Here is a 143,903-nt window from a genome sequence, read left to right as displayed (position 1 = left end):
ATATGCACTGCAGGTGGGGCAGATGTAACATGTGCAGAGAGAATTAGATTTGTGTGAGTTATATTGTTTCTGTGCAGGGTAAATACTGGCTGCTTTATTTTTACACTGCAATTTAGATTTCAGTTTCAACACACCCACCCAAATTTAACTCACTGCACATCTTACATCTGCCCCACCTGCAGTGCACATGGTTTTGCCCATTTTGAGAACAAATTTGTACTGCTGAATAAGGTCCAATATCCAGTATGTAGAAGTAGTACTGCTTCACCTAATGAGTAGATTCATTGCAAATTGTGTGGCTGTCTATGGAGTAATGACCTAAAAGATGGACTTTCTTATAAAGCCCTTTGTGTTGATGCAAAAGCAGCTGATCATGTCTTTCACTAATATACAGGCTCAGGTTACTCTGCTGTGCACAACACTGCGTAATATACTCACATGATTTCTTGTATCTTACATCCTACAATTTATTGCTTAGTAATCTTTGCAGGAAACAGAACAATAGTCACATAGAGTATGTGAAAACCCGTAATTGCAACATAAATAGCTTTCCGAAAAATGCAATTGTTTCTGCAATATTGGCAATTGCCCACCACAGTAACAAAGTTGCCTTTGTGAACCATCCCGAACGCAGTGTGCCACAAAGGTTCCTATATCCATGCTTCAGGGTAGTTACCCCTTTTACACCAAAATCCCTGGTCGGACCCTGGTCTTTGAACACAGGAGTTTCAAGGGTTGGACCCAGATTCATACCCCATTTACACAGCACTGTGACCCAGGTCGGACCCAGGTCTGCGCCGTTTACACTGAACCTGGGTCAGCACTGCTTTTCCCTATGGATGACATTAAAAATGTCCATTTTAGGACTGATAGACTGCCATCCAACCTTCCCTCAATGATTTAAAATAAAAATTAAGACATGACAAGTTAGCATTGAAAAATGTTGGTTTGTTTATTTTGTAAAATATTTTTCAAAAAGTTTTATTCAGTGCTCAAGCACACATAGCAGTATAAATGTGCAGCATCACCCATCTACTCCCCACCAGCCCCTATTCCTGCAGTAGCAGACCGAATCTCCCATGTGCTCCCCCCAGCCCCCCCCCCGCAATTTTTTTTTATAATAATATAAATGATACTGCATCCAAAGATGATTTCTGTGTGCACTGTCTGTATCCTTCGACCCTGGTCAGGACCTGGGTAGGAGACCAGTGTTACTGCACCTGGGTTGGCCCCTTTTACACCAACGCTGACCTGGGTGCGACCTGGGTCAAACCTGGGTTATTCCTTGGTGTAAAAGGGGTATTAATTAGGACCTCAGTCATTTTGATTGTTCCCCATGCTGTCAAATACCTGGTATTTTGTTACGGGTGCTAAAGTACTGCAGTTGGAAATCGCTGCCCTTCAGGACTGTAATGTACTGTAAGCACTGGTGCATAATTGGCATCTGGTTGAATGTTCGAGAGGTACGATGTCGATGATCATAAGGTTGACACCACAATGTCGACATCTGAAATGTTGCCATGTGAAATGTAGACATTCTGAGGATGCTAATAATGGGATAGGCTGCGGGGTCTGTGTGAGTTGGTGAGGCACTAAGGGGAGGGTTGCTGATATGGGGATTTATACTCGGTGGCGCTGCAGCATCACAGGTCTGCATTGTTGTAGCACTTCCAGGGCCCTGAAGAAAACGCTGGAGCCACAGCCAGTAATAGGTGAGAGACCATTAGACCACCAGGGACCGATTGTCAACAGTTTATCAAGTTGACATATCATCTTGGTAGACATGTTTGTTGACATGCTAAGTAATCCCATGTATTCAGTTGATATACAGTAAGGCATCTGCAAAGGTATTATTGAACCATATAGTGACAATAGATGAAATCACTCTCCTATGCAGACCTCCGTACTTACAGTGCTGCCCTGTTTACTCTACAGTCTTATTTCAAATCCTTCTCTTGTAAGTTACCCCAACTCCCCAGTTCCCTTTCTCTACCTTCTACATCCTTCCCTGCAGACTGCGTTCTTACAGCCCTTCCTCCCTTAACTGCACTACCCACTTATCCAAAATTGAAAACCTATGTTATGACATCTCTCACCAGGCTCTCCTCTCCCCACCCTTCCGCTTTCCATAAAGCCTCCACCACTCCAATCTCTCTCCATGTTTCACCTCCATCTTGGAAAGTTTGACATCTCCTCCTTTGCCCTAACCCAGTCAATCCCTCCATCAACCTCCCCACTGGATCCTATCTCTTCCCACCATCCTCTTCTTTTCTCTCACTGCCTGTACATATTTGCTTATCTGTTCAACCTTTGTCCTCTTCAGGCACAGTTACTGCACTCAGGCATGCCTGGTCTCTCCTTGACCTCAACATTCTCTCTATTTACCATCTCTTGCCTCCCCTTTGCCTCCAAGCTCATTGTTTGATTGCCTAGCCCTACAACCAATAAATACCTCTATCACTGAGGAAGCTCACAAGGATTGAAAAGACCCGTGGAAGACTGGAGCACAGGACCGTTCTGTTGTTTGGCTTTCTGGATTCAGCGCACGCATAACTGGAGGCTAGTGCTAGTCTCCCCAACAATATATGGGGCAGTACGGATGGTGTGATGGTTAGCATTACTGCCTCACAGCACTGAGGTCATGGGTTCTATCCCAACCATGTGTTATATATACGGGGCAGTATGGATGGTGTAATGGTTAGCATTACTGCCTCACAGCACTGAGGTCATGGGTTCTATCCCAACCATGTGTTATATATACGGGGCAGTACGGACGGTGCAGTGGTTAGCATTACTGCCTCACAGCACTGAGGTCATGGGTTCCATTCCCACCATGGCCCTAACTGTGCGGAGCTTGTATATTCTCCCCGTGCTTGCGTGGGTTTCCTCCGGGTACTCTGGTTTCTCCCACAATCCAAAAATATACTGATAGGTTAATTGGATCCCAACAAATTATCCCTATAATGTCTGTGTGTACATATGGTAGGGAATATAGATTGTAAGCTCCACTGGGGCAGGGACTGATGTGAATGTTCAAATACTCTCTGTAAAGCGCTGCGGAATATGTGTGCGCTATATAAGAAACTGTTAATAAATAAATCATAAATAAATTCAAGTATGCAGTATACATCTAGTTAGATAGCAAGTGTTCTCACCAGAGAACACTGTCCAGCACAGATCGTTCAGCACACATCACTGGTGCATAGCATGTGTGTCAGGGATGTTTGCTGAGCGATCTGTGCTGCATCGCTCAGCACAGGGCTGAAGTCGCCCCATGTGTAGGGGGCTTTAGTTAATAGACTCCTCAATTTCATAACCGCTGCCACCTGTACAGTAGAATCCATTGGATATCTGCCATTGTTAGCTACAGCAGTGGTTCCCAACCCTGGTCCTCAAGTACCCCCAACAGTGCATGTTTTGCAGGTCTCCACACAGAATCACAAGTGCTGCAATTAGCTCCACCTGTGGATCTTTTCAAATGTGCCTGAATAATGAGTGCACCTGCCGGGTGACCTGGAAAACGTGCACTGTTGGGGGTACTTGAGGACCAGGGTTGGGAACCACTGAGCTACAGGGATCTGATCTTGTGGTCAGTCGGTCTACCACAGCCAGGGATCTGATCTTGTGTTCAGTCTGTCTACCACAGCCAGGGATCTGATCTTGTGTTCAGTCTGTCTACCACAACCAGGGATCTGATCTTGTGTTCAGTCTGTCTACCACAGCCAGGGATCTGATCTTGTGTTCAGTCTGTCTACCACGGCCAGGGATCTGATCTTGTGTTCAGTCTGTCTACCACGGCCAGGGATCTGATCTTGTGTTCAGTCTGTCTACCACGGCCAGGGATCTGATCTTGTGTTCAGTCTGTCTACCACGGCCAGGGATCTGATCTTGTGTTCAGTCTGTCTACCACGGCCAGGGATCTGATCTTGTGTTCAGTCTGTCTACCACGGCCAGGGATCTGATCTTGTGTTCAGTCTGTCTACCACGGCCAGGGATCTGATCTTGTGTTCAGTCTGTCTACCACGGCCAGGGATCTGATCTTGTGTTCAGTCTGTCTGCCACGGCCAGGGATCTGATCTTGTGTTCAGTCTGTCTGCCACGGCCAGGGATCTGATCTTGTGTTCAGTCTGTCTGCCACGGCCAGGGATCTGATCTTGTGTTCAGTCTGTCTACCACGGCCAGGGATCTGATCTTGTGTTCAGTCTGTCTACCACGGCCAGGGATCTGATCTTGTGTTCAGTCTGTCTACCACGGCCAGGGATCTGATCTTGTGTTCAGTCTGTCTACCACGGCCAGGGATCTGATCTTGTGTTCAGTCTGTCTACCACGGCCAGGGATCTGATCTTGTGTTCAGTCTGTCTACCACAGCCAGGGATCTGATCTTGTGTTCAGTCTGTCTACCACAGCCAGGGATCTGATCTTGTGTTCAGTCTGTCTACCACAGCCAGGGATCTGATCTTGTGTTCAGTCTGTCTACCACAGCCAGACTCTCGCTAATCCAATGGAACTGTATTACGTTATTCAATTCGTACACAAGTCGTGACCCTGCATTGAATATCTGCCAAAGACCAAGACTTAATTTGATCCAGTGTATGTGCTTCCATGTCACAATTTATATATTATTATTAATTATTATTATTATTGGTACTTATATGTTAGCCGGGCGCCCGGCTACGCTGACCACGTAGCTTTGGCTATGTTGTCAGCGCAACCTTTGCCAGGCGCGAAGGGATGCACTCGCCACACTTTATAAATTTAACTCAACGCCCACGTGGATAGTGGAGGTATAATGTGGATAGTGGGGATATGAAACATTATGCATTAACGTAGCTCAAAATACGTAACTTACGTGGTTTGGTATTCTCAATACACCACTACGCAAACTACGTAACGGGCGCCCAACTAACATATAAGTATCTTATTATTATTCTAATTCTTCTCCTCCCGTCTGGCCAAACTGCACCTTTCATTGCTCCTTACTCTCAGCAAGAAAAAAAATCACTGAAAGTAAACCACTGAACAAAGGAGGAAAATGTAGAAAAGTGGATCCTTAATTGTACAAATTCTTAGTAAAAAAAAATGTATAAAAAAAAATATAGTCAAGGCAGTGGCTGGATGACAACCCTGGGCCCCCTGCCCTGGTTTTATTGGTATGGACCTAGCTCTTGGAGCTCATGCTGGTGCCCCTGCTTCATCATTTGTACCCAATCATTGGGTTTGCTATTTGCCCTAGATAGTTGAACAGCCCCTATTGGGGTTGAGCTATCCCACCAGTGGGTCCTAGTGTCTCAAAGTTCCACCCTCTATCATAGGAGAGCGACACCCACCCACCCACACACCAGCATGACTGGCCATGCTCTGGAAGTTGAACCTGGAAGGTCCTCAGTGTTTTCATCAGCAACTGCATGTGCTAGTGAGACCAGCACGACTCATCCATACACATAGACTAATGCTATATGCACACCTGACCAACATGTCAGCAAACCCACTCTCATTGGTGAGCCGCTGATTCTGGTAAGTACACACACTTACCATCTAGCCACTTGATGTATCAGTCAGGAAACCTGGCTGGGGGCAATTGAATTTGCCCACCCACCTGTGTCATCAGCCCCAGCAGCAAGTGTCTGTACACACAGTCTGATACGTAGAGATATCAAGACATTTGATGATATTTGGGCTATTGGCTGTGCTGTATAGACAATGTGATAGGTCTGTGAACAACGGCAGTCACAAACATACCTGGGATCCACACTTTCCGTCTGGTTTTCCACCACCTTATTCATATTACACATCTCGCCCTTGGGATGCCACTAGTCACAATACTGACGCCAGCATACTGACTTCCACAAAGAGATTGCCACCAGATGTAAGTGTAAGGGCACCAGTGGGGGACTTAAGTTCAGGCTAAGATTAGGCAGTGGGATATGCGAATAGGGTTAAGCACTAGCAGGGAGAGTAAAGGGCCCTACATACGCAGAGATGTGTGCCAGAGATACATAACGGGAGATTCAGCACAAGAGATTTCACTATTGTGGCTCATTTCAGACAATGAGCCACATACAGAGAGATTTATGTCAGAGATTCAAATTGGGAGATTCAGCACGGGAGATTTCAAATCTGTCACAGAAAGTGAAACACTGCACTTCATCACAAAAATGTTATTATTACTGAACATTACTTATAATACTTTAATAAGTATTCTTTCACCTCCCCCTAATATTGCCCCCCCCCCCCCCAAAAAAAGTTAATCATTGGTGGCTAGTGGTTCCCCCTTCACCAACCGACCCCCCCATATGCAAACTTTTAAACATTGGTGGTACAGTGGGAACGGACATAAAAAAAAATACTTACCAATTCCGGGGTCCAGCGTCTCGTCCTGTCATACAGACAATCATTTTGTAAAATAAAAAAATGGCATGGGGTCCCCCCCCCCCCCAGGCATGACCAGCCCCGGGCTTTTTGAGTGGTCCTGGTTCCCAAAATCCAGAGGACAAAGTGCATGGGGTCCCCCTGATTTTGGGGACCAGCACCAGGCTCTTGGGCTGGCCCTGGTTTCCAAAATACGGGGGACAAAATGAATAGGGGTAACCCGTATTTTGGAGACCAGCACCAGGCTCCACTAGCAGGGGGTGTAATGCCATAGCCAGGGGACACGCTTGATGGTGTCCCGTGGCCAAAGCATTACCCACCCTAACTAGTCAGCCCAGGCCGGGAGTTTTTGGGGAGGTGGGGACCCCCCAAATAAGGGGGTCCCCCCTCTCCAGGGCACCCCAGGCCTGGGCTGCAGCCCGGGGCTATCCCCTGCACCCCTGGGCGGTGGGTGCAGGGTTGATAGCTTGTTTTAACAGTAATATTGTCTTTTACAGTAGGACTACAGGTCCCAGCAAGCCTGCCCCACATGCTGGTACTTGGGAGAACCACAGGTACCAGCATGTGGGGCATTAAAGGCCCGCCGGTACCTATAGCCCCCCTGTAAAGGAAATATTAAAATAAAACACACAAACACTGGTTTTAAAATATATTATTAATCTGATTCTTCTTTTTTCACCCAGGGGAGCTCAGCCCCCCAGGGCTTCTGCGGCATCTTCACCTGGGGGCGGCAGCCGCCTAAGCTCTTTTGCATGGCTGCCGCCTCCCAGGGCTTCTGCCTCTTCATCTGTGTTCTTCACCTGGGGGCGGCGGCCTTTTAAGCTCTTTTGCATTGGCCGCGCCTCCCAGGACTTCAGGAGCTCTTCTCTCCTTCTCCGCCGTCGGACTGACTGCTCCTACCCCGTCTCGAGCTGGCTAATATAGCCAGCTCTAGGGGGCGGGGCAATGACGCGGCGAGCCGTGATTGGCTGGCCGCTGCCATTTTGAAATGTAATTTTTTTTTTTTTACATTTCCGCCGCGCTGCCGCCGAGAGGAGAGGTGAGGGTGGCGATGGGGATGGGTGCTACTGCTGGTGGGGGAGGGGGGTCAGGGGTGGCGGTGGCGGCGGGTTCTGCGGCGCGGGGTGCGGCGGGTCTGCGGCGTCCGCAGTCGCTCGGCCCTGCTCATCTGCCCGCAGCCACACATGCGGGAGATGAGCAGGAGCTTTCTGAGCGACTGCTCTGAATTGAACAGCCCGTCCGTTCTGAATCTATGACAGATTCAGAACGGCGGGTGCGCGCATGTAAATCGCTGTGTGGGCTATATACACAGCGATTTACATGCATCTTCAGGCATTTTCTGAACGATTTGTTAGAATCGCTCAGAAAATGCCTGAATATCGTGCTGTATGTGGGGGCCTTAAAGGTGCCCACACACTAGAAAGATCTGTTATCTTAAGATGTGCGCATAAATTAGCCTTGAAATCTTTTGTCCGTCCTGGACAAAAGATTTCTGCTAAGATCCCCGTGTGCGTTCCTATGGATCTTTTGTTAAATCTTCTGATCTTTCATGCAGCACGTAGGATCAGAAGATTTAGCAAAAGATCCACTGGAGCGTGCATCGGACCGAAAATCGGGCAATTATCGGTAAATATCGGCCATTCGCCAAAAAAGTCGTTCTAGTGTGCGGGCACCTTAAGGCGGTATTTCATGCCCTACCATCCACTAGGATGTGGTGGGAGAATAAAATAGCGTGCCGAGCTCAGCGGTGCTATGTTTTAGTGTCTATGTCGACAGTTGGGAGAAAAAAAAACCATGTCGACATTTTCACTGTCGACCTTCCCCATGTCGACCTAAAGCTTGTGTCGACCTAATCCATGTCGACCTTCAATCATGTCGATCCAGTGGTGTCGACCTACAGTACTTGCTGTCTATCTAATGATCTATACCCACACAGTGCAACACAGCAACTCTTGTTCAGAAAAATAGAAGCCTCTACTTCAGGTATGTCCAAACTGTGGCCCTCCAGCTGTTGTGAAACTACAAATCCCATCATGCCTTGCCACAGTTTTGCTATTAGAGGATGCTGAAACTATGGCAAGGCATGCTGGGATGTGTTGTTTCACAAGAGCTGGAGGGCCACAGTTTGGACATGCCTGATTTACTTCCTTCTTTGGTTCATACAGGTCCTTTATCATACTGCTGAATGATACTGGCAGTTCGTAGCAGCCAGGTGCCCCCCCCTGATGGAGGTGAGCAGAGGGGAACTCCCCCCCCCCCCCCCCCTATATGCAGCAGGGGGGTCCGCACAGTCTGAGGGGGACCTGCGGCGCCCCAACCGCAACTTACAGAGCCCCGTCGGGTGCCGGCCAGGAGAGAGGGAGCCGCCTGCTGTACCACCCGGCTGGAGTGAAGTGCTGCCCGCTGCCGTCCATCATCATCCACCGGGCGGCGGCGCGGGAAGCGCTTCTGGGTTTGAAAACACTGGCCGCACGCATATAATATTTACTATAGCACTTTGTCATACTGTACAATTTACTACTATACCCAGGTTTGGAAAAATACCAAGACACGTGAAGCTGGCATGCAACCCATTAGCAATAGTTAGGCCAAAGGGGCGTGTTTCATACTCTGGCATAATAATAAGGTTAGATTTACTGTATTTAATGTGCATGTTATATAAACAGAAGTGAGAGTGCGGCTCCTGAGCGAGAGCTACAGGTGAGTACACACTGATACTGAGGCACAATAACTAATATTGGGGCAGATGTATGAAGCCTTAACAAGAGATAAATTCAAGGGTGATAAAGAGAGATAAACGTCCAGCCAATCCGCTCCAATATTTTCTATGCTAGACCTTACACATTACATTCCAGTAGGGACAATATACAGTAGCATTGTCTATGACAACTGGGAGCGTGATATACAGTAAGTCATATGCTTGGTATACTTCAACCAGCCACTGTATGATCCTATAATATTAAGACTTCATTGACACAAGTTGATTGGTTGATAAAACCCTGCATAATTGTTGTCAGATTGGAATGTAATCATTGAAATAATGTCATGGATTTACTGTATTCAATGTTTATGTTGTGATATTGTGAAAGGGTGACCGGATATTCTTACTGTCTACTGTTCACTGATTAGAGGTGTTCTGTAGTAACACTCTGTATGTGGTTGAATCAGTCAACATTGTTTTCTCATAGTGTGACTCATATGGGGCCAACACACGGGGACATATGCTGTGTATGGGACACTAGAACAATCAGCAAGATTGCTCAGATCAAGATTGTTCTCCGGTGAGAACATGTCACTGACACAGATGATTACTAGATTTATCCAGCAAGCTGGATTTTAATTGCCGGGCGATAGCGACAAGGGGGGGGGGGGGGGGGGGGGGACTGCATCTCTACCGGCTGTCGCTATGGCGCCTACACACGGAGCGATGTAGGGGCATTTTTTTAAGCGATCTAGTGAGATAGCTTATAAAATGTCCTGAAATCACCCCTATACCTTGGGGCAGAGTTAATTAATAATATACTTGTTATCAATTGCCACATATCTTAAATGGTGCTCCTGTCTTTTTCCAAATACATGACCTTCCTTGTTTCTGGTACGGAAAGAAGAAATTTGCATGTCTTTAAGAAGTAATTTATGTCATCATATAAGCAGGGCAAGATATATATATATATACAGAACGCTAATTTCATTGTGACATTCCTACCTGCTATAAATGAGGTAGGTGAGGCTTGATAGTACAATTTGGGGGTGGGTGTGACCAAGTGTATCATGACCCAGTTTCCACTGTATAAGCATGTACTGTAGAACTCACCTTAAGGTAAGTAGGGTACCGGACAATTGCCTGCTGTAATGTTAATAAACCCTAATAGAAAAATAGAGGTATTTAATTGGTTTTTCCCCCTCCCTGTACCCTTGCGTGCTGGCCGGCCTCTATTCAATTGCATGCTAATATCATTTCAGTTTGCTACTCCCAGGGTGTCCAGCCCATTATCAAGATATGTGTGATATACTGTAAAGGATCAATTGAATATCGTTACATTAGACGGGAGATCAGGCGCAATATAACAATTGAATACCGCCAATTGAATTTGACAACAAATAAAAACCATTTTGCCCAATTAGTCTGTCCCTCTTTTGGTAACCTCATCCATATTTGATCCTTATTTCTTTGTACGGATATACTTTGCCTTTCCCAAGCATGTTTAATTGATCTGCTTCCATTGCTTCTGGTAAAAATCTTGTTTCTGCCATATGTTAAATCACTAGAAACAATCTGAATTGTTATATAATTTAGTTCAAATCAGTTGTGATTCATATTTATAACCTAGTCCCACATAAAGCTCCACATAAACCAAATATATCACAAAACTCCCCAGACTCAATATATGATTCTTTTTTATATATATATACAATTTAGCACGGGCTCTGTAGTGCAGTAAATAGGGGACCCCCACCCAGCTCCAGCCCCTACTCTGGCCTCTCATCTGGGACAAGTACTGTGCCATTCTCACCTCCAATTTCCTATATCCCCACCTCTTCCCCTTCCCACTTTTGCACTCCCCTTTGTCAGTTCCACTTTGTTCTCCCACCCCATTCCCTCATGGCACCCCCTGACCTTCCACCATTTCAAACTGGGTTCAGCTGCAATGTACCCTGCAAAGTGTGCACAGGATTGCATGGTTGTGTATGCGCCTGCAAACGGGTCGCACATGGGTGCAACTAGCTGCAATCGCAGCCACATTTCCGACCCATTCGATGGATAAATAGATATATAGTAAATGACTGTCGGGATCCCGTCCGGCACCCGATCTCGATATGCTTCCATCCAGTGCCGGAACTTATGAGTGGTTGGCCCAGGTGCAAAATGACATTTTTGGGCCCTCCTCTTCCACTCCAACCCAAGTTCACAATATGCCACACAGCAGTGGGTGGCAGAAGTGGGCCCCTTAGTCTTCAGGGGCCCCGGTGCAATGCACCTGCTGCACCAATGGTAGTTCCGCCTCTGCTTCCATCAAACTATAACCTTTGTAATGAAATATCTATTACAAGGTACAAATGTAACCAGTGAAAAACCCGCACTTGTAATCACCTTGAACTCAAAGATCTGAAGAAATTTGCGAGTTGCAAGACAAACTGTACAAGGTGTGAGTTTAGCACAAAACAACTCAGACCTAATTACATTCAGGGGGTTTTTCTGGTTTGATTGGTCCTCCACGTTGCAGGCAACGAGGACCAATGTTTTGTCTGTGCGCATGCACGGGCGGTGTCTGGGGGATTCGCAAGGCTGCAATTTTATCAGCCTTGGGAGTCTACCAGAATAAGGTCCTTACTAGCCCATTATTTCAATCAATGAAGGGCTTACCATAATTGTGCCCCGTGATCATCAGTTTGTCTATGATGGAACTGTGAGGAGGAGCAGGACTGCATTAACTGACAAGCTGAACAAAACAAATCAAGCTTAATGACATGGTCATTAATGCAATCTATTATCGGCTAATACAAAATGTTGCAATACTCTGCATGGTATAAAGGATGCAGAAATCCTTTGATCAGCTGAATCTGTTATTTCTTTATTGCCGATACCATAAAAAAAGATATTAATGAAATCGTTATTAAGAACATGGTTGAAGTTAACCTTTCCTACTGATAAAGTTATTACCAACGTATGTGTCACACTGCGGAGATGCAGATTATATACCAGTTGTAAAGGGACCTGGCTTTGTAGACTTTCAGTGAAGGTAATTTTAGGTGTGAAACTTAATTATTCTATTCAGTATACAGGAAGGGGAATCTGTACCAACGGGAGGAGCGGAAATACTGCACCGGCTGTATTAATGATCTCGTGTAGAAAGTTATAATTTGGCAGAAAACTATCCCATATTAGTGGTGCATATGATTATGGGCTTCCCCGATTACACATTTAGCAGTTCTATACCAAGCTGGATTTCCTCACAAGGGGCCTTATTCTAGATCACTCTTTCTGACTAAATCCTTCTTAGATGGAGAAAACCATGTGCACTGCAGGTGGGGTAGATGTTACTTGTGCAGAGAGAATTATATTTGGGTGGGGTTTTACTTCAAAGTGAGATCTAGAGTATATTTCAGTGTAAAATTAAAGCAGCCAGTATTTTCCCTGCACAGAAACAAAATAACTCACCCAAATCTAATTCTCTCTGCACATTTTACATCTGCCCCCCTGCAGTGCACATGGTTTTGTCCATCTAAAGCTGTATACACACGGGGACGATAGGGGCTGAAATCACTGGAAATATGGTCGCTGGCGACCATATTGCCACTGATGGGAGTGTGCCCTGGCGATAAATCGTCGGGTGCACGCTCCCGTTTTCATCCCTGTTATAATCGCTGGTCTCAACCAGCTGATTACCTCTGTGGCACCGCCAGCAGAGGTTCCCTTTTATCAGCGACCATCTCTGGTCACTGATGAAAAGGAGAAACTGAGCAATTTATCTCCCCCGTGTGTACGGGGCTTTAGAAGGATTTTGTCAGAAAGAGGGAACTAGAATAAGGCCCAAGGTTAGAATTTACTCTATCATGTAAGCTTGCGAGCAGGGCCCTCATACAGTTTTGACTGTCTGTGACTGGGGGGGGGAGATTCTCTAAGCGAAAAATGCGGTAAAAACCCTGGGGTTTTTACCGCATTTTGGGATGCTGTAAGCATCCCCCGCCGGGTTACCGCGGCGGGGGACATCGCCAGAAAAATTGGCTTCTATCTGGCGATGCCCCATAGAAGCCAATGGGCTTCTAACGCATCCCACTGCCGCCCCGCAACGACCCCCCGCTGCCCCGCACAGACCCCCGCCGCTTCGCATCGCCCCCTCCCCTCTCACCTGTGTCCGGGCAGCACAGAGCTGTGCTGCCCAGACCTGTGACCTCCTCCCTGCACTGATCCTCTTCCAGGTGCAGGGAGGAGGAGAGCCCGGCGCAGCAGCAGCAGCGCCGGGTGTGTGAGGGAGGGGAGAGCCGCCGGGACCTGCTGGGACCCGGCGACTCTCACCGCAAAGGACAACTCTTAATGCAAGAGCTGTCCTTTGCTATAATTATCAAATATGTTAGAACATATGCGATAATTATAAATGCGATGGGCGGCGAAGGGGGGCGGAGATTCTTAGAGAATCTCCCCCTGGATGTGGATCATTAGGTCAACCAGACTAAGGTGGACATGTATTAGACAGGCCTTAGGTGGACACATAAGAAAAGGTCAACATGGCTTTAGGACAAACGGGTCATTAGGTCGACACATGCATTGGCTCGATATTGGGAAGGTCGACAGTCAAAACGTGGACATTGGTTTTTCACATTTTTTGTCCCGAATGGCAACACAGTTGACATGGACACCGAAAAAGTGCACTGTGTCCACTCGCCATGCTTTGGGCTTGGTGTCTTACTACGCTTGGCAGGGGTGTGGACCATTAGGTCCCCAGCATGTTGGTCGACAGTGATTAGGTCGACATGCAGGAATATCGACATGGGTTAGGTTGACAGGGTCATTAGTTCGTATTGTAAAGCACAAAATAATGTGCTGCACTAAAGATGGAGCGCCTGCCAGCCAGCCAGAACTATCCCCAGACCCCCTGAGCTGGCTCAGGCTGGTGTCAGCATGGTGGTGGGGAGCGGATTCCCTGCCCGTCTCCGCTTCAGGGAGCTACAGAGGACGGGGGAGAATCCGGTAGCAGGGGAAGGGTGGCTGCAGGCTCCATCAGAACAGGTGCATAATAAAACCTCCATGAAAAGTGTTGCCGGGCCATACAGCGTCCTATCTTACTCTGCACAAGTGGCAAGCAGCAGGATTACTGTCCAGTCTGGTCACGTTCCCAAGGTAATTTCAGGCATCAACATGGCTGGATCAATTTCAATAGGATTAATATTGGGAATCACTTGTTTGTTAGTCCATACACACAGCAATGTCGCCTTTTTCCCTGACCCAATGTTCTTGAGAGAGAAGAAATTACTTCTTTCAAAGTCTTCTCTTTTAATTTGCTTGGATTAGATGATTCTAATGGACCACATTCTATTGCCTGGCTCCCAGACTGTAGGAAACTAAAGTCATTTAATGTAAGGGCTGTTTTTCTCTTCTGTTCCCTTAACTACAGTAGCTCAGTAGTAGTTTCTTATGATTGAATAAGGTGAAGAATATCTATTGTTTTTTTTTTTTTTTTCAAACCCAACAATAATACAGGTTGAAAAAAAAAATATCGGTTGACATTTCTCTGGTGGCTGCTCCCCTCTGTAGCTGTCAGATATACACATTTGGATCAAAGTTTAGCAAGAAAAAAACCTTACCAATATTAGATTAGTGCGAGTATGCCTGCTCCTGTTGTATCCATTTTGAAAAAAAAAATGGTGGCAGGGTTTCCACGCTGGAAACACTGCGACAAATATAGAAAAAAATATACTTACCTGCCCGGTGCTCTCTGATGTCTCTCCTGGTCTCCCGATGGTCTCCCTCTCCATCTTGCCACTGGATAGGGGGCTACTGGGAGTCCCAGGGGCTGTTGGGAGGCTCCAGTGGTGCTGAGAGGCGTAAGGGATCCTGGGAGATGTAGTTTTCCCAGCAGCCAGCTGTCACTTACACTGGGGTTTTTGCACACACAGTACATACCCCCAAATTCTGCAGAAGATGTGGCTCCTGACTCTGGAGGAAGAAGACACTGCTTAATAAGGTGAGTAATTACTAATAACAGCTAAATGAAGCTGATTGGAAACTAAATTGCTCAATTAGTTGGAGAGGCACTGCGGTGCAAATGTTTCGCCGACAATTGAATACACCGAATTGAATCGTTAGAGCCTACTACCCAACAGAATAATCTTCCAATCAACTACATGGTACCTGTACAGTCAACTAAGTGGTGGCGGAAATTGATACCATCTTAATGTCCCTGTATCAAAGTTGGAGTTCCTCTGCCAGTGACGTAACTAGAATTGTACACCCCCCCCCCCCTCCTCTCCCCCTGCTAAAAACATTTCTGGCACCCATCCCCCATACATTTATTTTTTTCAGTAAAGATTAAATTAAAGTACACTCTATACATTGTTAATGTGGTAAATGACTATACTAGCTGCAAACATTTGTTTTTTTTAAAGGAATATCTACATTGGTGTATAGAGGCCTATTTCCAGCAACCATCACTCCAGTGTTCTAATGGTATATTGTTGTGCTAATCATGTTAGATGACTAATGGATGATTTGAAAACCCTTGTGCAATTATGTTAGCACAGCTGAAAATGGGTTTGCTTGTTAGAGAAGTTATAACACTGGCCTTCCTTTGAGCTAGTTGAGTATCTGGAGCATCACATTTGTGGGTTTGATTATACTCTCAAAATTGCCAGAAAAAGAGAACTTTCATTTGAAACTCAACAGCCTATTCTTGGTCTTCGGAATGAAGACTATTACATGCGAGAAATTGCCAAGAAACTGAACATTTCCTACAATGGTGTGTTCTACTCCCTTCAGAGAACAGCATAAACAGACTCTAACCAGAGCAAGAAGACAAGTACATTAGAGTCTCTAGTTTGAGAAATAGGTGCCTCACAGGTCCTCAACTGGCAGCTTCAATAAATAGTACCCACAAAATGCCAGTGTCAACGTCTACAGTGAAGAGGCGACTCCGGGATGCTGGCCTAAATGGGAAAGAAATGCCATATCTGAGGCTGGCCAATAGAAGGAAAAGATTGGAAAAAGTGTTATGGACATACGGATCTAAGTTGGAGGTGTTTGGATCACACATAAGAACATTGTGAGACACAACAGGTGAAAAGATGGAAGAGTGCCTGACCCAATCTGTCAAGCATGGTGGAGTTAATGTGATGGTCTGGGGCTGCTTTGGTGCTGGAAAAGTATAACATTTGTACAAGTAAAAAGTAAGGAAGGCTATCACTCCATTTTTCAACACCATGCCATACCCTGTGGACATCACTTGATTGGAGACCAATTCCTTTCCCAACATGACAATGGCCCAAAGCACACCTCCAAATTATTCAATATTTAGGGAAGATGCAGGCAGCTGGAGTGGCCAGCGCAGTCACCAGATCTCAACCCCATTTAGATGTAGTGGAAGCAGCCGATCAAGCCAATCCAACTTGTCGGAGGTGCTTCAGGAAGCTTGGGGTTTCATTTCTTTAGATGACCTCAACAAATTAACAGATTGAATGCCAAAGGTCTGCAATGCTATAATAACAGGAACATTCTTTGATGAAAGCAAAGTTTTAATGACAAAACAATTATTTCAAATAAAAATCATTATTTATAACCTTGCCAATGTCTTGATTATATGTTCTATTCATTTTGCAGCACATTTGATAAATAAAAGTCAGTTTTCACGCAAAACACGAAATTGTTCCTCCTCCAAGGCGGCGGACATTTTTGGAGAGACATTTTCAGCAGATTCCATACAGACAGCCAGACCCATTGGAATCTGCAGAGACCATGCGCCCTCACAGCCAGGAGCATCTCAATAGAGGAGGAGACCCATGTGCAGCCTCCTCGGCTGGGCCCCCTCCTCTGTTATTGGAGCAGTAGGGTCTGAGTGCTAGAGCGCTCCTGCTACTGTGCGTGCCTGAACCTCCGCTGTGCTGTGGAGTGCGTATGTGCAGATCCCTGGAAAAATCGCAACTGGACTCCCGATAGCAGAATATCTTTCCTTTCTCTACTATAATACGGTCTCTTATCTGTATGATTTAATTAACTGACTGAGGTTTATTACAGTTTATATCGGTTTGGTTTTGCTTTTTTGAAAATTAATTTTAAAAAAGGTCAAAAAGTTACAATACCAACTACATAAAAATGTATTATTATTAATAATAATAATAATAATAATAGCAATAACAATAATACAATTAATAATAATAATAATAATAATAATAATAACAATAATACAATTAATAATAATAATAATAATAATAATAATAACAATAATACAATTAATAATAATAAATGAATTATTACTACTACTACTACTAGTAGTAGTAACAATAATAATAATAATAATAACAACATATCATGAGACTTGGGACCCTGGGCCCCTGGGCCCCTTGTACTAGGATAATGCAGCACCCCTTATTACAGACCTGTCTTAAATATATTCTGTTATAAAAAGTTCATGCGAATTGATCAGACGCGCCTCGCTTATTTATACCCCTTTCACACAGAAAATGAAATACCCGGGTGAAGCAGTTCCACCCGGGAATTTCATTAAATACACGGGTCCTTTTTCTGTGTGAAAGGGCACACCCGTGTCGTAAATCCCGTGTCTCCGACCCGGGAATTGACCAGGGTCGAGGACACGGGATTTATGACCCGTGTTGACCCTTTCACACAGAAGAAATACCCGTGTTATTCAGCAAATTACCGGGTAGAAATTTTCAACCTGGTAATTTGTTCTTCTGTGTGAAGGGGGGTCAGGCTGCTCCCGGCAAATTGACACGGCATTTGAAATGCCGTGTATTTGCTGGGATTTTCAGACTTTTCTGTCTGAAAGGGGTATAAGAGTTGTATCCAGCTGTGTGTCCCCTTTAAGCCAGTAAAAAGTAAGGAAGGCTATCACTCCATTTTTCAACACCATGCCATACCCTGTGGACATCACTTGATTGGAGACCAATTCCTTCCCCAACATGACAATGGCCCAAAGCACACCTCCAAATTATTCAATATTTAGGGAAGATGCAGGCAGCTGGAGTGGCCAGCGCAGTCACCAGATCTCAACCCCATTTAGATGTAGTGGAAGCAGCCGATCAAGCCAATCCAACTTGTCGGAGGTGCTTCAGGAAGCTTGGGGTTTAATTTCTTTAGATGACCTCAACAAATTAACAGCTTGAATGCCAAAGGTCTGCAATGCTATAACAGGAACATTCTTTGATGAAAGCAAAGTTTGAAGGACAAAATTATTATTTCAAATAAAAATCACTATTTCTAACCTTGCCAATGTCTTGATTATATGTTCTATTCATTTTGCAGCACATTTGATAAATAAAAGTCAGTTTTCACGCAAAACACGAAATTGTTCCTCCTCCAAGGCGGCGGACATTTTTGGAGAGACATTTTCAGCAGATTCCATACAGACAGCCAGACCCATTGGAATCTGCAGAGACCATGCGCCCTCACAGCCAGGAGCATCTCAATAGAGGAGGAGGCCCATGTGCAGCTTCCTCGGCTGGGCCCCCTCCTGTGTTATTGGAGCAGTAGGGTCTGAGTGCTAGAGTGCTCCTGCTACTGTGCGTGCCTGAACCTCTGCTGTGCTGTGGAGTGCGTATGTGCAGATCCCTGGAAAAATCGCAACTGGACTCCCGATAGCAGAATATCTTTCCTTTCTCTACTATAATACGGTCTCTTATCTGTATGATTTAATTAACTGACTGATGTTTATTACAGTTTATATCGGTTTGGTTTTGCTTTTTTGAAAATTAATTTTAAAAAAGGTCAAAAAGTTACAATACCAACTACATAAAAATGTATTATTATTAATAATAATAATAATAACAATAACAATAATACAATTAATAATAATAATAACAATAATACAATTAATAATAATAATAACAATAATACAATTAATAATAATAATGACAATAATACAATTAATAATAATAAATGAATTATTACTACTACTACTACTAGTAGTAGTAACAATAATAATAATAATAATAATAATAATAATAATAACAACATATCACGATACGGTCCCTGGGCCCCTTGCACCAGGATAATGCAGCACCCCTAATTACAGAACTATCTTAAATATATTCTGTTATAAAAAGTTCATGCGAATTGATCAGACGCGCCTCGCTTATTTATACCCCTTTCACACAGAAAATGAAATACCCGGGTGAAGCAGTTCCACCCGGGAATTTCATTAAATACACGGGTCCTTTTTCTGTGTGAAAGGGCACACCCGTGTCGTAAATCCCGTGTCTCCGACCCGGGAATTGACCAGGGTCGAGGACACGGGATTTATGACCCGTGTTGACCCTTTCACACAGAAGAAATACCCGTGTTATTCAGAAAATTACCGGGTAGAAATTTTCAACCTGGTAAATTGTTCTTCTGTGTGAAGGGGGGTCAGGCTGCTCCCGGCAAATTGACACGGCATTTGAAATGCCGTGTATTTGCCGGGATTTTCAGACTTTTCTGTCTGAAAGGGGTATAAGAGTTGTATCCAGCTGTGTGTCCCCTTTAAGCCATTTTACGCTAAACTGCATCATTCCAAAATGCTCAATGACCGTTGATCTGAACTGCTGTATTTCTCTAATAATTGACAGTGTTGCCAGTATTGCTGTGCATTAAACGGTAAACAGAAGATTGAAATCTGTCATATAAAGACGATTTCAAAAGATAACGACACTGTGAGATGCATATGACCACAGTTTATATATTCACTTCTCTGTCTGTGTTTACAATGTGTCCCAAATGTGTAGACTTCAGTCTCTGATGTGCAGAACACCGACGGTTCCCTACTGAGTGGATTTGTCACTAGTAACTCATGCCCCATAAGTGACAGCATTTACCAGTGAGATTCATTGCCAGAGGAGCTATATAGACTTATCATACATTTGGAAATACTTTTTATCTAATAAAATACTTATTAGTTATTATTTAATGACAGATATTATACCTGTATTTGCTTAAACAACTTCATTGGTCCTTAACTTAGTACACAAAGCTATTTCCCGACCAATCGTCTGCATTATGTGTGAGCCCCGTTATAGCTGACGGGCTTATGGTGTGTTAGATCTACAGTGTCTAAGTCTACAGTCAAATGGTCGACCACTAATGGACGGCAGGCAAAAGGTCGACAGGGTCATCAAGTTGACACAAAATTTGGTTAAAATGTATGTCAACCTTTTTCATGCGAACCTTTTTTTTTTTACCCTGTCGACCTTTCGGCTTTTGACCTTTTAACCCTGTCAACCTTTCACTGTCGACCTTTTGACCCTGTTGACATCTTTCACTGTTGACCTTTGGACCCTGTCGACCTTTTGACTGTCGACCAATAGTGGTTGACCTTATCACTGTCGACCTAGAGTCAGCCTATCATGAGTCCGGATTCCAGCTGACTGTATGGCCCTTCTGCAAATCTAATTGGATGCAGGTCTTGAGAAAATTTGGAATCCGGTATTTTAAAATAAGCGCCGCAGCGGTACTTCGGGAGTGTATTATTAGATAGACAGTGTCTAGAATAGACAGTCAATAGGTCGACCCCAAATGGTTGACATGGAATAGGTCGACATGACCAAACTGTCGACATGAGCAAAGGTAGACACATGAATGGTCGAGTGAATGGGGGAGATTCAGAGGGAGGCCGCAGGGCCATTCGCCGTGCCCATGGCTGCACATGCGCAGTAAATGTTCAAAGCCCTTTTGTGAAGGCCGAGGAGGTGTAACTATTGCTGCGCGGGTTTCACCAGAGCTGTCATCCCTTCCGTCCCATTGTTAATCTGCCCAGGCCTTTAATAACGTTTAAGGAGAATAGTATTCTGTGGCTGCTGTAATGTTCCTGGCAAGCCACACAAGGATATGCAAACACTGTAATTATAGAACAAGTTTATGTTGCCATGTTTGCTGACAGTAACGCTCCACCTGCTAAGTATTTCCTACAGAAATCTCTCTCCCTCTCCCAGCGCCCAGGCCCCATGCAGAGTAGGGAAACTTATTGCAGCAGAATCTGGTATGTTTCATGCTGCTCAGGGCCGGATTAACAATGGGCCTGTTGGACCTACAGCTCCAGGCCCACTCTCCAAATAGGCCCATTTTGTAGATGAGGATTTGGGCTTTCCAACAAGCCCAGCCTTGCGTCGCTAGCCCTCCGGGAACCGGAGATACCACCTGGCAAAGATGGAATGATTCTCCATAGGATAACATTGGACCCACTAATTCTAACCCCCACCCAGTTAAGATGGCTGCCAGTTCCCTCCTGGCATCACAGAAGCTCTTTCAAACCCAAATCACTGGGCCTTCAATCTAATACCAGGCTGGTCCATATGAGTTAATTGGTTCCAGAGATAGTGCTGGTTAATCAATTTTTTTATTTCTGAAATGTAATTTCGTGGCTTTTCATGTTATTTGAGGGCAGATGTCTCTGGAAGCAAATGGCCCAGTTTCATGGGAGTGGCCCAGTTTCATGGGACAAAAATCATTCAAAGCCCACTTAAAAGTTCTTCAGTATGATACTGGTCTCATAAATGAGTCAGTTGGTTCCGAAGATATAGCCGGTTAAACCAGTGGCGTAGCTATAGCACCGCAGCCCCCGCGGTCGCGGGGGGGGGGGGCACTGTGCATATGGGGGCGCCGGGGGGGCTGCGGTGCTATAGTAACCCCCCGCCCCCCATCCCCCGCAGGCTTACCTGTCCGCGCGTCCAGGCTCCCCTCCTGGCTTCAATCAATGCTATGGAGATGGCCACGATAAAATGGCCGCCCCATAAAGCAGACTGTTCTCTGAAACTGTCTGCGGTATGGGGGCGGCCATTTTATCGTGGTCCGTCTGCATAGAATTAATTGAAGCCAGGAGGGGAGCCGGGACGCGCGGACAGGTAAGCCTGCGGCAATGGGGGGAGGGGGCACGGGCAGCCGGGGGGGGGGAGAGGGGGGGCGCCCCCCCATTAATGCACCAAACAAAGCTACGCCACTGGGTTAAACAAAATAGCTGGTTAAAGGGGGGGTTCTCGGAAGTTACGGTTCAGGAGAGCAGGAAGCTGGGTAGTGATAACAACTATCACTACCCAGCTTCCTGCTCTCCTGAACCTGTGGGCATACGGGGGTAAAGAGGGGCGCAGGGGTGCCGTGAATTATGGGAGGGGCGCGGGGGTGCCATGAATCAAGGGAGGGAGGGGGGCAGAATTGCGGGAGGGGGAGTTGCGGGGGGGGGGGGTGCCGTGAATTGCGGGAGGGGGGTCGCGGGGGTTGGGGGCGTGGGTTCCGCGATTTGCGGGAGGGGGCTTGCAGCGAATTGCGTGGGGGGGGGGGGGTCGTGGGGGCGGTTGCCGGGAATCACGGGAGGGGGGGAGCGCGGGTGGGTGCAGCGAATTTCGGGAGGGGCGGTTGTGGGGGGGTGGCGGGGTTTGCTGCGAATCGCGGGAGGGGGGTCGCGGGGGTTGCCGCAAATCGTGGGAGGGTCATGGGGGGGTGCCGCAAATCGCGGGAGGGTAACGGGTGGGGGCCGCAAATCGTGGGGGGGGGGTCGCGGGGGTGTGCCGCGAATTGCGGAGGGGGGTCAGGGGGGGGTGTTGCCGCGATTCGCCACAACAAAAAATCAACACAGAAAGGTTGACATAAGTGTGGCACTTCATTGGTGTCCATGTCGACACATGAGAATGAATATAAAAACATTCAAAAGATGAAAAATAAATCTTCAAAAACTCATGTCAACCTTTTTCATTGTCGACCATAGCCATGTCAGTGTTTTGCATGTACCAATTAATCCTGGGGTTGCCGTGAATCGGAGGGGGGGGTCGTGGGGGGGTGGCGTGAATTGCAGGAGGGGGGGTTGCGGGGGGTGGGTGCCGCGAATCGCAGGGGGGGGGGCACGGGGGGTTTTGCAGCGAATCGCGGCAGGGGGGGTCGCGGGGGCGGGTGTTGCCGCGAATCGTGGGAGGTCGCGGGGGTTGCTGCGAATCGCTGGAGGGGGGTCACGGGGCGGGGGGTGCCGCGAATTGCGGGAGGTGGTACCGTGAATCGCGGGAGGGGGGGTCACGGGGTGGGGGGGTGTGCCGCAAATCGCGGGAGGGGTGCCGTGAATTGCGGGAGGGGGGGTCGTGGGGGGGGGCGCGAATCGCCACAAGAAAAAATCAACACAGAAAGGTCAACACATGTAAATGTTGACATAAGTGTGGCACTTCATTGGTGTCCATGTTGACACATCAGAATGAATATGAAAACATTCAAAAAATGAAAAATAAATCTTCAAAAACTCATGTCAACCTTTTTCATTGTCGACCATAGCCTTGTCAGTTTTTTGCATGTGCCAATTAATCCTGGGGTTGCCGTGAATCGTGGGGGGGGGCAGTTGGGGGGCATCTGCGAATAGCGGGAGGGGGGGTCGCGGGTGGATGACGCGAATTGCAGGAGGAGGGGCGGGGGGGAGCGTGGGGGGTTGCAGCAAATTGCTGGAGGGGGGGTCGCGGGGGCGGGATTTGCCACGAATCGCGGGAGGGGGGCTCCGCGAACCGGCCCCCGGAGGGGGCGCGAATCGCGGGTGGGGGGTGCCGCGAATCGCGGGGTGTGTGTGTCACGCGAATCGCGTGGGGTGTGTGTTTTGTCGCAAATCGCGGGAGGGGGGTTGCGAGGGGGGGTGCCGTGAATCGCGGGAGGGGGGGGGGCGCGGGGGGGCCGCGAATCGCGGGAGGGGGGCTCTCACCTGGTGGCTGTGGAGTAGCTAGGCAGCATGGGGAGGCAGAGGGTGTTTGGTACTGTGGGCTCACTGGGCTGGTTCTCTGTCATGTGAGTCAGTCATGTGAGTCAGAGGCTCCACCCAGCGTTACAGACACACTCACACCCTTTGAGTGACAGATGTAGCCAAATATAGAAGAGATATGCATTAAACTGCACCAGTACTTTCCTAATAAATTTGGAGCCTCATGTGTGCCGCTACTTTCCTGCGACCGTATAGAATTGACTCACCCCTAAGGGGGTAACCCAGATTTGGGACACCGAAGTGCCTGGAAAGATATTGAGTGTGCGAGTGACACTGGTCACACAAGCTCATTGGGGGATGTAATCATGTGATATGTGACATCATCTTTAGCCAGCCAATAAAAGCTGCTTTTAAACAGCGTATCACAGCAATTTGTACAAATTTCCCAACACCCAATCAAAGCTGCTATTACATTCCACACACTTGTTGGAAGGTAGACCATGGAAAGCAGTGTGAAAGGGGTAGACACGGGAAATTCCCGGGTCTGAGGTGCAGTGTGAAGGGGGTCTGTTGAGCTGACAAGCTCTGTGCCCCCCCAAAAATCCGGCAACAAAAACCCGGGATTTTGCAGGGGCGGCAATGAGAGTGATGGGAATCACGGGAGGGGGGGGGAGCGCGGGTGGGTGCAGCGAATTGCGGGAGGGGCGGTCGCGGAGGGTGGCGGGGTTTGCTGCGAATCGCGGGAGGGGGTGTCACGGGGGTTGCCGCAAATCGTGGGAGGGTCATGGGGGGGTGCCGCAAATCGCGGGAGGGTAATGGGTGGGGGTGTGTGCCGCAAATTGCGGTCGGGGGGGGTCGCGGGGGTGTGCCGCAAATTGCGGGGGGGTCGCGGGGGGGGGGGGGGTGTTGCCGCGATTCGCCACAAGAAAAAATCAACACAGAAAGGTCAACACATGTAAATGTTGTGGCACTTCATTGGTGTCCATGTCGACACATGAGAATTAATATAAAAACATTCAAAAGATGAAAAATAAATCTTCAAAAACTCATGTCAACCTTTTTCATTGTCGACCATAGCCATGTCAGTGTTTTGCATGTGCCATTTAATCCTGGGGTTGCCGTGAATCGGAGGGGGGGGGGTTGCGGGGGGTGGGCGCCGCGAATCGCAGGGGGGGGCACGGGGGGTTTTGCAGCGAATCGCGGGAGGGGGGGTCGCGGGGGTGGGTGTTGCCGCGAATCGTGGGAGGTCGCGGGGTTGCCACGAATCGCTGGAGGGGGGGTCACGGGGCGGGGGGGTGCCGCGAATCGCGGGAGGGGGTGTCGTGAATCGCAGGAGGGGGGACACGGGGTGGGGGGTGTGTGCCGCGAATCGCGGGAGGGGTGCCGTGAATCGCGGGAGGGGGGGTCGTGGGGGGGGGGCGCGAATCGCCACAAGAAAAAATCAACACAGAAAGGTCAACACATGTAAATGTTGACATAAGTGTGGTGGCACTTCATTGGTGTCCATGTTGACACATGAGAATGAATATGAAAACATTCAAAAAATGAAAAATAAATCTTCAAAAACTCATGTCAACCTTTTTCATTGTCGACCATAGCCTTGTCAGTTTTTTGCATGTGCCAATTAATCCTGGGGTTGCCGTGAATCACGGGGGGGGGGGGGGGGGGCGGTTGGGGGGCGTCTGCGAATAGCGGGAGGGGGGGTCGCGGGTGGATGCCGCGAATTGCGGGAGGGGGGGCAATGAGAACGCAGCATAAGAAGGAATTTGCCAGAAGGAGTGAACGAGAATAACCCCCTTAGTACTATTTAAAGTCATAATAATTAGCTTGTGTATTGTGTATCTTGTGCATCTTCTTAAAAGGCTCAAATGATCTCTTAGTTGCATGGTAAACGTAATGGAGTATAAACTATATTACACCCCAGCAAGCAAATGACAGATAAATATGTTTGTGTGCCATAGTGAGTTTTGGCAGTGTCACCAGTGAGAAACAAAATAAAAAAAACAGGACATTTCGCTTGAATTGATAACATGGCCAAAGTTCAGAACAAAGTCTCGCTTCACTTTCTCGATTTGCACAGTGTTGGTCCAAGAAGAGTGAGTGGCTGCTGCAGCGCTAATGGCACAGCAAGAGGAGTGTGAGGAGCCTGTGGAGAGAAAAGGGGTGAGTGTACGCAGTGGGGTGCTCCCCAATCTGGTGCCTGCTCTGTATATTTATTCATGTAATATCCAATCTATCACGATCCAGTTACCACGGTACATTTATTCAGATCTGGTCGCAGTACAAATTTGTTCTCAAAATGGGCAAAACCATGTGCACTGCAGGTGGGGCAGATGTAACATGTGCAGAGAGAGTTACATTTGGGTGGGGTGTGTTGAAAATGAAAATCTAAATTGCAGTGTAAAAAATAATGCAGCCAGTATTTACCCTGCACAGAAACAAAATAACTCACACAAATCGAACTCTCTCTGCACCTGTTACATCTGCCCCACCTGCAGTGCACATGGTTTTGCCCATTGTGTGAACAAATTTGTACTGCGATCGGATCTGAATAAGGGACAATGGGGCAGATGTATTAAGCCTTAACAAGAAATAAATACAAGGGTGATAAAGAGATAAACGTTCCAGCCAATCACCTAACTGCCATGTTACTGGCTGTGTTTGAAAAAGTCAGTAAGGAGCTGATTGGCTGGATGTTTATCTCTCCTTATCACCCTTGCATTTATCTCTTGTTAAGGCTTAATACATCTGCCCCAATGTTCTGTGCCCATTCTCCCAGCTAGTTTTACAGTTCCACTCACCTGCCCTGGAATATAAACTTGTTCTTAACACCCATTAACTTAATATAAACCACACAAAAACAATGTTGCTTTTTTTTTTTTTTAATAACCCTTGCTAATAATAAAAACTAAAAACTCTAGTGACAGAAAACATTATTGTAGTTACTTTTGTTCCAATAGGTGCCACTGCACCGACCACTTATAACCCTGTGTGTGTGTGGAGGGCCGGATTATGGGGGGGGGGGGGGGGGGGAACTGGTAGGGGTGGCCGACTTGGGGGCCCCCCATACATTACGTATTTAGTATAACACTAAGGCTGATGGTGTAGGGGGTGTACAGATAGAGCCAGGCTCATCTTGACTAAGTTCCTGCACCTAGGCACAGAAAATGCTTCCTTTCATCTATTGTTCTCAGCTGCAATAGAACAGAGAGAACAATACAGCAAGGGCATTAACAGGGGATTAGTGACTGGTCTTTCTCAATGAATCCTATTAAAGGCCAAGAAGAAAGAGATCTGTACATGCCCACTTAGTGCTGGCCACACCCACATTGGTAAAAGCCAACACTGGTCACACCTCCTTTGTTTTTTTATAATACGCCTTCTTCATTTCCCCCGCCAGTCCCATTTGAGGCTTAGGGCCTGATTCATGTTTGTAAGGAATCTCACCACTGCGAGGAAGCGGTTGTGCAATTACGTGTCATTGAAGCAGTCACCCCCTGCGCCCCATATGGGTGGTTATTCTGATTCCTACGCACCAATGTGTTTGTTCTGCGCATGTGCGTACGCAGAGTGACTGACCCACGGTGCCTGCACCCAGGACAGCGGGCGGGGGGTGGAGAGGAGCGTGGGGCAGCCCCATTAGCATATGGGAACGCCCAGGGTTTCATTGGTGTTCCCATGAGAACTCTGGGTGTTCGCATGCTAATGAGGCCATAACGCGGGTTCGGGGGGGTGGCCAGGTGACATCACCGGATGTCAGCCGCTCGCCCATTTCCTTCCCAGCATGCACGCATATGTAAGTGACTTTAAAGTCACATATCTTTCGATGGTTGGCGACTATCGAAAGATGTGGGTGTCCCCCCCCTCCCCGTGGCCTACGAATGGATGTTACTGTGTATCATCCATTCGCATGCCCTGGGTGCAAATGGCGCTTGCGAATGGGTGGCGCCAAGCGCCAAGGCGGGGTTGGGTGAATCTACTAGAATAACCGCCATAGTTGCAAATGCTGGATAGAGGCAAACAGACTATAATCCCATCTATTACTGCTGGCGGCTTATGTTTAATGTCCCGAATGAAATGCTGGAAATATCGGGGACATTGTTCTGTTTGTTTCCCCACTGATCACTATACTTATTCTCACTGATTTACAGCGATTGACAGCGACACTCGTGCTTGTGACTTTGGTGGCCACCATAGGGTCATCGTTCCAGTACGGATACAATGTGGCATCAGTCAATTCTCCTACTGTTGTAAGTACCGTGCTAAGCATTGCAGATCCTGATCATTATATATAAATGGGATTTTTTCTTTTGGGGTGGCATATATGCAGCCTCAGATGGCTAGTAGTATGTCTCTTAGTAAAAATGATTTAGAAAATATTAAATAAATGAATGTGTACTTGGACAGTGATAAAGTAGAGAGTGAAAATGCTACCAGCCAATCATCTCCTAGGGGTTACTTTCTTACCGTCCAAGAATTGCCTTGAGGCTCCCAAAAAAAAGGAAAGGTGGGCAAGCCTTCTGTATTCCCTTGGAGTCAACCGCATCCCCCTATTCCCCTTATTTATTTTATTTATTTATTATATAGCGCACGCATATTCCGCAGCGCTGTACAGAGAATAGTTGAACATTCACATCAGTCCCTGCCCCAGTGGAGCTTACAATCTATATTCCCTACCACATGTACACATACACAGACATTCTAGGGTTAATTGTTTTGGGGGGGTCCAATTAGCCTACCAGTATATTTTTGGATTGTGGGAGGAAACCAGAGTACCCGGAGGAAACCCACAGAAGTACGGAGAGAATATACAAACTGCACACAGTGGGAATGGAACCCATGACCTCAGTGCTGTGAAGCAGTAATGCTACCCATTACACCATCAGTAGTAGCGCTACCTATACATATGCTACCTATACATATACAGATGCCCACGCCTTCAGGGGCCCGGGGAACTTTAGACAGGGGGCCCCCTTGCACTTGGCGTTACTGGCCGCAAACTGCATGGGAGAATATTACACTGTCAAAACAGAGTAAAGGCAGCATAAACTTTGTCAATGGGTAACTGCAGGGGGTGTGTGTGTGTGTGTATATATATATATATATATATATATATATATATATATATACATACCACATGAAAAGCCATGGTTTCTCCCTCATCACCTTACTCTGTAGGACAGGCTCAGTGCTGCCTCTAAATAAAAAACCCTCACACAATGAGGCTGCTGCTGCTGTCCTCCCTGGGCCTGAGAAGCATTTAATGAGCACAAACCTCTCAGCCTCTGCCCTCTTGTGCAAAGTGTCATGAGTGTTAACTCCCAGTAATGCGCTGCACACTTGTGCAGTCAGTGTGCCTTGGCACCCAATGCTCAGCATCATTAATCATCGTCACATTGGCAGATATATGAAGCTGCAGCACTACCCCACTCCCATGCACAAAACCTTTAGCTTTTTCTTAAATACATGTCAACCACAGGGGGCCCCTAGCTAGAGGGGGGGCCAGGGGTATTGCCCTCCTTTGCCCCCCCCCCCCCTTTAATCCATCCCTGGTAGTAGTATTATGTTACACCAGTTGCCCATAGTAGTATGTTCACATTTTACTCACTTAGTTAAGGCTGGCAGCTCATCATCTCCTGCTTCCTTTTTGATCAGTCTTGCTCCCCTGTAGCTCCGCCTCCTGTCCAATGTAGCCCTGCCCCTCCATCCATGTAGCCCTGCCCCTTTTTGGTCCGTGCGGTTGACAAGGGGGTTAGTAGCCAGGAGGGAGCTTTGTGCTGCCGATGCCGCTACCTGCCATGCAGTGGTGCGTCAGGTGCAGCGGCAGCTGAGCCACAGAGGACAGCAGGGGATGTAGAGCAGGAAGAGCGCCTCTACTGCCCGGCACCTCCCTGCTGTGCATCCTGTCTTTATTTACCATATACTTGTCCTAAATTGCCTTTTACTGTCATTTGTTATTGTGTTGTGTTGGCAGAGTGTGACAGGGAAAAACAGTGGGTGACAGGGACAGAAGTGGGACCCTTATTCTTCAGGGGCCCAGGTGCACTGCCCCTGCTGCACCAATGCTAGTTCCGCCTCTGATTGCAAGCTTTTGAGCTGGGTCTTTTATCGCTTTGTCTGTCGGTCTAGCTTTATTACTGTGCTGTTCCCAAACGGCAAAGCGAAGCGGAATATGCTGGCGCTATATACAGTAAATAACTATTAATAAATAAGTAGCACGATACAAGCTGAGATCACAGGCTGTAGCCGCAGCTCCTTCCTACAATATTCATGCTCTGTCTGATTGCTCTGGTCACTGGATACTCTCACTGAGATAGCGGTCTGGGCTATTATATAGGCTATCAATCATGGCTGCTGAGATTGTGACTACTCTGGCATTTATATTAATTGCACGCTGGCTGTATGCGGGTTTTGATGGTCTGTATGTAAATAGATAGCTCTGCATCTATGGAGCTTCTTTATTTGTAATTAGCAGCAAGGGACAATGCAGTCTGATCGTTTTTTTAGGAGTTTCAAATAAATGTGAGAATTGCCTGATTTATTCTTTTAACTCGAGTATTATAAATTTTTCTAAAAATGGAACTATTGGATTTGTAATCCTACATTTTTATCATTTTTTTTATTACTCTGCCATATGTATCAGAATCAAAAACAATTTCCTAAATTTATTTAATCTGTTACTTCTTGGGCTTGATTGAAAGCTGGCAACTGCCAAGTGGCTACTGTTAGGATACACAGAGGTGAACTCAGGGTTAAACCAGAAATGTGCCTCTGTGGCCGTATGGTAGCCACAGAGCACCTGGAACCTGACTTTGATTCTGTTGTCTCTCCCAGACATGCAGCGCTAGACTTCACCTATAGCAGCCGCGTCCGAAGGCTTAAAACATCGGCCCCAATGTGAGTTATTTAGACCTGATCGCAGGCCAGGTGATAATTCATAAGGTGAGTACACACGGGTGCAATTTCATGTAAAATCGCTGGGAATATGGTCGCTGAGCTGCGCGCTCCCGTGTGCACTGCCTAATGGTCGCTGGTCGCAGGAGCATGCTCCTGCGAACAGCGGCTTTCCCCGGCGATCGCTGTGCCGGAAGGTCAGCGCCAGGGAGATCAGCGTTGATCTCCCCAGCCCCGTGCCGCTGCTCCCTCCTCCCATCAAAGTGACAGCAGCAGCGTCTGCTGCTGCGCTCCCCCTCCGCCCCGTAGCTGTGTCTCCTTTTCATCGCTGATGAAAAGGAGACACTGAGCAATATGATTGCTGGGGATATATTGCTAGCAATATATCCCCAGCAATCATATTACCCCGTGTGTACACAGCAATAGACTGCACATGTGTGCCGGTTGTTGTAAGGATGTACGAGGTCCTCCTGCGATAAATCCTCCTAATTTGCAATCGCTGGCTGTACGCAAGTTGATTGACAGATAGCCGGCATTTTGTGTTGCGGTAACCGCACGTTTTCTGGGATTGTCTGGAAAAATACAAGTGAAATAAATAATAAATAAGTAAATAAATAACTTCAGTTGAAGGTATCTAATTATCTAATTCTCAAGTTAACTGATTTGAAACTTTAGATGCTTTTAGGGTAATACTATCTTAAAAACAACAGCACCACCATGTGGAGATTAAGAAAATAGCATTTCTATAGACATTATTTATTTTTTCTGTTGAATTAATTATTATTATTTTTTTTACTCATATGATCCAAAAAATGTTTGTATTAAGAAACGCGTACATTTTCTCTAACATTTCTGTGTGCTTAATCCTTGTAGTTTATGAAACAGTTTTACAATGAAACATACTTGGAACATTACGGCTCTTTCCTCAGCGTCAGCTTAGAGACTGTACTCTGGTCCCTTACTGTCTCTTTGTATCCTCTGGGTGGATTCTTTGGGTCTTTACTGGTGGGACCCCTGGTCATGAAAATCGGCAGGTAAGTGTAACAGTACTTCACAAAGGTTTTTTTATGTGTGATAAGTAATTCATTCCATCATTTTAGTAATTTCCTTTAAATATTTCCCAGATTTATGACTATTGTAAACCATCTGCAAAGTAAATGATTTGTTTTGTTGCGTACAATGATACATAATGGTTAAGTAAGCCCTATCCATAGATTATAATGTAGACTAGAGAGATCTACAGTGATATTATCCACAGTCATGGGAAGATATTGTTTGGACCGATAATATATTACCGGTCCAAACAATGGACCTTATTCTGGTTGGTGCGGTAATGTCCGCGGGCGGTCGGTCCGCCGATGTTTTGTGTCTGCGCATGTGCGAACGGGACGCACGTCCAAATTCCGCATGAAATGTGTACACTACGAACAGGGGGTGGAGAGGGGCGTGAAGGGCTGTTTGGGCTCATTACCATATGTTTACACCCCGCGTTTCATGGGCGTTCCCATGCAAACGCTGGGCGTACGTATGGTAATGCGGTCGTGACGCGATGATGGGGGAGGTTCCCTGAGATGGAGGAGGTGTATTCATGAGAAATACACTTGCGGTCCGTTCGGACAGCTTCTTACCGCATTCGGACGGAGTGAGCGATCCGTACGAAAGGCGGGGTTTAGGACGCACGGTCCTGGCCGCATATTCGGCTCCGTCCGCACAGACCAGAATAAGGCCCAATATGATGCCAAATAATAGAGGAATCCTACAGAAACAGGATCTTGTTTTAGTTTTACAACAATTGACATAATAAAAATTGATTGAATAACCCCCAAAGTATACAATAATCCCACATGTACAAGAAACCCTTCCTTAGCACCCTTACACGGTGATGCGGTTGCCTCATGGACATAATCTCTGTATTCTCAGGAAGGGCACACTGCTGCTGAACAACATCTTCTCCATTGTCCCAGCGATATTAATGGGCACCAGTGTCCTAGCCAGAACTTTTGAGATCATAATTGTCTGTCGATTGGTGATAGGAATCTGTGCAGGTAAAGAACCCACCATATGTGTGTATGTACATGTACTATGTAAGGCTGAAAGTGGAGATAAACAGTCAGATATTAATGGACTATTTTGTTGCATAAATATTTTTACTGTAATTTGGGGTGTTTGTTTTTCCAGTTATTATGAACTTGTGAAAATTGAATGAGCGGCGCCACCTGTGTGTCCTTACTGGATAATGCTGTAAAAAACAATATTCCCTTAATTATAGAGGGGGTCAGCTAATCTTTAAATAAAAGAGCAGTGGTAGATTACTCCATATTAAAATGTGAACAATACCGGATGCAGAAAATGGGTCGACCTTGAAAACGCCCTACTCCAAGTAGGCCGGGTTGATGAGATAGTCTGGCTCCCGAGGTCGATGAGACCAGCCTCGGCCTATGAGACCCCAACCATCCGATTTACGCTGACACTGTGGGACAAACTCCGTTCTCAGATGAAACTAGCCCCACACCCCTCACCTATGTCCCCTATATGGGACTATCCCCTTTTCCCTACGGGTTGTGACAAAATACTGGCCAAACCCTGGCGTGATCTGCACATCACTAGATTCAAACATGTCAAAGATGAATCGCCCAACTCTGCCCTTGCCCAATTACGGTTGTCAAGCTCGACCCCCACTATGACACACTTCCAAGGATTACAGATCCTAAGTTTTGTTACTTCCCAATACCCATCTAGCAGAATACGCACACTGACACCAATCGAACGTCTATGTTCGCACTCAGTAGGCAGAGGGGGCAACATTTCTTTCTTGTATAACAATGTTCTGGCCTCTGTCCCTACAAACCGAGAACCACACGAAATAGCATGGGAAAAGGACTTCCCAAACTCCATAGCTGAAGAAGACTGGCCTATTATCCGATCTAGGACCGCCAAGGCCTCCATTAGCGTTGCTATCAAGGAAACATGCTATAAGGTTTATACCCGCTGGTACCTTGTCCCAACTTGGCTGCACGCCATGTTTCCCTCAACATCTGATCTATGCTGGATAAATTGTGGCCAAGTGGGCACGTTCTCTCACATCTGGTGGTAATGCCCAATAATTAAGACCTTCTGGATGACAGTATGGTCACTGATATCTCGCTTACTCGACACGCCCCTCTCACCTTCAGCCACAGTTGCATTACTGAACGCCCCGTCCCCAAATGTCAGTAAACCCCAGGACAAGCTTATTGTCCACATTTGTAATGCGGCAAAAACCCTGATTGCCAGACACTGGAAGAGAGCTGAGATGCCGTCTAAGACAGCTCTCCTTTCCCGAATCAACTTTGTAGCCTCAATGGAATACATCACGTGTTTACAAAATGACTCCATAACTACCTTTCACAAGATATGGTCCCCCTGGTACTCCTTCAACTCCTCCCCCACCCCTGGACTCTGCTAACTGTACCTAATTGTATTTTAATGTATTTTATTGTATGTTAAAAATTATCTATTTGTATTCCTTATTTCAGAGGTTCCTATATTAACCTCATTTGATGCTACCATTAGAAATAATGGAACTACCTGCTAAAATGTATAATTGTTTTTGTTCTTTTTTTTTCTCTGTAAAAGAAAAAATTAAAATAAAAATTCATTGTTTTAAAAAAAAAAATGTGAACAATAAATAAAGTTGCGGCAACTAATTGTTTTGTTAAAAATTGGTGCAAAACTGGAGCAAGAAACTTTCCTGGAGGAACTAATAAAAACTTTTATGCATATAAAATCATCAAATTTCAAATGATATAAAACTAAAAGTATTTATTTGCACAATAAGATAAGGAAAATATATATATAAATAAAGTTAAAAAACAACAACAAGACTGGCAATGAGAGGTATACATAAAATATATAGTAAGTGCTTATCTTAAAAGTTTGGTGGGAGGCTAAGGTTTTACCCCTTGGACGAAACGCGTAATACCAGCAGATGAGCGGCTTTCCCGGCGATGATGCGGGACCGCGCATCAACGCTCACCGCCGGGCCATACATACTGGGCAGCTTTGAGCTGTAAGCCGCTGAAACTGGGTGTTTTGAGCGTCTTTCAGCAAAAAATGTGTATAAGCCTGAACAGTCTCCTCTGTGCCACTAATCTGATTTATGTGCCATTTGGGCTCTTTTCATGTAATTGTGGTGATCACTGTCCAAATCACATCTGATTGACAGCAGGTTCGATGCATTGGAGCCTGCGCGTCGCACAAGCTGCAGAAGCGATCTGCCAGGCAGGCTTGGCTGGGATCACATCCAACATATCGTATGTGAAAGGACCAAGGCCCTTATTCTAGTTAAATCGGTCGGATGCGTATTTTCGGACAGGAACCGAGTGTTCTTAGCCCCGCCTTCCGTACGGATCGCTCACACCATCCGAATGCGGTAAGACGCCGACCGAACGCACCGCGAGTGGATTTTTCATGTGAACACCTCCTCCAACTGTGGGAACCTCCCCCAGCATTCGATGGTCGCCGACCATCGAATGCTGGACCGAGCGGTCAGACAGCTCCGAGTGCTCCAGACCACTCGGGCATTTCTCTGTGCAAAAGCAGGGATATGGGCGGGCAGCTGGCATCCGGCTATGTCATATGTCCGCCCCCCACACGTGCGTCACGGCTGCATTACCATACGTATGCCCAGCGTTTTCATGGGAACGCCCATGAAACGCGGGGCGTACGCATATGGTAATGAGCCCAAACAGCCCTTCACGCCCCTCTCCACGCCCTGTTCGGATTGTTCCAACCGATCATTTTCTGTACAGAATTGACGCCGTATTCGGACGTGCGCGGCATTCGCACATGCGCAGATACGCCTCTGCACATGCGCAAACACCAACCATCGGCCGGCCGCATTCAGAGCCATCTGACTCAACCAGAATAAGGGCCCATATGTGATATATCACATGCGATCCTGCTGCCCAGAAAGGTCCTGTGGGGGATTGCGGGTTACTCTCCGCTCTGAGAAGTCGCCCTAGTGTTTGGGGCCTTTAAAGACCTTCAGTTCAATGTGGTACTGTTTTGTTTTTACAAATTATTATTATTATTATTATTATATTATTGCTTGCTGAAAGATCTTCTTACAAAAATAACATAGAAAAAGAAAATAAACAAAAAAGTTAAACGTGACTTAAATTTTTTATGGGGCCGTGTTACATTAGTCAAGCTTAATAAAGTTAACATACAATTTAATTTCTATTATATTTAAGCTTTTGAGTATAGTTATTATTTGAGTGTTTTTGATAAACTGTTTCAGACAGTTTTACTTTTTGAGTTTTTTTTATAAATTGCATAGAAGTTGGACTTTTTATTTTATTTTTAGCGCATATTTTCTAACTTGAAGAAGATGGGGTTCATTCCACATCATTTTAAAGTGACCATTTCAGCATTACTATGTTAACAGGACACCCACCATTATCTCACTAGAAGAACCATTCATTCTAAATAATGTTTCTTTCATAGGTCTCTCCTCCAATGTTGTCCCAATGTACCTTGGTGAAATGTCCCCTAAAAATCTTCGAGGAGGCATTGGTGTGATGCCCCAACTATTGATCACTATTGGTATTCTCATGGCACAGATCTTTGGAATCCGTTTCATCCTCGGAAATACAAAAGGTGGAATACACGTATATAACAAAATCATTATTACTATTATCATAATGTATTATTATATACTTCTAGTATTCAAGGTATAATATAATGTGCATCTACAGTATAAAAAAATGGAAGCATTTCTTTTAAAACTCCATGTATGGGATATATGGGATATTTGATGTACAGTTGTGCTCATAAGTTTACATACCGTAGCAGCAGAATTTGTGATTTTATGGCCATTTGTCAGAGAATATGAATGATAACTCACAGACTTTTCTTTCACTGATGGGTAGTGGTTGGGTGAAGCCATTTATTGTCAAACAACTGTGTTTACTCTTTTTAAATCTTAATGACAACAGAAACTAATCAAAAGTTTACATAACCTGGAGATTTTGGCCTGATAACATGCACTCAAGTTGACACAAACAGGTTTGAATGGCTACTAAAGGTAACCATCCTCACCTGTGATCTGTTTGCTTGTAATCAGTGTGTGTGTGTATAAAAGGTCAGTGAGTTGCTGGTCTCCTGAAAGACCCTGGCATCTTTCAATCCAGTGCTGACGTGTCTGGATTCTGAGTCATGGGGAAACAAAAGAATTGTCAAAGGATTTGCTGGAAAAGGTAATTGAACTGTATAAAACAGGAAAGGGATATAAAAAGATATCCAGGCAATTGAGAATGCCAATCAGCATTGTTCAAACTCTAATTAAGAAGTGGAAAATGAGGGATTCTGTGGAAACCAAATAACGGTCAGGTAGACCAACAAAAATTTCAGCCAAAACTGCCAGGAAAGTTGTTTGGGAAGTAAAGAAAAATCCACAAATAACTTCAGCCGAAATACAGGACGCTCTGAAAAAAAGTGGAGTGGTTGTTTTAAGATGCACAATAAGGAGGCATTTGAAGAAAAATGGGCGGCATGGCTGAGTCGCCAGAAGAAAGCCATTACTACTCAAATGCCACAAAGCATCTCGCTTACAATACTCCAAACAGCACAGAGACAAGCCTCAAAACCTCTGGACAAAGTCATTTGGAGTGATGAGACCAATATTGAACTTTCTGGCCACAACCACAAACATTACATTTGGAGAGGAGTCAACAAGGCCTATGATGAAAAGGTACACCATTCCTACTGTGAAACACGGAGGTGGATCATTGATGTTTTCGGGATGTGTGAGCTACAAAGGCACTGGAAACTTGGTCACAATTGATGGCAAGATAAATGCAGCGTGTAATCAGAAAATACTGGTGGAAAATTTGCACTAATTAGCCGGAAGCTGCGCATGGGACGTACTTGGATCTTCCAACATGACAATGATCAAAACACAAGGCCAGGACAGCCTGTAATTGGCTACAGCAGAATAAAGTGAAGGTTCTGGAGTGGCCATCTCAGTCTCCTGACCATTCATTGAGCCACTCTGGGGAGATCTCAAACGTACAGTTCATGCAAGACAGCCCAAGACTTTACAGGAACTGGAGGCTTGTTTGCCAAGAAGAATGGGCAGGTTTACCATCTGAGAAAATAAAGAGCCTCATCCACAACTACCACAGAAGACTTCAAGCTGTCATTGATGTTAAAGGGGGCAATACACGGCATTAAGAACTGGGGTATGTAAACTTTTGATCAGGCTCATTTGGGTAGTTTCTGTTGTCATAGTGGTTTAAAAAGAGTAAACACAGTTGTTTGACAATAAATGGCTTCACCCAACCACTAACTATGAGTTGGTTTGCTTCCAGATAACCAGATAACATGCCCTGTTCCAACATGTAATAGATTGCACAGAAATACAGTTTACTCTCTTGTGCACTATCACTGCAAAATATGTATTTCTGTCATCAATTCCACTTTAATTGACTTGCATGTATCTGGTAATGGACGTTGCAGGTTGGCCCATCCTGCTAGCACTCACTGGGATTCCTGCTGTGCTGGAGCTGATTTTTCTACCTTTCTTTCCCGAGAGTCCGAGATACACATTACTGCACAAGAAAAAGGAGGAGAAAGCCAAGAAAGGTGCGTTGTCTAATACCAGCTGTACAAAATGAAGGGTATCGCAAGGGGGTTAAAACATAGACTGCAGAGATGTTGGTAATAGGCGAGCTGAGACTCTCATGCGTGTCACGGCCTTAACGGTGTACAGCAATTGTAGGCAAACCATTTAAAGATACCATATTGTACTATAAAAAACAAGTGTTATTAGAGATGTAGAAATCCCTCATAGATTGTAGTTTTTTTCCGTTTGGGCCAGAAAAACTCAGAATGATCAGTTACAATGCTCTGGAACCTTGAGTGGTGATTCCCCTTTTCCTAATTCCTGTCAGCCATTTTACAATCTCTGTAGGAAACATAAATAGGCAGCATTAAAGCAAGTGAAGGTTCTTGTTTTGGGATTTCTTCTTGTTATACAGATGGAGGTGCACCTTACGATAGAATCGCCAATCGCCGCTGTGCGCCATCCGACAGAAGGGGGCAAGCCCCCTTCTGTCGAAGCCCTCCACTGCCCTCCCCCGGCTCTCTGCTGCTCCCCCAAAGCCCCCCGCAGCCCCCACTCTCCCTGTTCATCTGCTTGAAGCGGAGACGGGCAGGGAATCCGCTTCCGTCGCTGTGCTGACTGGGACGGGCCGAGCGTGTGAGAGGATAGCGCCTCCCAGTCACATGGAGCTCCTGTCCGCCAGCCTGGGCCAGCTCAGGAGATTTGGCAATAGTTCAGGCTGGCTGACAGGCGCTCCATCTGTAGTTAAACTTTTTTTTTATGATTTCAGTAAAGGTCGCCATACATTATATACAATATGGCCCTTTTTCACACAATTCCGACCCATCGGGCTGTTAAATTGTGTGCAATGTGCAAGGGGGACACGGTACACTTGGACTGTGTCCATGTTGAACTTATGCTTGTGTCTCCCTCCCAACCCTGTCGACCTTAGCCATGTCGACCTATTTCAGGGGTCGACCCAAGCCCTGTCTACCTTCAGTAGTTGACTCAATGCATGTCAACCTAAATTGAGTCAACCCAGTGACCCGTACCTGATGTAACACACACACAGACACTGAAGTGTTGCAATTTGCAGAAAGGAGTTAGGGAGCACCCTGCTGCCTAAAAGTGGTACTGCAAGTACAGTACTGGAGCTTTAAGGGAAGGAACGGTTCATCTCAGTCGCTGTAGGCAAGTTGGAGTTTGGTGCCCCCCACCCCAAATATGGTGTGTGTCAACATTCACCTGTGCGTATCATCTCAGTGTCCAGCACCATCACTTACTGCAGCACAGGCTAGGTAGGAGTCGTCCTGTCCCCTATTGCAGATGTTAGCAGGGCTCCTAGAATAGAGCCAATTATCTACAGGTGCCCCGCAGAGCTCCACTTGGATCCTACTGTGAACCACACTGGTGCTGTTTTACATGCAGTTGCCCCTTCAGAGCTTGGAGCCCAGAGGCTGAAGCCTCCAGTGCCTCTGGGAGTTACACCCCTGGAATGGTTGATAGCAGGGGCGTGGGGAGGGCAAAGCAAGAGCTCCGGGCATCAAAGGCAACCAGAGTCGTGCAGCCCGCTCCTTGCCCGCACCCTGCTCTGCCCTGCTGAGCTCAGGTGACCTGTCTGCTGCTATTAAGTCTCCCGCTGGACCACTAGCCAATAGGCGCTTGCGGACCAGCAGCTAATCAGAAGCACAAGCGCCTATTGGCTATCGGTCCAGTGGGAGACTTAATTGAAAATAGCTGCAGACAGGAGCAGATCAGCCGGGCAGAGCAGGAAGCGGGCGGTGAGCGGGTTCCCCTTGGCAATGAGCAATTTTAGTCCCCCTTGGCAACGAGCAATATTAGTCCCCGTTGGCAACGAGCAATATTAGTCCCCCTTGGCAATGAGCAATTTTAGTCCCCCTTGGCAATGAGCAATTTCAGTCCCCCTTGGCAATGAGCTATTTCAGTCCCCCTTGGCATCGAGCATGAAACCCTTTGGAATTGAGCATGTAGTTCCTAGCAATGAGCATGTAGGTAAGTGGCACTTATGTGTCAGATGTGTGATGGGCATTACGGTTTGTTATATGGTATGTAATGGGCATCATGTGTGTTATATAGTATGTAATGGGCATTACGGTGTGTTATATAGTATGTAATGGGCATTATGGTGTGTTATATAGTATGTGATGGGCATTACGGAGTGTTATATAGTATGTAATGGGCATTACGGTGTGTTATATAGTATGTCATGGGCATTACGGTGTGTTATATAGTATGTGATGGGCATTACGGTGTGTTATATAGTATGTAATGGGCATTACGGTGTGTTATATAGTATATAATGGGCATTACGGTTTGTTATATAGTATGTAATGGGCATTATGATGTGTTATATAGTATGTAATGGGCATTGTGGTGTGTGATATAGTATGTAATGGGCATTACGGTGTGTTATATAGTATGTAATGGGCATCATGATGTGTGGCACAATGTGTAATGGGCATTACGGTTTGTTATATAGTATGTAATTGGCATTATGGTGTGTGGCCTTATGTGTAATTGGCATTACGGCATGTGGCTTTATGTGTAATGGGTATTACAAAGTTCGCTAAAGTGTACAATGGGCATTACGGTGTGTGGTATAATGATAGGCCGTGCCCCCTTTTCGCTGCGCCAAGAGCCCCGCCTACTACAAATGGGGGGGGGGGGAGGGGCGGGGGAGAAACATGCCCTTGCTCCAGGCACCGTGGCACCTAGCTACACCACTGGTTGATAGGTAAGCTAGATTTACCAGGGACGTTTGTGATACCAGATAGCTAAATCCACCCTCTATTTTCCACCCCCAAAGATCTACGGCGTCTGAGAGGCTGGGAAGATGTGGATAGTGAAATAAAAGAAATATATCAAGAAGATCAATCCGAGAAAACAGAGGGGCGGCTCTCAGTGAAAAACCTGTGCTCCTTCCGCCCACTCCGCTGGCAGCTAATCTGTATTATTGTCTTGAACATGGGACAGCAGTTGTCAGGGATAAATGCGGTGAGCTGGAACCTTTATAATGTAGTAATGGGCCTTATCGCTATTGCTGTGTATGAGGTAACACTACGGCAGCTTGCTGCAGCATGCATGAATATAAGCATTCCCAGATGGCTTGTTCTTTGTATCCGGTTTATAGATCTACAGTAAAAAGATTCAATAGACATTTAATAGGATGAGCCCAAATGGTCGAACTGGGTCAAAATGTCGACATGTAAAAGGTTGGCAGGTTCAAAAGATCAACGTGTCAATGGTCAACACACATATGGTATAGTGTTCATTCTAACACCCGCTATCTTGGAAAACCCATGCAGTTCCTCTTCCCTGCCTGGGGTGTTGCTGTCTGCAGTGTGGTCTGTATATCAACACTGATATGCAAACCAGACCTGTGCTAGAAACACCACAGCAGACAGCGACACCCCAGGCAGGGAACAGGAACTGCATGGGTTTTCAAAGATAGCGGGTGCTAGTCTGCTAGAATGAACACTACGGTAGACACAAATTTAATTTTTTATTATTGTTTTCCACTTTTTTTTATATCATATACCATCCACAGGAACTAAACTTTAGGAATAGGAACCTGGCCCAAAGTGTGAACTTGTTGACCTAGTCTTTTACCGATCGACCTTTTCACCCTGTAAATCTTTTTCATAATGTAAAAAGGGTGAGGAAACATAGGATAGGTAGGTCCACCATTGTGCTTAAATCTACATCTTCTATAATAAAATTCTTATATTTTCAACATACATGTAAAAAGTACATACATGTAAAAAGTACATAAAGTAATGATAGTATAACACATTCCATTTCTTGGTCTAGTACAAATGGTAGATCTGTCTACTTAAATGTCATTTTTACATAGGACCCTTTCTACTTTCATATCATATAGTGGTAGATGTATGAACAGTGGCGTAACTACTGTAAGGCAGCCCCAGCAGCCGCTTGGGGGAGCAAGCAGCAGTGGGGTCTGTGTGGGCGCCGGGTGCACGGGTGCAGCACGGGTGCGGCCATTGCAGAGATGACAAATCCCCCCACTGATTGAATTGACTGTACACAGAGCCAGCTATTGGCTACTGTGTACAGGATGGCAGCAGTGTATTCTGGCCTCTCTTCCTCTCTCCTGCTTCAGCTTCTCCGTTATGCGTGTGATGTCATCATGTCACACCCTGGGGAAACACGCTGGAGAGGAGCCGGGGGGGAGGGGCGCCACAAACTTTTTTGGCAGGGGGGAGCAAAATTTATAGTTACGCCACTGTGTATGAAGCAGTGATAAGGGAGGAGAAGTCATACAGTGCCTGGTACTTTATCACCGGCCAATCAGCTCCTCACTGTTAAGTTACAGGCTGGGTTTGAAAAGGGACAGTAAGGAGCTGATTGGCCGGCGATAAAGTACCAGACACTTTATCACTTCTCCTCCCTTATCTACCCCATAACGGCTTTGAATCAGTGCCAGTGCAGTTCTGAATTTGGATTCTTTATTGAAAACATGCTTTACCCTGAACCTTTATTTCTCTATAGGTTTATTATTATGCAGATACTATATACAGAACAGCCGGAGTTCCGGATGACACCGTCCAGTATGTAACTGTAGCAACGGGAGCTGTCAATGTTGTGATGACTATGGCTGCAGTAAGTCCTATGTGTGTGGCATCGTATGGTCAGTGACATATAAATCAGTGTCTACTACTGTCCCAGCGAGGCCTCTCCTGTGGGGTGTGGATCATATTGTCGTCAGTTATTGTCACCAGTCAATAGGTCGACCGCTATTGGTCGACATGCCTCAGGTCAACATATTCGAAAGATCAACACATGGAAATTGTTGACATGGAAAAAGGTCGACATGAGAAGAACATGGTGTATATGTCGACATGGACACCGAATAAGTGTACCGTGTACCCCTCGCATGGCTCGGCACACTATTATATTCTCCCGATATGCCCACTGGGATAGTAAAGCAAGAAAACAAGTCGGTTTTCGAAAAACATCATGAAAAACTTACTGTAGGTCGACCTTTTTCTATGTTCTATATTTTTCTCTGATTTTGTTGACCTTTTGAACATGTCAACCTTTGGCCTCAGTGGTGTAACTAGAAATTTTTCTTCCCCATGCCAAATGGCAGTTGGTGGCAGTTAGTGTGGCTCTCCTATTTCCATTTTAAACTTTGGGGCAGCCGTGCTCTAGAGCCTCCCCTGGTTGGCGCAGACTTCCATTCACAGCATGAAGTTGGCTGAACGACGGTTGGATAGATCACACAGGTTTCATAACAGAATCAAATGTTCCAGACCAGCTTTCAACAGTTTTCAGGCTGTAAATGACCCTCGCCTCACTTCGCTTACCACGCTTCAGGCACAGTTGCGCGCTCCGCTCACCACATGGTTACTAAAGTCAACTAGTGGTGGCATGGATAGTGAAGCTGAAAGGCCCCCAGCCTTGATCCTCCCCATGGGTGGGAAATGTCCTTTAGCCCACTTGGATTTGGCAACTACCCATGCTACATGCTCGTTAACGTTCTGCTCCCTCCCCTTTACATGAATAGACTGTTGTTAACGACCGACAGGAGTGCTCTAGTCTTAAGCCTGTCTGTGGGCACAGTAAGGAGTATAAAGATAAGGAAAAAAGGGGAATTTAATATTAGTACTGTTGCATTAATAATTATCTCTCTTTCTTCAGATCTTCATTGTGGACTCCTGGGGTAGACGTCTACTTCTGCTCCTAGGTTTTGGGACATGCTGCACTGCTTGTATTGTACTAACCATTGCTCTTGTATATCAGGTGGGAATTTTGTTCTTATAAAACACTCAGGGGCGTATCTATATAATAAAAGGCTCATGCAGCTACTCACCTCTATGGGGGGAATTCAAGTGTTGTGCTCACCAGCGGCCACTAGATGGCGATGGCCATCATCTAATGTGTACACCCCTCAAAAGGCAAGTGGAACCTGGTGATGCCAATTAATTGATTTCCACTTTAAAAATATGAGCTGTCTCATAGCACCAGGCCCAAGGGGGGGGGGGACAAAACAAGTAGGGGTCCAACGTATTTTAAGAACCAGCACCAGGCCCAACCAGCTAGCAGGGTAATGCCACAGTCGGGGGAACACTTTTTATACAAGTCCCCCCTGGCCAAAGCATTCACCCCCTGACCGGTCAGCCTGGGCAGGGGTCCTGGGTGAGTGGGGACCTCCCCAATGAAGGCTGAAGCCTGGGGCTACCTACGGGCTCAAGATAGGTAAGTATCAGTATGTGTGGGCTCTGTGTGTAATAAAGTTTTATTTTTATTGAGTGTCTGTGTGTTTATATAACTATTTGTATTGCTGTGGAACTACAAGTTCCATGGGGCCCTTTAATGCCCGTATAGTGCTGGGACTTGTGGTTCTCCAAGTCCCTGCATGCAGGGGAGGCTTTCTGGGACTCATAGTTCCACAGCAATATACAATAGGTTAATTCTATTTTTAAACCATTTTATCAGCCCGATGCCCACCGCTCCAGGGGCACCGGGGACAGCCCCAGGCTTCAGCCTGGGTAGGGTAATTCTGGACGGGGGGACCCCTTCATTGGGGGCTCCCCACTCCCGGTCAGGGGGTGAATGCTTTGGGGGTGAATGCTTTGGTCGGGGGGACTTGTATAAAAAGTCTCCCCCCGGCTGTGGCATTACCCTGCTGGCTGGTTGGGGCTGGTGCTGGTTCTTAAAATACGGAGGGACCCCTACTCATTTTGTCCCCTGTATTTTGGGAACCAGGACCGACCCTTGGGCCTGGTGCTGGCTGTAAAAAAGATGGTGAACCCTACACAAATTGTTCCCTGATTTTTCACAACCAGGACCAGCTCTGTGAGCTTGGGGCTGGTTATGGCTGTGGGGTAGGACCCCACGCCATTTCTTTTATTATTTATTTATTTTTCTATTTGTTACACAGTGAAGCCTGCTTATTAGCGGCCATATTTTCCATTACAGCCGCTTAGTAAATCAGGAATCACCATTCTTTTTAATTCAGTCTTGGACAATATTTCCGTCCGTTTCTCACAAGATTAGGTCGAATTTCCATTCAACCTATAATGTCGAGTCTGTTTTTACGAATGTGAACAGTCGGAAAGTCTTTGGATCCACGAAAATGTAAGTGGATTCAACTATACAAAAGCTGTTTTCAACAATGCAGATCAGACTTTTAACAAAGTGGAATTGCGTAGGCAAGCGGCTGGGATTGAAGACCGATGGCTGACATTTTAGCCTGTCGGAAATATCGTCCATGATTGAATACCCCTCATAATGTAGATGAGAGAAGTAGGTGATGCCATTTACTTGTGTTAATCATAACTAATTTCCTTTCAGACCAGCGTGCATTGGATGCCTTACCTTAGCATTGCTTGTGTCATCATCTACGTCATTGGTCATGCCACAGGACCCAGTAAGTGGAGCTTGGGAAATGCATGTTCAGTAATTGTGACAGAGAAAGGCGTGTGAGAAAGGAAATACTGCAGTAAAGGGGCGACAGATTCTCTGACTGGAAAGTCCTAGAACTTGTCATCATTGTCCATCTATTTACATCAGTCCTCGGACGCTCTCATCTAATAAACAGTTAGTAGTCAGGGGTTCATTTTCCTCAGCCCTTTCCAAAGCTGCCGTGTCATCAGCTTTTTAAATACAAAACACACCAGGGGCCTGATTCTGGTTCATTTGCAAAAGCAAATTCTCTCTCCAATGGGCAAAACCATATGCAATGCAGGTGGGGCAGATGTAACATGTGCAGAGAGTTAGATTTGGGTGGGGTTTGTACTTCAAACTGATTATCTATATTGCAGTGTAAATATAAAGCAGCCAGTATTTACTCTGCACAGAAACAAAATAACTCACCCGAATCTATCTCTCTCTCTGCACATGTTACATCTGCCCCACCTGCAGTGCACATGGTTTTGTCCATTAGAGAGAGAATTTGCTTTTGCAAGTGAACCAGAATTAGGCCCCTGGCTGTCTATTTAATATAATAGGACCACATTTGAACATTAAACAAGTGCTGAGAGATCCAGGTGTGCGCATATACCGCGCGGTACAGGTGCATTAATGCAACATGCCTGCCATCATCCTATGGTCTCAATGTTATTCAGGTGCTGCGTCTCTCCTCTGCCTACAACAGTTGCAACTGTTGACTGCACAGTGGCTTTGAAAAGTGCTGCATAGTAAATGAAGCCCTTGTAGGATTAAAAACAGGACAGGATTTCAAGATTTCTCTGAATGTCCTGCCAAAGACAAACCATATTTTCTGCACCTCTGTCCAATTTACTGCACCTGGCTTTTATATCTTCAAGCAGAAGTACCCTATACACTTGACACGTGAAGTATTTCGCCAGTGGTTGTTAAGGGAATATAAAACATTAAGGGTTCTATGGGCCTGATTCAGAGGTGCTCACTGGGCTGAGAGCCGAGTGAGCAGGAAGCCGCTGCCCCACGGAACACACAGTCCCTGTGCATGGCTGCTAATGCGCACACAGCCATGCACACGAGGAGGAAATCATTCACTAGCCAATGATTTTTCTCCTGCTTGCAGCGCTGTGAATGGCGTATGGAGAATGAGGCCACTGATGACGCAGTGGTCCTCCCTCCCAACGGCCGGGGAATACCCCCAAATTCCTGCAGGGTGTCAATCACCCTGTGAGCAGCGAGTGATGGCTGGCCTTCACTTGCTGCCTTTGGGCAGGCGGCACATGCATGCGCACAGTGTGTCGTGTGTATGCGTGGTCGTGCGATAATCCGCAAATTCGCTGCCCGTCCAAGCGGGTCCAAATGAGCTCCTATTTGATAAGCCTTGAAGAGGGATAAAGTACCAATCCGTCAGTTTAAGAACGGTCATGTTACAGGCTGTATTTGAAAAATGACAGTTTGGAGCTGGCTGGTTGAGATCCTGGGCCAGATATACTGTACTAAGCTTGAAAAGTGTAAATAATGAATGGGATCAGGGGAACACAGGGGGTTTTATGGGCATCGCATTCAAAACACTAGGCGGCCCTCTGGGCACGCAGGCATGCCGAAACCGATCCAGGGCTAAATGTAATTATCGTGAGCTGCCAGAGGTGCAGAACTTTGTCTCCCCGTATTTTTAACCCCTTGAGTGGTGGGTTTTGCTGGGGCAGGACAAACCTACCAGGGCAGGTTTGTTCTGCCCCAGCAAAACCCACCACAGAACGTAGGAAGGGCCTCCCCCTCACCTCCGCTCCGGCGTTTGTCCGCCGGAGCTCCCCTGCCGCCGCTGCCCCAGCCGCCAGTCACAGTCAGCATTGACCACAGGCGGCAGGCTCTGGGTTGTTTGTGGCGGCTCGGGAGGACTCGGGCGCCTGAATTCCTGAGCGCTCCCAAGTCCCCCCGAGCCGCCCCAAACATCCCCGAGCCTGCCGCCTACATCACTGTTGTAAATGGCGGCTGGGGAAGCGGCAGGGGAGCTCCGAGTGGAGGGGGTGGTGGTGGCTGACAGGAGGGAGGGGGGTGACTGGGGGGTTAGAGGTGGTGCACCAGTGGTGCTCTGCTGGAGGCACCACTGGCACGCACCTACTGCATAGTAGTATGCCCGGAATTTTTCAGAGACAGCCCGCTGCGGCAGCGCAGCTGAGCCCGGAAAGTTTCCGTGCATACCACTCAAGTGGTTAAAGCTGCAACAATTTACAAGGTAACATCTGTTTTTCCTTGTAAGTGAAATTTGGAACCACCGGCAATTTGACTAGGGGTTAAATAGTGATTGTACGGTGCTACAAACATGTTCGTTCGGCGATCATGCCGGGGAAATGGAATCAAACATGAATCAGGTCAATACCTACACTTACTGTACAATAGTGAGAATATTAATGATGATATCATGTTTCATATGTCTCTCTGTCTCTAGGCCCTATACCCTTTGTGATCACCACTGAGATGTTTCGCCAGGCATCCCGGCCTGCAGCCTTCATGGTAGCTGGCAGTGTTCACTGGTTGTCAAACTTCATTGTTGGTCTCATCTTTGAATACCTCAGGGTGAGTGCCTGTCTCTCTCTTTCACCACTACCCCTTCCTCCATTTCTCATCCTTGTTCTCTGTTCTCATCGCTTTCCCCTAATTTTGTCCCCCATATTCCATCTCTTCCACCACCCCTGTCATCTCTACTTACCCCCAACCAGGAGGAGAGAGGCTGCTCACATGCACCGGGAACAATGAAAGCACTGGAGGAGTTTGTCCTCCTGTCTGTACCTCCTCTGCTATATATGATGATGGGCAAAGACCTCCATTCTGTTTCACTGCTCCAGTGCTCTGTCTGGGGATGTCCATCATTGATGGTTTGCCACTGATTGCAGAGATCCAATAATTACCCAACAACAAATTAGCATTTTTGTTTTGTTTTCGTTTTGTTTTCTTTCACACTGCAGGGGACATGGTACTGAGCCCCATCCCAGGCAGACCCCCTTCCCTGACTCATCTACCATTCAGATCCACTCCACATGATGCCCATGCCTTCCTTCTTATTTTTTTAATTGATGGTGCAAAAGTACCAATGCAAAACGCTGATGGCACCATCGATGGGACTATCACTGGTTAAGCATTTTCTGGCCATTGCTAACTCTGTCATCCTCAGTGCATGTGAGCAGGGGGTTTACACACTCTTCCCCTAGCAGCCATAGAGAGCTGAGAGGGGGCTGGGGTTCCCCTCCGCTCTAGTGTGCAGCTCAGAGCCGAGCCTACATTTTTGGGGATGTGAAGTTTGAACTGTTATGGGGGACACTTTGCAACCAGCAACAATAGGGCAGCATCCAACAAGTTGCAAAAAGGCCTTGCTACCCTTGCAAGGACAGCACACACCGCTCAGCACCATAATAATTACCCTGTTGGACAATTCCTTGTCCCAGGCTCCTGGGACAGGAGGGAGGGGCTAAGCACATGTAAAGATGTAAGTTATATGTGCTGGGTGTTTATCTGGGTATATCACAGCCAAGGGATGGCCATCGACCATTGATGATTTGAAATCATGGATGGTTCATCAATGGTTTATGGCCAATGTCAAATACCATCGATGGGGAGAACCAGATGGTTTTCTTCCATCGATAGCACAGCAAAACTGATGTTTTGATTTTGTTTGTTTTTTCAAAGTGCCGGGACACGGACCATAGCTCCGCCCCCAACACCCGCAAAGCCACATGTTTTGATTGGCCCACAGGCCAATCAGTCAAACAAAATGGTTGACCATCGATAGGTAAAAATAAAGATGGTCATCCATTGCATATTTTAATACTATTGATGGCTAATTGCACTATTGTCATCGATGGCAATGGTAACGATGGTCATCCCTAGGTGAACCTAGGACTCAGCCAGCAAGCATTAGAATTCATTCTCCTAAGACCACCCCCAGACTCTAATTGGCTGGTTTCACCACTAGCTAGACTGACATTCATGTAGATTATGTTATAGATGTGCTGTGTTTGTGTTAAATTCAATCATGTACCTCTTCATTTTCCCTTGCAGAATGGATTAGGACCGTATTGCTTTGTTCTTTTTGCGGTCGTCTGTTTCGCTACATTCCTCTTTGTATTTTTTGTTATTCCTGAAACCAAGGGCAAAACCTTCCTGGAGATCAGTCAGCTGATGGCAAAGAAGAACGGACTGGAGGAGAAAACAGACTCCAAGGAATTTAAAGACCTAAACCCAGTGTTATGTGAAATGCCATTGGAAAAACAAGAGATGGTCATTAATACTCCATTGTGACCATTTTTTCCCTTAATGGACTCTTTTTATCTGCTGCTTGCGCAGTACAGGTGCTATGGAAACTAGTCGATGTCCTTCATTTAATGGTTTATTGCAGTGGTCCTCAACCGCGGTCCTCAAGGCACACCAACAGTCAAGGTTTAATTGCTATCCAGGCTGAGACACAGGTGACTTCATTTGTACCTCAGTCATCATGATTATACCTATATCTAAGCAGGGATAGCCATAAAACCTGGACTGCTGGCGTGCCTTGAAGACCGCGGTTAAGGACCACTGCTTTATAGAATAGAAGCCCTGCCCAGCATGTGTATAGATGGTTAAACAGGGTAGAATTCTGTTTGTCCAATTTCTACATAACAAGCTAGACATACAGGGGTAGATGTATGAAGTAGTGATAAGGGAGGAGAAGTGATATTGGGGCAGATGTATTAAGCCTTAACGAGAGATAAATGCTAGGGTGATAAAGAGAGATAAACATCCAGCCAATCAGCTGCTAACTGCCATGTTACAGCCTGTGTTTGAAAAAAGTCAGTAAGGAGTTGATTGGCTGGACGTTTATCTCTCCTTATCACCCTTGCATTTATCTCTTGTTACGGCTTAATACATCTGCCCCAATGTTCCTTGTACTTTATCACTGGCCAATCAGCTCCTGATGTCCATTTTTAAAACCAGCCTATAACTTAACAGTCAGGAGCTGATTGGCTGGTGATAAAGTACCAGGCACTTTATCACTTCTCCTCCCTTATCACTGCTTCCTACATCTACCCCAGGGGTAGCCAACTCCAGTCCTTGAGAGCTACCGACAGTTAACGTTTTCCAGCTCTCCTCACAGAATCACAAGTGAAGTAATTAGCTCCACCTGTGGATCTTTTAAAACGTGTCAGTCAGTAATGAGTGCACCTGTGTACTTGTAAGGTGAGCTGGAAAACGTGAACTGTTGGTAGCTCTCGAGGACTGGAGTTGCCTACCCCTGTTCTACCCCCTAGTATGGGAATGTCTCCTTTTATTGCCCATGTTATTCCTCATTTAATAAAATGACAACTTTTTTATCACACATATATTTGTGAAGCGGTCAAAAATATATATATTTTTTATTATATGGTATTGGGATGGAAGATAGACAGTAAATAATCAATAGGTCAACACCAGACGGCCAATAGTCAATAGGATGACAGGATCAAAAGGTCAACAGGGATGTAGGTGGACATTGTCAAAAAGTAGACATGCAAATGCTGACACACACATATTTTAGGGCTAGGGTTTTGACCCTGTCAACCTACCAACTGATGACCATAAAGTGCTGACATATTGACTGTCAATATTCTGTCAATATTTTAATCCACACCAAAATCTTATATTACTAATATTGCAAAGAACATCTTAACTACAATAAAGACTTGTCCCACCAGCAGTCGGGGCTTATTCAATTGTTTACCAAATTTTCCAGCCTGTCATTGGTGGTGCAATGGTATTGAGCATGTCCTGAGTTATAAGGGTCCCAGGCAACGGTATAACTTCTACGCCCAGCTGATATGTGTCAGCTCACATCCTTTCTCTGCAACAGCCACAGCACGCATAGTCAGGCCCCATTTGGACTTCAAGTTCCACTAGGACAATGCTGAATTATATAATTGTGAACACTGAGCCAAGATCCCAAATAAATACCTTATGTGATCACTGGAGTTAAGCTTCCACCGCCCAACAGGTCAGACTCATCTCCTGGAACAATGGAAGGATCCTGTATCTCATGTGACAATGCCACCTGCCTCACTGCTACAGGATTGCTACTATGACATGCTAAATAAACTGTGGCAGGTTCCGCAGCAGCTGGAGGGCCACATGATGACTACCCTTGAACCATACACTGCCTAGTGCCGGACATCATCCAAGAAAAAACACTTTCCAGTTGTCATGAAGAACTGGCACTGGAAAACAAAAACTGGCGCTATGTATTATCCTTGTTGGAGGCACAAGTCCGACCTGTATTCCCCTTGAACTCCCCCAGCAGCTCCCTGGGAGGGCTACCTCTGACTTGGCACTTGATGTGCCATTTTTTTTACATTCAAATGATCACATGCCAGGGGGGTTCAAGGGGAAATCGGACGCGATACATCAAGGGTGCTGCAATGCACCTGTGATGTGCCGCTAACGGTCCGAATCTGATTCATCTTATGTGCTGGATATAAGCTCTCCAGGCTCCAATCCGATGCACGCGGGAACGTGCTTCGAATCGGACTTGATATCAAACACCTCAGATTTAGGCTGATTTCACCCGATATATCGGCCTGAATGGGTACCTTCATTTTATGTTTTCACTAATTGGACGTTATAAGAACTTGAGTTTGCCAATTTAATAGAATAACAAAAAGCCATTATCTATGACTTTTTAATTTTATGTACACATAATTCTTAGCACAGCTTACGGGGCAGTATGTGCACATCTTACCCAATTTCACTCCAGTACAGTACAGTGGAAATATTCAGCAGTTACTGGTACATTTCAGGCTGACAATTACCATCACAAGCATCCAAGTGCACCTCCCAAACAAGTGCCCCGCCCCCAGGCATGTGCCGCACATGCCCAATAAAAAATTCAACACTGGCAGATAGTTGTTGACACTGGGGCCCTTATTCTGATCGGTGCAGTAATATCCGCGTGCGTTCGCCCCGCCGATGTTTTGTGTCTGCGCATGTGCAGAGGCGTCTCTGCGCATGTGCGAGCGGGGCGTACGGCCAAATCCCGCATGATATGTGAACACTCCGAACAGGGGGTGGAGAGGGGCTTGAAGGGCTATTTGGGCTCATTACCATATGCATACGCCCCGCGTTTCATGGGAGTTCCCATGAAAACGTTGGGCGTACGTATGGTAATGCGGCCGTGACGCACGTGTAGGGGGCGGACATATGACATCGCCGGATGTCAGCTGCCCGCCCAGATCCCTGCTTTTGCACGGAAAAATATCCGTGTGGTCTGAGGTTGCGGGTGCTGGTGGAGCACTCGGTCCTGCGACCATCGAATGATGGGGGAGGTTCCCTTAGATGGAGGAGGCGTATTCATGAGAAATACACGTGCGGTCCGTTCGGCCAGCTTCTTACCGCATACGGACGGAGTTGGCGATCCGTATGGAAGGCGGGGTTTCGCACGCACGGCCCTGGCCGCATAATCGGCTCTGGCCGCACCGATCAGAATAAGGGCCTGGGTCCGATTCAGATCTGTTTGGAAGGCTGCGAATTCTCAGTCTATCCGAACATTGTCTGTGTCGACCTAATGCCTGTCGACCTGCAGTAGTCGACCCAATGCCCCATACCTGCTGCCTGTTATGTGAGTGGTGTGCCCCTCCAACAGGCCTGCACCCAGGTAATGAGTACCCTCTTCTGCCCTATCTCTGCGCCACTGGTCTTAGGCACTGGTGTATAAAAAAAATGACAGAGGCATGTTGAGGAGACCCAGGGCCAGATGCACTCAGCTTCAAAAGTGATAAAATGGAGAGTGATAAACAATCAACCAATCATCTCCAGCCTGACATTTTTCAAACACAGTCTGTGACATGGCAGGAAGAAGCGGATTGGCTGGCTGTTTATCGCTCTCCATTTTATTACGTTTGAAGCTTAGTGCATCTGGCCCAATGACAGGCAATATTATTCGTTTGACATGTTACGTAGGGGATGTAGTTAGGTTGTCCACAATATAATGCGTATGCAATATGAGTGTCATAATGTCTACATATAATGGTATGAATGTCAACAATTTACAAAATGTCAACATATAATAGAAATTTAAACAGTCACAATTCAGAAAGTTAAAATTCTGGAGATGGCGGTTAAACCAGGGTTGCCTACCCTCCCGGAATGGCCGGGAGTCTCCCAAAAATCGGGTCCCCCTCCCGGTCCCCCGGAAGGGAGGGCAGCCCTCCCGTATTCAGGGGGGACCCCCCCTGTGCCCCCGATCGTGGCATCTCAGAGGAGTGGGCGGAGCTAAAATGGCAAAATTGCATAATTTTAGCCCCGCCCCCTCCACGGAGAACCGTGAATTCAGCGGTTTAGCATAATGGGGGCGGGGCTTAGTGACATCGCGCTCGAGCCCCGCCCACCGAGCAGCTGAAACTCTCCTCTCCGGGCTTCTCCCGGAGAGGAGAATATTAAAGTCGGCAACCCTGGTGTATACTTAAAATGAACTATCATAATGTACCAAGATTGGCTGTGAATATTTGGTCCTCAGCATATTTTGACCATGTCAAAATTACATAATGCCTGTCTAAACATACCAGACCCATTCCAAATATTATTACCAAATATATGCTATGTCTGTCAGCAAAATATACCAGATGGAAGAACAGATGGTACATAATGTGGCTTTAGTGAGAGGTGATATAGATGTTTATTAACATAGTATAAGAAATAAACTTCTCTGGAATGTTAGCTTACAAAACATTTGAAGAACATGAAGAATAAGATATTTAGTGACTTATACGTTCCAAATTTTTACCAGCAGCTGTTATCGGGCTCAAGAATGACTCCACCAGAAATCTTCATAGTCGTCTCTCCCCAAGATATTATATCTCCCGGAAGATTTACTGTTTGACATCTGCTCAAAGCCATGATCTCTTGAGCATTCAAGAGAGAACTCCAAAGGTGGAGATGACTTAATCTTCCAAAGAAAGTATTGCTAAACAATCCCAAGAGATCCGTGCGGTCTTTGGCAAAAAGAACCACCCCACCGGGTTTTATGACATACTTGTGTTGGACAATCTTTTCTTTTCCCTGCAGCCCACTCACAAAGAGATCTGCCCTTCCAGTGGTGGAGTCCCATTGCACACAGTAGTGTACCCAGTCCTCGGATGTATGATGCAGACTAAAGTCAACAGATTTTCCTCCCACCCATAGCCATACGCTGGAACCCACACTCAGAGCTAGTTCATGCTCACTATTTGTGGTGGAGTAGGAAAAGACTTTCTGGTTGCCTTCACGCTTGGTTTTCACCCACATGCAAAGTGTAAACTTTGTCAGCTGGAAAGGCTTCGGAAGATTAACTTCCACGTAAGCAGCTGGGTGGATGTTGGAGAAGTAAAAGGAGGGATAGTTTGGTAATGCATGAGAACCTCCTGGGGAGAAAAACAAATGCAAAATACTGTAAATTAACTGGGCAAGAGTGAAAAATATATACACACACACACACACACACACACACATACGATCATACTCAAAAGGAGCCTAGGTGTCAAATAATATTTGCAGAATAACTTCTGAAAACACCTAATTTTCAGGGGGTACACAGACGTATTAAGCATCCCTTTGATGTATATATGCCATGGTCCCTCTATTTCCAACAGCAATCCACAGGTTTATGGGGCCGCTAGGCCAGGTTGCATTTTCCAAGCTCCGGAATGCAAAGCATTCTGGAGCTTGACCCAGCAGCAGAATAGGCTATGGCCACACTCCACAGAAAATCATCATAGTGCCTGCAGCACAGGTATGGCTAGCAGCTTGCACTTGGGCGATAGCACCACAGGGTCCAGATAGAAGAACTCTAACACACTGCACGGACAGGGTCCTTTCAGAGCCCTTGTCCCTGCATGTGTATTTGAATACATAGTGGCAAACCGTAAAATCGGGGGCGTAACTAGAAGTTGTGGGCCCCGTAGCAAAGATTTTTTCAGCCCCCCATATCAGGTTTCCACTACAATCTGTATGGCGTTTGCCGAACAAGAGGTGTGGTGTTGCCTATCATTTTAACGCTGTCCCAGCAAACAACCCACTGCATTGTGAAGACATTGTTTTTCACCGTTATGCTTCATTAAAAAGCTGTACATACACCACCACCCCTATCATACATACACCACCACCCCTATCATACATACACCACCACCCCTATCATACATACATCACCACCCCTATGATACATACACCACCGCTCTCATACATACATACATACATACATACATACATACACACACACACCACCACTAATACATACACCACCGCTCTCATACACACTCACCACCACTCTCATACATACATACACACACACACACCACCGCCCTCATACATACACCACTCTAATACATACAAACATACATACCACTCGCCACCGCTCTCATACATACATACATACATACATACATAACCCCTCTCATATAAAACACACTCTCATTCACACACGCAAAAACCTCCTTTAAACTTACACACATAAACCAACTCTATCATACATACAGTACATAGCTGCTCTCAGACATGCATACATACATAAACCACCTCTCTCATACATTACATACATACATACACTGCCACTATCCTTTATACATAGATCCATACATAAACTGCCGCTATCCTTACACATGTCTAGAAATACACTGTCTCACATAAATTACTACACTGCCTCTTCCATACACATCCATCATTACAGCCCCCCCCCCCCCCCTCCCCTCTGGCCAGCCCATAGCACACAGGGGCCCACTTCTCCAGGTGGTGAGTCCAGGCAGCCACTACACCTGGCAGTTGGAGGACAAGGGCACCTTACTGCTGCCTGGCACTGCCCCTCCTAACAGACCCTGCCCCTGCTACCGGATTGCTGCTGCTGGCTCTCTTCCCCATGATTCTTCGTCCCGTGCTGGCGCTGCTGCTTCTTCCAGCAAGGGGCCTACTGCTGTAACTGCTGCTTCCGGCAAGGGGACTGCTGCAGCCACCAGCTCTGTATTGTTGCTGGTCGGCTTGGTGGTTCTACAACTAGGGGGTTGAGCGGCTGCTTCCTCTGCTTTACAGCAGGCATGCCTCCCCCAATACAGATGGTGCCGCACGGAGAGTGTTTACAGAAGTTTATTTATTTATTATTTATTTAAAAGGGTGCAGTGGGGTCGCTTGTTGGACCCGCGGGGCCCCGAAAAGGCGGGGCCCCATAGCAAGTGCACCCCCTATAGTTACGCCACTGGTTCAAATTCTTATTGGTGCAAATAGAAATTAGAATTGTCGGATCATCATCTCCAATGGCTGCCAGGCTGTGTGTGGTATAGCCATTGATAATTTGACATCCAGGCAACTATGAGTGTCTTTAATTCAAGATGATATAGGGCCTTATTCGAGTTCACTCTTTCAGACAAAATCCTTCTTAGATGGACAAAACCATGTGCACTGCAGGTGGGGCAGATGTAACTTGTGCAGATCTAATTAGATTTGGGTGGGGTTTTACTTCAAAGTGAGATCTATATTGCAGTGTTAAAATAAAGCAGCCAGTATTTACCCTGTGAAGAATCACCAAAAAACTCACCAAATCTATTTCTATCTGCACATGTTACATCTGCCCCCCTGCAGTGCACATGGTTTTGTCCATCTAAGAAGGATTTTGTCAGAAAGAGTGAACTTGAATAAGGCCCATAGTGACAGTCTGCAATTTTTTCCCATAGGCTAGAGATGGGTATACCTTGACAGAAGCCTATAACCAGACAAAGAAACTCGGCACCGCAGTGGCAGCACCAACTGCGCTTCGCCAGAGCTGGCGAAACCCTCCCCCGCAGCGAAGCCCCGGCGGTGGGACTTTACTGAATATGAAAATGCTGTAAAAACCAAGGAGGAGAAGTGAGCCAGAGGCGAAGTGGCCCATGGCAACCAATCAGCTGCTCTCTATAAATTTATAATATACAAATTGTAGATGTTACTTCAGTGCTGATTGGTTGCCATGGGCCACTTCTCCTCTGACTCGCTTCTCCTCACTTATCACTGCTTCATACATCGAGTAAGTGCAGAATTACCAGAGACTGTTTAGGGCAGTCATGGCTAACCTTGACACTCCAGCTGTTAGACTACACATCCCAGCATGCCCTGCATCAATTTTAGCATGGCCAAACAGTAAAACTGTAGCAGAACATGCTGGGATGTGTAGTTCAACAACAGCTGGAGTGTCAAGGTTAGCCATCACTGGTTTAGGGTTTTTATTTGTGGACCAGGAACTGAAATTGTTTTAAATTTATCCCAATAACATTCCAATATTACAAGTTTTTTTTTTTATAAAGGTTTCGGTACTTATGTAGTATCTGGGCTGCCGATTTTTTGATTGTATGCCTTAAGTTAAGGCATACAATCAGATGCGATGCGATGCGATGCGATGACCCGATTTTTCCATAGGATTCAATGTTAAAATGGACTGAGTCCATTTTAACATGGAATTCAATGGGAAAAAGGGGTCCTTTTCATACCCCTACTATCCAAGTGGGCATGGAGTTGGATATAAACCTGTGGCGAGCGTAGCGAGCCACTGAGCCCGAAGCGTGGCGAGCGAAGCGAGCCCCGCGAGGGGACGGTATTCTGCGTCCCCTCGCGGGGCTCGCTACGCTCGCCACGCTTCGGGCTCGGTGGCTCGCTACGCTCGCCACAGGTTTATATCCAACTCCATGCCCACTTGGATAGTAGGGGTATGAAAAGGACCCCTTTTTCCCATTGAATTCCATGTTAAAATGGACTCAGTCCATTTTAACATTGAATCCTATGGAAAAATCGGGTCCATCGCATCGCATCGCATGCGATATGGTCGGGTGCGATGCGATGCGATGGACCCGATTTCAAAATCGGCAGCCCAGTTACTACATAAGTACCAAGGTTTCTTTTAGATCACCTTTTCTGCCTTTTGTGGGATCTAAAACCACACTCCTCTTCACGTCTAAAAGCTCAGACTCAATTTGGGCCAGTTTGGTGCTGATATCTAGTTGACAGAGTTCTAGAAAGAAACAAAAAAAAGAACAATTAACCAAAAATTAAAAAAAAAAAGATAGCTTATTTTTAATTCTCGTATTGCCATGCCAACCGTGCCTCTCCTGTGTGTGCGATCTGCTACCAGGTTGTGCATGTGTAGAACAACATATTTTTCAAGTTGCCAGTTTTGGGCAGCAAAAAGCATTGGTAGAACCTAAGGACCATTCGAAAAGGGATCTTTGCCACATACTGAAGACCTTACCTGTCTACTCACTGGACAAGTGTAAATTCCAACTCTACAGAGCCGTTCCATCATTCTCCCATTCCCCTGGATGTTGAAGCCATGTTTCTAGTGAGGACTTTGCCAACTCCAAGCAATTGGAAGCATTTCCCCTTCAGGCGGATGGTGGAGGCTGGATGAATGAGGGGCGCTACAGCTGTAATTCCTCTCTTGGTAGTTTGGCTCCTAGACATTGGGGGCTTTAGCTGCATGATCCAGTGCAGGTTTACACTTATGGTTTTTAATGCATGTGATGTCATGAACATATTTTATACACTTGTGCAGTTTAATATTAAACTGTATTTTTACTCATTCACTTGTCACTCTTAACTTTTGAGCGCTGCTTAATTTTGCTGTAAATCTTATATGTTATTTGGGAACTGACTACTCCGTTTAAGAAGCAGCACCTTTAGGAACCAGCCATGGTAAGAACCCAAGATTGACTTAGTTTAGAATATCTTTAGAACGATTTAAGTTTGTTTGTCAAGTGAACACTCAGGGTGAAATGTAATAAGATGAGAGACTCAGAAAGTGAGAGATTTGGTAAGAAACCTCCAGGTTTTTTTTTAAAGTGGCAATCCTTTACACTGCAAAACCAGTTTGATTTTGCAGTGTAAATGATTGCCGTTTAAAAAAAAACTGGAGATTTCTTTCCAAATTTCCTATTAAATTTCACCCCGTCAATGGAGCAGAAAACAGCAGCTCGACAAGAGGGGAAAAAAGTTGTAAAAATAGCCCGCAGCATCTGCACTGCCTCCAGTCTCCTTCTCCAGCTTGATGGCCAGTCACACAAATCATCCTTAGGAGCATACGATTTGTGGCTACAAACTGTGGTGCTGCCGCTAGGCAGGGACATGTATTACAAGAGCCAGTGTCGTCTCTTCTGTCCCTTCTGGCGATCATAGAGGATTTCAGGTGAAAAAACACCCTAAAACCGAGTTCCAGACAGTGGACTGCACAGTTTTTTTGAAGATTTTTTAAGCACCCCCTTAAAAAAATGTAAGCTATAAAATAGATGGGTACATGTGTATTATCACGGCGCCCCCGATTTCCATCGCAGGGCATTGTACAACCACAAAATCGCGTTGCATCGCATGCGATGCGATCATACCCTATTTTTAATTGTACAGGCACCCAGACCCGATTTTACATTGTACACCCACCCTGATGGGTAATGACAATGTTAAATGCCCCCCCATTGTTAACGCCACCCCACTATCAACACCAACCCAAAGAGTGGCGAGCGCAGCGAGCCCGCGTGGGGTGGCGGTACGCGTCCTCCAACCTTTTTATACCCCCTCTATCCACGTCGGCGTGGAGTTGACTTTATATAGTGTGGCGAGCGCAGTGAGCCACCGAGCCCGAAGCGTGGCGAGCGCAGCGAGCCCTGCGTAATACTTGTGAAGTAATGCGCGTCCGCTCGCCATGCTTCGGGCTCGGTGGCTCGGTGCACTATATAAAATCAACTCCACGCCGACGTGGATAGTGGGGGTATGAAAAGGTCAGAGGACACGTACCGCCGCCCATCGCGGGCTCGCTGCGCTCGCCACGCTTCGGGTTGGCGTTGATAGTGGGGTGATGTTAACAATGGGGGGCATTTAACATTGTCATTACCCATCAGGGTGGGGATACAATTAAAAATCGGGTCTGGGTGGGCATTTAACATTGAAATGGCATCACATCACATTGCATGCCATTATAATGGCATGCGACGCGATATTAAAATTGTACACTCATCCCGGAAAAAGCCTCAAATCGGGGCCATCGCATACCTTAATTAGTGGTACCTTAATTAGTGGTATGCGATGCGACGCGACGGGCGCCGTGATAATACACAAGTACCAATAGATGGAAATGTAACATGCATTAAATGTAATGTGTGTATTATAGGCTATCCAATCAGATATCAGCTTAATGTAGTGTGCAGGTCATTGTTCCCCTTTAAATGAGTAATTCAGTGAATTTCTCCTTGTACAACAAGATACTTCCAGACATTTAGAATTATTTGTTATCGCACAGAAGAGGAGGTACATTGCAAGAAAACAATATATTCAAATAAATACAACTTAAAAAAAAAAAAGGACAAAGATTATTACATCACGGTTTACACAACATGTTAAAAGTCATTTTAATGACAGGTTACCATTGAAGCGCAATTGTCTGGGAACATTCTGTCATCAAAGCTGTGACATTTTAAAAATATGCCAGAGAAGCTGGAGTCTGCTCGTCGTGCTTACGTTTAGTCATTGGTGGGCTGAAAGAAGCTTGCACAACGCGGTCGTTCAATGACTGGGCATGGCGATAATCATTGCGTAATGTTTGATTATTCCAGTCCAACAAAGTGCCCTCCAGCAGCTTGATCTACCGAACACAGAATATTCAGCTCATTTATACAGTACATGGACTACTGCTTTAAAAAGAGTTAAGTTGAGAAACTACTTATTCCAGAAATTGGATTTCACTTATAGTCGGAGCAAATAATAGAAAATGTTGTTCTACTTGCGCTTCTTTATACAGTACAGGGCTGTAGAACATCATTGTAGGCCCCGGGCAGAACAGTGTACTGAGATCCATACTCACCCAAAAACATTAAAATACTAAATTTACCTCTTCTAAAGTTCCACACCATCTCTCAACATACTATACTTCTAAACAGCAGGGCTGCTGACAGGGGGGTGCCAGGGATACACTACAGCTGCCCACAGTGGCACGGCACCCCCCCCCCCCCTGCATAATGCATCCCCCACCCGGCGCCGGCGGGCAGGCACGCACAATACACAGTGCAGCCTGCAGAGCACTGAGCCTAGGATACAGAGGGGCTCAGCGCTCTGCAGGCTGCTATATGCAGTGAGTGCTCCGAGTCCCAACTCTCGATATGAAGGAGGGAGAAGATGCTGCGCTGCCACTGGGAGATGTTGCACCGCCGCCGCCACCGCTGGTAAGTAATAGTAATTGTGTGGGAGGTGTGTAGGGGGAGGCGGGATGCTGGCACGCGCGAGGGGGGGGGTGCCGCTGGGGGCCCGGGCTGAAGGTCAGTCCCAGGCCCCAACATTACTAGTACTAAACAGTGAATGGCTGCAAGCAATTTTATTGGTGGATAAGAGAATGCAGACTGGTCAGTCTGTGTAACTTATAACCAGAGCAACATACTCTACCTACTGTAGACTCCCTAGAATTGCGGTGCCCATGCAGTGGTGCAGCATTGCCACTTCAGTCCAAGTGGTGGCTTGTAGGCGCCATGTGGGCGCATTGCCTATGCAGATACCTTGCAGTCTGACATCACATGGAATCTGCGGAATATAACCCAGCAAAAATGTCGGCCACCATTTTGAGACTGATGCTAGTGACCCTAATGGACCTCTAGCCTCTGTCAGGCCAAGACTTAGTTGGTGGCTGCGATGAATACAGTCATATCTGGCCTGGAGCTGACGTCACACACCCTAACCCTAAAACACTTAGGCATGTCTGCATTTTCCTGGGCACGCCTAGTGTTTTCTCTGGCACGCCTGTGGTTTTGTTACCACTCCCATATAAATGGATGGTGACCACCCTCAGACACCTGCTGCTTGTCAATCACCTTGAGGAGTGGCTAGCAAAGGGAAAAAAGGGCAAGATTTCTACACGCGGCGCCCAAGCATGTGCAGTGTGTCGATAATCGCCCAATGTGCAAATTCGCACATCCGCAATTAGGTCTGTGAATCCTGCAGTGCTTACATAAGGAGCCCGCGCTCACGCAACATTAGACATTCTAGCACACTAGTGTTTCTAGTGTAGATGTAGGAATCTACCTAGGAGATATGGCTTATGCAATTGTGCAAGGCCCTTTACATGCCTGAAAACAAAAATACCTGTTCAAACAGTACAGTAACGGTGATCAGCACTTTCTGGCCCCATTCAGTCTTACCCATCGCACATTTTATTAATCCCAATGGGCCTTACAGTTTGTAGCAAGGAATTACGCTTGTTACTGTACACATTATTGAGTAGCATTAACATCATTGCCAATTTTTATCGCAACAATTTGGATAATGAGATTACTGGGCACTAAATTTGCGCTAACATTTTGCGCTAACTGTATTTACTGTTATTGCTGACATATTAGTTGGGGCAACTACTAATACAGAAGCCACTTATTACTGGACTCAGACCCTAAGGGATAAGTACTGCATACAGAACAGGGACGGCAGCAGGATCACTTTTTTTTTTCCCCCAGACAGAAGCACGAACCTCTTTGGAATGGATTGGGTTTACTCTTCATAGCCTCGTCACCAAAATGCTAATACATGGGGAAACTACGTGGATTCTATTTTGAATGAAAGGGCCCTGATACATAACTTCCAGGGTGGTAGAGGATGTTTAATATACAGAGGAGGGGTGTATAGTGGAGTGGGCTTAATATTCATAATTTTCTGATGGGAAGACAGCTTGCTTGACTGCAGATATCTCCAGTTCCCAGAAATTGATATCTTAGATTTTAATGGAATTAAAAACTAGAGAATCCCACCTACCAAATTGTATTGGGGACTAGGGGATGAGAGTTCAGGAGGCAGAGCAATCTGCCAACGAGAATATAAAACTACATACCAGTTGTGTGGAGCTGGAGCAGTAACCAGCTGCTGGAAGGCTTATATCTCTGATTTTGGGAACAGTAGAGACAAGCTACTAGTGTCCATCAAAGGGGGAGAGTCCCAGCTTTCGGAATATACCCTCAAAAAACCTCTAAGTCAAGAACCTGAAATATCTGACTGGGAAGAGCAATTAATAGGCTTGGATGGGGACCACTGCTTTGAAGTCAGATATCTCCGGTTCCCAAGGGCCGATTTTTTAAATTCTTATACCCATGGAAAGAGGGGACCCTCAGCTTTCAGCATAGGGTCCTTAGACTCCTGGGGGGGTTTCTGGGTACTCAGAAACCCCCCCTGCGTGCGCTACTGGGCGTGGCGGGCGCGTGCGGTATGGCGCTTTGCCGCTGGGGGCCCGGACTGTAGTTCATTCCCAGGCCCCAAAATTTCTAGTGGCAGCCCTGCCACACACACACACACACACACAAAACACCATGGAACACCAATGCCAACCTTTTTTATGGGTCAACCTAATATACCACAACCACCCTGTCTACACTCAGGTCTCAATCCTTAACAAGGTCTCAATCTCCACCTCTGTCCAAAGGGCTCAATGATTGAAAAAAAGCCATAAAGAAACAGAACACCCTCTATTTCTTTGGGTCCAAAATAGTTCACCACACTCTTGAAATCCAAAGGTGAGGGCCAGATGCACTAAGCTTCAAAAGTGATAAAATGGAGAGTGATAAAATAACCAACCAATCAGCTCCTGTCTGACATTTTTTAAACACAGTCTGTGACAAGGGAGTTAGGAGCTGATTGGTTGGTTGTTTATCACTTTTGAAGTTTAGTGCATGTGACCGTAAAACATAAGTGATGGGTTTTACCTGGTTATGAGAAAGCAGGATATGATCGTCAAACACTGTCCACAGCACATTCTCTGTACAAGGGGGCGTCGTGAGGGAACCCTGGTAGCGATAGTAGTTGTTCAGATTCTCAGACATCATCGCAAGAGGATCAATCGTTTTAATTACAGTCTCCTGGCCTGAGGACAAGAAGGAAGAGAGGTAAGCTTATTCCCTATAGCTTGTAAGCTTGCAGCAGGGCCCTACTACCTTTAAGTCTGTCTGTTGTTACCCAGTTTGTTTTATCACTGTCTACTATTGTAAAGCGCAACGGAATCTGCTGCGCTATATAAAAGACACTGTAAATAAATAAATAAATAAATAAATAAATAATGGGGGATATTCAATTGTTATGTGGCACCTGCCGCGTGGACAGCAATTCAGTTGAGCTGCTGTGGCACCAACATTTCTGCTCACAGCCTCCTGATGACAAACTTTTTTTTTTTTTTTTTTATTGAGTCTTTATTTATAATTTTTCAACATATCACATTACATAGAGAAACAACCACAAAAAACAAAAAAACTAATCAAATACACGATCATACATAAAACATTCATACAAATACAGTACGATTGTATTGCTTCTTTATTACTTAATTCATTGATTTGCCCTTGCTATCCTTTTTTTTTACACTTCATGCCCCTCACTTCCATTTCTACCTTTCTATTAGTAAAATCATATTAACCATTTATTAGGAAACCGATCAATATTTTAATACTAACACCCAAGTTATCTTAACGTTATTTATTCAACGTTTGTGTCTATTTATCATTATTTGTGCCAGCTTATTTATACGTTTGTGCCCAAAGCTTTTATACTAAGTACAGTGAGCATAGCTGCCTTCCTGATGACAAACTTAAATGTGCAAAAAATGCCCCACTTGGGTACCTACTGTAAATGTAATTTTCCATTTTGTATGGTGGACTTTATTAGGGTTTAGCCACTTTCGGCAGCTTTTTTGGTGCATCAAAAGTAATGTAACGTGCGTCCGATTGGAGCAATTAGAATTGCTCTGGCAGGCACCAAAAGAAAAAAAAAGCGCAATTAATTTTAGATGTGTGGGCTCCCCTTTTTGGCAATCCCAATCAAAAATTAATAGGGATCGTCAATCGATTGCTTAATCAGATTTTTAAACATGTTTAATAATCTGGTATTATCTGCGGATCTTTTTTATATGTGTGGGCATTCCCAATTCGTCTTCTTCATCTATTTACACTATGAACAGCTGAAATGACAATCGATTGGGCAATTTCCAGATACGAAGACACAATCTTCAGATGGAAAAATCTGCCGATCACTGAAATAAATCTGTAATGTGTGGGCAAGTCAAATAGATTGTAGAATCCATTTATCTGGCCAAAAAATCCCTGGATCTGGAAATCCATTAATTGTGATTGCTGATGTATGGGGCCCATTAGGGTTGGGTTTATGGGGTAGGGGGAGATTGTTAGCTTGGTCTTTTGACCGTTGGCATCTCCACTGCTGGGATATTATATATATTCCCCAAAAAGGTCTAAAGTATCTGCATATTCTCTAATTGGGAGTAGAGGACCATGTTCACACAATAGTATAAGCCATAACTTGAATGTATTAATGTCAATGCCTTAGAATAATTTCATGCCATTAAAATGGTGTAACATGTATAATGGACACTATGTATGGCATAATGTGAATAAGGGGAACTACGGTGTTATGCAACGTGAATATAGGATTCTACTATGTGGTGTAATATGAATCAGGGGCACTATTCACTGTAATGTGAATAAGAATGTGGTGTTGTGCGGCATAATTTGAATTGGGGGTATTATTACCACTCCCCTTCCTTCTGAGACGACAGCCCTTTTTTTGTGGCACCATCCCTTTATTAAATATGGGATGAAGTGCGCAAATTTATGGTTTGGAGGAGAAGAGGGGGGGGGGGGGGGGACACACGCTAAAGCCCATAGCCCTGGCTCTACATCTATGTACAATAAAGCTGTCTAATAGGAGAGACATTTTTTTAATTTATTGTTGTGTGTAACGGATGTCATAAAGGTAATGGGGCCTACACATGTAGCGATTTCAGTCTATTTCAGCCTACTGAATAAATCTATGGTACTTGTGTATTAGCACGGCGCCCGATTTTACTACTTACGCAACCGTAGTAAAATCGCATCGCTTGCCGTTATGCTATGGCATGCAATGCGATTTTGACGCTTATAATGGCATTTAATGTAGTATACCAATAAATGTCATATAATGTCATTTTTTAAGGCCCCCCAGTATCGACGTGATCCCGAAGCGCGGCGAGCGCAGCGAGCCCCGCGAGGGGTGGCGGTACGCGTCCGTCCGACCTTTTCATACCCCCACTATCCACGTCAGCGTGGAGTTGATTTTATATAGTGTGGCGAGCGAGCGAGCCACCGAGCCCGAAGCGTGGCGAGTGCAGCGAGCCCCGCGAGGGGACGTGTATTATGTTACATGCAGGGCTATTTTTGTGCAGGCTCCAGCAGGAACTGTGGCCCTTATTCTAACTCACTCTTTCTGACAAAATATTTCTTAGATGGACAAAACCATGAGCACTGCAGGTGATACTTGTGCAGAGATAATTAGATTTGGGTGGGGTTTTACACCTGCCTCACCTGCAGTGCACATGGTTTTGTCCATCTAAGAAATATTTTGTCAGAAAGAGTGAGCTAGAATAAGGGCCACAGTTCCTGCTAGAGCCTGCACAAAAATAGCCCTGGTTACATGTATTACGCATCCGCTCGCCACATTATATAAAATCAACTCTACGCCGACGTGGATAGTGGGGGTATGAAAAGGTCGGTCAGACGCATACCGCCACCGCTCGCCACGCTTCGGGATGAAGTGGATAGTTAGGGGGGGGGGGGGGGTGGTGGCTATACCATTAAATGATATGTCATTTAATGGTATAGGACATTAGCTGGCATTATTATCGGTTCCATCAGAACCGATATCTCATCGCATCGCATGCCATACAATAATGTATGCGCCGTGATAATACATAAGTACCAATCTATTATTGCCAGTGTCAGGGCCATTGGATAACACTGGCTCTGACAGATCGATAAGCTGCACATCGCTGTGCAGCATTGTGTGCTGAGCAATCTAGCATCACATCTCCCCATGTGTAGGCCCTATAAGTGGGGTGTATTATGAATTTTATAGTGTACCGGGGACACTGTTATATGGCATAATCTGAACTATGGGTACGGTAAAAATATGAACTGGGGCATACAATTAACTGACAGAATATGCACTGGCCAGTGGCATTTTTACCAGCCGAGCAATCGCACGGAGCGCCCGCCAGTGTACAATGGTGGTCAGTAGGGCACTATTGGTGCTATTGGTGGCAGCTCTGCTCATTCGCTTCTGAGCTGAGCCACCCATAGGTGGTAGCGCTGGTGCAGATGTTCACTGCGGCTTGCGGCACTGCAGCCTGTTGTGCCGCACTCACTTCCTACACACACCCCTGCTGCACATTTACTAAGTAGCACAGCATACAGGGGCAGTATGTGCACGTCTTATCCATGTACCCTCCATTCAAGATGGTATACAGTACAGTGGAAATATTTTGCAGTAACTGGTACATTTCAGGATAACCGTACCATCACAAGCATCCAAGTGCCGCCACCAAACATGTGTCACCCCTCTGCAAAAAGAGACATCTCTAGAAGAAATGGGGCAGGGACCCCTTTCAAATGTTGCCATGGAGCCCAAAAATTCTGTCTGCACTCCTGAGGCAACCCATGTACATTTATAAATTAGATGTTAAAAACCTTGTGCTCAGTGGATCAGTACCTGCATGGCGAATCTTGGCAAGCGTGGAAATGACCGTGCTGTAATAAGTATTCTCAAAATGGCTGTCCTACAGAGGAAAAGAAAAATATATAACGTTTAGGAAATGATTCACCGCTTCAAACCAACCATTCGCAGGTTGGCTTTTATAAGCTGTACTGGAAATATGGTAAATAGGATTTGTTGCTTTAGGCATAACTTACTGTTCTATTCATTAGAATAGTTATTTACTTATTAACAGTTATTTATATAATGCACATATATTACACAGTGCCTTACAGAGAATGGGCGGGATTCTGTAACATCTGCACCCCCTGTCCGCCGCACATCGCCGGCTACTGCGGAGATAATTATCGCATAGGCTGTAACATATGCGATAATTATGGGAAAGGACAGCTCTTGCGTTAAGAGCTGTTCTTTGCTATCTGGCCGGCGATGTGCAGCAGGTCCCGGCGGGTCCCCCCTCCCTCCCTCCCTTACCCGGCCTGGATGCTGCTGCTACCGGTCGGCCTCTCCTCCTCCTCCCTGCACCCAGAAGAGGATTACAGTGCAGGGAGGAGGAGGTCACAGGTCCGGGCAGCACAGCTCTGTGCTGCACGGACACAGGTGAGGGGGGGTGTCGGTGCGGGGCCTGGTAGAAGCCCATAGGCTATGGGGCATCGCCAGCTTTTGCTGATGATGACCCCGTCGCGGTAACCCGGCAGTGGTTTTTTAGAGAATCCAACAATGCGGTAAAAACCCGATAGCGGGGTTTTTAACCGCATTTTTCCTTTAGAGAATCTCCCCCAATATTTCAATCATTTTCATCTGTATTCCTTGTCACATGGACAGGCACACATACCAGGGATCATTTTTCACAGAATCCAATTGAAACACCAGTATGGGCAGCACGGACAGGGTAATGGTTAGCATTACCGCCTCACAGCACTGAGGTCATGGGTTCCATTCCCACCATGGCCCTAAGTGTGTGGGGTTTGTATATTCTCCCCGTGCTTGCGTGGGTTTCCTCCGGTGTCCTCTCAGAAAATATACTAGTAGGTTAATTGGCTCCCTACAAAATAACCCTAGAATGTCTGTGTGCGTGTACATGTGGTAGGGAATATACATTGTTAGTATTCCCTGTAAAGCGCTGCAGAATATGCATGCGCTTTATAATAACGGGTAATAAAAAAATGTGTTTAGGAAACAACTGAACACAAATTATCTACGCACATATGGGTCTACTGTATGTACTATGGCAAATATGGAACAAATACTGTATTTGCCTTTACTGTCACAAACATCCAGGGCTTGCCCTGACAGAGTGTTGCACTGTGACTAATGCAAGTATTAGTAGCATCACCGTACCATCCAACTTCTTGGCACGTACAGTACAGTTTGTTTTTTTTTTTTTTATGGCCCGTACCTTTTTTTTGGGTCTCCAACTGCCCATTGTAAGTATAGGAAAGGGGCCCTGGCCATACCCCCATTCTGGATTTGTACCAGTTTTTGCTCTTCAGATGTTGGAGTGCACCATGCAGCATATATCATGCTCTTTCCCCTTCGCATTGCACTAAAATTCCTGGCAAAGTCTGCTGAAGGCAGAGCTAGCCGAGCAAGGCACCTGGGGCAGGATGTACTAAGGGAAAAATGAGGAAAACCCCCGTAATCAAATATACTAAATACCCAGCCGCCGCGTCTTCACAGGGTATCTCCACCTTTGGGTGGCGATACCCTATAGAAGCCTATGGGCTTCTATCACCGCCCACCGCAACCCACTGCTGATGTCACCTACCCACCTCCCCATCCTCCATCAAACTCCCCCCCCCCCTAGCAGAATGTCACAGTCGGATGTCCTTCAGGCTGCAGGGGGAGGCGCTGGGGACAGCCGCGCTGAGCCGGGGATGTGACGGAGATCCCCCCCCCACACACACACACACACACACAAAACATCACAGGTATTACGGGGACCTCCGTCACCGCACATCGATTTTAATAGATCCCTCCCCTGGCCTGAAGCATGGTGTGCAAAAAAAAATAATAAATATTTTTATAAAAAAACTTACCCTGACCTTTTCATGTGTCTACCTTTTACTTGTATTGACCTTTGAGGACCATCAACCTACACACTGTCTATCTCATGATCCATACCCGCCAATCTGTTGTACTACTCACCTCATATAAAAATGCAAGGACAGCTAGGCCATCGGGCTGGTCCTTGGCCTCATGGAAGGTAGTATATAAATCAGAGTTATAGTGCACAATGTGCAGCTGTAACGACAAGTTAGGAAAGAGGAGCCATCAGGATAATCACAACAGACACTACAACACTGACATTGGAGGAGCTTCAGCACTCACCTCTGCCATGTACTCACCTCTGCCATGTATCTCATGCCATCAATCGTGTGCTCAGAGCCACTGGTTTCTAGATCAAGGCCGCCCCAGTGCAAGTGCATTTGTACCGCAGTGTAGGTGTGGGGAAGCCCGGCCTTTATTTTCATTGTAGATGGAAGTGCTATTTGCACTAGAAAGAGAGAGTGGGAGATTATAATGCAGTTGAAGTTAATAGTGATATCATGGTACATTGATATGAGGTAAAGTGATAGCTGCTATTTTCTCTTTTCCATTCTAAATTTCCGATCTCCATCTCATCATTACTTATCATCATTTGTGTAACAGCAGTTAATAATATATATCTTTCTGAAAAACCTTTAGGCTAAAGAAACCAATCGGGCGCTGTAATGATCAGATCAGGTGATCGATCAAATTAAAAGTATGCTTCCCGTTATTATTGTTATGTGAGGTCAATGTAGGTCTGATATTGTTGTAAAGTTCTGTCTCCTGTGATTATTATGTTTGGAATCAGGACATGTCTTGTATTATGTGGGTAACCGGTTTGTGACCCTGGGAGTTTGAGGTCTGTATTCCCTCAGATTGACCATCTGTAGAAATCCTTTGAAGGTAGGAGGCCAGATAAAGATCTGAGACCCCTCATAAACCATGGCCCAGAAGAGAGGACAGTCTCCCCCACCCAGTTAGACCTCTTATCAGTGAAGCCTGACAGTTATCAATCCCTTTGGAAACGGCTAAAATCAGGTTTTGGCTGGTGGCAGTGTACCTCAAAGAGGGGACCCAAGTGTCCAAAGTGATCCCCAGTCACGGCCAGAGCTGCTCAGATTGATGTATCAGAGCAGGCGATCGGTGGGTCCGTGACATTTGGTGGCAAGCGGTGGGGTGGATAATTCATTTTTCTCTTTAAGAACTTAAGTGAGTGTGGGTAGAATTTTGTGAGAAATACCCACATCACCAGAATCATAACTCAGAGCTTACTATAGTTGTAAAAGTCACACAGTGGATGCAATCTCTGTTCCCCTCCCTTCTCTTGGTTTTTGTTTCCTATTTGACAAGTGTGAGACTCAGGATGGCTGATTACCAGCAGATGAGGAGAGATGACCTGGCGGTCGTGTGTATGCAGAGGAATATCCCTTGGTCTGGCCAGAGTAGAAAACGTTTGATTCAGGCACTCGTGGATGCCGATCGGACTCTAGCTGCTGAAGGAAACCAGTCCATGGACAATCCTACCCCAGGGGCTCAGTTAGCACTGGACATTGCAAACGATGCCCTGCCAGGGTCAAATACTTCTGCTGGACCCAGCAAGTCTACACTGCAGAGTTACCTTCTAACTGCTATCAGACAAATGAAGGATGTGAACCCAGTATTCGCTTCGCAGCTGGGGCAGCATTACCAAGCCATTGTCGACAGAGAGGCTGTGGAGTGCAAAGCCGTACGAGAGGCTGAGCAGCGCAAGGCAGAACTAGATGCTGAGGTTGCTGAGCGGAAAGCCGAGCGAGAGGCTGCAGAGCGTCAGGCCGAGCGTGAGCACCAGTTGGTGCTGGGGAGGCTCAGAGGCCGGATCGCTGTTGGTGAACCAGTGGAGGATGATACAGAGCATCATGATGGCGAACCTCTACGTGAGACTTTAATCTGCCGTGGCTACTGAGTTAGCAGGAGATGGGCTTCGTACTGAACTTTTACTGTCTGCAGAAGTAAATAATGTGTTGGATCAAGATGTGGACTCTGTTATCAGTCATGGGGAGCCTAGCAAGGGTCAGAGGTCCCAAATGACGGCTGACGCGAATTTTACCAGACCGCGTCATGCGCAGTTCCCTGTCTTGGAAGCAGACAGAGGAAGCCAAGTGAGTGTCAGCTTGGTTGTGAATAATGAGCTGGCCCTGGACACTACAGCCGATGCTCAGAGAGCTGACATCTCTGCTAGCACCAGGGAGACTGTAGGATGTGTGGCAGTCAGGGAGACGGCAGAGTACCAATCCCCTACAGCACCAGAAGAGCCCAGTGAGTATTATGAACCATATATTGATGATTATCTGTTTAGCCTTATGAGCCCAGAAGAACTCACTACAGAATGTCAGCTGCAAGGTATCTCCTGCCCCAACAATTCCCGCAGGGAGATGATCAAGCGGCTCACCTATGAACGAAACGATGAGAGCAATGTTTTCGGCATGTATCCCGCCGAGTTTCTAAGCTGGGGTCCCGATGCGACTCCTTGGTTACTGCTGAGAGACCTGACGGACTGTTTTGAGATACCGCAATATGCCTATGATTGTAAAAAGCTTGATACCCCATGGTGGAAAGAGCAGTGCTGCTGGGCAGATGCTGAAAGGAATCGCCTAGAACAGCTTCTATCATCGGCTATAGAACCAACGACACAACCTACCGTGGTTTCCCTCATGGAAATGGTACCCCGGCCTGCTACAATCGTTGAGGAACCTGCTCCAGAGACATCACCTCACAAGACCCAGTTTAAACTGCTGGGAGAGGCTAGGGATGTGAGCAGTTTGCCAAACCAGGAAAAGGTACTTCTGGCTATGACAGTCATCATGGAACCTGCTCATTAGACCTCACATCACAAGGCCCAGTTTAAACTGCTGGAAGATGTGAGCAGCGTGCTCCCACCAGTGGCCCCCGATTTGTTGCCGGAAGGGGCTGACTGAAGCGGACATACTCATTGAGGAGACTATGTGTGCAGGGAGGGTGTGGGACCAGCCTGTTTTGGCAACTGGCCGCAGGTGTTTTAATTGTGACGAAGTGGGGCACATCAGTACACATTTTGCATGTACTGATCACATTTTGTGATGGATATTCTGTCATAGGGAGTCAGGAGGAGCGCCGGACTAGTAGATCTGCATGAATTTTATATAGCGAGGTTGGTGGTTTTTAAGCAGGATGAAAAAAAAATAGAGGAAGAACCGGTTCATTTGTAGCCTAGCAAAACTGATCCGTATCGACGCATCCAGGTCAAGAACTCTAGGACCAAAAGTCAATTTTTAACCTCGATTTTTAAACAAACAATACAATGTGCAATTGTAAATTAACAATTCAGCAGAATCTGAGAACTTAATCAAAATCGATAAATGAGGTACCGTTTTAAAAGGAGGAAGAGGAAGAGAATGAGGAAGATTGGATTATTATAATTTCTGCAAGTTGTGCAGGAGTGGGCTCTAATGAGCTAAATAGGATAATATTAGAGGATTGGGAGAAATGGAGGGCTGGCAAAAGCTATATTTGATACAGGAACCAAAATAAAAAGAGTGCAAAAGTGATTCTGACACAAATAATATGTAACATTGCATAAAAGATTAACTTAAAAAGGTAGAAAATGACATTTTATAGAACATCTAGGACATGGTTCCTCAAACTGCGGCCCTCCAGATGTTGTGAAACTACAAATCCCAGCATGCCTTGCCACAGTTTTGCTATAAGGGAGTGTTAAAACTGTGGCAAGGCATGCTGGGATTTGTAGTTTCACAACATCTGGAGGGCCGCAGTTTGAGGACCCATGATCTAGGACATAGCTGCCTAACGTCCTACATTCTGCAGGAGACTCCCTGACATAGCAGCAATCTCCCTCTCTCCCTCATTAGTCTAGCAATCTTCCTCATGTCACCTAGCCCACATTACACTGTTACATCATAGTTACCTCCCCTCCTGCATTCTGCAGGAGACTCCCTGAAATAACAGCAATCTCCCTCTCTCCCTCATTAGTCTAGCAATCTCCCTCATGTCACCTATCCCACATTACACTGTTACATTTTTTGGGGAAAAGGAATGAGAGATAGATACATTTACACTGAATCATCAGCACCATTTCCCAGCACTTTACCAAGTATAGTATCTCTTACTAACTGCTTTGGGGCTCATCTACATTTGGCTAGAAGTCCTTATAAAAGATTCCTCTCAGATGTAGCAGTGCACACCCACGCTTCTTGGTGCCACATTCACAATCTCTTTTCACAATCTCTCCCTATACGCCCTTTGGGTGGAGCATGACACGCCCTTTGGGTGGAGCATGACACGCCCCCACAATAGGGCACTGTGCAAAATTCTACTACCAACTATAATCTCCCTGAAACTAGTTTTCAAAAGTAGGCAAGTATGATCTAGGATACAGAGATAAAAAATGTTAGTGTGTGAATATCTTCACATAAAAAGAAACAGTAAAGGATAGGAATATTTCCGTATGGAAGACTTCAACGTTCAAGCAAAATGGATTGAATTTTCACATCTCATGGTACAAGTCTGTGTGATGGCTTTGGAGGGACAGTTAAAGGTCTAGCAAGTAGCAACCCATACCAGTTTGCAGCAATGGCAATCCATCACATCTTAAGTTAAACACCTTTGGACCTGTATAGCTGGGCAAATTATACTGTACATGGCATAACGTTTTTCGGTGTGTCACAATGTTAAAATACAAAGCAGCAATGCCATCTATAAATAGCAAAGCCTGTGACAAGAACACATACTCATCACAGACTTCAGTGTATTAGTAATGATAAACTACACATAGATCAATTGTCACCAGAGGACATGAAGACAGCAGGAACCAGAATTAGTGTCACTATGACCATTATCACAAAAAATGTAGACAAAAGTGGTCTGCAACCTGGAAGATATATAGCAGCATTGCATCTGATATTCAGATTCAATGTAATGAGGAGGCAGAATGTTCACAGGAGTACTGGTACACTTCATGAAACCAATCAACAAATTTGTTGTCCAGGCCTACGCCCGGTACACCTCCTCCCGCCACAATCCCATGGAAATACCCAGCCTTAAAGTATTATGGGCGTTCCCATGGGCGACCTCCGACTCCGCCGCCCCACATCAGTCTGTGAGGACGGATCAGCGACTATGCAAGTTGCCGAGTCCGTTCACCCAGGGACCCTGCACATGGGCATAAATTATGATGAATGCGTGGCGGAGCGAATGAACCAGGATGACCCCTGACAAGTGTTGTTTTCTTCCTTTAATTCACGTTCTCTGTGTAATAAAAGTTCCTACTATCCAAGAAACTACTGAAAGGCTGTATACACTTTCTGCTGACAGATCATAACTGATGCTGCTTTCCCACTGCAGACCCGTTTTAAGTACTGGTATTTTTAAACGGTATTTAAAACGGTATTAGCATTCCCACTGCAGCAGATTACCGTTTAAGTACCATTCCCATTGCAGTGAACCATTTAAAATGTAGAGTGCCTACCCCCCCAGTGTAAAGAGTGCCTAACCCCCCCCCAAGTGTAAAGAGTGCCTAACCCCCCCCCCCCCAAGTGTAAAGAGTGCCTAACCCCCCCACCCCCACCCCCAGTGTAAAGAGTGCCTAACCCCCTGTGCCCCCATCTCCCCTCCCCTTGTACTTACCTGCACGGGGATCCAGGCCGGGGATGCAGGGCAGTGGGGAGGCAGTGGGGGTCCATACGGGGTCCAGGCAGTCCCTGTGCCTGATGAGAACTAGTAGTTCCCACTTTGCGCATGTGTCATGAGCGCAGAGCATAATAATGAGCCACTCATTACATATGCGCATATGTAATAAGCGGCTTATTATTATGCACTGCGCTCATGACACATGCGCAAAGTGGGAACTACTAGTTCTCATCAGGCACAGGGACTGCCTGGAGTTTAAATACCGTTTAAAAGGCATTCCCACTGCCTTAAAAACGGTATTTAACCGTGTAGGACTCTGCTTTTTAAACGGGTTGAAATACCGGTTATCTTTAACCGGTATTTCAACTCTGGCGCTTTCCCACTGCAGCCTTAAACGGTAAATTGCGCTGAAAAATCGGCAATTTACAGTTTTAGACCTGCAGTGTGAAAGGGGCATGACAGATCATAACTGGTTCCAAACAATTAAAAAAAAATATTATGTGATTGTTGACTCAACTTAAGTTTTTAAAATGTCATAGTTTCTTGTATAATTGAATATCAACTTCATGATTTTTTTTTTCTCCACTATGAAACAGTACCATGCTTATTTGTATTTTTTATTGGTAGTTATGTATATCTGTTTGAAAAATGTGTGTTTTTGCCATAATGCGAAACGTAAGGCAGATAAAGTAATTTGGCTTAGATTTTTGTATTCAGGAGAGAAAAAAAAAATATATACCTTAAGGGTCCAAATTTTGTGGTGATTCTTTAATAAACACCCATGGTACTTCTATTAAACTGGATAAAGAAGCATGATGGGTAAATAATTTAATACATTTAAAAAAAAATATCAATATTTAGTAATATGATTGTTAAGGTGCCCATACACTGTGCGATGATCGCACGCGTTATGGGCTGGATCGCATCGCAATGCATGCAATTTGCATGTGATGCGAGGGCAGTAAAAAAAGTATGTGCAGCACATACTTTTTGTACTGTGAGAGGAGATGCCCGCGAGAGCATGCATCGCATCACACGGTGAAAACGCACTGTGTATGGGCACCTTAAGACAGTTGATATATTTATCAGAAACGTTTTGACATTTTCTCGTTAAAAAAAATAAAAATACAGGTACACCACCGATTTTCCGGCATGGTTGGTTCCAATGCCATGCCGGATTATCAATTTTGCCGGATTACAGAAGGATTTCTAGTTTTTACTAATTTTGCACCTTCAGTACATTTCTAAAGCAATAAATAGTCAAATATATGCTACAGCATAATATTAATGAGTGAACAAACACAGTAGTGTATGCAAAACTGTTTATTACAGTGTACTGCTGTATAAGCAAAGCAGGTATCAGGTATATTTTGAACAACCATTAACAGTAAGTGCAGTATGAATGAAAGTCTTGCTGGGACCTTGGACGCCATATCAGCCCCACTGCTGCCTGTTGTGTCACCTGCGGGATCCTTGGAAGCTGTGCACAGTGGCACTTGCTCATGCTGTGTGTTCCGCCAATGTGCGGTGCTTGCTTTGACCTCAGACAACATGATGCTTCCTGTGTCACCTGCAGTGTCAGCGGAAGCTGTACTCACTGACACTTGCGCCTATTGCGTGTTACGCCCATGCGCAGAAAGTGTTCCGGATTAAAAGAGTTCATCAACCTCTTTTAATCCAGACAATTTACAATTTTGCTTTGTCCGGATTAAAGGAGGTCCCTAAACTTCTTTAATCCGGACAAATCAAAAGTGTCCGGATTAAAAGAGGTTCCGGACAAACAGTTGCCGGAAAATCGAAGGTGTACCTGTATATCAATTTATTGAATTTTATCATAAAATTCAGCACAGGTATGTAGACATTGAGTTGTATATAGTAGCACAAAGATCTTGGGTAGATGGCGTATCAAAAGGGTATGGTAGGTGTAAATGCAGCATACACACACACACACACACACACACACAATACAAAGCAGCATTTCAAAACATGATATACTGGCCAAACAGATTCGGATGAATATACATGAGTGAAAGCTATAATCAAAAAATGAAATCCCGTAGAGGTGGGCGATCTATCACAAGCCATAGGGCAGTATTCAATGAGAAAAATTATCCGTGTTTTATGGCGAGTTTGTGCTTTTCTCGCGTTGGACAGAGACTTTTGCTCTCAAAAAGCGAGCAACCCTATTCAACGTGCACTTCTCGCCATCTTTCTAAGTGTTTTTCGCCGTGTCTCTCCGTGTAGCAATTCTCCATCTTTTCATGGAGAAGTGGAATGGGAACTTTTACAATAAAAGGTTTTTTGTTTTAATTTTGGTGTAAAAAAAATCAGGAATTTTAATCTGTGAAAGGGCATGCTATTTTTTTTTTATGTGCTTATAGCACATGAATATATATTTAATAAAAAAAAAATATATATATATATATATATATATATATATATATATATATATTTTTTTTTTTTTAAACACAGAGCAGCCAGCAGGGGGCCGGGAGCCGAGCTGCTCATTAGATATTCATATATTCACTGCACCCGATCATTACATATGCACGATCGGGTGCAGTGAATACCCGGCCCCCTGTTGGCTCTCCCGGGGGGGGCAGCCTGTGCTGCCTGGCTCCCGGGGAGCCCACCTCCCCCCCCCACACACATCACATTGAATACTGCCCATAGACAATAAAAAAATAATGATCAATGACAATAAACTCAAGTCTAAAGTAAGGAGATAAAAATGGGGGGGGGGATAAGGGTAGTTCAAAAGAAGCGAATACAAATATAACAGGTCATGATAATATACAGTATAAAGCGAAGCCAAGTAAGGTGAGACTAAACCATTAAGGTGTTGACAGAATAAGGGGGGAAGCCAGTGGACAATTGAGCAGTTGAGGACTCAACAGGGACCAGGAGTGGAATTCTGAGAAATGTAATATTTTAGTTTCCGTGTCTATGTCTCATGTCAAAATGTATGGATCCCAGTTCTTGTGGAAATGACGTTGCCCAAGACCAGGGTTTGTAGACAATGTCTGTTGAACTAGCATTCTCTGCATATCTAAAGGTGCGCACACACTGAGCGATTTGGCAAATGATTCAATGTCTTCAATGATTTCCTCTGAACTCCTGCACAAACGATTTAGTGTCAAATGAGAAACGATTGATCAAATGATTACACATGAACGACTGATCTTTAGCGATGGTGGAGGGGAGTGGGAGCCAGTCAATCAGCCTCACCAAATCGTTCATCCTGCATACATGAAATGATTGCTACACATCACTAAGGATTGGTCTATGATCTTTCTGTATGCATGAAAGATCATCAACCTCTACAAACGACCGGCTGGTAGGCGCATCGGCATCAATATCATACACATGGAACAATTTCAGCGATTGGTCGTTTCAGTCGGTCGGGAACGCCCAGATCTTTTGCCAAATCTATCCGTGTGTACGCACCTTTAGACAGATGGGCGGTTTTGGAAAGCCAATGTTATAGGATTAGTTTCCTCGCTATGGTGAATAAAATAGAAAACAGAGGGAATCATTTCTTGATTTCAACACTCTGAGATCCAGTCTGAAAAATGTATACATAGACACATCAAAGGTTAGATGAAGGTAAAAGTGTAGATTAATGTACATGAATATTTTGTTCCAGAAGCATCTGATCTTATAGCAATCCCAGAAACAATGAAAGAATAAAGCTCTGGCGCTGCTGCACTTGGGGCATCAGTCATGCGCGGGGGGGGGGGGGGATGAAGTGGGCTCTGACAGAAGTGGATAGACTTAAAATTAACTTCCTGAAGGTATGCCAAAATGAAGTAATTTCATAGTGGGTTCACTGGGCAGAAAGCCAGGGGAGGTGACAATGGGGATATCCCGCCGCCACTGTCCTGCTAATTTGATTAGGTAGGACGGTGAAAGGGCTGTAATCAGCCTGGTATAAATCAATTTGATTTTATATAGATGACTCTCCCAGCGATGTAGAAGGCGGTGGAAGGCGTAGAAGTGTTGTAAGGTTCAGGGATTGGACGTAATGACAAGCTTGTGAGTACATGAAAAATTGTGAGTTAAGGCCCCCTTACATTGACCAACTTATTGTCCTACAAGTTGGACCTGATTGACTCGAGATTTATCCTATGTGCAGGAGGATCAATCTCTTGCAATCTCTTGGTTATACCCAATGGCACGGGATTTTGCATTGGGTCCTTCACATCAGGCACTAGATGTTGTCAGATAAATTGACCCAATCCACCTGAATAGGGTCAAATCGGACAAAATCTCACAAGTGTAAGGGGCCCTTTAGACAAGTGAAATTACTCTTTAAGTGACGTAAATGGCATGACTCGACCACCGGGATTGAAAATTTTACATCCTCTCTTAACTAAAACATTTTTCAGAAAAATCTTGAGGGTTGAGGACACACCTGGTTGAACTGAGATGGATTGACCCACTATCAGCTCATGTTAAAAAACAAAATGAGCTGATCAGCTGGTAATTTATCTCTGAGCAAGTTATCTCTCTCTATGCTGTGCACACACGGTGAGATTTGACAATAGATTTTGACTATATAGTCAAAATTGCATGCAGATCGCACAGGTTTTTTACCTTGCGATCCTGAAGCGCACTTCCGTGACGGCACAAATTGAAACCCAGATAGACAGGGCAGCAATGACTCTATAGTGCAAATCTAATGTAGATTGTATGAATTGTATGTAAATAGTACAGAGCTAGCAAAGATTGCATAGCACTCGAATCTAATGGTGCGTACAATCAGCATGAGATGGAAAATCGCATCATGATCACATGCAGATCACACAGGTTTTTTTTACCTTGCGTATGGGCCACTATATAGTCAAATCTCAACGTATGTCAGTGGTTTCGAAACTGTGTTGTGGCTCCCTGGGGCGCCTCGGGACACTTGCAAGCATGTCACCGGTTGGTGGTCCAGGAACAAGTCAAACTATTTATAGACAAAACCAGCGATGGTGGCTGGCAATCATAAAATAGGTGTACAAACAGGAGCAAATCTTGACCTTTACCACAGAACTGTACCGGAGAATCGCATATAAAACACAATCTACTGCATTATATATATATTATACATTTTAAATTTTTGGCCTAGGAATGTCGGGAAAAAAATTCTGATACTCTACGGTGCCAAGGCGGTGGCACCGTAAAGATTGGAAACCCAGAGAGATAAAGTGGACAAGGATGAAGTACCAGCCAATCAGCTCATGTTACAGGTTGTATTTGAAAAATGAGAAGAGTTGGTTGGCTGGTACTTGGGAGGCGATTCAAACATGCTCGCTGCAGGACAAACTCACTCCCCTGTCAGATGGTCTGGTTTGTACAAATCCTAGGAGCGAATGGCTTTGGCGAGTTTCACACTCCTGTCTGGGACATCACATTACATCAGCACTTGCCCCGAATTCAGCCATCTCCTAAAAAGTAAGTATAGACTTCCAAAGAAAAACAAATCATTTGATGGTGAGGGACCATCGAATTAATTTTTCTCTGTAAGCATACAGGTCAATAGGCTGCAAATACATGCAGCCTAGCAAGCAGGTCTGAATAGCCCCATTGATCTCCTTGCACTCTCTCTCTCCAAGGCTTAGTAATAGAACCCTAAGTTCTTGTTGACGGCTCTCCAATTATGGATTTACATGGTCAACAGAACAGGGAACACAAAGGCGGAGTCTTACTAATGTAGATTTACATGTAGTAGTGATAGAGCATAAACGTATATGTAACTTTTAAAAACTTCAAACATTGGGGCAGATGTATGGAGAAGAGATAAACTGGAGATAAGGTGGGGAGAAGGTGAAAGGAGATAAAGAACCAGCCAATCAACTGCCAACCTTCATTTTCAAACACAGTTCATTGGCTGGTGCTTTATCTCCTTTTACCTTATCTCCACTTTATCTCTTCTCCAGGCTTGATACATCTGCCCCAAAGTGAGGAAAGCATTATTTGTTTTTAACAAAAGACCACATTATATTATAGTACGATAATTAAGACACTAACTTACCCGAGTGACCATTGTTGGTCACAATATAATTCCCATGCAATGGCCCTTCATAGCCTTCTAGTGTCAGGGGGACCAATTCCTTATTATGAACAACTTTCTTCCTTTGGATATCAATGGGTGACTGGTGCTTTGCGATACACAAGGGATACTTTCTGCCCCAGTTTGCTTCATCTACGTCTCCTTCTGTGGAAATTCAGAATTAAGTTTAACAGTTAATTACCCATAATTCATAGGTATATCAACATTATATGGATGACCTGAAGTACTTTTGAGCGCTGTTTTAACCAGTTTGCATTAAAGTATACTTAGGGGTAAATTTACTAAGATCGAACGGGTACAAAGGCAGCCATCCGTAGCCATTTGATGTAAAACCCGTCGGGACCCAGTGCCCGGCTAATTTACAATCAGCCAAATGTGGCTCATTTGGCCGGTACGAATATATACGCTATCGGGGTATGGGTCATAGGGTCCACACGCATCCAGGTCAAAATGTCACTTTTCCCATTTTTGTTATATCGAATGTCAACAGTGGACATGGACAAGTGCACCTCTGCACTCGCCATGCTCCAGGCACGATGCCGCACTATGCTCGGCTATTTTATTCTCCCACACGTCAGCACATGTCGGCTCAACAAAAAATGGAATAACCTCATGTCTACCTTTTGACTGTCGACCTAGCCCATGCCAACCTAATGCATATGTCGGCAAAATGACCCTGTCGACCTAACCCCATGTCAACCCAATGCATGTCGACCTGGTGACCATGTACCACGCCATTAATAGAAAACAGCCATATGTGTCCATAATGTTCTAAGTGATCGGCAAATTGACAATCATTTCGTACTGGTGAATTCAGATACAAATTCACCAGTAAATAAAAACAAATAGACCACGTTTTGGGGTCAAAGGCAAAGCCTGCACAGATCCGTGCAGGCTTCTTAGTGTAAAAAAGTAAATAAAATAGAATAAATAATTAAAAAACCCAACATGTGGTCTCCCCGCCCATCAATTACCAGCCCCATTGAGCTGGTTCCGGTTGCAGAGGTACAGGGGGAAACCGCCCATAGATGCCCATGCTAAACTTTAACATAGGCATCTATGGAGCTGCGAACAGCCATTCAGCCACACAGCTCGATCCTGATTGGCTGGGGGTGGAACCAGGGTATGAAATCCCTCAGTCTTGGGGGGAGGAGCTACACGTGTAAACACACTTGCGGTTCCTCAGATCGGTGGAACGATACAGTCAGCTTGGTTATTTTACCTCCCTGGATGCCTACTTTGTAACGAAGAGGACGTGATCTAGGCCAGATGAGCTGGTAAGTATAATTTATTTTCACAGACACCCTAAGGCAATGGTTTCCAAACTTTTTGAATCACGGCACCCCTAGGCCAATTGTTACTAAATTCAGACAGGCTTACGGCGGAGTAGTACGTATGTATGCATGTATGTATGTATGCATTACTTTTGTATTGTATTATACTTTTGTATTGTATTACTAGTTTTCTTTGTGTGCGTGTGTTTTATTTGGACATTGGTTTTGTTGTAGAACTACAAGACCCAGCAGGCCCATTAATGTCCCACATGCTGAGACTTGTGGTTCGCCAAGTCCGTGCATATGGGGGAGGCTTGCTGGGACTTGTAATTCAACAACAAAACCCAGTGTTTATAAATCAGTTTTTTGACATTTTATAGAACATCAGCTCGATGCCCAGGCCGAGGCATGCCCTCGCTGGGGGCCCGGCCCTCTCCCCCAGGGTCCCGGCTGTCTAGCCACAGGATGAGGCTTTGGCTGGGGGACCATGTATAAAAAGTGTTCCCCGGCTGTGGCATTAGCCAAAATACGGGCTGACCCCTACTCGTTTTGTTGCCCTTATTTTGGGAATCAGGAAAAAAGCCTGGTGCTGGTTATAGAAATAAAAGGGGACCACAGCTTTTTTTCCTCCTGTATTTCTGCAAAAAGGACCGGCTCAATGAGCCTGGGACTGGTTATTGCCAGGTGGGTGGACTGAACATCGGGTTTTATAAATTATTTATTTTTCTTATACATCGGACAGATCCATACGATGCTGGTGACTCGTACATATTTGACTCCCGGTAATATGCCAGCCAAATATGAATGGCTACCACATTGGCAAATACAAATCCCGAGAATGCGGCATGTTTGTAAATTTGCTATATTCTCCATTTGTATTGTCAGGCCGTTCACAGCCGATCCGTTTGTACAGAGATCGGCCGTTTGCGGCCAACCTTAGTAAATTTACAACTTAGTGTTTCAACTTGAGGGTAGCATGTGTGGAGTTTATATATTTTCCCCATGATTGCGTGGGTTTCCTATGGATACTCCGGTTTCCCCCCCCACAATCGAAAAATATACTGGCAGGTTATTTGTCTCCCAACAAAAACAAACCCTAGAATGTCTGTGTGTGCGTGTACACGTGGTAGGGAATATAGATTGTAAGCTCCACTGGGGCAGGGACTGATGTCCCTGAATGTTCAACTATTCTCTGTAAAGTGTTGCAGAATGTGTGCGCTATATAAATAACAATAAATTGGCTATAGTGATAAGCTTTCTGATTCAGTTTATAGTTGTAAATAAGAGAATTCAAAACACATACAGGATGTACAAAGTAACATTAGTAAGTGTTGTATTTACACCTTAAGAAGTGATGTTCAATCCTATGCATTTTTTATATCGCTTTTTTCTTAATCAAAAATAACACACAACTCCGGAAACAGCAGCTTGTTAAGTATTTTCCATTTTTCTGTGCACTTTAGTACAGGGATGGGAACTATAGAACTTAAAATGTACAATACATGTTAGGCAAATGACTACTCAAAACAGGTCTACAGCAAACCTCACATAAAAATATCATAAATGATTCTAGTTATACAAACATACTATAATACGTTACATGACAAAAATATCAAATCAAGCATAGAAATACATTGATAAACTTGTCATCATTGGGTCCAGGCATGAAAGCATAGTCCCAGACACCCAAATAAGAATGACTACTGTAACTTTTGATAATTTTCACGTCTCCAATATATAATGACCCCACTGTTAAAGAGTATTGTCTTAAGCCCTGTACACACGCTTAGATTTTTCCCTGTTTTCGATTCGATTTTGCTTATAGAAGCAAAATCGAATCCACATCGAATGGTTTTTAGGACACTTTCGATCTGCATTCGATTCGATGCACGCTCCCGTTTTCTCAAAATCGAATAGAAAAATCTACTGTGCAGCCAAGGAAATCTAGAATTCGATCCAGTAAATCGAATGAGTACATTGTGCCTACATTGTAAAATCGAATCGAATGCAAAAGCACAGATCTAATGCCAAATCGAATGGGATGATCTAATGCCAGATCTAATAGAAAATCGAATCCAACATCAAATTTAAGCGTGTGTACAGGGTTTTAAAGCATCACATCATCTTCTGGGCTCATAGATTTCCCAAATCTGAGGCTTGTCTGCTTACCTTGATAAGTCCAGTCTACCACATGGGAGCGACAGACTATAAAACACAGAGAAAGCAGCAGGTTCACATTAAAGTCCATAATTATCCCCCAGTTGGTACTTTTCTTGTGCTTTTGATCGGAGTTGTGATCTACCTTTTATTCTACAGCTCAGTATGTGTAAATAGTAATTTAAAGTCTATGAAACTTGACTCCCCTCCCACTTCACAAACAGGCTTACCACCCCTCTATGCTTCTATCTACACCAGTGGAACAGGAGTTCAGATAAACTGCACAGCTGCCCTAAGAGGTTCCTATTGATTGACACACACAAGCTTGTCAGGCTTTATCAGCCTGGTTGACAGAGTGTGTGTCATCATTCTGTCCTATAAATCTGCCCAGTAAACATTAGTCTACTGCATGTTCTCCACTTTGTGTATCCAAAGATCATTACATCCTATGGGTCTGTGACTTGGCACAAAATTACTGTAACAAGTAAATGCATTTATAGAAGCAGAGATTTTCAACTTGCAGAATACGCCCTTTAAACTCTATTTTGTGTGAGTTATTAACAGAATTAGTGACCTTTGTGAACTTGGAAGGGGGACTTGCCACACCGGATGTGCCCAGAAAGGGGACTATGCAGGCGCTTTGAGATACGAGTAAATTCGCTCATCCGTAAATAAAACCTGGACTTTTATGGTGTGTACACACAGTGAGATTCCTTTGCTATTTGACTTAAGGGGCATACACACGGAGCGATTTTGTGCTATTTTCTAAGCAATCTGACTAAAGTAAGCACAGATCTCTCTGTGTGTATGTTCCGCAAGATTAAATATCTTAAGCTAAAGGCCCCCATACACTATACGATTTTGGGACGATTTCATCCAATTTCGGCACTTTGGGCCGATAACCGGATGAAATCGCCCCAAAATCGCAGGTGTGTGATGTATGATCCGATCCGATGCGCGGTCCCGTGCGCATCGGACCGGATCAGGGAGGTCGGACGGTCAGCACATAAGATCATCCGACCTCCCTGTATGCTATGCATATGCCTGCCCACCTGTCAGGCATATGCATGCAGACACCGGGGGGTGGGGGAGCACGGCGGGCAGACACACTGACCTGGCTGGGCAGCTGTGATCACAAATAGCAGCGCTGCCGCTGCGGGACGGACGGGACGCACAGTGGCGGCTATTAGATTTTTAAAATCCCTGTCAAATGACCGGCCGTTCTGTGATTGGCTGAGAGCTCTCTCAGCCAATCACAGAACGGCCGGTCATTTGACAGGTCAGCATCACTCGCCGCCGCCCGCCCCCACTACTGCCGCCGCCCGCCCCCACTACTGCCGCCGCCCGCCCCCACTGCTCCTCACCGCCCTGCAGCTCCCCATTTGTTTAACATGTGATAAATCGCAAGCGATTTATCACATGTAAAAACTGGCTCATCAAGTGCCAAATTGTATGTGAGCCTCCCGGGGAGCTGCCGGGCGGCTCACAGGAGAATTGGGTCCGACTTGTCCTAAGGACAAGTCGGCCTAATGTATGGGGGCCTTAAGTCAGTGCTTGCATTCAAAATCTAGTCAAATTGCTTTACAAGTGACTGCAAATATCTCTGTGTGTACAGAATGAGAGATACTGATCACAATACCCTGACTTTTTTTGCTTAAGCAAAATCACTTAGCACAAATTTCTGCATGTGTATGTGCTCCCCATGGGAGATTTGGACACCAGGAAATCACCTACCCTAAACAGCTTAGCAAAATTGCTTAGCACACAACGCTACGTGTGTATGCCCCTTAAGATTCGATTGCTGTGCAATCTTTGCTAACTCTGTACTATTTTACATACAATTCATACTGAATACAAAGGGGTTTGTTTGCAAAGAAGTAAACGGAAAGACAAATGTCCCTTTTTGGGCACACTCTTTTATATACTAATGATTATATGATATGATTGTTCATTTAAAACATAACTTTTAATGGACTATTCATCTAAAAGGAAAGGAGCACTATCAATCCTTTTTAATTAAAAAAACAATTACACATGGCATCAGCATATTAACCATGTCATATTGATAGATCAAATAATAGTGATAATATAAACAATACTGATCTCTATTGTTGTAATCTCTTGATTGCCTTAGCACTGGGGTAGCCAACCCTAGTCCTCGAGAGCTACCAACAGTGCATGTTTTGCAGGTCTCCTCACAGAATCACAAGTGAGCTAATTAGCTCCATCTGTGTATCTTTTAAAAATGTGTCAGTGATTAATGAGTGCAGCTGTGCAGCAGCTAGGTTGTCTGGAAAATGTGAACTGTTGGTAGCTCTCGAGGGCTAGGGTTGACTACCACTGCTTAGCATATCACAATATTCATCTTGATCAGTTTTACCCAGGTGATCCCACACCTATTTGGTCTGTATTAGTTAATTGCTATTTGTACTTTATATTTTAAGACAGATGCTATAACATCTGGGAATTGATGGATACTTGTAGTCTAGAAAAGCCCACGTGAATAGGTGCTACCACAGCCGGTGGCTCCTGTGTATCTGCTGTTTAATCACCACACCTGTGTTACCGTACCAGTTATTCGCCAGGAGTCTCCTTTCTGGTTACTAGACTGGCCCCTTGCTGGCAACGCTGGAATCCAGCCAGGAATAGGGTATATTGGTAACTGCTCAGGAGGTGGTGTCAAATGAGAGTACCAGGTTGGTTGTGTACGGGAACTAGGGTACAGAACACTTCTGCTTTCCAGTCCGGCACAGTGTGTCTCCCTGGTGCTTTTCAGTATTGCAGTAATGACACTTAAGCCCAGATGGATGAGAGAGTGTTGGAGAGTGAATCACAGTGGCAGAGAGTCAGATCGCCAGTAAGCAGACTTCTGCTTTCAAGAATCTGTCAAAGCATTGAAGCCCTGATGAGAGAGTCTTGTATTAGCTGGTTTGTTTCTGATAAAGAATTAAGACCAGAGCAAGGTGGAAACAGAGACAAGTATACTCAGGTAATTATGTGGTTGAGCATCTGGTGCAAAAAATTGCACTTATCATACAGGTTAAGAGAAGATTCCCTCCACACTGAGAGATATTCTAGTGAGAAGGTACACCAAATATTCGCCAGCTGGCAGATTTTGTATAGTATCACATTCACAGTTTCCAAATCTTATGCTTTTTCCTATAATAGCCAGTCAGATGCTCAGGAGTTAATCTCACTTGTTTAGTCAATGTGTTAATGTGTTATATTATTGCAGGTTATCAAAAAGAAATGCACAGAGTCTTTCATCCAATAAATTGCACGGTGTGTTGCTTATTAACAAACAGGAAACAGACATTCCTGTGTTTTTGCAGCAGATATTCCGCAGTGCTCAATTCTAATGACACAGGCTTTTTTTCACCCCAAATGGTGACTTAATGCGGTGGGTGTTACCTATCCTGTGGCCGCATTGTTCACCGAGTGGAATCCTAAATCAGGCGGTAGCGGCTCCGGTGGAGTTGCCGTGCATCTCTCTCCTGCACTGCACCTGGGGATGGCGTAGGACTGACGAAGCCAACAGGTGAAACGCGTATCCAGCCCGGGTGCAGTACAGGAGTGAGATGCACGGCAACTCCACCGGAGCCGCTGCCGCCTGATTTAGGATTCCACTTGGTGAACAGTGTCAAATAAGTGATTACTGGATAAACTTATACCTGGTAATGGAGGGTTAGAAAAGCTGTGGAGGTTTGCTGAATACTCGGGAAGCCAATCCCAGGGCACTCTTTAATCCCAGGATTTGGGATTGAAAATGCTCAATCCCGTGATTCCTGGGATTGGCTTCCCTAATAAAAAAACCTGCCCGCTGCCCGCAGGCTTGGACTGGCCCGGCGGGGGACCAGGGGATTCCTTGTTAGGCCCCGCTAATTTTTGACCCCACCCACTTTTTGAGGTGGGCGGGGTCTTGCAGAAGACTTTATCCCCGGTCCCCCTCCGGGCGTGTGGAGCACGCTGAGCCGCTGCCAGAAGCTGGAGTGGGTGGGGGAGGCAGTGGAAAGGCCGGAGTGAGGGAGCTGGGAGGAGCCGGGAGGAGCGGCAGCAGGATGACAGGATGGCTGACGTCATGATGTCACACGCCGGACCCGCCCACATAGTGATATCATACGTCAGACATGCCCTCGGTGGGCCCCTGCCCTCCCAGTCCAACGCTGGTGGTGCGGCCGGAAGCTAGGTGGTGCAGCTGGGAGCTAGGTGGGCAGGCTGTTTATGCGGGAGCCAGGCAGGACGCACTAGAATGGGGCGGGAGGGCAGCGCGCCCAGGATTGAGGCGGGCTGTACGTCCTGTGCAGCATGACCTCTGACATCATCACACTGCGCAGAACCGCACTGCTTAGGCCGGTAGAAGCCTGGCCGTGTCTGAGCACCTGCTCGGCATTAGACTGAGCATGCGCAGTCTAGTCCCGAAATCCTGGGATTGAAAACTGCAATCGGTTTTGGGGGCCAAATCCCAGGATCCCACCAATCCTAGGATTAGCCACCCTACTGAATATCCTCTAAGTTATGACTCTCAATGTGTATCCTTGGCCAACATTTTACTGGGATTGTTCACTGCACACCCATATTAACATATAGAGGACATGTTGCATTCTATATTGCTGCAATGTGAACCACCAATTACAAATAGATGGGCTCTGCTGCTCTGTTTTCCTGAAACCAGAGTTATGCCCCTTTCATACAGCACTTTTTACCCGTTTTTTTTTATCGTTTTAAAGCGGTAATTTTTGCAGTCTGAATGGTGCAGAGTGAATTTACCAGAATTTACTTTATACAGGTGTATGTTCTAAGATTGTTTTTTTTAAGTATTTTCTTTCCTAATTTAAATAGTGACAATCATTTTGATTGAAATCATTCATATTATCTTGTTATTACTGGTATAATATGTATCCATCTGCAATAAAACATCCTATCTGTTATCTTCTAAAAGGTGCTAAAAAATAAGTAGATTCTGATTGGTTGCCCATGTGAAACAGAACTCCCCCCCTTAGTTCATTTCCCCCGTGGTGTCAGGAAGAAGGGATGGTGTCTATGTAAACCTGTGTTGCGGCATGTTCTGATCTGCATGGATTTCCACCTAAATAATCATCAAGGACAGATCAGCGAATCCTGCTCTGTGTTTACAGGCAGCTTGGTTATTGCTGAGTATTGCCATCTATTTTTGACATATCAAGTACCAAGTAATTGTAGCATTTGTTGCAAATGATGAGCACCTATCATGAATTACAGAAATACATCAAATAAACCGCAACAGAGGACTTAAGATCTAAGGCATAAAGCAGAGAAGCTGAAGGATTTAAGCAGCCTACACACGGAAAGATTTACTGAGCATTCTGAGCGATGCTAGATCACTCAGAATGCTCAGCACACAGCAATGTATGCTGAGCAATCTGTCAAGGACAGCAAAGCCGGCCCTAAGCATAGGCATACCAGGCAATTGCCTAGGGCGGCGCCTATGCCTAGGGGTGGCATCTGTATGACTGTATGACTTCTACCCGGCCAGGTGCGGCGTACCCCCACGTGATGCGCGGTGACGGGGACGGCTCAGTGCTCACGCAGCCCTCACTGACACACTGTCGCACCTCCACCAGCCACCGCTCGTGTGCTGGGAGAAGGAGGAGGGACAGAATGTGTGTGTGTATAAAATATATATATATATAAATATAGAGGCACTCCAGCGGACTTAGGAAAAAAGATTTAATGTGCAATGACCCCGTATATATATATATATATATCTGTTATATATTTGGCTACATCTGTCACTCAAAGTGTGTGAGTGTGTGTCTAATGCTGGGTGGAGCCTCTGACTCACATGGCTGACTCACATGACAGAGAACCAGCCAAGTGAGCCCACAGTGCCAGACACCCTCTGCCTCCCCATGTTGCCCAGCTACTCCACAGCCACCAGGTGAGCACCCCGCAAGGCCCCCCCCATGACAACCCCCTCCCGCGATTCGCGTCATCCCCCCGCGATTCACGGCAAAACCCCCGCCCCCCCCCGCGACCCCCTCTCCCGCGACCCTGAGGAAGGACGGTGACGTCAGAAACGCGTTGGTGTACAGGGACGCTGGACACAGGAAAGGCTGATATCTACCCTACCATCAGGGCATCACAGATTGTTCCAACTCATTCCGGGTGAGGAGGAATAATACAGTGTTATTGGTCTCTACCTGTGCAAAGCTCCCACTGTTTTACTACATTTTATTGTATGTTTTTTATCCATTTGGGAATTAAAATTTGTTTTGTAGAAAATCTGGTGACCGCGTATACTTTGGTCTATTGAAAAGGAGTGAGTGACTAAAGAACACGCTACGTGAATATAGGGACCTAAACACAGGTCAGTTTGTCTCCTTATGCCTATGATGTGCGTTGCTGGTTGATTCTGGAGTGATTTTGGAGAACACACTTTGTCCAAAGATACCTTTATGTGAATATAGGGACCATTTCCCAGGTCAGTTCGTGGAATCATTTGTGACATGTGGATTGGTGAATAAAGATTTTTGGACAAAGAAAACGCTATGTGTACATAGGGACCCACACTCAGGTCAGTGTGGTCCAATAGTGATATTCACTGGGATCCCAGTAGGACTTGTGGAAATTAAAGAGGAAGCCTCTTCACGAGTCATCATTTATAATCAGCGCCGGTTGTTGTTCTCTCATATATATATATATATATATATATATATAGAGAGAGAGAGAGAGAGAGAGAGAGAGAAAGAGAGAAAGCGTAGAGAGCGCTAGAGGTTCTAAACCACCTACAAATATAATCACCACTATGATTTATGGTGCAATTGAAATAACAAAATACAGTTAAAAAACTTTTATTAAAATTCCATAGTTCACATCAGGATTTCATCTTTAGGATGTAGTTTCAATAATCCAACGCGTTTCGTCTTGAAAAATACTTCATCAGGGGCTTTTAATGCACAGAAGTTGGAAATCAACAATTGTGCTGAAACATACAGTATGTCCTTAAAACGGATGGTATTTCCGAGGTGTTGTAATCTCTATTGTGGTATGGTATCACGACCTTCACATGAAGGTGAATTTTAGCTGGATAATGAGTCCACACTGGTATCCAGATGATAGATATATGAATCCTTAATGCCAGATGATAACAGGGATTAGCCTGTATTTCAAAAGAGCAGGATGACTAGATGGTCTATAGTCCACCTCAGGTTAGGGTTAGCAATCCAATGACGACCAGATAGCCAACCCAATACGGGACAGTATCTGTTAGATAGTGACACGCAGGTACTCCTGATAGTGAGAATATATATATATATATACAATGGTACAGAACGGTTGGCACTCCAGAAATAAAGACAGAAGTCAAAGGTGGAGTTCCAACGTTTCAAATGTTATTCTAACATTTTTCTGTCTTTATTTATTTCTGGAGTGCCACCCGTTCTGTACCTGTATATTGGAGCGAGTCTCACCCTCTTCTCCTGGGAGGGCACCCGGCTTTTCTTGTTGTGCTTTATGGAGTGCCGGCCATCTCTTGGATTTGCGATATATATATATATATATATATATATATATATATATATATATATATATAAGATATGTGCGGCGGCCACTTTTTCGAGTTTTGGTTTTGGATCTGTATCTCCCTTTGTGTTTTTGATCTGGATTGGTTTTGGATCTGGATTGGTTTTGGCAAAACCACCCTTGCGAGTTTTGGTTTTGGATCTGGATTTTTATGAAAAAATTGCTAAAAATTGCTAAAATAACAGAATTTGGGCCTGTTTTTGCCCCTAAAGTATTTTTGACCTCAATAACATTAGTTTCCGCTCATTTCTAGTACATTTTGATCACTTCACAGCTCACAAAATTGTTTTCATTTACTGTAGTTGGGCCAAAAGGGTATACCGAGGTAGCTGGATGACTAACCTAAGCTGTACACAGCCCCTGTACACAGCCCCTGTACACAGCCCCTGTATAGGTAGGTAGGTTAGTAAGCCAAAGTAGACCTGGGTTAGCGAGTAGGCTGACACGCACAAAGTTCATGCAGGCATTGGCAAATATAGCAGATGGCTGGCGTCTGTGTGTTGGTATAGCAGGTAGACACAGTTAGTAATAAGCCCAAACTGCAGGAGTCACGTTTATGCGCTCATAGTTGCGGGTATAATAACACTCACTGAGTTTGAGGATTGGTGTGGCACCTCTGTAAGCTGCTTGGAGATCATGTGCTGAAGGTATGCACACAGATGGCGGCTTCCCATGTGGTGATGAGCGTTGGTGGTGGCGGTGGACGTCCAGCCGAATGTACGGACGGCAAAGGTCTCTGGGGGTAAGGGCGGAAGTCTGTAACAAGTCTGCGGTTTAGCACTGGCGGAAGTGGAGCAACGCGTTTCGTCTCCCAAACAACTGGAGACTTTTTCTAGCTCGTTACAGGAAATATATCAAGTCTGCCTTTTTAACTTAAAGTGTCCACTGGTCCAGATTTAAGTGCTCTATTTTATGTATATGTGTATGTGTTTGTGCTAATTATACTCCAATTTTAGTTTATTACCCACCTTTATCTTTAACATATTATTTGTGTCTATATAAAATCTTTTTTTTATTTAATCACAGCGTGTCCTCCTTCATTGTGCTTGGCGTGTTATATATCATATTTACCTATATGAACTACTGTCCTGATTGACAGCGCAGTGTGTATCCCCTATAAACAAAAATTCACATAATGCCACACGGATTAAGCCAAAATTCACATAATGCCACACGGATTGAGCCAGAATTCACATAATGCCACACAGATTACATGCTCGTTGCAAAGGGGGAATACATGCTTGCGGTAAATGGGCGACAGCCGCCGCCAGGCAGAAGTGATAGCCACTGACAGTGGCAGAGCCTGGCTGTATTCAGGTCCCAGCTATTTGAAATAATACCCCTTTCACACCAGAAAATGCATTCCAAGGTTGGCCCCTTTTACACCAGCCTAGTCCCTGCATTTTCTGGTGTGAGGGGGAGAGAAAACCACCCCTCCCCCCTTTAACCAGTTATCTCATTTAACCGGTTATATCTTCGGAACCAACTGACCCATTTACATGAGACAAGTATCATATTGAAGAACTTTTGAGTGGGCTTTGAATGATTTTGGTCCAGTGAAACTGGAGTGTTTGGTTCCAGAGTAATCTGCCCTCAAAGGCCATGAAATTACATTTCAAAAATAATAAAATTGGTTTATCCGCAATATCTCTGGAACCGATTGACCGATATGGACCAGAAAAAGTTTTTAAAAATAGCGCTGAGCCAGGTGTATATATAATTGTTATTTATTAACCAATAAAAATCAGTTTTACTTATGTAAAAACATATAATATACAATTCAATTATATATAAGTACCGGCCAGTACTACACAGAAAAATATAAAATAAAAAACCTATATATATTGGCAGTTGGCACCGTGCTCCTTACTTGAAGTTAGTAGGCTCACTTATTTATTATGATGTTTCTCCTGGTAACCTTAGGTTAGTAACACAGTTAGTCTTGTGTCCCAAAGTTTAGCTCTCTCACAGCTACTTCAGGTGGTTTGTTACTTAGCATGCATGCTTAAATGGTTAGTATAGGTTACACTCATTAGTATGACAGAGACAAAACAAAGCTCAATTGAGCTATCACTTGCCACTCTTCCCAGCTGAGTCCTTTGGAATTAAGGTGGTGGTGTCCCGGCTGCTGATTCCCTGCAAAGCAAAGCAGCCCTTCAAGGTTCTTCCACGCTCAGGGATGGGCAGTCAGGATACTTGTATAGCTGTATAGCTTAGTGGTGGTACCGGCACCTATGCAGTCTCCTTAGGGTCTCCTTAATGCGTTTCCCCGCCTCTCACTCGGCGGCTTCCTCAGAAGGATATGTGAACCAGCCTGTTATGAAAATGAAGGCCCAGCGATTTGGAATTGAATGGGATCAACGACAAGCTTCTGTGATGCCAGGGGAGGAACTGGCAGCCATCGGAACCGGGTGAGGGTCGAAATTAACGTATCATCCTATGGGGAAAAACGTTACTGCTTTGCCAGGGGATATCTCTGGTTCCCAGGGGGCTAGAGACACGGGTCTGGGCTCGTCAGAAAGCCCTGGTCCTCAGCTAACGAGGCGAAGCAGGAAGGGACATCGACAAGATTTATTAACATCTTGTCTGCCAAAGCGGGGGATCGCTAACTCCCCCCTCAGGCGATGTCACCTCCTGGAGATAGCGCATCAGTTTACACTGATGCGCTGTCTCCTGTCCCCCGGGCCGGCCGGACTGGGCATGCGCGGGATCTCGCTACTCACGCGAGATCCCTAGCGCAGCCCATACCTAACAGCAGGGACAGCCAAAACCAGCAGCAGGCGGAACGGTCAGCGATGCTGACCGTTCATACATTCGGCCTGCTATCATTTAGATATCATACATTCGGCCTGCTATCATTTAGATAGCAGCGCCGATAGCATAGCGCCCCTGTCCTTTACCGCATCTCGGCTCCTTCATACATGGGGGAGAAGCGGTATCAGTGCACATAACGTGCGCTGATACCCCTTCCCCCCCATAACGCCCAGTCATACATCTGCCCCTTTGTTCTTTAGGCACCGTCATAGCATGTAAGTGTGGGATATGAATTTATGTGTAGTAGTATGGCTGCGCACGGGGTTCGCATTATTAGTTCACCTGATTCCTGTACTCCATTTACGTAACTCTGCGAACCAAGATGGCGGCCATACCATTCTATTGTGGTGTACATGCAACTGGCAGCCTCCATGCTCCACTTCTCCATCCCGTCACTATGTAAGAGAGCGAGAAGTGAAAGATAATAAACAGTTAGGATGTGACCCAAATATGGAGGAGACACTGATGTTTAAGTTGGTAATAGAAGGGGGGAGAGAGATAGTATAGCAGGAAAATGGGAAGAAAGGGATAAGGGGGAGGGAGAGAAGAAAGAAGGGGAGGGCTACCCTCCCCCTCCCCCCAGGGCGAGACCATACTTAAGGAAGGGGCAGATCAGGAGGGAAGCGAGTGAGCAGTCAGCAGAGGAAGTGTTTGTCCGCCCTGCCCATACCAAGATGAAGAAGGAGGGAACACCACGCAGCATTCAGTATCAACAGAACACGTCACAGTAGGCGGTAGTACTGCAGGCCAGCCAAGGTATGGTGCCAGGAAAACAGAGGCACCCCCAGCTCCATGAGAATGGGGGAGGGGAGAGGAGCTGGGGTTTTGAGGTCCTAAGGGGTGTGGAATGGTGGGTTTATGTTTTCTGTGCATATGTAGCCAACATGTATATAACAGGTCGCAACCTCAATGTGAAGTAATTACTGTATATAAATATGCTTTCATTTCCAAATGCTAGACTTTGGCTGTACAATGTACTAATTTGTCTCAAGTTAAATTCATATGATAAAATATCACAGGATCTCTGTGTTCTCACAGACTAAGAACTCCCCTAATCTCTTATGGTTCTTTTGAAGTAGGTGGGAGGCAAAAAGGATGAAGACAAGGAGCAGTCTGAGATCCAGCCTGCTTTAGGTATAGAGTTAAAAGTGGTCCTGGAGAGGTGGAGAACCTCATTTCTGTCTACCACCGAATCCCTCCCCCCATTAGGCAAAACCAGGGCCAGTGTTAGGGTTTTTGGCTCCCCCCTGTAAACTATAAAGCTTTTCTGTATGAATTACTGGGCTGGGCCAAAGTGGAGGTTGAACTAGTAGCACACGCAGGGGCATAGAAAGGAGACCGTCCCTGCAAACGGCTCCACCAGGTGCCGGGGGTCTGCCCATGTGCGAATAGTGCTGGCCCCCCCTGACAGCAGTGACCCACCAGCAGTGCAGTAAGTAGCCCATAGGCTACAATTACTACTATTTAAAAATAGCTTTAGCTGCGGGAACCGATGCAATGCTGCCTGATATTGGTATTTTGGACAGCATCATACCCTCCAACATCTGAAGGGCCAAAATCGGTACACACAAAGAAAGTGGGTGTGGCCATAAGCAAAGTGGGCGTGGCCATAAGCAAAGTGGGCATGGGCATATGTAAAGTGGGCATGGCCACCCACTTTCCGGGCATTTAAAATAAAAATAGAGCGCTTATAATATAAATATTTAAATTTTACATCTCCACACTTCTCTTGACTCTTATCCATCGTGACACACCGGCTGCAGGCTGCAGCCGGTGCGTCACGATGGATAAGAGTCAAGAGAAGTGTGGAGATTTAATATTTAAAGTACCAGTACAGCCAGGCCTAAACCACCTAAGTTTCTGCAGTGCACTTACAGTGTGTGCGGGTGGCAGGCTCCTCCGCAGGGGCGGGCTGGGCCGGGGGGCAGGGTGCCATGTGCCCCCCAGGCCGCTCTATCAGTTACTGCTATGGGCCGCTTGGTTACCTCCTCCTGTAGCCGCGGCTTTCAAAACTTGGCCGCAGCTACAGTAACATGGATGCAGCTACAATAACATGGCCGGCGGCCTCCATACTCAGGATATAGGGGAGGGCTGTGTGCTGTGTGTTCCTCCTGGCAGGGACTGTCGCTGCGTGGGTGACGTCATGACGCTGACGCCACCCACGACCCTTGCATTTGCTTCTGTGGAGGAAGAGCCGTTCCGGGACAGCGTTCAGCCAGGCTGTGTCAATGGCACAGGAAAGCATGAAAGCAGGGCAGAGAGAGCCGGGAGCTGCAGGAGTGCCATTGCAGCATACGGACCTGGATTCGGAGGCAGGTGTAAGTTCAAAGGCCTGTGTGTGTGGTGTCCTCCTGGTATTATTATTGTTATTTTACAGGGGGAGCAGCCTGTGGTGTCCTCCTGTTATGCAGGGGGAGGGGAGCAGCCTGTGGTGTCCTCCTGTTATTATTATGCAGGGGGAGCAGCCTGTGTGTGGTGTCCTGGTATTATTATTGTTATTTTACAGGGGGAGCAGCCTGTGGTGTCCTCCTGTTATGCAGGGGTAGGGGAGCAGCCTGTGGTGTCCTCCTGTTATTATTATGCAGGGGGAGTAGCCTGTGTTTGGTGGTGTCCTGGTATTATTGTTATTTTACAGGGAGAGCAGCCTGTGGTGTCCTCCTGTTATTATTATTATGCAGTGGGAGCAGGCCTTTGGTGTCCTGGTATTATTATTATTATTATTATTATTATTATTATTATACAGGAGGAGCATCCTGTGGTGTCCTCCTGTTATTATGCAGGGGGAGCAGGCCTGTAGTGTCCTGGTATTATATTATTATTATTATTATTATTATTATACAGTGGAAGCAGCCTGTAGTGTCCTGTTATTATACGGGGGGAGCAGCCTGTGGGATCCTGTTATCAAACATTAGGAACAGCCTGTGATTTGTTTTTGCTGTTGTTGTTGTTATTATTATAATACAAGTGGAGCAGCCTGTGGTGTTATTATACAGGGTCAGCAGCCTGCGGTGGCCTGTTCTTTTTATTACACAGGGGAGCAGCCTCTGATATTATTATACTCCAAAATATATATATATAGTAGTGACAAAAGGCATCACGGCGTGGCCTGCTACGCTCCATTCTGCTACCTCACTGGACAGCTGCTCACGACACCGGCTTCCTGCTTCTCTGCTACTCAAGCCAGCGTCAGCGCTGACAGGTACCGGAGTGTGTGAACGGCGACGACCGTGTGAGCTTTTGTTGCCTTGTTGGCATATGTTTACATCGTGTGGTATCCAGCCCACAGAGCTTTGCTTTTAGGTACTACAGATGGGGCCGGGCTCTTCTTTGGTGGCGAATCGCCAGAACGTCACCGCTGGCGATCCGCCAGCAGCCCGGCTCACCATCTGACTGAGGCGCTCGTGCGTCTCACGCGCGTCTCAATCTCCGTCAGCGGGGCGACGGGAACCCTGTTTGTCTCTGCTTCAGGGAGACGGACAGGGTTAGGGGGGGGTGCGGGCAGGCGGCGGGGACCCCCGGGTGACCGCCGACAAGCCGGCAGTGACCTGGGGGAATCGCTGGAAGCGGGACGCGCGCCCCTCTCCTGCGCGCGCGTCCCCTTCTCGCTATACAGATGGCGGCTGGCGGGGGATGGCGGCTGGCGTCGCCATCGCCATCCCCTGCAAAGATGAGCCATGCCCCATCTGTAGCAATCATTTGTTATTACCGAGGAGCCTAGTAAACTCTGTTTTTTTAATAAAGTTACTCTTTTAATACGCAAGGAAGCGCTCTTTTCCTTTTCCATTGTTCTCTCTCTCTCTATATATATCTCAATATATATATATATATACCCCTGACGAAAACCAGAACCTCTGGTTGAAACGGCTGTTGGGTCAGCTGTACACGATGTTTGTACGTAACATGCCTGCATTGTAAACTCCAATACAATCTTTTTCATCCACAAAAACGAGTGCTGGTCCTTTCTTGCTTTTTCTGCCTGCTACGGAGATTGGGTGAGTGAGTTTCCTTATCATTACTATATGGACTCTGCACCGTGCCTTTATACTCAGAGTGAGTGCCTACCTGCCTGTTCTGCTATATATATCTATATATCTATATATCTATATATATATATATATATATATATTATAGTAAATATATATATATATATATATATATATCCATACAGAACAAAAAAGTGGCACTCCAAGGTCTTGATAAAGTGGATATATTTCAGGTGATAGCTGACTTTTTAGATCTCACATGCTCCATTTTCAAAGTGAAATGGTGAGACACTTTGAAAACGGAGCATGTGAGCTCTGAAACGTCAGCTATCACCTGAAATATATCCACTTAATCAAGACCTTGGAGTGCCACTTTTTTGTTCTGTATGGATCTGCACATCTTGTTTTGAGGGCACAGAGGCAGCTGACTTTGAAGGGAGAGTGCCAGGCCACCACACATCTTATATATATATATATATATATATATATATATATATTTATTACAAAAAAACTCCATTTAACGCTGTTACTTATGGGCCGGTGCTCTGGACTTGCCCCCCAGGCTAAAAGTTGCCAGCCAGCCCCTGCTCCTCCGGCTGGAGGAGTTCTACTCCTCCCATGAGTGGTGCGTGGTGCCGGCACGTGACGTCATGACGCACGGCACCGGCCCGCGCATTGCACTCTTGGGAACGGGTGATGGGGAGGAGGGGGGAGAACTCAGGCAGCACACGGAGCCAGGGCTTGAAGTTACATATGCGGCGCCGCGCATATGTAACTTCATGTGAGCCTGACTCTGACCGCTGAAAATGCGGTACATTCGGTACAATTGCAATTTGCCGGTACAGACTGTTACAAAACGGTACTGTACCGGCAAATTCGGTACAGTTGGAGGGTATGCAGCATTGCATCCCCCACAGAAACCTAGGTGGGATGCGGCTGTGAGTGGGGCAGGAGGGATTGCTGCAGGTATCATTTGGGAGGTGCTCAATAGTTGCGGCTAACCCTCAAAAACGTGTTTATTTCTTAAAAATTTGCTGCAAATATTCAATGTTTAATGTTTAATTAATAGCGAGAGATACTGATCTCTACACTCCTTCCTGCATCACTTGCAGTGACTTACATACTTCTTACATCTTGGTGGTGGAAGGAAAGTCACTGTAATTATCCCAAGTCAGTCCCCTATCTGGAGCCTTTGTTTTGCGTTCACACACAGAGATCTTCTTGGCAGTTGTTTTCCAGTTGGCAACTATGCAAACCTCAACAGTGTGAACATTTGGTTTTGGTTAACATCTCCTTTAATAAACTCCAACCGAAGAAAGGAGACATATACTTTACAAACATGTATAAATCCAGTTTAACAAGGCTTTAGCTGAGAAAGAGTCAGGGAAATACAATTGTTTTGTATAGCTTTAATCCTAAGGCAGGGAGGAGCCCTAGGTATGGCAGGTAAGTGAGATCATTAAAGTGGTCACAGCAGCAGGAGGAGCGGGTGCTGATGATGTGAGAGGCGGTGACCCATCCACATGGGATATTATGCTAGCGAGGTGGGGCTGTACATGATAATTGTACTGGAGTGACAATGGAGTTACAGTAATTTATGGGAGGAACGTGGGAGTCTATTAACTAAGCCTTGAAGATAGATAAAGTGAAGAGAAATAAAGTGCCAACTGACAAGCTCCTAACTGTCATTTTACCAACACAGCATGCAACATGGAAGTGAGGAGTTGATTGGCTGTTACCTGATCTTCGTACATCTGATACTTGGTAAACAGACCCTATGATCTCTAATGGCACAATGAAATGGTGAATCTCAAGTCACACTGACACAGCGTCAACTTTAATAGGGAGAATAGAAAAAATCTTTAGCTGAAAAAAAAAGATTTTTCATATTTACTTAATAGAGCCTAAGGTGTATACAGTATTTACTGAAGTGTGATGTGTTTAGCAATGTATCAGATTAATCCCCACAGTTTATTATTAGTTAATTTAGTGAATGCAGAATCCCTGCAATATATGTACAGTATATCTAGATGCATACATACACACACACACACACACACACACACACACACACACACACACACAGGGCCACCGACAGGGGGGTGCTGTGGGTACAGCTGTCCCTGGACCCGGCCTCTGAAAGGGCCCGGGCAGCTCATTTTGCCCACTGCAAACCCCCCCCCCCCTACAGTGGCAAACGCAGGATTTTCAGAAGGGGGTTTCCAGAGAGGCGGAGCAAAGCACGGAGATGGACACTTAGGTGAAGGTGACCCAGTATATGCCGGGTCAGTTAAAGTATTATAGATAAACCAAATGTATATAAATAATAATAATAATAAAATATGTGTGTATATATATATATACATACATACACACACACACACACACACACAGGGGCGTCAACAGCAGTGTAGACCCCTGGGCATAGCAATGTATTGGGGCCCCTACCGATCCTCCAGCGGTAGGGGTGGGGGGAGCTTTGATGTCCTGCGGGTGGTAGGGGGTATTATATCAACCGCTCGGCACAGCATGTAGGGCCTGGATCAGTAATTTCCACTAATTACCCCTTTACTGCACAGATGGTGGGAGATGGGGTGGGAGAAGGGGGCATTGGGCTGAATGAAGGGGCCCTGATACATAACTTCCAGGGTGGTAGAGGATGTTTAATATGCAGAGGAGGGGTGTATAGTGGAGTGGGCTTATTATTCATAATTTTCTGGTGGGAGGACAGCTTGCTTGCTTGACTGCAGATATATCCAGTTCCCAGAAATAGATTTCTTAGATTTTAATGGAATTAAAACCTAGAGAATATCATCTACCAAATGGTATTGGGGACTAGGGGATCAGAGTTCAGGAGGCAGAGCAATCTGCCAATGAGTATATAAAACTACATACCAGGTGTGTGGAGCTGGAGCAGTAACCAGCTGCTTGAAGGCTGATATCTCTGGTTCTGGGAACAGTAGAGACAAGCTTCTAGTGTCCTTCAAAGGGGGAGAGTGCCAGCTTTTGGAATATACCCTCAGAAAAACGTTAGAAAGAACAAGAAATATCTGACTGGGAAGAGCAATTAATAGGCTTGGATGGGGACCACTGCTTTGAAGTCAGATATCTCCGGTTCCCAAGGGCCGATTTTTTAAATTCTTGTACCCATGGAAAGAGAGGACCCTCAGCTTTCAGCCTAGGATCCTTAGACTCCTGGGGGGTTTCTGGGTACTCAGAAACCCCCCCCTGCATGCGCTACTGCCCCCCCCCACTGCCTCTGCTGTGCTGCCTGCTTCTTCAATGCAGGATGCCGATGCCCATTTAAAATGCTGCAATGGCTTTTGAGCCAATCAGCGCCAATCAGCACGAGCTCTGATTGGCTCACCAGCCGGTGCTGCATTTTAATTGGCCACCGGTGTCCTGCATTGTCCTGCAATGGGGCAATCCTGCTCCAGGTGCCTCTCCCCGAGGTGTAAGCAGGGCCGGCTCTACCATTAGGCAGCTTTAGGCAGCTGCCTAGGGTGCCGGGATCTGGGGGGCGCCACCAACTCAAAAAAATCAAGGATGTCTATGAGGATCCTTGTTGTACCGCCGCAGGTGGCGGCTGTGGAACTTCTAAGACCTCACCTCCATACTTTCCCTTGAGGCATACTTTCCTACTTTGCTGCCCCCTCCTCCTTGTACTCTGTTGTCGGTGGCAAAAGGAAGCCTATAGGTAAAGGAAGGAACTGGGAGGACCACGCGATTTTTGGGAGCCTTCCTGCCATTCCAGAATGTTAGGCAAGTATGACTTAAGTGGTTGGAAAGTGGGTATTAGTGGCAGTATGAGGGGGGGGGGGAGTAGGTTGAAGTGTTGCCTAGGGTGTTGAGAAGCCTTACACCGGGCCTGGGTGTAAGCCTCACTAATAGAATTCCAGAATAAAGGATGGCACTCAGGGTACTTCAGAAGGGTGACGTTTCCTGAGTGCCATACTTATTCTGGAATTATATATATATCTTACAGAGTTATTGCTTGTGAATTAGGCTACTGAAGAAAGAAGCTATTTTATCTTTTCTGTCTCTTCATGAAATACGCCTGTTTATGGTGATAGTGTTACGACAGTGCTATCTTCCACATGTTCTATGTATAAGTGTGTTATCTGAATGCAAATAAAAAGAAATGCCGGAAAATATTCTGTTTGTATAGTATATAGGATGTATGCTGTATAAGGGAGGCTTTTCAGCGTTAATGATAATTCTACATTTTTCAACTTTAACTCCGTCAATGTTAAATTATGGAACCTGCTATTCCTCACGTAATACTGTAGTCTCCAAAAGTAAGCTTGCTGCAATTATCATGCATTCTTGGTGAGCAGTGTCATTGAAATCTATAGTTAGAGATATGTAGATGAGTCAGTTCACCAGTTTTCATCTTTTTATGTCATTGTCGATGGGGATTTTTGTGTCTATAACCAAAGCTCTGTTTTGTAATTTCACTTTAATTACATGGTGACCAGGGGCCTTATTCTGATCGGTGCGGATATTCCCGAATTCTTACGGTGCGGGCCGCACGCCACGCTGTGCGGCAGCGTGCGGCCATCGTCCGTAGAAACGCCCACATGTCCTCCGCATTCGGACAGACTCACTCTTTAAGAACAGGGCGTGTGTACGGACGACATACAAACCATGCGTGTGCGGGGGAAACACTCCGATTCTGCACGGTCTGACCGCGTATGCACGGCCTTCCCGCGTCAGAACGGACGCGAACCGGCCACTACGCACAGATGCGGTGTACTTACGCAAACAACAAGACTACTGTTATCTGAGTTCCCAAATAGATCACATGACACACTTATGCAATTATCAAACCACTTTGAGAAGAGATTGTTGCTCCTGGTCATCTGTTATTTAGCTAATTGATCCTTAAACACTTACAAGCACTATACATTAACCCTAACATTCCCTATGGGGATAAAAATGTTATCTACCCTTTTGCTGTGTACATATCTAAACATCCACATGTTTGTGTTTTAAATGCTTTTTATACTTTTAATGTTAAATACTAAAATAACACACAGACAACTTCTTAAACAACGGCGAACTTTTATTAAAACAAATAAAACAAATGGACCACCATCAGTCGTCCAGCAGCAGGACACAGAGGTCCTCCACATGAGCCGTCATCCGCCTCAGGTCCTCCCTTAAGCTCATGAGAGCCCCTCTTACTCCCTGGGGTGGCTCCTGGTAATCTGTGTGCATGATAAAGGGGGTACAACATTAATTATGCTACTCACGTACACCTTGTACAGTCAATCCTAAGTACCTACACCATGAGAAATCATACATACAAAAAAAGCCTTATCCACTCTTGTATGTTATGTCATCAAATATATGATCATGATGCTGCCACCACACACACACACACACTTGTGTGACATATACATTTCACAATCTATATATCAAAAACAGAACCACACTTGAGGATCACTCACACTTGTCCTGGCCAAAGACTCCTCACTCAACTCAAAACATACACCCACTACAACATGCCACATTGACCCATACATATATACCTGCATGTTACTGCTTAATAGCTAAACTGCATGATAGATAGATAGAATAGATAGAATAGATACCACATGAAAATGCTAGGCTACTCCCTCTTCCCATTACTTCATGATTCCTTGTCACATTTGCCACATAGGTGAAAGTGCAGCACTAATCCGCTTCCATACACCAAACAATTTCTAAGGTCAATCCATCATACATAATAGCTTACAAAAATACATGACAACAACACGGGCACACTGGCTAGAGGGGGGCCCATGCAAACTGCCCACATGGGACTCCAGTATAAATCAGGCCTGCCCATATTCCATTGCTGTTTTATTGTTGCTTCTATACAAAGAGCATCCATAAATGAACACTCATCACCTACATGAGCATCCAGATTGCACGTTTGCAGCATGGGCCTATAAGACCAAAGTGTGTCTGTTGTTTTCCATTTTTTGGGACTACTCTTTACTATATTATAGGAAAATTGAATCAGCTGTGCTACATAACAACCTGTACCTAACTCAGTAATGAAGCATTATGTCTACTTACCCCTGGCAGGCAGCTCCACCAGGTCGTCATCCTCCACATTGGGAGGTGGTGGCACATCGTCGAGGGGTAGGGGCACCTCCTCCTCCTCAACTTCGACCTCCTGTGCCTCCTCCGTGTCCTCCTCTGTGACATAACTGTGGGCCTGTGAGTCCTCCTCAATGCCCACCTCCTGTCTGGCCTCCTCAATGGGCACCTCCTGGGAGTCCTCCTCATTGCCCACCTCCTGTCTGGCCTCCTCAATGGGCACCTCCTGGGCCTCCTGACGGGCCTGTCTGGCTCTCTCCCGCGCTGTGGGTTAAACAAACAAAATGGGTGAGTGTCATTTCACATTGAAATTACTCTAACAAGTACATATCATAACCACATTATATATGTGTTATATATCACACATATAGTATCTGGCTTTTCTATGTCATAAACACCCAATTGACCTCATGTAATATTAATATTAAATAATGTGAAAATGCAAACACTCACTGGCCTAGATGCACTAGCCTTCAAAAGTGATACAATGTAGAGTGATAAACACGCAGCCAATCACATCCTTCCTGTCATGTCACAGACTGTAGTTGTAAAATGCCAGGTAGGAGCTGATTGGCTGCCTGTTTGTTACTCTCCATTTTAACAATTGTGAAGCAGACCGAATCCTGGCCACTGTCATTTATATGTATTTGCCCAAAATACTTACAGCGTTGCAGACGCCGCCTCAGAGCCTGCAGACGCTCCGGCTCCCGCCTCCGCAGGTCGGACCATCGCCTCTCCAGTTGGGCGATGGTCCTCCGCACATGAGTGCGGGCGAATATGCGGCGCCGGGCAGCAACATATGCCCGGCGCTTATCCCTATTGGAGATGAAGGGGCCTGCCTGCCCCAGTCTCCGCTCCATCACTCCCACCAGCGCCAGTAGCTCCGCAGTGGAGAAGGGATCTGCACGCTGGTAGGCAGCCATTTTAGGAGTGGCACTAATCAAACAATCATGTGCTGTCATTGGTTGGTTAGAGTGATATTTGGTATTAACTTTATTGTTCATTTTTACACTAACAGCGTGTATGCGCCCGAACATACGGCTAACCCATTGCATCGCACCCCCATCCTAAACACACAGTCTAAACTAAGATGTAAACACATTATATATAATCTATAACATTCACCAAACATGGGTATAAGCACCAGGTGAAATAGTCTGCATCACTAGACACTTACACCTAACTCAACAAGGTACTAAACAGCTATTTTATAATGAAAGCTATGCAACAGAAACATAGCAAATAGTGGCAGACCTTTTCCCAAAATTACGCCATGGTGCCATGTGTACACTTACCTTCTACTGGGCCATACTACAGAGGTGGAATGAAAAGTAGCTAGAATCCTTGCTGAATTTGGAGTGCTTTCACATGTGATTTGGATGCTAGCACTGATTACTTGTGGCTAAGTGGTGGACTGGATTGACATATGGAATGGGTAGTGTCAGTTGTACTACATACCAAACAAGTGCACAGTACAGATGTACATTCAAATATACATTTCATGTGTGACCTCAGTTTTATTTTGTAATTGGTGTTGGAATCTGCATTTAGCTACTAAATCTGACTTACTCAGTTTGCCTGGTTTTTGAGAAATATTTTTCAACACCAAGGGGCGTCCCATATGCGCCGCACGGTTGACGCTGGCGTACGGAACGCGGCCATACGGAACGCAGGTTGCAGCTGATTAACACCGATTACAGAAATAGTATTTTAAAGTTGTCCTAGAAAGGCAAACACTTGTTGCAAACATGCCAGGCTCAGAGTCAGAGGAAGACCAGGTGGTGCAGAATCTCTTGTCCCGCATGGAAGCCAACACCACCTATGTGCCCCTCAACCCAGAGCCCCCAGATGGCCCATCCACATCAGGCCAATCAGCAGCAGGGCCATTCTCAGCATCAGCAGAATCATTGGGAACACAGCAGGTGGCTTCCCAACAGAGTAGCCAGGCCAGCACATCAGGTACAGCAACCGGTGGCCGTGGCAGTGGCAGTGCCCGTGCCCGTGACCGTGCCCGTGGCCGCAGTGGGGCAACAGAGGAACCAACCACAAGAAACATGGCATATGAACCGCGGGAGCTTGACATCCTGGTGACCCGGGCACGTGATTTAATTGAGTGCCCAGCGGTGAAGTTGACACACACAAGGAGATGGAAGATCTGGGAGGAGATAACGGCGGAGATTAATGCAGTGGCTCCACAAGTTCGTCAGACGGAGCACGTTAAGAAGAGGCAAGTACATGTGTGTTACATTTGAGTAGGACAAGTCCAGTAATGTTAACATTCAATATTAGATGGAGTTGGTCAATGGGTGTTCACGTTGCTTGGAGGCACAGACATGTTGGCCATGACATAGAATTGATAGTTATTGGAGGGTGACTGTTTTTGTATCTTCTAAGGGTTGGTTTGAAAAATGAATATAATGTAAGTTTGGTGTCAGTAGGCACATGTTGTATTATGTTTCAGATTGCAATGGGTGCTACAGCAAACATGAGTAGTTACATGTATTAATATGTACACTTTGATTGCAGGTGGCACGACTTCAAAGGCAACCTCAAGAAGAAATTGACCCAGCGGTGGGAACACAGCCACACCTCTGGGGCTGGCCCCATGCCATCCAAGCTGGAGCTCACCCCCCCTGGAAGAGATGGCCCAGTGCTGTATAGCAGTGGAGGAGATCCGGCGGGTGAGCACTATAGACAGCGAGTCCCCAGCGGAAGTGATGGCTTCTACGCTTGAAGGTAATTATTTGCCAGGCCATAAGTAGATGTTTAACATTTGGCACGGAATGTGTGGTAATTGGTAATTTCTCGTTCAACAGCATCCCCACCGCTTGGTCCAGATTCTCTTGAGGAGGCCGTGGAGTCTGTGCCACCTGGCCCCAGTAGCAGGCCCGTGCAGCAGCCGCCGGGATTGTCCGCGGCTGAATTGTCCATGTGGGGCCGTGTGCTGGATAGTATTGTGCAGCAGGGAGAGTCTGCATTCGAGCGGGTGCGTAGGGCCGAGGAGGTGCTGCAGGGTTTGACCACCAGCCAGCAGAGTATTGCTGAGAGCCTGCAGGCTATGAGTGCCAGCCAGCAAGCTATGAGTACCAGCCATCAAGCTATTGCTGCTAGCCTGCAGGTGCTGGCTGATCAAGCCCTGCGGCAAAATGACCTCCTCCTCCGCCATAATGAACTTATGGTGGAGCTAGTTACCAGCAATAGGGCCCTAATTTCACCCGCTTCGGGTGCATTACCAACACCATCACTCCCTGCTGCCAGAGGGGGAAGAAGATCCACCCCCTCACCAGCATGTGCTCCACATGAGGCACCATCTGACTCTGGCCGTGGACGAGGCCGAAGACCTGCTGCACGTGGCAAGGAGCCTGCCAGGGGCAAACGTGCTCGCAAATGAACTTGTGTCCCCATTAATCTCCACCGTTATGTCTTCCCAAATCTTCCATTGAGCTGTGTGTGTCAGCATCCTCTGTCCAAATCCGTGCCCAGGGTCACCACTTTTGCCCGCGGTTCAAATATCATGTTTGGTTCCTCTGTTGCCCTGTTTCAGTGTGCTGTACTTGAAGTGTTGGTGCTGTACTTTTGTTGTGAAGCCACCTGATGTGTTCCTAATGGTTCTGCTGTGGCTATTTCTTCTATATTATTTATTTTTTGGCCTGTTATGGTCCCATTTGTTTTGTGTTGTTTTTTACATTTTTACCAAAGTGTCTTTAATAAATGTTATTTTGGCCCCACAAATGTCTGTATTAATTGATACATGCAGAAGTGCCATGTGTATTAGTATTAATAATATTAAGCTGTGTTCATTAATTGCAGTGTAAAAGTGTGTGACAAGTGCAGCATGTAATGTTCCCTTTAAGCTGCATGCTTCCAATTGTAGCAGTGAGAAGCGTGTAATTAACAAGTAATGGGTAAAGTATGTGATTGTATTGGGTTCAGGTGACATTGGTTGAGGTGCGTCCGTCCTGATTAGGCGTTCCAATTGCCTAGCGCATGACCGAGTGGTGCCTGCAAAGCAAGAGTAACCTCTTGGACACCGCACATTTCTTCCCTTTTTGCTCGCGTGCATTCGGCGTGCTGTCCGAATGCACGCCTACCAAAATGTGTGTACTCCCCCGTGTCCGCCCATGTTTCCGCCCAGTTTAGCCTACTTTGAAACTACGCCCCTGTGTCATTCCGCATGACGCCCATAACACACCCATATTGCCCGAATGATTGCGGTGCACATTTCTGTACGGTATTAGTGAGAATAAGTACGGAGACCATGCGTGGCACATGCGCGTAGCGTTCTCCACGCTTGCGCAGACGGCTAAAAAACGCCATCCGAAAGAATTCGGAAAAGTCCGCACCGATCAGAATAAGGGCCCAGGGCCACCGAGAGGTGACCTCTGCCCGGCAATGCACCTCCGGAACAACCCTTAAACTGGCCATACATCAGAAAGATCGATCTTAAGATCGATTGCGCTCATGATTGTGTACAATTTCCCTTGAACTCCTCAGCAGTCCTTTTTTTGGAGACACAATCTACTCACAATCCATCATACAATCAGTCATACAATCCATCTTACAATCAATTGAGATTGTATGATTGGGTACAATATCTTTCTGATGTATGGCCACCTTTAGATTTGCCTTGAGTCCAATTTTACATAGACCCAACTGAAGAACTGTCCTGCTCCTAGTCCACATTTAGCAAGTATAATACTCAAGTTCTCATCCCATAAGTATTATCACAATTTTACACCACAGCAGGTGCCTTCATGTGTACAGACTGAAGTGGGGCCATATTTTGCAGGTTTCTAAATGACACAGTTGTCCAGTTCCAATCATTATTATCTCCTCAAAGGAAGGAGCATCTCTCATGTGACATGGGCATTATGGTGTATGGCATAATTTGACATGGGCATTATGGCATGTGGCATAATGTGACATGGGCATTACAGTGTGTGGCATAATGGGATATGTGCATTATGGTGTGCGGCATAATATGTAAGGAGCATTTAAGTGTGTGGCATAATGTGTAAGGGGGATTTTGGTGTGGTTAATGTGTAAGGGGAATTACGGTGTGTGGCATAATACCACATGGGTATGAAGGTGTGTGGCATAATGGAACACGGGTATGAAGGTGTGTGGCATAATGGGATATGGCCATGAATATGTGTGGTGTAATGTGATATTGTTATGAAGGTGTGTGGCATAATGGGATATGGCCATGAAGGTGTGTGGTATAATGGGATATGGCCATGATGGTGTGTGGCATAATGGGATATGGACATGATGGTGTGTGGCATAATGGGATATGGCCATGAAGGTATGTGGCATAATGGAACATAAGCATTAGTGTGTGTGGCATAATGTGATATGGGAATTACAGTGTGTGCCATAATGTGTAAGGGGCATTACAGTGTTATTGGTACTATTATGTACCCACGCCCCTTCCCCACAAAGCCAAACTCCAACATTTTGAGTATGGGGGGGGGGGGGGATTCCCTTTCTGTCCCAGGGCACCAAAATGTCTAGTTACAGCACTGCTATGTGGTATGCTACAAAATGTTTATGTAGCCCTTAACTAAGTACAACTGACCCAACATTCTACAGGACTTGCTAACCTTTGAACTCTTGGCTTTTATTACAATGTGTACTCATTAGGTCACTCACCCCTTGTTCAAATAACATTTTACATAACATGTGAAAGTGTGGGGACATTAGGTTGTACCTTTGGTGTTTGCTTAATGACAATAACACACTTCAGTATCTAAAGAGATCTGATCCATGAAAGGCTACAAACAGCAAAGGAGACCATAAGAAAAAGGCCAAAATAGATATATGAGCAACAGACTCTATACAGAATGCAGGTGCAAGCACATGGTTACTGAATTACTTTTTTTGGGGGGGGGGGGGACCCCCCAAATAATGATAATTAGAAAGTTACAGTTATATTAAATATAATACTACAATACTACGCAACAGCCAAGGATTTTAGTGATTACAATACAATATTATCAGATAATGAATTATCCCGTAAATCACAGTGATTGATTGAAGGCTGTATTGATGAAGCTCAAGTTACAGGTATAGCGTAAAGAAATCAAAAAAGAAAAAGTGCAAGGCCTGATGAAAAAATATCACCATCTGGCAAATAATAGGTAAGGGGACCCTATGATTTTATTAGTACATTCAATTAGTACAATCGATAAGATGCATCATTCTTAATCAACAATCCTGGTACAGTCCCTCCTTGGGGTCATTGATAGCGTTGGTGGTAAATTATGGGAAAATTAAGAAATGCTCAGTTTCTACCAGTGGCGTAACTATAATTTAAGCGCCCCCCACTGATAAAAAAAGCAGCAACCCCCCCGGCCACTCATGCCCCCCCCCCATCCCCCGCAGATTTATCTGTATTTGCTGCTGTAGTCCCGGCTCCCCTCCTGGCTTCATTCTGAAGCTATGAAAAACGGACCATCACAAAATGTCCACCCCCATACAGCAGACAGTTTCAGAGAACAGTCTGCTATATGGGGGCGGCCATTTGATGATGGTCCGTCTCCATAGCATCAGAATGAAGCCAGGAGGGGAGCCAGGACCACTGCAGTGAATACGGGTAAATCTGCTGGTCTGTGGCGGCGGCACTACAATAGCCCTGCTATTGTTACGCCACTGGTTTCTACTATCCACCTGTGGGCCAGATGGCATTGAATGGATGGATGAGAGTGCAGAGACCAGATAAATTCCTGAAGGACAGAAGATAAGAGAATTGAATATTCTCTTGTTAAGGTGTCCTTTCCACAGTGACCTCTGTTGGTGCGTAGAGGAAACCATCATACACCCCCTCCCCCCCCCCAATCTTTCCTGATGAGAGTCCAAGGAAAGCACATAGCGGTAATATTATTAAGCGCCTGATTCAGACCTGTTTGCCAGGTTTTGTACACTTGTAGCCTAGCGGACAGGTCAGCGCCGCCCCGCTGAACGCCTCTCTTCCAGACCACCACCGCCGCCCACATCCCCTTGACCAGGGGTGGGGAACCTCCGGCCCGCGGGCCGGATACGGCCCCCTCACCCAGTATGTCCGGCCCGCCCGCCTGCCTATATTACAGAAGTATCATCCGCCCTGCCGCCTATATTTCATACCAGCCGCCGGGGATGGCTGCTGCCGCCGGGGAGATGTGCATAAGACGCGCCCGCCAATCACTGCAGGTGCATCCCCTCCACAGCCACTGTGAGTGGCGGGCGCGTCTTCTACACATCTCCCCGACGGCAGCAGTAGCAGCAGCAGCAGCCATCCCCGGCGCCTGGAATGTAATATAGGAGGGAGGGAGGGCGGGCGGGCGGATGATAATACATCAGTAATATAGGCGGGCGGGCGGCTGATACATCAGTTATATAGGCGGGCGGGCAGCTGATTAATCGGTAATATAGCCGGGCTGGTGGCGGGGGAGATGTGCAGAAGACGCGCCCGCCAATGCTGCTTCTCTCACCCTCCATTCCCTTGTGACTGACACATCCAGGGGTTGTCATTTACCCAGGGATTCACCCCCAAACAGGTTTATGTGATTATATCTGATTCTCATAATCAGACATAATCACATTAACCTGTTTGGGGGTGCCCACATGTATATGCCGCTGCCCTTGTGTAATATGCCCACATGTATATGCCGCTGCCCTGTGTATTATGCCCACATGTATATGCCGCTGCCCGTGTGTATAATGCCCACATGTATATGCCGCTGCCCTGTGTATAATGCCCACATGTATATGCCGCTGCCCTTGTGTATTATGCCCACATGTATATGCCGCTGCCAGTGTGTATAATGCCCACATGTATATGCCGCTGCCAGTGTGTATAATGCCCACATGTATATGCCGGTGCCCTGTGTATAATGCCCACATGTATATGCCGCTGCCAGTGTGTATAATGCCCACATGTATATGCCGCTGCCCTGTGTATAATGCCCACATGTATATGCCGCTGCCAGTGTGTATAATGCCCACATGTATATGCCGCTGCCCTTGTGTATTATGCCCACATGTATATGCCGCTGCCCTGTGTATAATGCCCACATGTATATGCCGCTGCCAGTGTGTATAATGCCCACATGTATATGCCGCTGCCCTGTGTATAATGCCCACGCGTATATGCCGATAATTGATAATTTTTATATGGCTCCCGAAGGGTTTTCAAATTTTCCAAATGGCCCTCGGTAGAAAAAAGGTTCCCCAGCCCTGCCCTTGACGAACATAAAATGATTTCTCATCGGCCATTCATTACGACATGTTCAATTCAAAGACATGGTCAAAATACTGACATTTAACATGCCGACAGGTTAACATGAGTTTTCCAGAAATTCTTGCCCAAAAACAGACAGGCCTGCATGGCGGGTTAGCAAGCCATGTGAGGGGACGCCGTGGCGAGGTCAGCAAGCCATGTGAGAGGACGCCGTACACTAGGACAGTGTTTATGTTGACATACACACCCAAAAAACCATAGAAACACATATCAACATGTCATCATTTTAATGGTATTTTGACCATGTCCATCAATTGAACATGACGGAATATTGACTGTGTCGGTATTTTGACTGTCGGTCAAACGTTTGCCGGTAATTTAATACTGAACCCCAGTAAAGTGATGCTGCAAATTGGTAGCTTACTTTACAGCACTGGAAGTCACAAAAGCGGGAAATCCCTTAAGACTGCAGCGTTATGAACATAAAAATTAAAATACGGTCAAAAGCCCATTTCTGCACTAGAGTAGCAGTAAGGAGAGTCCGTTCCTAGTATGCCCAGGATAATATTGATAGAAACATAGTTACCGCACCAGATGGGTTAGTTGATAGCAATGTTCTTGTATCCAAGTGGTCGGCCCAGATGACACAAATTACCGAAGTCCACTGGAGTTGGTTTGAGGACGATTAGGTGAATATCCACAATTACTCTGGCTGGTGGTATTTTTAGTAGAAAGCGGAAGTTTAGCAGTATAAAGGTGTCCCAAAGTTGTTGGAGAGGAGAGGTTGAATCCACTGCTGGGCTGGTCCGGACTGCAATCCAAAGTGAAGATGGTGGCAAATGGGCAACAGCACCACTGATGCGTTTCGCTGCTCCTTTCAGCTTTATCAAAGGTGTGTCAAGCCTTTGATAAAGCTGCCAGGAGCAGCGAAACGCGTCAGAGTGCTGTAGTCCATTTGCCACATTTCACATACAGGAGTAACTAACCTGTATATAGCAGCTGCTGGGAAGCCACTCCCACCAAGTGCCCCCTTCCCTACCTAGGGTGGGCTCACTACCTTTTCTTCAATTTTAGGATTTGGTTTGTAATTTATACAAAAGCTAACTCCCCAATGAATGGCTATGCAGAGACAAGAAATGAAGAACACATTAGGGAACATTACTTAATGAGCTTGCATCTCTCTTCTATTAAGGCCTTATTCAGTCCTGATCGCTAGTCTGTGAACTTGCAGCGCCCTGCCAGAATGAACATCAGCCCTGTGCAAGGCAGTGAATGTCTTGTAAAAACCAAGCCGATGGGCAGCAGCTGCGAATCCACACACAACTCACTCACCAACGAATAATTGTCCCAGTATGTGCAGCCTGTGCGTAACCCAGACCCTTTCCTAACTGTACAGCACAAACAGGCCGATCATGCTGATGTCATACTCTGAAAGCGCTTGGTCATGCCTGCCTTTTAATGACACTCTCAGATAACGTCCGGATACCACCCACAAACTGTCAGTCAAACAACTGCCGGCTGGCCATTAAAGAAATTGCTGATTTTTTCCGCTGTTTGGCGTCACGCATGCGTACTGCGATTCGTACACATTCACAGTCATTCAACAACCAGCGCCATGCGTATTCACTTAGCAGTGATCAGGTCTGAATAACCCCATAGTCTGTAGTGACAGACATCGGTTACGGTATAAATGGTAGACAATGTCTGGATCGCCAGTCACTAGGTCGACCGCTAATGGTCTACACCTTGAAATGTTCGACATACCCAAGGTTGACATTGACAAACAGTCGACACAAGTTTATGAATTAGGTTGATATGAGTATTTTACCTTTTTTTGGTGTCTGTGTCGACATGGACGCCGTATAAGTCTACCGCGTGCCCTCGCCATGCTCCGGGCACTATTATATTCCCACTTGGATAGTATGAAGTACCAGAGCTAACCAAAAAAATTCATGTCAAGCTTTTTCATGTCGATCATGTATATGTTGACCATACACTTCTGTTGATCTTTGGTCAGTGTCGACCTTGGTTATGTCAACGATTTCAACCTAGTGACTGTCGACCTATACATTGTCTTCCAAGTGTCTTCATACCCCGTTATCTTCTGTATGTAGTTTGCGGCTGAAAATGGGTACAAGTGCAAGTCTGACCTCTAGTGGCAAGATTAGTCTACTGCATATTATAGCAGCAGCAGAATGTGATTCATGTGTCTTTAATACTAACTTCCCAGTGAAGTGTGAGGATTATATGTTGTCAGCATGTGTTTAGAAGGCTCACCCAAATAGTGTCGTTCCATATTGTTTAAAAGAAGAACAGAGAAGCGTAGAAAATAATTTTTTTAAATATTTAGCATAATACAGTATAACATAAATATAGCTAGAATACACGCAGAAGACACAAATTTTGGTGGTTCATACATTTGGTGGAGGTAAAGCTATGCGCTAGCAGTCGCAGCATTACTCCCCACAGTGGCAGCTGACTTTGAAGCTGCAGCCTGCACCAGGAGTGGCTGGCGTGCAGGCTGCAATGAATGAGATGAGGACCCAGTCATGGCTACTAGTGCATGACTTCACCTCTATCGTCTGTATGCCTCACTGACCGTCTGCTGTCTCTCGCCTGGGATAGGGAGACGGAGAGGTGCAAAAGTGGCGGAGAGATGCACAGAGAATGGAAAGGTGCACTGAGAGAGTGTGAGAGGTGCAGGGAAGAAGAAAGTGAGAGGTGCAAGGGAGAAAAAGAGGTGTATATAAGGAGGGAGTGAGAGGACAGGGGTTAAGGGGATGAAGAGGCGCTGGGAAGGAGGGAGTGAGCGGTGTCAGGGACAGAGTGGTGCAGGTAAGGAGGTACTGAGATGTGCAGGGGGGCAGAGAGGTACTGAGAATGGGAAGTACAGTGAATGATGGGGGGGACCCTACAGTATATTATTCTTAGGAAGGCACCTGTGGCACTTTTCTGTTTGCACAACAGGGTGCTGGATGAACATGCTATGCTATATATATATTATACATATATATATATATATATATATATATATATATATATAAATATCCGGCACTCAAAGGTATATGTGACAGCTTGCTCCGGTGCCGACCTTCCCTTATACCCTTATAAGGACATAGTAGTAGGCAATATCTGGACGCACTCAGAAGACTTGTACTGGAATAATCACAGACGTAAGTAAGTATGGTCAATATTTAGGGTTTTGATACTTGACCACTTGCGCACTGGAAACCCGTGTTTGACTACAGTGTCAAATTTATTTTATTTTTTTATTATTTTATTTTATTGGAATAATTGCGGCTCAGACTTACTGTACAGTATTTTTGTTTTTATTGAAGAATTTATAAAAGTTACAGTATACTGTATATAAAGTTATATGTATAGTACAGATGCATCCTAGCACCTATCGAACAAAACAATGAGATGCTTTAGCACCTGTGTAGAAACACTAGCGTCTGTGCCCATCCAGACGCACTGAAAGTTTTATAGGGAGGCAGGATTTTTTTTTTTTTGTTTGTTAAATATACAGTACAGTAACTGGGGGAAAAAATTGGTCCCTTCACACTATGTACTGTATCGAACTGAGGCATACTGTACTTTAATGTACAGTAAAACATGCAGAGCGGCACACTTATCCACTAGCCTACCACGCACGTATCCTAGCACCTTTTCGAACAAAAATGAGATGCATTAGCATCCGTGCCGCTCCCGTGTAGACGCACTAGCGTCCGTGCCCGAGCAGATGCACGGAAAGCTTTCTGGGAGGCAGGATTTTTTTGTGTGTTCAATATACAGTAACTGACCTACTGTAAATGTGTTGGGGAAAAAAAACAAGTACAGTACCCTTTAATAATCACACTCAGGCATACTGTACTGTAGTTTAATGTACAACATGCAGAGCAGCGCACTTATCCACTAGCCTACACACCTGATAAGAGTGGCCAAAGCTAACACTCAGATTCATCCTAGTGCCATTCAACTAAACCAATGAGACGCATTAGAGCATGGGTCCTCAAACTGCGGCCCTCCAGATGTTGTGAAACTACAATTCCCAGCATGCCTTGCCACAGCTTTAACACTCCCTTATAGGAAAATTGTGGCAAGGCATGCTGGGATTTGTAGTTTCACCACATCTGGAGGGCCGCAGTTTGAGGACCCATGCATTAGAGTCTCATTACAGTATAACTTGCCCATACCAAGTTACAAAATAGTGTAATGATACTGTATGCAATTCAATGTAATTTTATTTATTAGTGTCTATCTACAGAACAGTAGCTTACTGGACAGTACAGTAGTAGCAGAGTAGTTCCTGTGCTACAGAGCTTTTTAATACTGTAGTCACTTCATGTACCCGCTGCAGCACACATTTCACGCATGCGTAGTGAGGATTTCAAAAAGTGACATCTGGTGGATGATCACTGGTATTGCACTCATCTGAAAACCCCACTGTGTTTGCCAAGCTTTTAAAATGTATTGCAACGACTTGAGCCATGGGCCGCCATGGCGGGGAGGTGGGACAACCGCCATAGGTAGGATGAATGAGCGGCGCTCCATCTGTATGCATACATATTTAGAAGATGGTAAGACTTCTGCGCCTTCAGTGTTAAAAAACAAATAGTGACTATCCTTGATTGTTTCTTATATGTGCATACCAATAATAACGAAAATCTTTTTATATATATATATATGTATATATATAGATAGATAGATAGATAGATAGATAGATAGATATTACATTAACACCTCACAAATAAATAAATACATTACATTCCTTGTGTTGTAAATTGCACATTTTAACTAGTACAGTTGGAGCTGGCCTCTTCCCTCTAGGGGCTGGCAGTCGGATCACCAACTGCCAGCCGCCGGAAGGGGACACGTGTGCACAAGATGCGTGCACATCCACTTCTAATGGAGCTCCTCCCTGGGTCCCCACCTCCTCACTGCCGGTACCTGACGAGGTCCCCCACCTCCCCACTCATCCCCGCAAACCTTCCCATCTCCCTGAAGCGGAGACGGGCAGGGTTCACCTCCCCGCCACTTGGTAACTAGGATGTGCATGAGTGTGGGGTGATGGCGTATCCCAGTCAGATGGAGCGCCATCTCGCCAGCAGGGGTAATCTGGTGAGCCCTGGCGCTGGCTGAGAGGCGCTCCATCTGTATGTATATACAGTATATATATATATATATATACATACAGTATATAGGTGTCAGTTCTGTCATTCATTTTGCAATTGTCCTTCTGAAATTGACGAGTTAGACTGTCTAGAGTGTTGTAACTATAAAGGTTCCCTTCCACTAGTGAGATGTCTCTTATCCGATTCATCAGGTGGGATGGGCTATTACCATATATACACTTTCCTCCGAGTAATCCCATGCAATCGCACAAATGCACTGCGATGTGTACCTATTTATGTGCGATTGTGAGAAATATATTAATGGCAGCCAGTGAGATTGACGACTGAGATGGGAGGCGCACGGGAGCGCGCCTGTCATTGCAATCGCAGGAAATAGACATGCGATGTGACATTTTTCATACAATACATTGCAGCAATGCGTCTCAATCGCATGAAAACAGGCCATATCGCACTAGTGGATGGGGGCTTTTTATATGCAAACTTTACGTTTTACTTCCTCAGTCTGTTTTTTAGTGAAATTATAACAAAATAATAAAGCTGTAAATAGATTTTCTTTAACTAAAAGTCAAGCTTTTAATTGTGAGAATCCCTTCTTGTCTTATTTTACAGGCAATAACTGGACAGCTCTGTCCTGTACCACTCCCTATCCCCATACAGGTAAGTGAAATAAGGAAAGGTTTAATCTGCAAAATATATCTTTTATTGTTTCTGCCTTGTAGCACATACATTTTCTATCTTACTTAACAAAATCCTTTCTCCACATCAGTGGATTCCATTGTGACTCAATGTTACAGAAACTCCTCCTAAGAATAATTATGATGCAGATTGTAATGTCACCAAGACTGATCTCTCTATTTCTATCTTTGTTCTGCCCATCCAGCCTCCTTCATCATCGCTGCACAGGGATCGCCCAGACTCCACCAACAGTGCTGCTCCAGGACCGGGCAGATCTTTCAAACGGCAACTCCATACATCACAACATGACCCTCTCCAGGGTGGATGCAATGGTCTGTTTCTGGACTTTCCTCTTAATGTCAGATTACCATCACCTGTTTCACACAGGTTAATTGATAAGACAGGTGCTTCAACACAGGTGATGGCAATTATAAATTAAGGGAGAAGTCCAGAAACATTATATCCCTCCTGGAATGGGTCATGTTAACTCTCCATAGAGTTTTCTTTTTCCTGCGGCCCCTCTGGAGTCACCCAGCACACAGGGTCACGGCCTAAGACAGATCAGTCCATTGACCACTGGAGCAGCAACAATCACCGGCAGCACCCTTTTTGGTAATAGATACTGCTGCGTCAAACCTCTCACACCCGACACTGTGCGCACTTCTCCGGCTCAGCAGTTTTCCACAGCAACTGACTAACGGTCTCTCCAGAGTCCCCCCTTTTATAGCCTCTCGTACGGGTTCCCTTACATGGTATATGCTGTTCATGCGCCTCAATTTAACTGGGTAAAGGTGCCCATACACGTTACAATTATTGTATACAATATTGTATACAATATCGCATCTCATTGCATCTCGGTTTTGCGATGAGATTAGATCTATGTGCTGCACATACTTTTTGTACTAGATCTCAACTCATCGTAAAACCGAGATGTGATGAGATGCGATATTGTATACAATAATTGTAACGGGTATGGGTATGAGTACCTTGAGCTGTACAGTTTTTCCCCTCTGCAATGGCAGTAGTACCTTCCCTCCTCATCTCGTGCCACTCATTTTCAATGAGCACAAGCAATTGGAACAATCTAATTCCCCTCCATGAGGGGTCTGTGTGTTTACATAGACTGTATTTATCTTCCGTGAAAATATCATCCATTTATCATTTTACATATTTATTACAGATCAAATATAAAATATTAATACTTTTTTTTTTTTTAAGGTGAAGAACAAAATATCCTGGCCCCTCTCTAAGGCCCTTATTCTGATCTGTGCGGAAATTCCCGCATTCTTACGGAGCGGTCAGCACGCAACGGTGTTTTGCCGCATGCGGCCATCGTCCGTAGAAACGCCCACGTGTCCTCCGCATTCGGACGGACTCACTCTTTAAGAACAGGGCGTGTTTACGGACGACATACAAACCATGCGTGTGCGGGAGAAACACTCCGATTCGGCACGGTATTACAGAGTATTACAGAGTATGCTCGGGAATACCGCATCCGAACGGGAGCCAAGCGGTGCTACCGCACGTAAGCGGAGTATTTACGCCAAACAACCCACTATGAAGTATCTTCTGCAATACATCACATGACCCACTTATTCAATTACCTATCCTCATAAAAAACTGCTTATTTGGAATTGGAATCAATTAGATTCCAATATATCCTTACAAGCATGCCTAACACATGCATTGCACACATTAACCCTTACAGCAATTGAAGTGCAATGGTTTCTATTAAAGCACTGACAAGCGTCCTATTAGTGAGTAATGAGTAAAGGAGTAGATTCTATTGGGTTCAGGTGTTAATGGTTGTAGTCATTAGGCGTACGTTCGCCTAGCGCATGAACGAGTGGTGTCCGCAAAGCAATAGTACACTTGTGGACACCGCACATTTCTGCCCTTTTTGATCGCGTGCATTCGGAGTGGTTTCCGAATGTACGCCCCCCAACATAAGTGTACTCCCCCGTGTCCGCCCATGTTTCCGCCCCGTTTTGCCCACTTTGAAACTACGCCCATGTGTCATTCCGCATGACGCCCATAATACGCCCCTATTTCCCGAATGATAGCGGTGAACAGTTCTGGACGGGATCTGGCCGAACTGGTACCGAGTCAATGCGTGGCACATGCGCGTTGCGTTCTCCACGCATGCGCAGACGCCGTAAAGACGCGATCCGAAAGTATGCGGTAAAGTCCGCGTCAATCAGAATAAGGGCCTAAGTAAGTATACTGTTTATATGAAAAATGTTGTTTTTTTATAACAATACATGACAATCCATGGCTGTACTTAAATAACACATACATACATTCAACACACAATAAAAATAAAAATGATATCTATTTAAGATTTGAAGGAATAAAAACGGGATTCCTATATATCCACAACAGTAAGCCGCTGCTGATATTTTTCACACTCCTTTTAATTTGAATAACCTCCCATGGTGAGGTCTCAGTGGTTGTGCAGGAGGCCCGTATCACTCTCTTAGCCTTCCATAGATGCCGCACTTTGGGTAAAATCAGGAGTCAGACAGCCAAGAGATGACTATAAAGCGCCCCACATTCACGTGAGAGGACCGGCTCAATGACGCGTTTCTCCACCTAATAGTGTTTGGCGGCTTCCTCAGATTGAGCCTCTATGTTTTAGCGGTTCCTCTAAAAAGCCTCATGAATTAGCGGTACTTTGTCCAGTGTGTCTCATGCCTCGTTTTCATTTTGTAAAATTTATAGCCTTTCAAGGTGTGCATGTCATGCCTCTTTCTCCTTGAGGGGTAGATTTATTAACTGACGATCTGGGGAATATGCGCTATCCCCGTGCCTTATGGCAGGGGATAGCGCTTCGCCTGATCTATGACACCGCTGAGTGGGTGTCTAACGTGCGGCGGTGTGGGGCAGGAGGCATAGCGCAGCTACAATATTTTGTACTGCGCGCCTGCCTCCTGCCTGATTTCTGAATGGTCAGCACTGCTGAACGTTCCGCCACCTACAGCTATCGACTTCGACAGCTGCAGGCGGCGATGCCCTATGCCTACAGCAGGGACAGCGCTGGCGAAGCAGGAAGTGTTATAGCGGCGCTTTTAGCACCGCTATAATAAATCTACCCCTCAATGTTTTATGCAGCCTCTTACAGCATGCGTATCATGCCTCGTTTTCATACAATATAAAGTAGAGCCTCCCGCAGCCATCTTTTTCATCTCAATATAACATGCCTCATTTCCAAATACATTTTTGCCTCATTAGATTTCCTCTAATTGTCCATATAATTATTTTAATTCAGTGAAATAGAATTGAGATAATGGAAAAAGGCCCAGAAACAAAAGATGGGCACCACAGATTCCATTTCTTGTCATGAAGGTCATTGATTCTTACTGTAAATCAAATGGATGTATTTGCCATCTGCGGAACCCATGTGGCGCAATATAAATAAAGGATAACAATAATAATAATAATCTCCATCTTTATTCCTTGGTAGGAAATGACAGTCAGTTACTTACCACCCGATAATTATCTTCTCCTCTCACATCTCCCCCTGTTCTCCTCCTCTCATGTTTCCCCCGGTTCATCTCCTCCTCTTACATGTCCCGCAGTTCCTCTTACATCTCCCCGTTTCTCTACCACTTTCACAGCTCCCCCTGTTCCCCTCCTCCTCTCACAGCCCCCGTTCCTCTCCTCCTCTAACAGCATCTCCTGTTCCCCTTCTCTACTCACAGCTTCCCCTGTTCCTCTCCTCCTCTCACAGCCCCCGTTCCTCTCCTCCTCTAACAGCATCTCCTGTTCCCCTTCTCCTCTCACAGCTTCCCCTGTTCCGCTCCTCCTCTCACAGCCCCCGTTCCTTTCCTCCTCTAACAGCATCTCCTGTTCCCCTTCTCCTCTCACAGCTCCCCCTGTTCCTCTGCTCCTCTCACAGCCCCTGTTCCTCTCCTCCTCTAACAGCATCTCCTGTTCCCCTTCTCCTCTCACAGCTCCCCCTGTTCCTCTCCTCCTCTCACAGCCCCCCTTCCTCTCCTCCTCTAACAGCATCTCCTGTTCCCCTTCTCCTCTCACAGCTTCCCCTGTTCCTCTCCTCCTCTCACAGCCCCCGTTCCTTTCCTCCTCTAACAGCATCTCCTGTTCCCCTTCTCCTCTCACAGCTCCCCCTGTTCCTCTCCTCCTCTCACAGCCCCTGTTCCTCTCCTCCTCTAACAGCATCTCCTGTTCCCCTTCTCCTCTCACAGCTCCCCCTGTTCCTCTCCTCCTCTCACAGCCCCCGTTCCTCTCCTCCTCTAACAGCATCTCCTGTTCCCCTTCTCCTCTCACAGCTTCCCCTGTTCCTCTCCTCCTCTCACAGCCCCCGTTCCTTTCCTCCTCTAACAGCATCTCCTGTTCCCCTTCTCCTCTCACAGCTCCCCCTGTTCCTCTCCTCCTCTCACAGCCCCTGTTCCTCTCCTCCTCTAACAGCATCTCCTGTTCCCCTTCTCCTCTCACAGCTCCCCCTGTTCCTCTCCTCCTCTCACAGCCCCCGTTCCTCTCCTCCTCTAACAGCATCTCCTGTTCCCCTTCTCCTCTCACAGCTTCCCCTGTTCCTCTCCTCCTCTCACAGCCCCCGTTCCTCTCCTCCTCTAACAGAATCTCCTGTTCCCCTTCTCCTCTCACAGCTTCCCCTGTTCCTCTCCTCCTCTTGCAACTTCACCTGTTCCTCTGTTCCTCTCACAGCTCCAGTACCTAACAATGATCAGGTTCATAGGGGATGCCAGCATTTGGGATACCTACTTACATTCGGGATACCAACAGCAATTATTCCAGCTGTGCTGTGCTGTTGCAGCCTGTCCTCTCCCTGCGTGAGGATTTGCTGCCGCAGGATCAGACACTGGCGGACGCTAATTGTCTCTCTCAGCCAATCAGCAACTGCCCATTCATTTAGTTTTTTTTAATTCTTCTGCTCCCAGCTGTTGCTGCATCTCCCCGGAAGATAAATCGCATGCGATTTATTGCATGTAAAAAAGTGGCACATCAAGTTCAAATCACGTGTGTGCGCTATATAAGAAAGTGTTAATAAATAATAAAGAATAATGCCTCTCGGGAAGCGGACGGGCCGGTCACTGGGGAATTGGATGCGACTTCTCCCTCCCTTGGTATCTAAAACAGGTCAGTTTTTAAGTCGGAGATACACTCGTCCAATCCTCTGCGGGTCCCGTCACCCGACCAGACTGCTGACACAATCTCACTGGGTGTTTCTGAACCATCAAATCATATCCCTGTGCTGACTTGCTAAGTCGGAGGCAGATGTTTCTTACTACAGCAGCCTATGCTCACAGCATTCCATATTCATCCATCCTTATAAATCAGTAATTACAATGTTGTTTTTTTCATGCAAAGATAGTTTTTCAATGGATGCATTGACAATTTGGTTGGACAGCTCATTGTGCTGTTTTCTAGTGTAAAAATTATATTAGGAACATGTATTGTACAGGTTCAGGAGGGTATAAAGGGATATTAAATCATCAGCGATGTGTGGTCAACACGTGGATGTTCACATTAGGAGATGTGGTTGTATTGATGTAATGTGTTAGCATTATTTCTATAATGTTGGATGGGGGCTAGTGTATGTAAGTTGGTAATTTATTGCAGAAATGTAGAGTGGTATTGAACTATTGATGATTGTGTTGTACTTATTGATGGAATGATGATAGTGAAAGCTGCAAGAATGGGTAGGAGAGAGATTGTCTACAAACCATCCCTAACACATTTACTGACTATAGGAAAGGTAGGGAGTTATCTCTGTCCCTCTTCACACTGCTGTTTTACATCAGAGACTAACATCACTGCTGCTAGTGTGTTTCTAAAACAGCGGGTACTAAATCAGAAGCACGTACAAATCACACATAATCCTGATGTTGACATAACTGAGGGATTATTTGTTAGTGCGCATGCTGTCTAAGTGGCAAACGCAGGATTTTTAGAGGGTTTCCACATGAAATCCAAAATCTTCCACTTCCAGTATGGGAGTCTGGGGCAGCGGTAACAGCCAGGGGCGGATTGGCCATTATATCGACCGGGAACTTTCCCGGGAGGCCGACGGTAGTGAGGCCGAAAGATGTGCATGCAGCGCAAACAAATAATCAAGACAAATGTACAGCGAGCTCAGCTCACCTCCGGCCGGGCTGACTGCTCAGCGCGGTAGGCGGCGTCACTTGCAGGCTCAGCCTCAGCCCAGTCCCCGTGTGGCCCCGCCTCCTCCGACTGTCACTGGTGGCTGCAGTCGGAGTGGAGATTCTTCCCAGAGTGGTCCCGCCTCCTCCCGCCCACTGTTCTCCTCTCAGGCTCTCTCCGTGCGGCGCTGCTGTCCACTGCCCCACCTCCTCCTCGAGTCCTCTATGGTTGTTCCATCAACCACATTGATCGGTGCCCTGCTACTGTATGCGGGACTCGGAGAACAGCGGGCGGGACGAGGCGGGGCCGTAGAGGGCACTGGGTCGGCGACGGCGACTCGAGAGGACTCGAGGAGGCAGGGCTTGGAGGAGAACAGCGGGCGGGAGGAGGTGTGCTTGGCCGGGACTGGATGCAGGGTCGCAGGTTCCTGTGTGCAGGTGCCACTGCCGCTCCCTGCAGTGAGATAGTGATGGGAAATCTAGTTCGTTTTGGTGACTAGTTCATTATGATCTAGTTCACCCAAAAGATTAGATCAGAAGATTAGTTCATCTAGTTCATTTAGTTCATTATTCCATCACTGACTCAGAGACTGAGAGGAGTGCATGGATCTAGATGAGCTAGACTAGATTATGACACACAGAGCAGGCATTGTAATACCAGCTCATTGTAGGAGTTAAAGTCTTGTTAGAATGATCATATACTGTATGTTTAATAAATCAGATTATTTTCTAGTTTAGAAAAGCAATAAGTTATACAGCAACCTTCTAGTGACATGCTTATTGTTTAGCTCTGCAATATTAATCCCATTGTGGCTTCTATTTTACCTTCCATAATATTCCATAATATGCAAGTAAAATACCCAAATTCAGAGTAATTTAATAAGTCAATTATTTTCTGCTTTAAAATACAGTAATTAGAAAAAACATGTCCCCTTGCCCCAATGTAACTGACCTTAGAGAGAGATAAAGTAGAGACTTTGCAAAGTAACCAGTTGCTGATTGGTTGCTAGGGGCAACTGCTCCACTGTATGTATTATGAAGGTTCATACATATCCATCTCTGACTGTAATGTGGAGTAAACAGAGCTACTACAGTATACTGTATGACATGCAGCAGCCAGCACTGTGTCTGTGGCTGCATACACACAATACATGTGCCTGAGCACAGCAGTGCCACACATGGTAGCTCACAGGTACTGCATACCTCCCAACTGTCACGATTTTGGAGGGACAGTCCCGATTTTCGGGTCCTGTCCCGCTGTCCCACCCGCGGCAGGCATTGTCCCGCTGCGGGGGGGTGACAGTTGGGAGACCCCCAATCTAGTAGAATAGACGCTGTGCGCATGCGCACAGCGTCTATTCTCGTATGAAAATGAGGTCGCGGCTAATTAGCAAAAGCCGCGCCCTCATTTGCATACGCCCCGCCCCCTTTTCGGGCGCTCGCGCGGCTTCGCCGCGCGAGTGTCCCTATTTCATGAAGACAGAAGTTGGGAGGTATGGTACTGTACAGTCTCCTTATGGTGTATAGTCAGAGATTAGTTCAGGGATCTGTATGATCAGTGAACTAATTGAACTACTGAACTATTTGCAGGACTCATGAGTCATCAGGACAATGTAGTTCATTTGGATCCGCAGAGTCCTGACCATGTCTGAGCTCAGCACTGCCATCTTTGGCAGCTACCATGTACTGCCTCCTGTGTATTTTGCATTGAGAGCTGATAACATGGCTGCTGCAGAAGCACCTACACAGATCCCAGCAGAAGATTTAGCACAGCAGTAGCTCAGGACCCAGTACCAGAAGCAGCAAGTGTTTGGACATCTGAACTAATCATATAATGATAGTATCACATAAAGGTGAGCAGCATGAGCACACATGCTCACTCACAGACACACCACACAACTTTGTCTAGGCAGTGCATATTTTTCCTTTATTAGATTTGTATTTGCTGGGCTTTGTTGTACTTTTAATTTTAGATTCAGGAAGTAAAGATCCAGTAAATGAGCCTTGGATCTGCTGGGCTCTGTCTGTCTGTCACCTCCCACTTGCTTTACTTCCTGGTGAACTAAATGAACTAATCTTTGCCAGAGCAGTGATCTGAACGATTTAGTTCACTTTGAAGATTAGTTCATTTTGAACTAATCATTCACGAACTACCCATCACTACAGTGAGACCACCAACGCGCCAACGGGACTATGGAGCCGGGAGCAGGATTGGGAGCAGTGCCAGTGCCCCATCGGAAGAAACTGAGGCCCGCCCCGGAGTAGTGGCTGATTGAAGTCACCATTCCTGGTAAGGCGGTGTCTGTGTGACTGTGAATGTTGGATGGGGGATAAATATATTGCTGGGTCGAAGTATATATGATTAGATGGATATAAGAGAGGCAGTGTAAATTTGCATATATATGGATGAGAGTGGAGGTAGGTGCATGTATGTATATATGAGACCATCAGTGTATGTATGAGAGCAGCAGTGTATGTATGTATAAAAGTGGTGGTATGAGCGGCAGGGTGTATGTATGTATGAGAGCGGCAGGGTGTATGTATGTATGAGAGCGGCAGGGTGTATGTATGTACATTATGTATGAGAGCGTCAGGGTGTATGTATGTATGTATGAGAGCAGCAGGATGTATTTATGAGAGCGGCAGGGTGTATGTATAAGGGCGTCAGGGACCATGTATGTATGAGAGCCGGGTGTATGTATGTATGTATGTATGTATGAGAGTGGCAGGGACCGGGTGTATGTATGTATGAGAGTGGCAGGGTGTATGTATGTATGTATGTATGTATGAGAGCGGCAAGATGTATGTATGAGGGCGTCAGGGACCATGTATGTATGAGAGCGGCAGGGACCGGGTGTATGTATGTATGTAGGAGAGCATCAGGGACCAGGTGTATGTATGAGAGTGGCAGGGTGTATGTATGTATGAGAGCGGCAGGGACAGGGTGTATGTATGCATGTATGTATGAGAGCGGCAGGGACCATGTATGCATGTATGAGAGCGGCAGGGTGTATGTATGAGAGCGGCAGGGACGGTGTATGTATGTATATATAAGAGCGGCAGGGTGTATGTATGTATGAGAGCGGCAGGAACCAGGTGTATGTATGTATGAGAGCGGCAGGTACCAGGTGTATGTATGTATGAGAGCGACAGGGTGTATGTATGTATGAGAGCGTCAGGGTGTATGTATGTATGAGAGCGGCAGGAACCAGGTGTATGTATGTATGAGAGCGACAGGGTGTATGTATGTATGAGAGCGTCAGGGTGTATGTATGTATGAGAGCGGCAGGGTGCATGTATGTATGAGAGCGGCAGGAACCAGGTGTATGTATGTATGAGAGCGGCAGGTACCAGGTGTATGTATGTATGAGAGCGGCAGGGTGTATGTATGTATGAGAGTGGCAGGGACGGTGTATGTATGTATATATGAGAGCGGCAGGGTGTATGTATGTATGTATGAGAGCGGCAGGGTGTATGTATGTACATTATGTATGAGAGCGGCAGGGTGTATGTATGGATGTATGAGAGCAGCAGGGACCATGTATGTATGAGAACAGCAGGGACCATGTATGTATGAGAGCAGCAGGATGTATGTATGAGAGCGGCAGGGTGTATGTATAAGGGTGTCAGGGACCATGTATGTATGAGAGCGGCAGGGATCGGGTGTATGTATGTATGAGAGCGGTAGGATGTATGTATGATGGCGTCAGGGACCATGTATGTATGAGAGCGGCAGGGACCGGGTGTATGTATGTATGTATGAGAGCGTCAGGGACCAGGTGTATGTATGAGAGTGGCAGGGTGTATGTATGTATGTATGTATGAGAGTGGCAGGGACCGGGTGTATGTATGTATGAGAGCGGTAGGATGTATGTATGAGGGCGTCAGGGACCATGTATGTATGAGAGCATCAGGGACCGGGTGTATGTATGTATGTATGAGAGCGTCAGGGACCAGGTGTATGTATGAGAGTGGCAGGGTGTATGTATGTATGTATGTATGAGAGTGGCAGGGACAGGGTGTATGTATGCATGTACAGTATGTATGAGAGCGGCAGGGACCATGTATGTATGTATGAGAGCGGCAGGGTGTATGTATGAGAGCGGCAGGGACGGTGTATGTATGTATATATGAGAGCGGCAGGGTGTATGTATGTATGAGAGCGGCAGGAACCAGGTGTATGTATGTATGAGAGCGGCAGGTACCAGGTGTATGTATGTATGAGAGCGACAGGGTGTATGTATGTATGAGAGTGGCAGGGTGTATGTATGTATGAGAGCGGCAGGAACCAGGTGTATGTATGTATGAGAGCGGCAGGAACCAGGTGTATGTATGTATGAGAGCGGCAGGGTGTATGTATGTATGAGAGCGGTAGGGTGTATGTATGTATGAGAGCGGCAGGGTGTATGTATGTATGAGAGCAGCAATGTATGTATGTATAAAAGTGGTGGTATGAGCGGCAGGGTGTATGTATGTATGAGAGCGGCAGGGTGTATGTATGTACATTATGTATGAGAGCGGCAGGGTGTATGTATGTATAAGAGCAGCAGGGACCATGTATGTATGAGAGCAGCAGGGACCATGTATGTATGAGAGCGGCAGGATGTATGTATGAGAGCGGCAGGGTGTATGTATAATGGCGTCAGGGACCATGTATGTATGAGAGCGGCAGGGACCGGGTGTATGTATGTATGTATGTATGTATGAGATCGGCAGGGACCGGGTGTATGTATGTATGAGAGTGACAGGGTGTATGTATGTATGTATGTATGTATGAGAGCGGCAGGATGTATGTATGAGGGCGTCAGGGACCATGTATGTATGAGAGCGGCAGGGAACCGGGTGTATGTATGTATGTATGAGAGCGTCAGGGACCAGGTGTATGTATGAGAGTGGCAGGGTGTATGTATGTATGAGAGCGGCAGGGACCATGTATGTATGTATGAGAGCGCCAGGGTGTATGTATGAGAGCGGCAGGGACGGTGAATGTATGTATGTATGTATGAGAGAGGCAGGGTGTATGTATGTATGTATGAGACCGCCAGGGTGTATGTATGTATGAGAGCCCCAGGGTGTATGTATGTATGAGAGCGGCATGGACCAGGTGTATGTATGAGAGCGGCAGGGTGTATGTATGTATGAGAGCGGCAGGGTGTATGTATGTATGAGAGCGGCAGGGTGTATGTATGTATGAGAGCGGCAGGGTGTATGTATGTATGTAGGAGAGCGGCAGGGTGTATGTATGTATGTATGTATGAAAGCGACAGGGTGTGTGTATGTATGAAAGCGTCAGGGTGTATGTATGTATGAGAGCGGCAGGGTGTCTGTATGTATGAGAGCGGCAGGGTGTATGTATGTAAGTATGAGAGCGGCATGGACCAGGTGTATGTATGTATGTATGTATGAGAGTGGCAGGGACCGGGTGTATGTATGTATCAGAGCGGCAGGGTGTATGTATGTATGTATGAGAGCGGCAGGGTTTATGTATGTATGAGAGTGGCAGGGACTGGGTGTATGTATGTATGAGAGTGGCAGGGACGGTGTATGTATGTATATATGAGAGCGGCAGGGTGTATGTATGTATGAGAGCGGCAGGAACCAGGTGTATGTATGTATGAGAGCGGCAGGTACCAGGTGTATGTATGTATGAGAGCGACAGGGTGTATGTATGTATGAGAGTGGCAGGGTGTATGTATGTATGAGAGCGGCAGGAACCAGGTGTATGTATGTATGAGAGCGGCAGGTACCAGGTGTATGTATGTATGAGAGCGACAGGGTGTATGTATGTATGAGAGTGGCAGGGTGTATGTATGTATGAGAGCGGCAGGAACCAGGTGTATGTATGTATGAGAGCGGCAGGAACCAGGTGTATGTATGTATGAGAGCGGCAGGGTGTATGTATGTATGAGAGCGGTAGGGTGTATGTATGTATGAGAGCGGCAGGGTGTATGTATGTATGAGAGCAGCAATGTATGTATGTATAAAAGTGGTGGTATGAGCGGCAGGGTGTATGTATGTATGAGAGCGGCAGGGTGTATGTATGTACATTATGTATGAGAGCGGCAGGGTGTATGTATGTATAAGAGCAGCAGGGACCATGTATGTATGAGAGCAGCAGGGACCATGTATGTATGAGAGCGGCAGGATGTATGTATGAGAGCGGCAGGGTGTATGTATAATGGCGTCAGGGACCATGTATGTATGAGAGCGGCAGGGACCGGGTGTATGTATGTATGTATGTATGTATGAGATCGGCAGGGACCGGGTGTATGTATGTATGAGAGTGACAGGGTGTATGTATGTATGTATGTATGTATGAGAGCGGCAGGATGTATGTATGAGGGCGTCAGGGACCATGTATGTATGAGAGCGGCAGGGAACCGGGTGTATGTATGTATGTATGAGAGCGTCAGGGACCAGGTGTATGTATGAGAGTGGCAGGGTGTATGTATGTATGAGAGCGGCAGGGACCATGTATGTATGTATGAGAGCGCCAGGGTGTATGTATGAGAGCGGCAGGGACGGTGAATGTATGTATGTATGTATGAGAAAGGCAGGGTGTATGTATGTATGTATGAGACCGCCAGGGTGTATGTATGTATGAGAGCCCCAGGGTGTATGTATGTATGAGAGCGGCATGGACCAGGTGTATGTATGAGAGCGGCAGGGTGTATGTATGTATGTATGTAGGAGAGCGGCAGGTTGTATGTATGTATGTATGTATGTATGAAAGCGACAGGGTGTATGTATGTATGAAAGCGACAGGGTGTATGTATGTATGAGAGCGGCAGGGACGGTGAATGTATGTATATATGTATGAGAGAGGCAGGGTGTATGTATGTATGTATGAGACCGCCAGGGTGTATGTATGTATGAGAGCCCCAGGGTGTATGTATGTATGAGAGCGGCATGGACCAGGTGTATGTATGAGAGCGGCAGGGTGGGTGTATGTATGTATGAGAGCGGCAGGGTGTATGTATGTATGAGAGCGGCAGGGTGTATGTATGTATGAGAGCGGCAGGGTGTATGTATGTATGTAGGAGAGCGGCAGGGTGTATGTATGTATGAAAGCGACAGGGTGTGTGTATGTATGAAAGCGTCAGGGTGTATGTATGTATGAGAGCGGCAGGGTGTCTGTATGTATGAGAGCGGCAGGGTGTATGTATGTAAGTATGAGAGCGGCATGGACCAGGTGTATGTATGTATGTATGTATGAGAGTGGCAGGGACCGGGTGTATGTATGTATCAGAGCGGCAGGGTGTATGTATGTATGTATGAGAGCGGCAGGGTGTATGTATGTATGAGAGTGGCAGGGACCGGGTGTATGTATGTATGAGAGCGGCAGGGTGTATGTATGTATGAGAGCGGCAGGGTGTATGTATGTATGTATAAGAGCAGCAGGGTGTATGTATGTATGTATGTATGTATGAGAGCGGCAGGGGGTATGTATGTATGAGAGCAGCAGGGTGTATGTATGTATGTATGAGAGCGGCAGGGTGTATGTATGTATGAGAGCGGCAGGGTGTATGTATGTATGTATGTATGTATGTATGAAAGTGGCAGGGTGTATGTATGTATGTATGAGAGCGGCATGGACCAGGTGTATGTATGTATGTATGTATGAGAGTGGCAGGGACCAGGTATATGTATGTATGAGAGCGGCAGGGTGTATGTATGTATGAGAGCGGCAGGGTGTATGTATGTATGAGAGCGGCAGGGTGTATGTATGTATGAAAGCGGCAGGGTGTATGTATGTATGAGAGCGGCAGGGTGTATGTATGTATGTATGAGAGCGGCAGGGACCAGGTGTATGTATGTATGAGAGCGGCAGGGTGTATGTATGTATGAGAGTGGCCATTATTGATTTGTAGCCGCCCACATGAGGCCACTGCCAGAAATTTTCCAGGGCCACTTTTAGTCCCCAATCCGCCCCTGGTAACAGCCCTGAAAATTGGTCTTTTTATACACTGGATACAGTATTAATATTTAACAGTACAGATGGTCTATAGTATAGTATAAGATAAGTGGTCAGGAAAAGGTTAAACATATAGTAAATAAATACACAAACATAATAGAACCAGTACTGCATTTTCTAAGCTTACAATCTGTCACTTCATGGTAAGGCTCCTGCCTCTTCCTCCTGGCAGCTGCTCTCTGGTCCAGTGCAATGTTTAAGGGCTCAGATCCACACATACAATAAGGGCCAGATGTATTAAGTTTTAAAAGTGATAAAATGGAGAGTGATAAAGGGGTAGATTTATGAAGCTCGTGAAGTGATAAAGTGCATACCCTCCAACATGACCCATTCCATTAGGTACAAAATGCTCTGTTCCTGGACTTCCCTGCCAGTGGCATGTATGTATATATGAGACCATCAGTGTATGTATGAGAGCAGCAGTGTATGTATGTATAAAAGTGGTGGTATGAGCGGCAGGGTGTATGTATGTATGAGAGCGGCAGGGTGTATGTATGTATGAGAGCGGCAGGGTGTATGTATGTACATTATGTATGAGAGCGTCAGGGTGTATGTATGTATGTATGAGAGCAGCAGGATGTATTTATGAGAGCGGCAGGGTGTATGTATAAGGGCGTCAGGGACCATGTATGTATGAGAGCCGGGTGTATGTATGTATGTATGTATGTATGAGAGTGGCAGGGACCGGGTGTATGTATGTATGAGAGTGGCAGGGTGTATGTATGTATGTATGTATGTATGAGAGCGGCAAGATGTATGTATGAGGGCGTCAGGGACCATGTATGTATGAGAGCGGCAGGGACCGGGTGTATGTATGTATGTAGGAGAGCATCAGGGACCAGGTGTATGTATGAGAGTGGCAGGGTGTATGTATGTATGAGAGCGGCAGGGACAGGGTGTATGTATGCATGTATGTATGAGAGCGGCAGGGACCATGTATGCATGTATGAGAGCGGCAGGGTGTATGTATGAGAGCGGCAGGGACGGTGTATGTATGTATATATAAGAGCGGCAGGGTGTATGTATGTATGAGAGCGGCAGGAACCAGGTGTATGTATGTATGAGAGCGGCAGGTACCAGGTGTATGTATGTATGAGAGCGACAGGGTGTATGTATGTATGAGAGCGTCAGGGTGTATGTATGTATGAGAGCGGCAGGAACCAGGTGTATGTATGTATGAGAGCGACAGGGTGTATGTATGTATGAGAGCGTCAGGGTGTATGTATGTATGAGAGCGGCAGGGTGCATGTATGTATGAGAGCGGCAGGAACCAGGTGTATGTATGTATGAGAGCGGCAGGTACCAGGTGTATGTATGTATGAGAGCGGCAGGGTGTATGTATGTATGAGAGTGGCAGGGACGGTGTATGTATGTATATATGAGAGCGGCAGGGTGTATGTATGTATGTATGAGAGCGGCAGGGTGTATGTATGTACATTATGTATGAGAGCGGCAGGGTGTATGTATGGATGTATGAGAGCAGCAGGGACCATGTATGTATGAGAACAGCAGGGACCATGTATGTATGAGAGCAGCAGGATGTATGTATGAGAGCGGCAGGGTGTATGTATAAGGGTGTCAGGGACCATGTATGTATGAGAGCGGCAGGGATCGGGTGTATGTATGTATGAGAGCGGTAGGATGTATGTATGATGGCGTCAGGGACCATGTATGTATGAGAGCGGCAGGGACCGGGTGTATGTATGTATGTATGAGAGCGTCAGGGACCAGGTGTATGTATGAGAGTGGCAGGGTGTATGTATGTATGTATGTATGAGAGTGGCAGGGACCGGGTGTATGTATGTATGAGAGCGGTAGGATGTATGTATGAGGGCGTCAGGGACCATGTATGTATGAGAGCATCAGGGACCGGGTGTATGTATGTATGTATGAGAGCGTCAGGGACCAGGTGTATGTATGAGAGTGGCAGGGTGTATGTATGTATGTATGTATGAGAGTGGCAGGGACAGGGTGTATGTATGCATGTACAGTAAGTATGAGAGCGGCAGGGACCATGTATGTATGTATGAGAGCGGCAGGGTGTATGTATGAGAGCGGCAGGGACGGTGTATGTATGTATATATGAGAGCGGCAGGGTGTATGTATGTATGAGAGCGGCAGGAACCAGGTGTATGTATGTATGAGAGCGGCAGGTACCAGGTGTATGTATGTATGAGAGCGACAGGGTGTATGTATGTATGAGAGTGGCAGGGTGTATGTATGTATGAGAGCGGCAGGAACCAGGTGTATGTATGTATGAGAGCGGCAGGAACCAGGTGTATGTATGTATGAGAGCGGCAGGGTGTATGTATGTATGAGAGCGGTAGGGTGTATGTATGTATGAGAGCGGCAGGGTGTATGTATGTATGAGAGCAGCAATGTATGTATGTATAAAAGTGGTGGTATGAGCGGCAGGGTGTATGTATGTATGAGAGCGGCAGGGTGTATGTATGTACATTATGTATGAGAGCGGCGAGGTGTATGTATGTATAAGAGCAGCAGGGACCATGTATGTATGAGAGCAGCAGGGACCATGTATGTATGAGAGCGGCAGGATGTATGTATGAGAGCGGCAGGGTGTATGTATAATGGCGTCAGGGACCATGTATGTATGAGAGCGGCAGGGACCGGGTGTATGTATGTATGTATGTATGTATGAGATCGGCAGGGACCGGGTGTATGTATGTATGAGAGTGACAGGGTGTATGTATGTATGTATGTATGTATGAGAGCGGCAGGATGTATGTATGAGGGCGTCAGGGACCATGTATGTATGAGAGCGGCAGGGAACCGGGTGTATGTATGTATGTATGAGAGCGTCAGGGACCAGGTGTATGTATGAGAGTGGCAGGGTGTATGTATGTATGAGAGCGGCAGGGACCATGTATGTATGTATGAGAGCGCCAGGGTGTATGTATGAGAGCGGCAGGGACGGTGAATGTATGTATGTATGTATGAGAGAGGCAGGGTGTATGTATGTATGTATGAGACCGCCAGGGTGTATGTATGTATGAGAGCCCCAGGGTGTATGTATGTATGAGAGCGGCATGGACCAGGTGTATGTATGAGAGCGGCAGGGTGTATGTATGTATGAGAGCGGCAGGGTGTATGTATGTATGAGAGCGGCAGGGTGTATGTATGTATGAGAGCGGCAGGGTGTATGTATGTATGTAGGAGAGCGGCAGGGTGTATGTATGTATGTATGTATGTATGAAAGCGACAGGGTGTGTGTATGTATGAAAGCGTCAGGGTGTATGTATGTATGAGAGCGGCAGGGTGTCTGTATGTATGAGAGCGGCAGGGTGTATGTATGTAAGTATGAGAGCGGCATGGACCAGGTGTATGTATGTATGTATGTATGAGAGTGGCAGGGACCGGGTGTATGTATGTATCAGAGCGGCAGGGTGTATGTATGTATGTATGAGAGCGGCAGGGTTTATGTATGTATGAGAGTGGCAGGGACTGGGTGTATGTATGTATGAGAGTGGCAGGGACGGTGTATGTATGTATATATGAGAGCGGCAGGGTGTATGTATGTATGAGAGCGGCAGGAACCAGGTGTATGTATGTATGAGAGCGGCAGGTACCAGGTGTATGTATGTATGAGAGCGACAGGGTGTATGTATGTATGAGAGTGGCAGGGTGTATGTATGTATGAGAGCGGCAGGAACCAGGTGTATGTATGTATGAGAGCGGCAGGAACCAGGTGTATGTATGTATGAGAGCGGCAGGGTGTATGTATGTATGAGAGCGGTAGGGTGTATGTATGTATGAGAGCGGCAGGGTGTATGTATGTATGAGAGCAGCAATGTATGTATGTATAAAAGTGGTGGTATGAGCGGCAGGGTGTATGTATGTATGAGAGCGGCAGGGTGTATGTATGTACATTATGTATGAGAGCGGCAGGGTGTATGTATGTATAAGAGCAGCAGGGACCATGTATGTATGAGAGCAGCAGGGACCATGTATGTATGAGAGCGGCAGGATGTATGTATGAGAGCGGCAGGGTGTATGTATAATGGCGTCAGGGACCATGTATGTATGAGAGCGGCAGGGACCGGGTGTATGTATGTATGTATGTATGTATGAGATCGGCAGGGACCGGGTGTATGTATGTATGAGAGTGACAGGGTGTATGTATGTATGTATGTATGTATGTATGAGAGCGGCAGGATGTATGTATGAGGGCGTCAGGGACCATGTATGTATGAGAGCGGCAGGGAACCGGGTGTATGTATGTATGTATGAGAGCGTCAGGGACCAGGTGTATGTATGAGAGTGGCAGGGTGTATGTATGTATGAGAGCGGCAGGGACCATGTATGTATGTATGAGAGCGCCAGGGTGTATGTATGAGAGCGGCAGGGACGGTGAATGTATGTATGTATGTATGAGAGAGGCAGGGTGTATGTATGTATGTATGAGACCGCCAGGGTGTATGTATGTATGAGAGCCCCAGGGTGTATGTATGTATGAGAGCGGCATGGACCAGGTGTATGTATGAGAGCGGCAGGGTGTATGTATGTATGTATGTAGGAGAGCGGCAGGTTGTATGTATGTATGTATGTATGTATGAAAGCGACAGGGTGTATGTATGTATGAAAGCGACAGGGTGTATGTATGTATGAGAGCGGCAGGGACGGTGAATGTATGTATATATGTATGAGAGAGGCAGGGTGTATGTATGTATGTATGAGACCGCCAGGGTGTATGTATGTATGAGAGCCCCAGGGTGTATGTATGTATGAGAGCGGCATGGACCAGGTGTATGTATGAGAGCGGCAGGGTGTATGTATGTATGAGAGCGGCAGGGTGTATGTATGTATGAGAGCGGCAGGGTGTATGTATGTATGAGAGCGGCAGGGTGTATGTATGTATGTAGGAGAGCGGCAGGGTGTATGTATGTATGTATGTATGAAAGCGACAGGGTGTGTGTATGTATGAAAGCGTCAGGGTGTATGTATGTATGAGAGCGGCAGGGTGTCTGTATGTATGAGAGCGGCAGGGTGTATGTATGTAAGTATGAGAGCGGCATGGACCAGGTGTATGTATGTATGTATGTATGAGAGTGGCAGGGACCGGGTGTATGTATGTATCAGAGCGGCAGGGTGTATGTATGTATGAGAGCGGCAGGGTGTATGTATGTATGAGAGTGGCAGGGACCGGGTGTATGTATGTATGAGAGCGGCAGGGTGTATGTATGTATGAGAGCGGCAGGGTGTATGTATGTATGTGTAAGAGCAGCAGGGTGTATGTATGTATGTATGTATGTATGAGAGCGGCAGGGGGTATGTATGTATGAGAGCAGCAGGGTGTATGTATGTATGTATGAGAGCGGCAGGGTGTATGTATGTATGAGAGCGGCAGGGTGTATGTATGTATGTATGTATGTATGTATGAAAGTGGCAGGGTGTATGTATGTATGTATGAGAGCGGCATGGACCAGGTGTATGTATGTATGTATGTATGAGAGTGGCAGGGACCAGGTATATGTATGTATGAGAGCGGCAGGGTGTATGTATGTATGAGAGCGGCAGGGTGTATGTATGTATGAGAGCGGCAGGGTGTATGTATGTATGAAAGCGGCAGGGTGTATGTATGTATGAGAGCGGCAGGGTGTATGTATGTATGTATGAGAGCGGCAGGGACCAGGTGTATGTATGTATGAGAGCGGCAGGGTGTATGTATGTATGAGAGTGGCCATTATTGATTTGTAGCCGCCCACATGAGGCCACTGCCAGAAATTTTCCAGGGCCACTTTTAGTCCCCAATCCGCCCCTGGTAACAGCCCTGAAAATTGGTCTTTTTATACACTGGATACAGTATTAATATTTAACAGTACAGATGGTCTATAGTATAGTATAAGATAAGTGGTCAGGAAAAGGTTAAACATATAGTAAATAAATACACAAACATAATAGAACCAGTACTGCATTTTCTAAGCTTACAATCTGTCACTTCATGGTAAGGCTCCTGCCTCTTCCTCCTGGCAGCTGCTCTCTGGTCCAGTGCAATGTTTAAGGGCTCAGATCCACACATACAATAAGGGCCAGATGTATTAAGTTTTAAAAGTGATAAAATGGAGAGTGATAAAGGGGTAGATTTATGAAGCTCGTGAAGTGATAAAGTGCATACCCTCCAACATGACCCATTCCATTAGGTACAAAATGCTCTGTTCCTGGACTTCCCTGCCAGTGGCAGTTACAGAGGTCGGACTCCAGCAGAGTCCAAAATTCCAAGAGGGGGGTCACATCAACTGCCAGTGAGTCCAGAACAGTGATGTTTGGAGTGGCATTAGGTGTGTCTCCCCTTTTTGAATACTGGACAGTGGTGTAGCCTCACCTCTGTAACTGCCACTGGTAAGGAAGTCTAGAAACAGAGCATTTTGTACCTAATGGAATGGGCCATGTTGGAGGGTATGAAAGTGTCTGGTTTTCATCACCTGCCAGTCAGCTCCTACCTGTCATTTTTCAAACCAAGCCTGTAACTTCCCAGTTAGGAGCTGATTGGCCGGTGATTAAAACCAGAAACTTTATCACTTCACTGAGCTATATCAAAGTGCTAGCCAATCAGCTGCTAACTGCCATGTCACAGGCTGGGTTTGAGAAATGACAGGTAGGTGCTGATTGGTTGGTGGTTTATCACTTTTATAGCTTAGTACATCTGGCCCTAAATGTGGTAGAAGAAGCTGGTGTGTGCAGCAGCTCTGCTCTGTCCCTTACACTGCCCAATGTGGTGGCAGCTCTGTTAATCATATTATATACCAGTGTTATTGTTGTCACTTGCCAGGAGGAGGGGGTTTCCAAGCAACCAGAAAGTGTTAGTGAAAGTGGCTGCAGCCATAGAGGGCACATTCAAAGGAATTTCAGAAAGAGACACTGCATCTTCCTTAGGCTGGTACATTGTGTAATGGCTTATACTGAAGGCGCCCAATGCTCTTAGCATTGGCGATCCTGGTTAATCGATCCAGCATATATATTACATACATGATGACATGTATGTATATATGTGCTTAACTATCACACCCTGCGCTTCATGTTTGGTGCTGCAACCCACTGGATGGGGTGAGGATATGGTCAGCTGTGATTGGCTCAACAATTCCACTGATGGCTCGTGGTGCCATTTTTTAAAATGGGCAGCACAGGTAATCTCAAGCATTTGTCGCCTTGTGTTCAGGAGAGGAAGGCTGCAGTATTCTGCCATCAGGTATGCCCACCGCTGCTGCCATCAGGTATGTACACTGGCGCCCACTGTGGCTTGTCAGTGATATTAGCGCCACTGGCTTCATTTATTAACGTGGGTGGTGGTGTGGGCTTTTCTGTAAAAAATTAACATGCAGGACCATTGTAGTTCCAGCTACCAATACAGGTGGTTGAACTCAGTTCAACTCCATTCCCCTCCACCTTATCCCCTGTTTATTACACATCCATAGGCATTTCTATAATGGTTGAAGTGTGCGCGGTGCCACACCACACACCCTGCACCCAAATATTATACTTACCTCTCTGAAATCCGGCAGTGGCATATTTGCACCGGAGACAGAAATCACACAGAAAAAGTCTGGTGCGGCAATTTTGGAGTGATTTGCACATGCACACTGGATATGTCATCAGGAACATGGCGCGGCCACCATGTTCCCGGAGACCTGCGCATGCACAGATGACTGGCATACTACCATAGTCTACTTGCCGTCAGAGAGGAGGAGGCCCACAGCAGAGGCTGCACGCGGGTCCTCTCTTAAAACGCCCCTGTACACATCAGTTCCGTTACAGCTCCATATTTGCCAAAGGTGTCTTTTACTGAATCCAACCAATCAATCAGATCCTATCACCTCTTTCTGATCAAATGTATGTGCTGCTTATGTCAACTTTCCATTTTTCAAAACTTCTACTTGGGAAGAAAACAAGCAAGAGATTGAAATAACAGTCGGAAAATCAGCATTTATGACAATTGTCTGTCAAATTACAATCTACAATCTGCCTATTCAATCTAACTGCCAATTTTCTTCATGGTCGGAAAACATGTGGATCAGCAATAAACTCGCCGACTCACGTTTTAGTGAGTTCTTATGGTTTTGGCAAGAATCGTTCTATTATGCTTGGTAAAATACATCACGTTGTGACCCAAGCATGTTCCTGGTGTACAAAACGAGATTGCAGATGCCCTTTCTCATTTTAAATGGGATAATTTTAGGCACCTATCGCCTTCTGCTTGCAACATTGGTGAGGAATGTCACTCTTCTGTGTGGCACTGTCATGAGCCACTACATTGCTTATTCTTCCTTTGATATTTTTGTGTCAGAGTCTGCAAACTTTCCAAGATTCTGTTTCTGGTATGGTCCCCCTGTGGTGAGTCTGTGCTACTGACGCTCTATTCTGTGGGATTGTTCTGCACAAGGCTTTCACTTAATTAGCTTGTTACCTTAGGTTTCAGCTGCTTCAATTCGTGCTTCAGGAGGCCTGCGCTTTTCCACCAATCCTGATTGGTTTTTGCTCCCTTAATATTCTCTGCAGACCCTAAGGCCGGTTATAGCTTCAGCTTCCTGTGACTAGCTTCCAGCTTCTTGTTCACAACTTCCAGTTACTAGTTTCTTGCTTACTGCTTCGATCAGTCTGGTCAGTTTGGTCTATCTGGTGCCTAATGTTCCCAGCCAGCTTCCTTGAGCATGTAGCCAGCATGCAGTCAGCGTCCAGCTTCTGTCCTAACTAATCTCCTGCCTCTCTTCAGGTTCCACTAGCTCCTGGCTTCTTTGGTTTATCTGCTTCTGGTATCGCTCATTGCCAATCCTGGCCCAGTTCCAGGTAATTGTAAGTTCTCCATGATGGAGACTCGGTTTCCTTTCTAAACCATTTGTCCTGTTGTTATTTGGTGGACTGTGTTTTTCTTTATCCGTTTATGGTATTTCTTCATATCTTTGTGTAGTTTTGCTGTACTTTTGAGTGGTGTGTATTGTGTTTTGTGTGGTGTCATTTTCTTATGTATGCGACAAGGTCACCCATGGTATGCAACTAGATCGCTTCTGTGTTTTGCTCCCTGGTTTGTCTGTTGTCAGCAGTTTGCCGTTAGTTAGTTTTATATCTCAGTCAGGTCCCTTTAGTTAGTTATCCTCTTGGTCATCTCCTTTCAGATTCCGGTAGCAGATGGGGCATATCGGATTGTGACAGCAATATATGCCGCACCCCCCAAAAATCATCTAAAGCCCCTTCAATCTTACTGGGTGAGAGCCTAATGAAAAGTATAAGGAAAATGAACCTCCTGATGCACTTAAATATAGGTACCAATAAATGGTAATTTTAATAAGGAGTGATTCTGTCAGACATTGACTAAATAAATCTATTGTGATTCCTAGCCTCCATCCTCTGATGAACATACAATAGATTTCTATCTCAAAGTGTTTGGAACATTGGAGATATCATATTAGAGGCATCAAATAGGTGCAGATCTACCCTTTACAAAAATAAATTGCAGACTTTTATGCCTAAATACCAGAGTTGCAATTTTGTTGTATTTGTGTTTCTAGAGAGACACACCTCTTTATTAATTATTTAGAATGTTTCTATTTATCTATGTGTAACAATTTTTTTATTATATGTTGTGTCTCAAGGTGCCCATACACGTAAATGTTTTTTTATAAATTGGCTTTATGTAGTTTGAAATGCTCCCTTCGTATTAAATATTTATTTTTGGTCCCTTCAGTTAGTTATCCTCTCGTTCATCTCCTTCAAGATTCCGGTACCTTGTAAATACATGGCACTGGTGGCACCGGAGATAAGGCGGATTTAATCTGCCTTTCCAAACGTGGCTATTATATTCGAAGTCCTAGTTTTTGGAGGTATCCGCCATCTTCTAGGAGGGGCCAAAAGAGGCAGAGTAGGGTGCACCATGGCATCCTAAACAGCGGTCACGGCTGTGGGTTCACACCCAAAAAACATAACAGGCAGGTTATCCATCAGAAGTAGAAGATTTAGCGTACAGGTCCAAGAGGA

General features: G+C 45.8%; 3 protein-coding genes and 1 long non-coding RNA gene across 6 annotated transcripts; 2 read left to right on the top strand and 2 right to left on the bottom strand.

Annotated features, from left to right (window-relative positions):
- Positions 1-25,743: 25,743 nt before the first annotated feature.
- LOC146042973 (solute carrier family 2, facilitated glucose transporter member 5-like) lies at positions 25,744-50,366 on the top strand. 2 transcript variants are annotated; one of them, XM_083163295.1, is made up of 12 exons: positions 25,744-25,895; positions 27,884-27,982; positions 31,500-31,660; positions 32,547-32,671; positions 36,114-36,266; positions 38,127-38,252; positions 41,039-41,226; positions 42,742-42,852; positions 43,894-43,995; positions 45,550-45,625; positions 48,089-48,216; positions 49,696-50,366. In XM_083163295.1, exons 1-12 carry the CDS (start codon positions 25,851-25,853, stop codon positions 49,933-49,935), a joined length of 1,554 nt encoding a protein of 517 aa, XP_083019421.1. In that variant the 5' UTR covers positions 25,744-25,850; the 3' UTR covers positions 49,936-50,366. The 2 variants fall into 2 exon arrangements, with proteins under 2 accessions (XP_083019421.1, XP_083019422.1); XM_083163296.1 differs by having other exon boundaries at positions 25,762-25,895; positions 31,556-31,660.
- A 3,919-nt stretch (positions 50,367-54,285) lies between these two features.
- On the bottom strand, positions 54,286-85,820 carry CA6 (carbonic anhydrase 6). Its single transcript, XM_083163294.1, has 9 exons — positions 85,363-85,820; positions 81,881-82,063; positions 70,518-70,666; positions 70,318-70,413; positions 68,167-68,233; positions 64,344-64,501; positions 61,132-61,255; positions 58,538-58,639; positions 54,286-55,037 (listed from the first exon to the last, which is right to left on the bottom strand). Exons 1-9 carry the CDS (start codon positions 85,439-85,441, stop codon positions 54,418-54,420), a joined length of 1,578 nt encoding a protein of 525 aa, XP_083019420.1. The 5' UTR covers positions 85,442-85,820; the 3' UTR covers positions 54,286-54,417.
- On the top strand, positions 83,096-121,625 carry LOC146042972 (uncharacterized). Of its 2 annotated transcripts, XR_014464076.1 has the most exons (4): positions 83,096-83,196; positions 119,760-119,807; positions 120,031-120,157; positions 121,044-121,625. It is a non-coding gene; the product is annotated as an uncharacterized LOC146042972 (long non-coding RNA). The 2 variants fall into 2 exon arrangements; XR_014464077.1 differs by lacking the exon at positions 120,031-120,157.
- LOC146042361 (uncharacterized) lies at positions 104,805-119,115 on the bottom strand. The gene is made up of 4 exons (XM_083162336.1): positions 118,966-119,115; positions 107,093-107,108; positions 105,774-106,061; positions 104,805-104,917 (listed from the first exon to the last, which is right to left on the bottom strand). Exons 1-4 carry the CDS (start codon positions 119,113-119,115, stop codon positions 104,805-104,807), a joined length of 567 nt encoding a protein of 188 aa, XP_083018462.1.
- Positions 121,626-143,903: the final 22,278 nt, after the last annotated feature.

The sequence above is a fragment of the Crinia signifera genome, chromosome 19 (assembly GCF_055691185.1).
Source record: "Crinia signifera chromosome 19, ASM5569118v1, whole genome shotgun sequence".
In the NCBI taxonomy this organism is placed as follows: domain Eukaryota; kingdom Metazoa; phylum Chordata; class Amphibia; order Anura; family Myobatrachidae; genus Crinia; species Crinia signifera.
The sequence above is the reverse complement of the archived record's forward strand: the minus strand, read 5'-3'. Positions and strand labels throughout refer to the sequence as shown.

Excerpts from the sequence above, each read along its gene's own strand:
- CA6 (XM_083163294.1), bottom strand. The coding sequence starts at position 85,441 with ATGGACTTTAATGTGAACCTGCTGCTTTCTCTGTGTTTTATAGTCTGT. Across the intron at positions 64,502-68,166 it reads TGCCAAGATTCGCCATGCAG|GCCAGGAGACTGTAATTAAA; the intron begins GTACTGATCCAC and ends TCTTGTCCTCAG. Across the intron at positions 58,640-61,131 it reads CAGCCCACCAATGACTAAAC|AACTCTGTCAACTAGATATC; the intron begins GTAAGCACGACG and ends GTTTCTTTCTAG.
- LOC146042973 (XM_083163295.1), top strand. The coding sequence starts at position 25,851 with ATGGCACAGCAAGAGGAGTGTGAGGAGCCTGTGGAGAGAAAAGGG. Across the intron at positions 41,227-42,741 it reads AGTTGTCAGGGATAAATGCG|GTTTATTATTATGCAGATAC; the intron begins GTGAGCTGGAAC and ends ATTTCTCTATAG. Across the intron at positions 43,996-45,549 it reads CCATTGCTCTTGTATATCAG|ACCAGCGTGCATTGGATGCC; the intron begins GTGGGAATTTTG and ends ATTTCCTTTCAG.
- LOC146042361 (XM_083162336.1), bottom strand. The coding sequence starts at position 119,115 with ATGGCGCTCCATCTGACTGGGATACGCCATCACCCCACACTCATGCAC. Across the intron at positions 104,918-105,773 it reads GGTGGAGCTGCCTGCCAGGG|ATTACCAGGAGCCACCCCAG; the intron begins GTAAGTAGACAT and ends TCATGCACACAG.